General features: G+C 40.7%; 2 protein-coding genes across 5 annotated transcripts; both read right to left on the bottom strand.

Annotated features, from left to right (window-relative positions):
• Positions 1 to 17,856: 17,856 nt before the first annotated feature.
• On the bottom strand, positions 17,857 to 90,703 carry mlxip (MLX interacting protein). 2 transcript variants are annotated; one of them, XM_078421669.1, is made up of 17 exons: positions 90,255 to 90,703; positions 58,858 to 58,964; positions 57,290 to 57,375; positions 56,880 to 56,966; positions 56,627 to 56,668; positions 55,464 to 55,686; positions 52,629 to 52,718; positions 50,212 to 50,318; positions 45,925 to 46,576; positions 40,734 to 40,840; positions 36,749 to 36,968; positions 34,576 to 34,697; positions 31,862 to 31,978; positions 28,688 to 28,815; positions 26,657 to 26,780; positions 25,886 to 26,015; positions 17,857 to 24,650 (listed from the first exon to the last, which is right to left on the bottom strand). In XM_078421669.1, the coding sequence occupies exons 1-17, from the start codon at positions 90,557 to 90,559 to the stop codon at positions 24,529 to 24,531; spliced, it is 2,769 nt and encodes a 922-aa protein (XP_078277795.1). In that variant the 5' UTR covers positions 90,560 to 90,703; the 3' UTR covers positions 17,857 to 24,528. The 2 variants fall into 2 exon arrangements, with proteins under 2 accessions (XP_078277795.1, XP_078277796.1); XM_078421670.1 differs by lacking the exons at positions 17,857 to 24,650; positions 25,886 to 26,015; positions 26,657 to 26,780; positions 28,688 to 28,815; positions 31,862 to 31,978 and adding an exon at positions 31,995 to 33,701.
• Positions 90,704 to 94,224: 3,521 nt separating this feature from the next.
• Positions 94,225 to 115,055, bottom strand: bcl7a (BAF chromatin remodeling complex subunit BCL7A). Of its 3 annotated transcripts, XM_078421665.1 has the most exons (7): positions 114,850 to 115,055; positions 108,887 to 108,942; positions 107,312 to 107,393; positions 106,478 to 106,568; positions 103,977 to 104,144; positions 99,268 to 99,392; positions 94,225 to 98,383 (listed from the first exon to the last, which is right to left on the bottom strand). In XM_078421665.1, exons 1-7 carry the CDS (start codon positions 114,928 to 114,930, stop codon positions 98,309 to 98,311), a joined length of 678 nt encoding a protein of 225 aa, XP_078277791.1. In that variant the 5' UTR covers positions 114,931 to 115,055; the 3' UTR covers positions 94,225 to 98,308. The 3 variants fall into 3 exon arrangements, with proteins under 3 accessions (XP_078277791.1, XP_078277792.1, XP_078277794.1); XM_078421666.1 differs by lacking the exon at positions 108,887 to 108,942 and having other exon boundaries at positions 114,839 to 115,055; XM_078421668.1 differs by lacking the exon at positions 108,887 to 108,942 and having other exon boundaries at positions 114,850 to 115,049.
• Positions 115,056 to 116,780: the final 1,725 nt, after the last annotated feature.

Genomic DNA, 116,780 nt, shown 5'->3' with positions numbered 1-116,780 from the left:
CAGGAATCAGAAAACAATGCTTTATGTTGCTCTTCACTGCAGTCCACTGTGTTTCATGTAATTCATGCAATGTGGCAAAAATGTTGGACCCCCAGACACAACTATTACAACCCTATGTAAGTATATGTAAACTAAATGTTATGTAATGATCTTTTATAATAGCATTCTACAATACTTATCACTGGCAATATAAAGCTCACAAAATACTGGTTTGTGGTTACCTTACGTACCATTTCTAATACCATCCAAGTACAACTGAATGTTCTGATCACATTGTGTCATGATTGGATTCTGTAAAAGACACTTGTGCATTATTCTTGTTGCGTTTTCAATTATTTCCATTAATTTCTTCAAGTATTAAAATGAATTGCGAGTTGATATTAACTGTAGCGATAGGCCTACATTTTACTAATCTCAAATTGGGTACAATTCATGTTTTAACATATTTATTTGATTTTGTAGTCTAGTTTGAGATCAATATCTACACGTCGCATATTATGAAGCGTGTAGTTAATTTTGCTTTTTCAGTCCATTGCTTTGCATTCCAGGTTGTTTTAATTTTGAATAATCATCATATTCTGACATATTTTTCTTATTGGTAATGTTTTAATTGTTCTCCTTACATCACATAGATCAACAAACAAGGTTTCACTGCTGAGCAGTGGACGCGGATGAGTGAAACAATGACAGTCCAGGGCATTCCCAACTTAAACGAGATGGCTTCAATGAATAAAACTGAACGCCTTCAAGAGTTCTACCACACCTTCAATGCTATTTACATGTACCTGTCCAACATCAATACAGACAGCAATCAAGAGTTAGAAAACTACCTGATATACCACCAAATAAACATGGAAAAAATAACTGACGAGTTGAAGGAAACCTTGGGCACAACAATCAATTCTGCGCACCAAATCTCCACCCCAGAATCAAAGTTTGAAAAGAAGCTACTTGACTACAAAGTACTGAAGCTCTATAAGGAGTGGTTAGATGCCCTGAAAAAATCCATATGTTAGATCTTCAAAGCAGACTCGACAGCTGATCGCTAATGAAGTTTCTCAGGCAAATTCGGAAATGGTTTGACTTTGTAAGCTCAGCAAATGTAATTGTCACAAAACAGTTACTTCAGTGGACAATTGATGTTTGCTAATTAATACTATTTTGCAAAACCTATTGTCCACGTTTTATATGGAAAATTCTTATTTTAAGCTATTGATGTCTCTGCGATATAATTTGTTTTAAGATAATCAAGTACAATTTTGATATAGATACTGCACACTAAACAAGGTACTCTCACTTGTAAGAGACACAATGATTGAATTCAACAAATTATATAATTATTTATTAATGTTTTATCCTTGCTGCTCCTTACTATCCATGACGGGAATTACTCTGTCTAATTTCAGCTCTATCTGCAGATGGAGACACCTGACAAGATGTTGCAATGTCAGGGAAAAAAATGAATGTGATTATTTTCTACTACTGATATTTGATTTACTGAACTACACTTACTGCCTGTAACTTATTTATTAAAGTGGCTGGTGATAAAATTCCTGCCAAAATAATTGAAATTATTTAAATTAAAAAATATATATTATTATTTAATTTTGTATGATTATTTTTCTAATGGCATATTTAATTTTATATTAGTTTTGTTAAATTCAATACTTTCTGCAATTGAAAATATCAGCATGTGTCGCTGTTGGTGCAAATAATTCTTCACTTTTGAAGAATTCACCCGATTGTTTGTCATTTTAAAATCAGATATTAAGCTAATGTTGAAAGTTTGATCGTCCTTTGAGAAAGATTGCAAGTGACATGTGAGGATTGGTGTTTAATTACATTACATTCAAAGTTCCGGTAAATGCAACTATTTTTTAAAATATAGAATCAGAAATGTAACTTATACTGTATTGAAACTTTACTTTCATAAAACATTTCCAATGTGGTTTCTATTTTATATTGCAATGTTGCTGTATTTTTTATACAATTAAAAAATAAATTAATTCAATGGTGCTTTATTGTCACATGTTCTGAGGCACAGTGAAATTCTTTCGTGGCCAGCCGAGATGGGCTTATATTTCCTTACATCAGAGGCTTTCAATATCATACTGGAATCAGATCCCCCAAGTTATTTTAATGATTTTACATTGACACGAATCAAATCCCACTTCATATTAATAACAGTGACTTTAGGTAGAGAACCGAATATGAAAAAGTTTGCATCCATCCACTAGAGTATTACGAAGATAGACACAAAATGCTGGAGTAACTCAGTGGGCAGGCAGAAAAGGAATAGGTGATGTTTCGGATCAAGACCCTCCTTCAGATTGAGAGTCAGGGGAGAGGGAAACTAGAGATGAAAAGGTATAAAGAACAAATGAACCAGAGATGTTGGAGGCTCATGGTAAAAATAAAATCACCTCCAATGATTCACACCACTTTGTTTCCTCCTTCACTCACTTTAGTCTTTTATTTCCTTTTCCACAACTCCATCCTTGCAGTCATCTTCAGTCGGAGAAAACCCACTCAGATCATGGGGAGCACATGCAAATTCCGTACAGGATCGAACCCAGGTCTCTGGAGCTGCAAGGCAGCAACTCTACTGCTGCGCCACCGTGCCGCCCCATTCGTTTTATGAATACAACAACCTATTCTCACTTGTTGAGGTGCTTATGTTTCAAGTTGGTGGTTTTAGTGCTCCACTTTCTGTTATGCACAGTGGCTGCGTGGAAGTGTATGTACATTCAGAGCAAATCTTTAGAATCAAAGCTTGCATGTAAAAAAAACTGTGATAAGCAGTTGGTCTTTTAGTCTTCCTGTACTGTCGAGGATGGAAATTGCATTAATGTTTATAAAGCTCTCTGGAGTCAAGAGTCAAATCAAGTTTGTTTAATTGTCAAATGCACCAGAACAATGAAATCCTCACTTGCTGCAGCTTTACAGGCACATTAAGGTAACAACATAATAAATAAACAATAATACAATACATTAGCAGCTCAGCGGGATAACCAGATCATAACAGTACAAACCAAGGTATGTAGCGTGACATTTACAAAATACATAGTAGTTCAGTGCTGAGGTAGGGTTGTGGTTAGGGTTGTGCTATGTGGTTCAAGAGAGTGATAGTTGATAAGAAGCTGTTCTTCAACCTAGAGCTAATGGTTCTCAAGCTTCTTTCCAATGGTAGCAGCGAGACAACACCTAGTGTAGGCCTTTGATGATGTTAGTTGCTTTTTAAGGCAGCCCTTTGATGGTGGGGATTAATTTCTGCCAACGTCTTTATTCTTGGGCATTCGAGTTACCGATGATCCAACGATGCAACCAGCCAGTATGCTCTCCACCGTACAACTGTAGAAGGTCAATGGAGTATTGGGTGCCAAATCTCCTCAAACCGAGGAAGTGAAGGTGTGATGAACTTTCTTTGTGATTGCATCAATGTGCTGGGTCCAGGACAGATCTTCACGGATGTGCACACCCAGGGATTTGAAGTTATTGACTCTCTCCACCGTTGTCCTGCCGATGAAGGCAGGTTTGTGGATCCTATGAATTTAAGGCAATGAAATCCTCCTAAACCTTTCATTTGTTAATCCATCCTCAAAGGGCCGAATGGCCTACTCCTGCACCTATTGTCTATTATCATCGTCTGATACATCATATTTTAATATACCATTGTTATTAGAAATCCTACTGATGCGAGACAATATTCGGCAATATTAAAACAACTTCAAAAATCAAGTAATTAGTGCAAAGGACAATTAGAAAAAGTCCATGGAGGCAAGAGCTCACCCCGGCTTAATCCGATCATTCCCTCTTCTCCCCTCTCCTATCAGGCAAGAGGTACAGATGCGTAAAAATACACACCTCCTGATTCAGGGGCAGTTTCTTCCCAGCTGTTATCAGGCAACTGAACCATCCTATCACCAACTAGAGCAGTCCTGACCTACCATCTACTGCATTGGAGACTCTTGGACCATCTTTAATCGGACTTCAGTGTACTTTTTCTTGCACTAAACGTTCCCTTTATCCTGTGTCTGTACACTGTGGGCAGCTTAATTGTAATCATGTATAGTCTGTCTGCTGACTGCATAGCATGCAACAAAAACGCTTTTCACTGTACTGCGGTACATGTGACACTAAGCTAAACCATACTAAGAGGTGGTCCATAGTATTCTGTTGACGGATAGGTTTAGCGTGGTTCAGGTTTGGTTTAAGATGGATCAGATAACATAAATGGTCACCTCTTTGCAGTTACACTTGCACAGCTCAATAAACATCAGTGAAAGGACATCTTACTTACTCATTGCAAATGCTTGCTGCAGCAGCTGTGTTATCACAAATGGAATTGACTGTATTAGCTCGATCAAAGTCCTCTGGGAACTAGAACACAATCTCCTTGTCTGCAGATGTAATCATTGTTTCAACTTTCAATCCTTTGTCCAGCTGGTGAACAGAGGAATTAAAGCAGCCACAACAACTGAGCCCAATGAATTGTGCGACACTCATCGTGTTAGCACTTAAAAGGTGTGGAGACCTGGAGAGATTGAACCTTTAAGCCATTGATCCCACCTCAGTCAACAATAAAAACTTTGGGAGATTCTGACTGAGCCCCACCCGTAATCATTGCACAAGTGGATCATTTCATTGTGGGACAGGAAAAGGGGAGAAACACTTCACGCTGCCTCAGCAAGGCCACCAGCATAATCAAGAACAAGTCTCAGCCCAGTCACTCCCTCTACTCCCCTCTCTCATCAGGCAAGAGGTACAAAAGTGGAAAAATACAAACCTCCAGATTCAGGGACAGTTTCTTCCCAGCTGCTATCATGCAACTGAACCATCCCATCAACAACTAGAGAGCGGTCCTAAGCTACTAGTATAAGAAAATAACTGCAGATGCCGGTACAAATATTTATTCACAAAATGCTGGAGTAGCTCAGCAGGTCAGGCAGCATCTCGAGAGAGAAGGAATGGGTGACGTTTCGGGTCGAGACCCTTCTTCAGACTGATGTCGGGGGTGGGACAAAGGAAGGATATAGGTGGCGACAGGAAGATAGAGGAAGATCTGGGAAGGAGGAGGGGAAGGGAGGGACAGAGGAGCTATCTGAAGTTGGAGAAGTCGACGTTCATACCACCGGGCTGCAAACTGGCCAGGCGAAATATGAGGTGCTGCTCCTCCAATTTCCGGCGGGCCTCACTATGGCACTGGAGGAGGCCCATGACAGAGAGGTCAGACTGGGAATGGGAGGGGGAGTTAAAGTGCTGGGTCACCGGGAGATCAGTTTTGTTAATGCGGACCGAGCGCAGGTGTTCAGCGAAGCGATCGCCGAGCCTGCGCTTGGTTTCGCCGATATAAATAAGTTGACATCTAGAGCAGCGGATGCAATAGATGAGGTTGGAGGAGGTGCAGGTGAACCTCTGTCTCACCTGGAAAGACTGTTTGGGTCCTTTGATGGAGTTGAGGGGGGAGGTAAAGGGACAGGTGTTGCATCTCGTGCGGTTGCAAGGGAAAGTGCCCGGGGTTGGGGTGGTTTGGGTAGGAAGGGACGAGTGGACCAGGGAGTTACGGAGGGAACGGTCTCTGCGGAACGCAGAGAGGGGAGGGGATGGGAAGATATGGCCAGTGGTGGGGTCCCGTTGTAGGTGACGGAAATGTTGGTGGATGATATGTTGGATCCGCTGGCTGGTGGGGTGGAAGGTGAGAACGAGGGGGATCCTGTCCTTGTTGTGAGTGGGGGGAGGGGGAGCAAGAGCGGAGCTGCGGGATGTAGAAGAGACCCTAGTGAGAGCCTCATCTATAATGGAGGAAGGGAAGCCCCGTTTTCTGAAAAACAAGGACATCTCGGAAGCCCTAGTCTGAAACACCTCATCCCGGGCGCAGATGCGGCAGGTCCTAAGCTACTATCTGCCTATTGTAGACCCTCAGACTATCTTTAATTGGACTACCTTGCACTAAACATTATTCCCTTGATCCTGTACCTGTACACAGTGGAGGGCTTGATTGTAATCAAGTATAGTCTGAACGCTGACTGGATAGCAGGCAACAAAAAGCTTTTCACTGTACCTCGGTACACGTGATAATAAACTAAACAATGGGGTACAGTTGTTGGTTGAAAGCACCTTGTTTCAAGCTGCTCTCAGCAAAATGTCCTCTCTCCTCCATGAGGTCTCAGATGAGCAGGTACATTTAATAATCATCTCCAAGGTGGGAGGCATAACATGAGCACGTTTTTTTTTCATCGAGTGGAGGGTCGTTCTGCCGAGGTGGAGGCAGATATGAAGGTGGAATTTATGAGGCTTTTAGATAGGGGCATGGATATGCAGGAATTGGAGGGATGTGGATCATGTGCGTGAAGAGATTTGTTTCATTGGCATCATGTTCAGCAAGGACATTGTGGGTCAAAGAGCATGTTCCTGTGATGTACTGTGTTCAGTGAGGGGCAATGAACCCGATGGATAACTTGTAAAATAATTTCTATCCCTGCAAGTAGCAAAGATAATCAGAGTGAGGGCTAAACAAGGAGGTAAGTGAGAAGAAGCTGGACATCACACAGCTCAGATGCAATCCCTGACTGAACTAGATATCACCAGTGGTATGAATACACTACTCTAGTGATGAAGACAGCTGCTTCTAGTCACCTGTTACCCTCACAGGGAAGGCATCAGGCAAGTGCAATAACAATAAATAGCAAAAATACTCTTCATATGCGACCACATTTTAAAAATAATTTATAACAAAGTCACATGAATTTAAATAGAAAAATAAATATGGAGCAGCACAGTTGGTGCGGCGGTAGAACTGCTGCTTCATGGCGCCAGAGACCCTGGTTCGATCCTGTGACCGCGTGGGTTTTCTCACGATTCCTCCTATATTCCAAAGACGTGGGTTTGTAGGTTAATTGGCCTCTGCAAGTTACCCCGAGTGTGCTGGAGGCGACGGACGGTGCGTTTGCGGTGGTGTTGGCGGGGACGGGGGCGGCCGCAGGAGGCCCTACTGCAGGCGGGTGAGCGAGTGGATCGAGCGCAGCGTGCGGCAGCTGCAGTGGAAGGAGCCGACGGCATTGCGCTGGGCCAGGCCGACCCCTACTTCACCAATCCAGTGCCGCCATGACATCGGGCCTTCAAGCAAGAAATACAAGAAATTGCATCTCCTTGAGCCAAGGATGGACTTTTCAAAGACTTGAAAGTTGCAAGATGACACAAGAACATGGCGACTCTGTGTGCTGTATCCAAATTGGATTTACCAATCGTTTCACTCATTTACTTGAACATGACCATACTCATGTATATGATTCAAGTGGACAACACAGCAAACAAGCTTTTCACTGTATCTTGGCATCTGGAACAATAATAAATAAACCTTTTGTGAAAAGAACTATGTTTTTTATTAATACAAGTGTGTTTTAGCTAAACTCATGATTTTTGCTGGGTAGAGCTTTGGGGATCAGAGATAGACACAGCACTCATTCCACACATTGAATTAATGCCCAAACTCATGTGAAATTTACATTTTTGCATCTGCTGGGCTTGTCCCTGAAATTTTAGAAAAGTTAGTCCTTTGAAATGGGGTGGGTGGGTGGTGGAATGAGATATGATTGTATCATTTATGGGACTTTTGGATAGATACAAGAATATACAAGGAGATGTGCAGGCAGATGAGAATTGGTCTTGGCACTGGGTTTAAGCAGTGTGGGCTGAAGGGCCTCTCTGTCCTATACTGTCCCATGTCCCAAGCCTTTGGGAGGAGATTGGGCAGAAGACACCAAGCCTAGTCAGCAATCAAAAGCCAGAAAAGGTCCATATTCTATGAAATGGTACCGAAGACAGAATAAGCAGCAGACAATTTTCCAAGAAGTTAAGTCTGTAACCACAAAAAAGAGAGTCTATTACCTTGCTCACCCATCTATTTGAAGTCTGTAATTTTACCTGACCTAGTTATTTTACCTTTGAAGTCAAGTGGTAGCTTTTGACAACGTCAATAGTCAAAATATAATTGTGAAATCTGGTTTGAATTCTCAAGATCACAACAAATTCCTTGCAGGTTGTGAAGTGGGAGAAGAGTGGTGCTCAGGTAGAATGCCAGAGCAAGTTAGTGCACTCCTCAAGGGCAAACTACAGTGAAGTAGAGCATCTATTATTGGCCAGACAGGAACTGATCCTCCAGGAGGGTTTGAGGTCTTGGGGACCTAATTGTAAAAGAGCCCAGACAGTGGTTATTGAAATAAAAACTTCATTTTATGAAATGTATGGTTACTTTCACTGAAAAATACCAATGTAACTCTATCGACAACTGGCAGGGATATCTAGTTTAGTTTAGTTTAGAGATACAGCGTGGAAACAGGCCCTTCAGTCCACCGAGTCCGCGCCGACCAGCGATCCCCGCACATTAACACTATCCTACACACACTAGGGACAAGTTACAATTTTACATTTACACCAAGCCAATTAACCTACAAACCTGTACATCTTTGGAGTGTGGGGGGAAACCGAAGATCTCGGAGAAATCCCATGCAGGTCACGGGGAGAACGTACAAACTCCGTACAGACAGCATGCGTAGTCGAGATGGAACCCGGGTCTCCGGCACTGCAAACACTGTAAAGCAGCAACTCTACCGCTGCGGCCCTATTGCGAACATCTTTAACCTCTCCCTACTCTAGTCCAAGGTTCCCACCTGCTTTAAGACGACCACCACATCCCAGTGCCAAGGAAAATCAAGGTAACGAGTCTTAATGACTACTGCGTCCAGTGGCTCTGATATCCACCATTCTGAAGTGCTTCAAGAGACAGGTCATAGGGCACATTAACTCCAGCCTCTCGGGAACACCTGCATCCAATGCCTATTTATTAACAATAATTCTGCCATCAGCACTACCATCCCAACCAAACTCGTCTCCAAACCCCTCGATCCAGGAGTCAGCACCTCCCTCTGCCACTGGATCCTCAACTTCCACAAATCAGTAAGAATACGACATTTCTCAACCGCAGTGCCCCACCAGGTTGCGTTCTCAGGCCCGTACTATACTCCCTAGATACCCATGACAGTGCGGCCAAATTCTCCTCTAACTCCATTTACACGTTTACATATGATACCATCGTCATGGGCTGGATCTCAAACAACGATGTCACGGAGTACAGGAAGGAGAGAGCTTAGTAACATGGTGTCAAGGCTACAACCTCTCCCCCAAGATCAGCAAGATGAGGATGGTTATTTACTTCAGGAAATGTGGTGGGGGACACACCCTAATCATCAAAGGTGCTGAAGTGGAGATGTTCGAGATCTTCAAGTTCCTAGGTGTTTGGTCAGCCTCCAACGATTCTTATCAACTTTTACAGATGCACCGTAGAAAACATCGTATTGAGAAGCATCATAACTTGGTCTGGTTTCTGCTCTCCCCAAGACTGCAAGAAAACGCACAGATTTACAGATGTAGCCCAGTCCATCACGCAAACCCCTTTATCAATTCCATCTATACGATGCTGCCTTAGGAAAACAGTCAACATAATCAAAGATCATTTACATCCCGGTCGTCCCCTCTCATCGGACAGAGATATAAAAGCTAGAAAACACATGCCACCAGATTCAGCGACAGCTTCTTACCCGTCATCAGACTTAATGTTAACGGCACTTTCGTAAGCTAGGGGTTTTGTACTTCTTTTATCTGCATTTTGCCTGGAACTGCAATGTAATAATACTGTAACACTACATTCTGCTCTCTGATATTTTCCCCTTTGCACTACCTGTTGTAGTCGCCATGGCTTGATTGTACTCATGCAAGGTGAGATTCGTCTGGATAGCATGCAAAGTTTTTCACTGTATCACAGCACACGTGATTGTGAGAGGATTTGAGTTTAGGAGCAAGGGAGGTCCTACTACAGTTATACAGGGCCCTGGTGAGACGGCACCTGGAGTATTGTGTGCAATTTTGGTCTCCTAATTTGAGGAAGGACATTATTGCTATTGAGGGAGTGCAGTGGAGGTTCACCAGGTTAATTCCCGGGATGGCGGAACTTACATATGATGAAAGAATGGGTCGACTGGGCTTGTATTCGTTGGAATTTAGAAGGATGAGAGGAGATCTTATAAAAACATATAAAATTCTTAGAGGATTGGACACGCTAGATGCAGGAAACATGTTCCCGATGTTGGGGGAGTCCAGAACCAGGGATCACAGTTTAAGAATAAGGGGTAGGCCATTTAGGACTGAGAGGAGGAAAAACTTTTTCACCCAGAGAATTGTGAATCTGTGGAATTCTCTGCCACAGAAGGCAGTGGAGGTTAATTCACTGGATGTTTTCAAGAGTTAGATTTAACTCTTCGGGCTAAGGGAATCAAGGGATATGGGGATAAAAGCCGGAACGGGGTACTGATTTTGGATGATCAGCCATGATCATAGTGAATGGCGGTGCTGGCTCGAAGGGCCGAATGACCTACTCGTGCATCTATTTTCTATGTTTCTGTTTCTACGTGCAATTATAAACCAAAAGCAACTGCTGTCAAATATTCCGTTTCAAAACGTAAAAATTCTTAATAATTTTACAACATCCAGTTTTGTTTAGTTTGGAGACACAGCACAGCATAGAAACAAGCCCTTCAGCCCACCGAGTACATGCCGACCATCACTCACCTGTTCACACTAGTTCTACCTTATCCCAATTTTGCATCCACCCACTAGGGGCAATTTACAGAGACCAATTGACCCACTAACTTGCACGTCTTCAAGAAAACCAGAGAATCTGGAGGTTATCACCATTGGAGCTTATCACCATTTTGAAGAACATTTTTGTAGAATTTATGTTATCTGCATCTGCTTCTTCGAAAACTATAATCTTATTCAAAGGAATATGTGGCAGGGGAAAGAACTGGTCATGCATGACTACGTTAAGATGAATGAGGCAGAATGGAATTCCAAAATCAAGGTCTTCCCCCTACTAAGAGTTCAGTCAGGCAACTTTCTAATCACACACCCATTAGATTGGAAGGAGCTACACATTGGAGTTTCCCCTGAGACATGCAGTGTCAAGTAGCACAAGTTATGTAACATATGATCATTGGAAATTAAAAAGATTCAGTAATAAATGTCAGTTTCCTTCATTGGGAAGAAGTTGGGACACCATGATGCAGCTGTACAAGTCTTTGGTGAGACCACACTTTGACTACTGTGTGCAGTTCTGGTCGCCCAGCTACAGGAAGGATGTCAGTAAGTTGGAAAGGGTGCAGAAGAGATTCACCGGGTTGTTCACTGGGCTTGTTCCAGGGAGGGGTTGGATAAACGGGGACTTTTTTCTGGGGGGTGTTGGGAGGCAGAGTTAATGAGGTGTGCAAGATCATGAGTGGATAAGGTGAACACTCACCGTCTTTTTCCCTGGGTTGAGAATTCTAAAACTAGAGGGCATGCGCTTGATGCGAGAAGGGTGAGATTTAGGAGGGACCACAGGGGCAACTTTTCACTCAGACAGTAGTCCGTATCTGGAATGAGCTGCTGGAGAAAGCTAAAGAAGTGGGTACAATGATGTTTTTTAAAGATATTTGGATAGATGTAAGGGTAGGAAGGGTTTACAGCGCTTTGGGCCATACGCAGGCAAATGGCCAGCCCAATATGCCAGCTTGGCCAGCATGGACATGATGGGCCAAAGAGCCTATGTCCGTGCTGTATAACTCAATGAGTCTAAAAACAGAAAATACTGGAAAATCCCAGATCAGACGGCATCTGTGCAAACAGAACCTGCTAATATTTTCAGGTCGAAGATTATGGTGATGGTCAGCTTTTTGAAAAGGACCCTCCAATTATTTTCACACCCCTGCTGCGTCCTCGTACTCTTTAGTTTTCCTTTTGGTAAAGGTCCAATTACTTACCTTTCAAAAGTCACTCTTCAACCTGCATATTTTTTTAGGTGGAGAACATTATTAATTTAAAAAAGGTTCTCACTTCTCCTGTGGAATTGCACCTAATAACCATCAATTTACTTCTTCCATTTGTTGATCCTCCTTAATTACTTTATCAAAACTACCTAATTGTGAACATCTTTATTAAACTTCCTGTGAAATTTCATGAATCGCCCCACATTTGATATGCCTTGCATGGATTTTAAGCAAGTCTTTGAACAAGGTCTTTAAGTAGCCAGCTGGTCAGAAAAGTAGGCCTCGGAATCCAAGGAAGCGTTCATAGTCATCGAGCACAGAAACATGCCCTTCAGCTCAACTTGCCAGCCAAGATGCCCCACCTAAGCTAATTCCATTTAACTGCATTTGGTCCATATCCCTCTAAACTTTTCCTATCCATGTACCCTGTCCAAGTGACTTTTAAAAGTGGCATATTGGATCCAAAATTAGCGTTAGAACAAGTTACAAAGGGCAATATTTGATGGTGTTTTAGGGGCTGTTACTAATACCATTCCACTGGACTTGTCTTCAGTCATTTATTCTTTGTAATTAGATTTAAATGCAGATGGAATAGTTTTCAGATGAGATGGCAGCAAGGACAGCTCAAGAGTGAATGAAAATATAGACGGTCTGATCAGTGGCAGGAAAATAGCGATTGGAAGATTTAGGTTTATTATTGGCATGTGTACCCAGGTACAATGAAAAGCTGTTTTGCATGCTATCCAATCAGATCCAATAGTACTGCGCGTAAATACAATCAAGCCAAACTGAAGTACAATAGGTAGACAAAGGGGAAGATACAGAGTGCAGGACATAGTTCTCAGCATTGTAGCACATCAGTTCCACAGATAAAGTCCAATCACCGCAATGCTATAGAGGTAAATGAGATTGTACCCTAGCTTATGGAAGGACCATTCTTAAGCCTGATAACAGAGGGGAAGAAGCTGTTCCCAAGTCTGGTGGTGTGAGCTTTCAAGCCTGATGGAAGCAGAGGACGATGACATCCACCACCATGAACTACTTCACGCACAGGTGCAACTAGGCAAGGAAAAACACAGCAAATGGGAGAATGTTGGAGCCTAGTGATTGCCACCTGCATCCCCTGGTCTACATGTCTTTCATTGGCACATGGACATACTTTGCCCCCGTAGCTACACAGCAGCAGTGGAACAGGCTGCCAACAATGTCCATGCACTCTTTCTGCCCGAGGTCACACTGCACACTTTAACATGTGTTCTCCAGGGCCAGTATCACAAATCTTCAGGGACCTTATTCGCCCTTTCACGCTTGAAGTGTGGCAGGTTTGAGAAGATGAAACAATCCAGTTACAGCTCGGCAGCAGGTCAGGGCTGCCAACTCTGTCCAACTGAGTGAGAGTCTTGGTTGGCTGTTACATCAATCAACCCGTGCCCCTACAGATATAGTGAAAACGTACCAATCAGCCACATCATATAAACAATCGAGCCACATCTCAACTATTCAGGTTGGGCACATGAAAACATGAATAGATTTTTGGCTGGTGGGTTTCCACCCTCTGCTAACAAAGACGACAAAGAGATTTCTTACCATTGACAAGTGATGGCGACAGGCCAAGTTTTACTTTTAGGTTATTTTCTGAAGTAGAAGCAAATGGCAACATGAGATGTGGTGAAGGATTTACAATGAAAATGGCAGAGTTCACTTCTAGTGAAAACCACAAGGTCCGACACGTGACATCGTGAACAGATGGTGTTAGTATTCTGACTGCCAACCCCAGAAAATAAAACAACAGTCAAGAAATCATTGAAAATGGCAGAGCACATTAACAATGCAATCATTAAAAGCTTAAAAATAAAAGGCATATGTACAAAAGCCAGCAAGTTATGTTACACTCTGCTCAAGAAACAAACTTCATATTATTTTCAACTCTGGTCAGAAAGGCATGTAGTTTTCCATCACGGTTCTGATGACAGGTGGATCACATAACACAACCAGCTCCTGAGCCAACATATTGTTCATGGTCAGTTTAGAAAGGAGATAAGGAAAAGAAAAAGTCACTTTAAATGAATTGTTTTCACTTGGTAAAGTGGGTGCCCAATCGGTCAAACCTATTAAATTCACACAGTGTCAATGTACTTAAACACATACAGCTAATTTTACTATTTTAAATTAATGTTGAGACTATATTTATTCCCCTGGGCCTTGATGGCAAATTTCTTTCAAAGTCTGATCTGCAAAACTGGAATCTACACTCCCATCTAATGGACTCAGGACACCGCCCTGCCTGAGGTCATCTGTTATTAGCCCTGATCTGTCTTTGGTCTTTTCTTGCCTCCAGTTCTTTCCCCCCCCCCCCCCCCCCCACCCCCACCCCCACCCCCACCAACTTTCAGTCTGAACAAGGGTCCTAATCCAAAACATCACCAATCCATTTCCCCCCAGAGATGCTGCCTGCCTGCTGAGTTGCTCCAGCACTTTTTGTCTAACTGTGATATAAACCAGCACCTGCAGTTCTTCGTTTCGACATTAACAGTTACTGCTCCATGTGCAAGTATTTTCACGCTACAGAAATGTGGTGTTACGGATTCAATGCTTTCATTATGGAATCTGCATCATTTGACCAAATGAACTGTTATTTTCCGTAATATTCCATTTAGAGCTGATGGCTTCATTTATACAGGAAAATTCAAATGCATCAAAGACTAATTCAAACACATTCAATCAGTCTGAAGAAGTGTTCCAACCCAAAACATTATTCATCCATCCATCCCCTCCACAGATGCTGCCTGACCCACTGAGTTCCACCAGCAATTTGTATTTTGCTCAAGATTCCAGCACCTCTAGTTTCTTGTGCCTCAACCACATTTGTGTCTGCACTGGGCTAGTAAAGCAAGGACTGCACAATATCAACCACTTAAAGGTGATCTCACATCTGCTAGTGCTTTAAATAAATCTGAAATAAAAACAGAAAATGTTGGAAACATTCAGCAAGACCAACAGCAGCTGTGGAGAGCAAAATGAAGTGAGCATTTCCAGCACCATGTTACATGGCTCTGTACGTTTCCAAAATCTTCATAGGAAGATAGTTACCTCTTTTACCAGCAAAGATCTCTACAAATTGCCTGGTGTCCAGAAATTATGGGCTTTGCCCACACTCATTTAAGAGGAGGTTCTCCAGAACATTATCTTGCACTTCAGAAGATACAATGCTTGCAACAACAAAAAAAAGAAATCGGCATTTTCTCACCATGTAGCTGTATTTTTCACAAGCTTCAGGTTCCTCTATCCTATGGCAACAAACTGGCTTAACATTCTAAGGAACTACAGCCCCAGCTGCAAAGAATAATGTCATTATAATACATCGTTAAAGACTAGTTTAAGTATTTCTCTAAATTGAACTCAGTTTACGGAATGCTCTCTTTACATGAACTAAAAAACACTGAGAACCCTTGAAAGCATTTGTTTTTTTGGGAGGTCAGCGGCATTTCTTGTTCCATTAATTTTCTCATCGGCAATGGGATTGCTCCGAGCAGGCCTAGGATCAATGGGAATAAATTGAAGTCATAGATGGACACTGCAGGTCTTCTACAGGTGGCGCTGCCTCATGAAGGCTCCAAGATCAAGGACCCGCGCCACCATGGCCACGCTCTCAATTCAAACCTGCATCAGAAAGATGGTACAGGAACCTGAAAACTGTAGTGTCCAGGTTCAGGAATAGCTTCTTCCTAAGAAACATCAGGTTGTCAAACACTATGAACTCCAAATCAACTCAGAACTGACTTGATTAACCTACGGATTTGGGGCTTTTTTTTTTGCACAATATTGCTTTTTTTTTTAATGCATCTATTTATTGAACTTTTTTGTTGTTTATTAAATTATCTATTGAGTACTGTGTTTACAAACCTGCTCTGCTGCTGCAAATATGAATGTCATTGTTCTGTTTTGGTAGGTATGACAATAAAACACTCGAGTCTCTTCTAACGAGGTCCAACATAGACACAACTCAATGATAAATTTGATTTCTTTGTTGTATTGGAACTGTCCAGTTCAGATGGAGGATATCCATCTGTAATATTTAAGTTTTTTCTCTCTGTATTGACATTGCCTGATCACCACATTTTCTACATCTCCCTGTCAAATCATGGAAAGGGATGGAAACTAGGGGGAAAACAGTAGTTTCCTCTTGTAATAAAACCAGAGAAACATCTCTCCACATGTGGGAGGTGTAACCTTGCATGCATTTCACCCTCTGAACACATCATCTAAAGAATATCTTTCCTTGAAGGTCACCCTCATGTTTGATGTTTAAGACGGATCCTGATTCAGTATTGATTCAAATTCTTCATGAGTTTTTTTCCCCCCCAGTTTGAAATTGTCCCAACTTGCTCACTGTTGCCAGAATATCATATTGCCGAAATTCCTTTTCATTATAGAAGCAATCATTTTTTTCCGTCTTCAAGTGAACACTCACAATTTAATTTTGCCATCACTTGCATTTCATCCTTAAGCTGCTCATTGCAGACATTAGCAACAATAGCTTGCAGCTTTTATTATTCAATATCAGGTTTCTCCTGACGGTTGCTTAAGATGTTAAGTGTGCAGTCAGAGTGATGGCAAGAGCCCTGTAATCCTCAATCAAGCGCCTGCCCTTCAATCACGAGACCGAAGATTATTTAGTCTTTGTCAGGACCAACTCAATCCTATACACACCACGCCATATTGTGTGAGACTTGCAATCTCAATGGTGAGGGATAAAAGTTAACGTAATGTTTATCTTGTCCATTTTTAAACACCTGCCTGCACCAGGACAACCGGCCTTTAAGGTCAAGATAAAACTCTACATTTTTAAACACTCTGAACTTTAAGGATACAAGATAGTGTCAGAAATGTGGCGACTCTTGTGTGCCTCAGTATAATCTATTATTCTTGTATTTAAGTGTGACTGTGCCTTTGCATTGTAACATTTTTCCTGAACTATATGCAAAAAAAAGAATTTCACTGTACTTGGGTACATGACAATAAAGTACCATTGATCAAGCTTACTGCCCTCAGTTTATTTTCCAGATGAAATCATGAGGGCAATTGTTAAGGTGAATGCAGAGCTTTTATCCAGGGTAAGGGAATTAAAAAATGACATGTGCTTAAAGATGAAAGGTACAAAACTTAATATGAGCATGGCAGCATGGCACAGTGGTATTGCTGCCTTACAGTGAATGGAGTGCTGGAGACCCGGGTGCTGTCTGTACGGAGTTTGTACGCTCTCCCTGTGACCTGTGTGGGTTTTCTCCAAGATCTTCGGTTTCCTCTCACACTCCAAAGACGTATAAGTTTGTAGGTTAATTGGCTTGGTAAATGAAAAAATTGTCCCTAGTGTGTGTAGGATAGTGTTACTATGCAGGGATCGCTGGTCAGCGCGGACCCGGTGGGCCGAAGGGCCTGTTTCCGCGCTGTATCTCTACACTAAACTAAACTCATGGGGCAACGTTTTCCAGTTAGAGGGTGGTGGGTATATGGAATGAGGTGCCAGAGGAGATAGTTGAGGTAGGTACTCTGACAACATTTAAAAGGCACTTGGATGGGCACATGAAAAGGAAAGGTTTAGAGGGATATGGGCCAAACCCAGACAAATGAGACTAAGATGAGGCATTTTGGTTGGCATGGAAAAATTGGGCTCAAGGGCCTGTTTCCAAGTTGTATGACTCTATAAATTGATACCTGATTTTGTACCAGATACAATCAGTTGAATTAAACCAGAAACGTTGTATCTGACTGAGATGCTGTGGATAGTAGATAGATACCCATTTAGCCACAACTAGGCCATGAATTAGGCTTTAAATAAATTGCACTCTGCTTCAAGCTTAACTCAATGACAAGATGTGCACCATTTTATCTTTGTGTTATTTACAACATTATTCAAAATACTGAAAAGTCAAAAGAAACATATTTCAAACAAATAGGTTCATTAATCAAGTTGATTTCAAACATTATCAAGAGCTCATATATTTAATAATCCTGGCCTGCAATGAAAATAACAATTTTCACAGATCGTGTACAGGTACACTTCATACAGTTAGCACTACACTTTAAGTGCTTCAGGTTTATGCAAATAAAATACAAACAAAATAGTTACAACAGGTAACTGCGTCAGAATTATAATTTATGTGACCTGCAACACTCAAACTCAACTGCGAATTAAAATTATGCCAATACATAACCAGGTTTCAGTCACCATGTAACAAACACAATAAAAATGGATCGGCTACACAAACTGTGGGAGAGATGTCTCCAATAATTCAAATTTGCAGAAGCAGCATCACAGATATTCATTCATTTTGCAAAATAATTAATATTTAAATTATAATCACTTATAATCTCTCAAAAACTTATCTCTACAGTTCTCGGTTCATACACCAGTAGAAGAAACACTATGCAAAACATTCATGTCCCGTATTGATTTAAAAAACTCATTCAATGGAAGTCAATAGCAATCACATTGCATAAAAGATTGCAATTGAGAGCAGCAACTCAAAAGGTTCATTTTACATTCCCATCAGCAAGTTCCTTCTGCAGAATTTGAGGATGTCAATTATTGCTTAATTTAGTCATAATTGCAGACGATATATTGCTCACGATTGTAAAAGATGATATACATATATTTAAGATGTCAAATTTAGAAATAAAGCACACATGGGGAAATGAGACAAGATTTTAATTTTTTTAAGATATTCTACAGTTGGATTTTACACCACATGGATTTGTTACTGATCTCTGATACTGTCTCGTTGGGGTATACGCATTCTCCCTGTAAATGCATGGGTTTCCTCCGGGCACCAGTTTTCTCCCATATCCCAAAGGTTAGGTGGTTGATTGGGCCATAGGAATGCCGGAAGAATAAAATGGGATTAGTGCAAGTATCAGCTCATACTCAAGAAGAAGTGCAAGTATCAGCACAAATGTGTTGGCCAAAGGCCTTTCCCATACTGTATGACTCTATGAGTTGTGCTAATTTATTCTTAACCTGTAAAAGCTGTGCACTGCAATGGTCACCTTTTCTTCTAAACAATATGTATAGGCACTGGGAAATGTGTAGATATTCGCAAATTGGAAATCAAAAGACTCCACAGAAAGGATTCAACAGGTTGGGTTTTTTTCCTCCGTTTAAAAAGGCTAAGGTGCGGACAAGAGAAGCTACTCGATGTATAATGGATGTATGTAGTGGAAATACTTCTAAATGTAGTGAAAAACAAAGAGGTTTTAAAAGGTTATCAATATATTCAAAAAGGAATTCAGGAAAAGCCTCTTTACCCAAGGACTGAGTGTAATGTTGAACTCCCTACTTCTGTTGGGCAGAAGATACAGAAGCTTGAAAATGCACACCACCGGACTCAAGAACAGCTTCTTCCCCTCTGGAATCAGGCTTCTGAACAGCCCTTCCATAAGCTGGGGTACTGTCCGATTCACCTCTACCCCATTGCGGACATTGTAATGCACCAGTTCAATAGACAGTCCAATGCTGAGAACTATATTCTGCACTATATATCTTCCCCTTTGCTCTACCTATTGTACTTGTGTTTGGTTTGATTGTATTTGTGTATTGCATTATCTGATTTTGATTGAAGAGCATGCAAAACAAAGCTTTTCACTGAAGCTCAGTACACATGACAATAATAAACCTAAACTAAACTAAGGCGCAGTTGAGACACATAACACTGATGTATGCAAGGCAAGCTGGCAAAACACAAGCAGGAGAATGGAAGTGAAAGTTTGGCTGTCAAGGAGAATAGAGGAGGTCTGCAAGAGGCACAAGTTTACATGTTAAGGTGCTTTGTTTTTTCACAGTAGATTCTGTGTACTTCCGTGCAACAATGTACCTTGCATTTGATTAGTATGTTCTTGACCCAATTGGAGACACAAGAAGCTGCAGATGCTGGAATTTTGAGCAAAACACAGTGCTGGAGGAACTCAGTTGGTCAGGCGGCATTTGTAGAGGGAATGGGCAGACGCCATTTCAGTTCGGGACTCTTCTTCGCCCTGTCCATTCCCTCCACAGATGCTGCCTCACTCATTGAGTTCCTCCAGCAGTTTGTGATGGGAATGCTGTTGGATCTAGTTGCAGGGAGTGCGGTCAGTCAGATAAACGTGGGAAAACACATAGGAACAGTGATCATTGGACCACAAGGTTTAGATTGGTAGTCAACAATGCAGGGAGAAATCCTAACTTTGACAAGATGGGACTGGGCTAGAATAAACTGTAGCAGAAAGTGTCATTCACTCCCCACCAGGGGGAAAGAGAAATGTACTGACGCCAGAGATCCCTGGGTGATGAAGACAATAGAAAAGATGCTGAAAGGCGCACAAAGGGTGGTACAGTGGAATATTAAATAAGTACTTTGTTTCAGTCTTCATCAAGGAAAAGAATATCATCTACCAAGATTTTTAAAACCCCATGAGTTAAAAAGTCAGAATAAGCAAGGAAAGGAAAGTAATTTGAAAGAGAAAACTGAGAGTTCTGGGCTATGATTGTTTTCAGACAGAAAGATGTTAAATGGTGGTATTCTCTTCCGAGAGTCAGCGTTGGGACCACTTTTTGTTTTCTGACGTACATTACTGATATGGACATGGGTCCACAGGTTAAAGATTCAAAATATGCAGTTGAAGAAGGGCATGGAATGGTGATGAATGGTGAGAAGGAAATCAGGCAGAGATAAAAATTAATACAGTGAAGTATGAACTTGTACACTTTGACAAAGAGAATAAGGAGAGACAATATGGACGAAACAGCACAATTCCAAAGGATGTGCAGGAACAAACTGTGTGCATGGACAAAGATAATTGAAAATGGAAGGCGAGTAGAGAGGGATTAGCAAAATGTACGGGCATCTGAAAATCTGGGAAGTTACCTGGAGTCACACAAAACACTACTCAGTACACAAAGTGCTGGAATAACTCAGGGTGTCAGGCAGCATCTCTGGAGGTTATGGGCAGACCATTCGGCTGAAGAAGAGGCCTGACTCGAAGCATCGCCTATCAATGTTGTCAAGAGATGCTTGCTGCCTGAACTGCTGAGTTACTCCAGCACTTTGCGTTCTGTGCAAGATTCCAGCATCTGCAGTTCCTTACATATCCACTAGTAGCATAAGTTCAGATGGCCAGACATTACAAAAGGTGTGGCGAACCTTGAGAAAGTACAGAAAAAAGATACTAAAACAGTTGATGGTATGGAGGGATTTCTGTTATATGGTTATTTGGAGAGGGTCAGGGTTATTTTCGATGAAGTAAAAATAATGTTGAGGAAAAATTAAATAGAAGTGCAAGGATACTGACTGGTTTAGATAAGGTTAATAATGAGAGAGAAACATTTTCCTTCGGTGACTACTTCAGAGACTCAGGGACATATTTCAATCTCTGGGCATAAACTACAAGGCGGGCGAGGCAATATTTTTTTAAAACACAAACATAATTAGGATCTGGAATTCATTGCCCATAATTGTATAGAAAAATAATCGGTGCCATCAGCAAGGAATTAAGAGGAAATCAATTGCTGGGCAGTGCAAATGGAGCAGGGCTGGAGATGGACAGGACTGCTCTTTTAGGAGCTACCACAGACCTAATGGACCAAATGCACGGTAGCGCAGCGGTAGAGTTGCTGCTTTACAGCGAATGCAGCGCCGGAGACTCAGGTTCGATCCTGACTACAGGTGCTGCACTGTAAGGAGTTTGTACGTTCTCCCCGTGACCTGCGTGGGTTTTCTCCGAGACCTTCGGTTTCCTCCCACACTCCAAAGACGTACAGGTATGTAGGTTAATTGGCTGGGTAAATGTAAAAATTGTCCCTAGTGGGTATAGGATAGTGTTAATGTACGGGGATCACTGGGCGGCACGGACTTGGAGGGCCGAAAAGGCCTGTTTCCGGCTGTATATATATGATATGATATGATATGATAAATAGCTTGCTTCTCAGCTGTTAGAATTCAAAAATATGTTTTACAGAAAACAAATGTAGTAAAATCAAGAATAAAGAATGATCTTTCAATTGATATTTTTCACTGAGCATGAAACCAGGTGGAATTCGTTGTAAACAGCTAGGCACCTTTTTTTTAATTAAAAAATATATAGTTTTAATATGAGTCACATCACATACTAAAAATTTCACATGTGAATAAACTTTGCCATACGTTGGTTAAACCGTTGATAAAAATATCTGGATGTTTGAAGAGTTACCGTAAAATATCATTATCTAGTTATTTCTAGATTGTAGGCATTTCATGCAATTTTCCACTTTCCATTCATCTTTGAAAAGCAATGGATTTAACAGGGTGATTGCCATTTCAATACAAAACTGGATCAGAGACAGAAAGGAGAAATGTGATGAATGCTTATTTCTCAGAATACAATGGCATTCCCCCATCAGTTAATTTGAGATAATGGCTCCTGTTGAAGCCAGTATACGGGAGTTCATTTCAAAGTCCACAAATAACACCAGCATGACAGATAGAAACAGCTTTCATGGGAACACAGACAGACTAGTGGACAAACATAAAGTAGGTGCAATTTAATGCAGTAAAGTATGACATGGTTCATTTTGGCAGGAAGAATTTGGGAAGACAATGTAAATTAAATGATTCAATTTGAAGAGGTTTACCAGAATGCTGCCTGGATTACCTATAAGGAGAGGTTGGCAAACTTCGATTGTTTCCTCTGGAACATCAGAGGCTGAGGGGAGACCTGATAGAAGTATATAAAATGATGAGAGGTATAGATAGGGTAGACTGTCAGAACCTTTCACCCATGGAGGAAATGTCAAAGACATTCCTCGTGTGTATGAATGCTCATGGTCCACATTGGTGGCCAGGGTGCTCCTGATTGCCACTCAATGTTCATACCTTAAAGAAGTAGCAACTGGGCAGCATTCAAGACCATTAAGTTGATTTTCACTGTTTCTAACCAAACCCCGAACATACCATTGCCTTGACTGAAATCATCCAGCACAATACAGCAATCTGCAAATAACTTAGCTAACAGTAGCTAACTCAGTAACCCCAATACCATCTTATTCTATAGACTTAATACCACCACAGACCATTTGACTGAGCAAACTATAGGCAAGCACCAAAACATTTTAAAGCATAAACCTTTCATGAATAATCCAGCATCCACTGCAAGTATATGTAGATTCAATCAAATGACCACTGAAATGAAAGGTCAAATGTAGAATTGGTTTCTATTTTATTTAATAAAATATAAATGAAGCTTTAATACATCATGGTTCTAAATAGAACAATCTGTAGGTAGCACTAGAAACCCAAAACAATTATGTACACCAATCAAGTATCAGATTTTGCACAAATTGTTTACAGAATCTACATTGAATATCACCTGGTTTTCAGTAGCCCCATATAATTACAACAGAATTAATGCTTTCTGTCACAACATTTACAAAACAATTTAATTTTCTGCAAAGGAAAGATTTTTTTTCTTGAGGCAACAATGAAAATGTTTTAACAAATGTGCTTCTTTTTCTTTCTCACAACATAACAGGTGAATCCATGCACTGATCTGTATTAATAAACATTATCCATTTAATATTATTCAAGCCTGCTCACTGTAGAATGGAAACCCAATGCAAAAACATTTGCTTTTACACCAGCGAAGTATTGTCTTTGGTTTTTAATGTACAATCTTCATGTTTTTCAGAAAGCTTGTTGGGAAAGAATAAATCAAATGGGTAGTACTAAAGCAATGGAGTTCAAACAAAAAAAAACGCTGTTGGAAGTATCCAAAATGTATCACCCTTGAGGTGACTTCCCTTAAATAAATTACACTTAAATTTTAACAGCAATTTACAAAGAACTACATGAACTGATTTTATAACTTGAGGCTTTCATTTACTACAAACAACATCTTATTACTATTCATAGCCCATGCAACTTGTGTGTACCTGAGTATTACTTTATTCTTGATCATGAGACCAATGCACAGAAGAGGGATGTTAAATTACTGATGGATAAACCTTCTGTTACTTCATCAGGAGAACGCAATCCTACGCTCATGTTAATACAAAAAGAAAGTAAAATGAGCTGCGAGAAACTGTAGTTTTGAAGCTAAAAGTTAAACTAAGTATTCGCAATCAAAATGTTGATGCAAACACAGAGTATGAAAGCAAACTAATGAGAGAGTAATAGTTAAGCTTATCCTTAATCTTCAAAACCAATAATGCTAAGAACAGCCAGCATACATTAATAATGTACTCCACATTTCTGCCATCGTCCTTCCCCACACACTACAAGTGACAGGCTGAAGCTCTGCTCTTCATTGAAAACTTAAATATTGCTTGTGCTACTGGGAATTGCAATGCGTCACACAGGAAATTTAGCATGCAGCATTGACACTTAAAGGTAATAATAGTTCCCCTTGATTTTAGAATTTATCTTTTGTGGTTAATTATTGGTTTTATTAATAAATCAGAAGGCTTGATGAAGAACAAGTGTTTAAGACCCAGTAGTAAACTTCAGGTTGCCTAACTTTCTAGATCACAGCTTTCATAATTAAAGTGCAAAAGTCACAAAGAGGAAGAGAGGGATGAAAAGCATTTCCGTGCTTTTCCACCAGAAGGACTATCTTCAACCATGAGACTTCCACATGTCACAGGAAATGCCATCGGGAGTAGATGCTATGATTCCCCACTGCTCTTACTGATCTGATTGACAGCTTGAATAGCTTGTTCAGGCATCAGTGTTGGATCAGACAGAATCGATGTGGTGGTACTTAGATGACGAAGTGTGCTCAGTACCACTAAATCAAATAAAGGGAAATTTAAATTAGATTTTTGATTTATCAAACCTGCAACAATCATTCAACTGCTTATGCAAACATCAATTCAATACAAGATTTCCTTTGCAGGACACGAAGTAACTACAAATTTCCGTAAAATGAACAACGTAAACAGAAATAAGTGGAGAGAAAGATTATCTACTTTCTGATAATAACTTACATAGCAAGATCAAAAGGCTCTTATGGAAAAAAACAGAACATGCTAAATGTAACACCAAAGCTTCCGACTTGTTGGAAATTTTAAGTTTTAAATGTGTCAATAGGACTTTCTGATCGATGTGTTAATGTTTTCCACACTGCCACTCATGCTGCAAGTAGGAAGGTGTCCTAGAGCTCTAACCAGTTGTGAGTCAAAAAATGTTAATGCATCCCAGCAATGGTAATGCTATTGAATATCAAGGGAAGGTGGTTAGATATCCTTGTTGGAGATGGTCTCTGTCAGGCATGTTTGTGGCATGAGTTTAAATGGCATTTATAAACCTGTACCTGAATCACTGCATGCAGGTATGAACAACTTCATTTGCAGGGGAGTTCAAATGGAATTGAACATTGCAGCCCCATCAATAAATATCCCTAACTCTTGACAAATGATGAAAGGAAGATCATTGATGTAATACAATTGATGAAAGAAATTGAAGTATTCACATGGCACAAGCCAATATGATGAAATACTCTCTACTTGCTAAGATGCTCGCAGCTCCACAATGTTCAAAAAGCAAATCACTGTGTAACCACCACCCCAGACACTCATTACTGAATTCACTCTAGTAATTTAACTAATTAATTTTAAAAAGAAATAAAATTCATTTCTACATTCAGATCCAGTGATATTTTAAACAATTATGTGTTTATAATGTGTTATTATGGTCGTAATCTTCCTACAAATGTTCGACAATAGCGTAATCTCAAGTTGAATCTTCCTTCCTGATTATCTTAGGCTGGGGAGCCAGCCAATGTCTGTTGAATGATGGCTCTCTACCCAAGGATAATCGTGGAGGAAGATTCAAGTTGGGATGATGCTGTTGAACGTCAAGGCAAAATGTTTCAACCCTGTCAGTTGTTACCTGGTATCCACATATTACTCGTGCCCCTTATGAGTCCATGCCTGGATTTTTTTAAATCTCCTATTCGCAGATCAAGAAAAATCAAGGCATAGTTTACGTCAACCTTGTTTACGTAACTCTTAACTGACTTACTTGGTCGAAGAACAGGTAGAGAACAGTGCTGATCCACCCAGGACAATGTTGACTTGCATAAATCATCTAAACTTGTGCTTGTAACCATAGTATTAAAAGAGTCAAACAATGGTTTAATGATTATGCTGAACTGATTGGTGAGTTAAGGATCACATTTTTTAATGTTAGTCATTAAACGTTTTAATCTATATGGCTATTAAAACATTATGAAACTCGTAAAATCTTTCAAGGAATTCAGTATTTCCCTATTACAACTGCAGCAACCTGGAGGCTCTTGCATTCAGCGATAGGTTTCAAGCAAATCTGTACTACTGAGCTGAATGCTGACGTCAAGATGACAGACTAGATAAGTCATCAGAGTAAGACTAGATAGTGTACCAAAGGGCACAAGTAAACTAATATAACATTAGACTCCCTACAACCATGAGCCTTGGAATTTCAGCTTTCAATCATGTGAAGGAAAGACACATCTTCCAATATTCAAAAGCTTTTAAGGTTGTGCACTTAAAAGTACAACTTCTATTGAGAAGCTGTTTTAAGATCACAAATGGCTTGAAAGGTATAATGACATGATCATTAATTTGATCAAAAGCTGAGAGTAGTTTTAGTAGATGCTGTAAAACCAATGTAAAATGTCACAGACTCTTTGTTCAGGATGAAACTTCTGCTAAAAAAATCTTTATTCTTTTATGGTTTACTCAATTTTGGGTGATTTACAATTCTACCCCATGAAACATAAAATCTGTCAACTTGCTGCATTCAAAAGGATACAATCCAGAACTTCCAGTTCTGAACCGTTCGTGATTTGACATACTCATCGAACAGTTCCCTCATGTGATCAAATCGTTGCTGCGTTATTGGGACACCAGTAGCAGGGAGTTGCTGCTGACTGATACTGAAAAACATTATAAATTACTATTGATTATTGAGTTAAAAAAATTATCACAACAGCCAATTTCTATCTCAAAATATGTACAGTAGAAAGTAAATACCCATCAATTCAGTGCATTTATCTAGCAGGTAACTGAGCAACATAATCCAGGAAAGCACTAGGCTGGATCTTCAATCCGTACAATTGGGTGAAAAGTAGGTCTTAATCTTAATATCCGAATCAACAAGATCAGTCTGGTTTCCGCTCCCTTTTAATCATACTATCTCCCTGGTGTGCATCTGCATATATCAGATGAACCTGAGTTTGACCTAGGAGAGGAGCCACAAAGAACAGACAAGAAAAAAAATACCCATCAATATGAAGTACCAATGAGATTAGATTAAATTAACAACTGGCTTTTTAAACCACTGGACAAGAATTCAACTTCACCACAGCTTATAGTTAAGTCTCTTAGTGTAGAAAAGGGAAAAGGTGGGTTGGGCTGGACAAAGCCACTCTGTCAGCTCGTCCCATAGACCCACCAGCCTCCGAGTGACAGTTGCCCCTCAGATTCAAGAAGCATTTATCCTACCAGGGTCCTACTTCGAATACCTATCTACACTGTTTATGTTTACCAGCCCCTGGTCCAGAGCCTCGTAGACTTTGGTATCTCATGTTCAAAGAATTTAGAGAAGAAAGGAAAATTGAAGACGAAGTGACAGTGTAATGAATGGAGAGGTTAGAGTCACAGCGAGCCATGGAGTCATATAACATGGACACAGGCCTTTCGGCCCAACTTGCCCAAGCCAACCAACAACCCCACGCCGACCACCATGCCCCATCTACACTAGTCACACTTGCCTGCGTTTGGCCCATATCCCTCTAAACCTGTCATACCCATGTACCTGTCCAAATGTTTCTTAAACCCACCTCAATTACCTCCTCCGACAGCTCGTTACATACACCCACCACCTGTTATGTTAAAAAGTTGCCCCTCAGGTCCCGATTAAATCTTTCCCCCATCAACTTAAACCCATGTCCTCTGGTTCTCAATTTACCTACTCTGGGCAAAAGACTCTGCATTTACCCGATTTCCTCCAGGATGTGGATTGTTTTTGAGAAGAGCTAACAACAGTTGATTTCAAGGAGAGAGAAGCAGTACTCAATGAGATGGCTGTTCACAATATCAGCCAACATGGGGCAGTAAAAGAAGTTGGTGATGAACAGCTTAGTGCAAAAATGGTCAGAATTATGCATGTCTGAAATAGCAGAGCAAATGAAGATGCAAGTTCAGGACTAGGAATGAAAGTAGAATGGATGTTTGTCCCTGTGGGCTAGAGGAAGCCAGAGAACGATCGACTCGATGGTATCACATCTTGTCCTTGTGATAGACAGGAAAGAGTCTTTACACAAAGAGTCGGAAGTAAAGAATCCACTGAATATCTTTGCTACCCAGGATGACATGAAATAGACAGCAGTCATGACTAATGAGAGCAGGGCTAGATAGACACACTCAAAATATATTAAAATATGAAGAATAACATTTCTAATTTTTTGCAATGGTAAGAATACTGTAATCCATCTAATCTCCATTTTAATCTGATGTTTGAAATAAAGTAGTTGGCGAAATGTGTATACTGCAATTTGATATATTATAATAATTTTTCATGAAGTAGTGATCGAGAAAGTAATCTTCAAAATGACGATTTAGAATTAAACCTGAACGACAAACGACTTTATAAACGAGCAAACTATCAAATAAACACAAACAAATAAATGATTCTGAAGAAGGGCCCCGATCCAAAACGCTGCCTGTCCATTCCCTCCCCAGATGCTGCCTGACCTGGAGTTCCTCCAGCACTTTGTGTTTTGCACAAGATTCCAGCATCTGCAGTCCCTTGTGTCTCAGTCAAATAAATATGCTAACCTACCTGATTGAAACATTAAGCTCTTCAATTTCTTCCCTGAGACGCTTTGCTTCGTCCTGCAGCTGTGACCTCTCCTGCTGCAGCTTTGCTATGTATTCCACGGTCTTCTGCAGAGTAACTGCATTGCTAATCTACAAGAAAGGACACAAAACTGCCATTGAAAATACAAGCTAAATTAATTTCAATACTAGGAACTTCCTGAGTTTTAATCCGCCCCCCAGTCAGATTCTCTTTACTTTTTGTATTCTTCTCTTTTTTTCAGTTGAACATGCTGTCAAAAAATAAGACTTTCAATGTCACGGCACAGAAATATCATGTCCGTGCCATTCTCTCCACAGATGCGGCCTGGCCTGCTGAGTTCCTCCAGCGCATTGTGTTTTGCTCAAGATTCTAGCATCTGTAGTTTCTTGTGCTTCCTATAAAAGATAACTTTAAAAAAGCCACAATATATTGTGCAGCTAGAATGCCATGTGGTTTGAATTCCACCTTCTAATCAATGCTGACTCCCAAGACATTTTGGAAAGTTGTGTGTGAGGGGAGGGGGGGGGGAGTTGCAAGATGATAGAATGGCTAATAGTGTAGCTCATGGCATTGGCAGGGAAATGGTGAAACTTCCACGTTTTTTTCTCCAGGAATATAATGCATGATAATAACTTGCCAAAAAATATCCAAGTACATGTTGTCGGCATTTTGCTTATGCCAGAGACAATGGAGTGGGATCCTCAAACAAACCATACATCTGTAAAGCAGATACATAAGGAACCGTGGGTGCAGGAATCTTGCATAGAACATGTGCTGAGCACAACTGATCAGCTTGGAGATCTGACTTTGTACCAATTGACACCAGCAAACTTGTTTTCCCACTTCCTGCCCTCTTGATGTAAGCAAACACAGCTACACAGGAGAACAGGAGGGCACTCCAGGTGATTTGGACTGTAACAGTCTCAAGGACCCTGATGGCATTCTGCATTAAGGTCCTTGTAACCCATTAGCCATGATTGTAATTGTGCACTCCAGCGAGCAACAATAATGAAGGATAAAGAGGTGAGCATTTGTTCAAAATAGACTTTAGTCCATTTACCGAGACAGCTAAAATGTAGTAGATACAGAGAACTGATACACTGCGAATAATTTCCTGTTACTTGGATGTGAATGATTATGTGCCATGTGTACATAATGTGATGCATAAAGAGATTCAGATTCATTCGGGTTCGATCCTGACTATGGGCGCCGTCTGTACGGAGTTTGTACGTTCTCCCCGTGACCTGCGTGGGTTTTCTCCGAGATCTTCGGTTTCCTCCCACACTCCAAAGACGTACAGGTATGTAGGTTAATTGACTGGGTAAATGTAAAAATTGTCCCTAGTGTGTGTAGGATAGTGTTAATGTGGGGGGATCGCTGGGCGGCACGGATTTGGTGGGCCGAAGGGCCTGTTTTCTAAAAAAAAAAATCTAAAAATTCATAAAGAACTGTACACCAACGCACGAAAAGACCATATTTGAGCAAATCCAGATGCTTGTTCAGTCAGGAGGAGAAAATAAATTCCTCCCGGAGCAGGTAGCCTGCATTACTCCCTGCACTGAGTGACGTGCTGTACACTGGAAATATCAGGTGCCACTTCTTGGAGTGCCAGGAACTAAACAGATTTTGCTGATAATGATTGCCACTCCCACAGGTGTATACAGGAACACTTGACTGGAAAAGTTGACCCATCTCAGTCATTACTGCCTTGGAAAACAGCTTTTGGATGAATTGTTAGTTGGATACGGGAACATGGTCCTGGAAGATTCTTAAGATGGTAATGTTTGGGGTGGAGGGGTGTGGGGAAGTTGACAAGGTGGGTTGATTGGTGGGTAGAAACCTCTTGGCTCCTTCTGATAAATAATTCTTCCCCTTCAGCTCTCCCACTAATTCTGGCCATGCTGGAGACTCCATCCAAAGCATCAAATGAAAGTGATATTAAACTCAGCTCTCACCTGTAAATGACTGACGATCCCTTTAAATAATGCAAGTTTAATCCACATCGTGGTAAATGTATTGCTGTAATTCAATTTTGCAGCACAACCATTGGTTGTGTTTAATGTTACAAATGTGCATTCTATGTTCTTCTTGTGTAGGAGCATCATGTACGCACAAAGAAATGATCAAATTCACATTATGCACGATGTGATGAATTTTATGCTTGAACTTATTCATTGAAATCTTAAAAACAAAACCTGGGATCCACAACATCAGTGATTTTCTTGTAGACAAAATGGTACCGGTATGCATTCTTTGCTGTTTAGTGTCCATGGCAGATTGCCATCCTATAACCTACTTAAACTGTTATACCCATAGTTTAATTAGTAAATTTTACTTTTTAAAAAAATGTAGTGATCTTTGCGTAATATCAAAAATACTTAAAATGGAAAAATCTAGTTTTAAAACTTTTTAAAGAGGTGTCAGTATACCGTACCATCACAAAAAAAGCTCTGTATAATATCTATCATTTCGATTATTCGCCAAAGATTCTACCTCAATCGTGTAGTTCTTGAATATTATCCAGTTACATGACTTAGAAAAGATCTTTCCAGATTTACACAAGACATAAAGACATCAAAACAGTTTTCTGAGCCGTATTATTTTAGGAAACTGAAAGAACTAGCACTTTTATTATCAGACGTTAACAAAAAACAGCAAAGATTTGTTAATAGATCAGACCAGAACAGAAAGAGCAAAGCATTGCTAGGTTTGGGTTCCCCAATTCCAAACACACATTTGGATTCCTTGCATGCGAAATGGAATTCTTAGTGTAGGCAGAGAGCAGTGTTCTGTGTCTGTGATTCTGTATGTGGACTCTATGACTGTTCCATGTGCACAGATTTCCACGTTTTAAGGTTCCAACAACATCATAATCACCATCCTCCAGCATCACTACAAAGAGGATCAGCTGGCAAAATGTTGCTGCTTCTGTGCCAGCAAAATACATCCAGATGTAATCAGCCACTAAAACTTTTAACATACACAAACTGCCTTTCAATCTATTGCTTCTCAACCCTGAACCAAAATAGATCAGTGACTTGAATGTCAATTTTTCTCATCTCTCACAGCTTTTCCACGATTTTTTCTGGCACCTTGTTTGTGTCTAGCTCCTGACAGACGCATAAAGAAAGATAAGAAATTAGTCAACCAACTTACCGGTTTTATGTTAGACTGACATTTTAAAGTGGTCACCAGGCTATGAAGAGTATCAAAACCCATTTTGATGTTAAATCGTCTTTTCTGTTCTGCTGAAATATGGGTCATTCTTCGACTCTGTTGTAAAATAGATTAATAATGTTTTACTGCAACTATATTATAATAAATAACGTTCACTAGATCAAAATAATAGTAAGAATAAAAGGTGAATAAAAATGGGATAATTTTCAAAGAACTTTGGTTAGGCTGCATTTGGAATATGGTGCGCAGTTCGTGTCACCCCATGTACAGGCTTTGTAGAGAGTAGAGTAGAGGTTTACCAGAATGCTGCCTGGGTTAGAAGGTAGTAGTCATAAGGAGAGATTGGACAAACTTGGTTTATTTTCCCTGGAGTGTTGGAAGCTGAGGGAAGACCTGATAAAAGTATATAAAATTATGGGAGACATAGATAGGATAGACAGTCAGAACATTTTTCACAGGGTGGAAATGTCAAATACTGGAGAGTGTAGCTATCAGGTAAGAGGGGCAAAGTTTAAAGGAGATATGCGGACCAATTCTTTTCACACAGAGTGGTGGGTGCCTGGAACACACTGCCTGGGGTTAGTTGCTTTTAAGAGGCTTTTGGGTAGGCACATAGAAATGCAGGGAACGGAGGGACATGGAACACGTGCAGGCAGAAGCGAGTTGAACTTGGCATCATGTTCAGCATGGACATTGTGGGCCAAAGGGCCTGTTCCTGTGCAGTACTGTTCTATGTACCTACAACTTGACAAGGTTTCTTTACAGCACCTCCCAAACCTAAATATATTAAGTAGAGTTTTGGTCACCACACTACAGGAAGGATATGGAAACACAAGGAGAGAGTAAAATGGTTTGCATAGATGTTTCCCGGAATGGAGGGCTGTAGTTATAACACTGAGATTATGCTCACTCGAAGGCTCCAGGCAAAGGATTGACTTTATAGAAGTTTATAAAACTATGACAGACATAGATAAGATTGATCATCACGAAACAACACAAATTTAAAAATAAGGGGACCTTAGTCATTACCCATCTATTTTTTCAGTGGTTCATTTTACTCCAGATATTTAAGTTTAGTTTAGAGATACAGTGTGGAAACAGGCCCTACGGCTCACCGACTCCACGCGACCAGTGATCCTCCACACTAACACTACCCTACACACACTAGGGACAATTTACAATTTTACCAAGACGATTAGCTTACAAACCTGTACTTCTTTGGAGTGTGGGAGGAAACTGGAGCTCCCAGAGAAAACCCACGCAGGTCACGGGGAGAACGTACAAACTCCGCACAGGCAGCACCCGTAGTCAGGATCAAACTGGTTCTCTGGTGCTGTAAGGCAGCAACTCTACCGCTGTGCCACCGTCTCTCTCAAATATTTGTATTAATTGTTATTTACTTTTTGGCACTCCGCTAAATTTCACAAAACAACCCTCCACCTCTCTACCCTAACATCGAACCAATTAAACAAATATCACCAGTAGAATACCAAGTAGATCAGGATTTCAAGGCAGAGGTAAGAAATATTACGTAATTAGTTGAGAGATTAATGAAGAGGTTCTTCCTGAAGAAAGCAGGAATGTACACCAAAGTAACACATTTAATAACTGATTGGCCAGAGTTAAATACTTATCAGAAACATATTAACCAAAGCACATTAGTGATGCTACGCGAAAAGGTACCATTAGGTTAATCAAAACCTCGCCGTCAGTCCAGAGAGCCAGCTATGATAGCTGCAAATTCCATCAATCCTGGCACGTCTGACAATGACAAAGAAGAGCCTCCATCTTCGGCATTATGTCCACAACAGATCGACTCCTTCAATGCAACATAAAATCATGACCTATTCTGGCATTAAAAAATTTCAGTTTCCTTCCAAATAGAGTTACATATTTAAGGTCAGTGGCATGTAGCAGCACGGAGGATTACTGCCTTCGGTATCTCATGTACAAATACCTTTATTTTAGAATGTTATTTCATGATTTACATTTCACCCATTGGAGTCTACAATTAAGGCAAAAAGCAGAGCAAGGAAAAGTAGAAGCCAATAGCATTCATTTGATTCTGTGGTCACTAACTCTCAACTCTTGCATTCAAGAGAGAGCTGGATAGAGCTATTAAGGATAGCGGAGTCAGGGGGTATGGGGAGAAGGCAGGAACGGGGTACTGATTGAGAATGATCAGCCATGATCACATTGAATGGTGGTGCTGGCTCTAAGGGCCGAATGGCCTCCTCCTGCACCTATTGTCTATTGTCAACGTCTCGTCTGCATATGTAAGGAGAAAGAAGTACAAGTTAAGATCAGAAAAATACCTGTATGTTCTTAACCGTGCACCAATGAGAAAGATAATCCTATCAATCATTTTCAACTTCATTAAATCATTGTTAAATTTTAATTAAAGTCTGCAGTTTACTTACTGAACTAATATTTTCCGAAACATAACTGCAGTTGCAAAAACAGAGGAAGCTGCGACTGCCTGAACTCAGACATGGATAAAGTAACATTTTCCCATCGCACCGAGTAAACCATTAACACAGCAGAATCTCGAGCTGCACAGCCAATGCCTCCAAATTAGGTAAGTTATACGTAAAACATAAAACGCAGAACAATGCTGAAGGAGGAAGACTTATGCCTCAAAAAATACTTTAAAATGATGACAAGAATATTTGGAAAATCTATTTAATTTTTACCTTAAGTACCACAACTGGCTGCTCTGGTTTAGACTTTGGAGAACTGTTTATGGGAGACTGTGGGCTGGGAATCCTCTCCGATGATGCTGGTGAGCCTTGACCTGAATTCTGACGCTCCCGATCTGATAAAAAGTTAAAACTAAATGTGAATGGCATCCCAAAATACCGTGGCAACAGAATAATGTATCATAACTGTAGAGGTTGTCCCTAGGTAACGTATGGATTACTGATGTTCAGAAGCTTATTTTGCCCACAAAGCAGTAAACATATAAAAATCACGCAATATGCAACCATCTCTTCACAGTACTGTCAAAAGCACAAAGAGTGATAAGAAAGAACAATTACCAAAGGTGTACCAAAGAATGGGGAGAGAGGGGGAGGGGAGGTGATGGGGAAAGAAGGAGGAGGGGGAATGGGGAACACATTTCATGTGTTTCCAAATCTTAAATTTAAAGAGTTTATTGACCAAATTTAAATATTTTTAAATGTCGCAGAATAGGTTACTCTGCATCGAGCCCAGATTGGTGCTGTTTTGTGGGACCCATATTCATCACCTATCCATATTCTCCAGAGATGCTGCCTGACCCACTGAGTTACTTCAGCTCTGTACTCCACTTTTGTAAAGCAGCATCCACAGTTCCTTGTTTCTCCAATGAAATGCAAGCAGTTGAAAGGGAATTGATGTTACACCATAACTGAAAGCACGGTGGTTTTATGTCTGCAGCTTCTTTCAAATTGCTGAACTCTCAAAAAGCCTAGTTTTATTTTGAAATGTGGCCACAACATATAAAATAGTAAATAATTTCCATGCTGCGTCCCTACTAAAAAACAACAATAACTTGACAGTGGTCGAGGGGTAAATATTGAATTCGACTTTGAGAAAACACTTGGTTCTGAAGAAGGGTCTTGACCCGAAACGACACCCATTCCTTCTCTCCAGAGATGCTGCCAGTCCTGCTGAGTTACTCCAGCATTCTGTGACTATCTTTGAGAAATAACCTACTTGTTTCTGAATGGTGCTGTGGAATAATTAATTACCCATTCACATGTGACAACAGGCACAATTATCATTTAAAAACCACATATGCATACAAGCAATGCCAATACTACTAAAAATTGAGCAAGTTTAGCCCTTTGGAAATCTCAGTATTCATACTAAAAATAAAACAAATTATTACCAACCTATACCAGCCTACTGTTAAACTAGAGGCAGGCTCAGTTGATGTCTCTGGAAGTAGAACTCTTTATGCAAGTCTCTCTGCGGCATTAATTCAACATATTAGTGGACTGCCCATCATAGGTAGGGGAAAGTAGAAAAAATGAATTTGACAATTCCCTTCCATTAAAATTCACAATTACACCGCAAATATGCCCACATTATAATCTGGAACAACAATCCTGACACCCTCAGAGGCGGCACAGCAGCGCATCTGGTAGAGCTGCTGCTTCACCACTCCAGAGATCCAAGTTAGAGCTTGGCCTTGGGTACTGTCTGTGTGGAGTTTGCACGTTCTCCCTGTGACCGCGTGGGTTTCTTCTGGCTGCTCCGGTTTTGTTTCCACATCCCAAAGGCATACTGGTTTGCAGATTAATTGGCCGCTGTAAACTGCCCCTAGTGTGCAGATGCAAAATTGGAATGACATTGAACTAGTATGAACAGGTGATCGATGGTCAGCATGGTCTCAGTGGGTTGAAGAATCTGTTTTTTTTAAAGGGGCTGTATTTTTTTTAATCAATCAATCAAGGATTACTCTCCTCATGTCACAGGTGACTGAAACCACCTGATTGCTGTTGGCTGCACGTTGCTACGGGTTAACCTTGTAGACCTCGTGGTTGGCATTTTTAGTATCACACTGGATAATTGACAGAGTCCATGCATCTTAAGGGAGCACAGAATTATCATGGTTTAATAAACAAAATATATATGGATATAGGAGTGTATACTGGGGGAAAACCAATCAATCTATTGGACTCAAGAGGACACCAAATAATCTTCATCAATCTTAAAATTGTACAAAGAAGAGCACCAAGAGTATTTGATGTTCAATTTTGATGTTCAATGCATTAACAAACAATGAAATATTTCTTAGTCCAGTTGAATGCCGACTTGCCCTTTAAATTATATAATTGCCGAAATTGACACATTCAAGATCAAAGTCAGATAGCTGCTTACTTGTAGGTGTGGGTGAAGGTGCCTGCCTGTTTGCGGTTGGAGGCGTGGTCTGCTCAGTTTTGGGCTGTAATCGTATTGTACTCGGGACTACACTTGAAGCAAACAAATGTGACATGGCTGATTTCACAGGCTGCGAAGTCTGCCGTGAAGTGCTCATCACGCCTGGTTGTTGCGCAGGGCCAACTAAAATACTGCCGTGGAAATCTGGTACACCCGAGGCCTGGAACAAGACAAGGCATTAAAAGGTGCTGAATATATCCAAAACTCAATAATATCCCGGAAAAAAAAATTTGCAAAGTGAAAATAAACCAAGTTAAAGCAAAGTGTTCCACAAGCAGATTTCTGATCTGTAAACCATAAAACCAGTAGCCACTGAAACAATTAACAAAATACTATTGGGTCAGGCATCATCCCTGGAGAACAAGGATAGGTGATGTTTTAAGCCGGGACCCTTGTGCAGACTGAAGAAGGGTCCTGACCCGAAACATCGCCTATCCTTGTTCTCCAGATATGATGTCTTTCCTTGGTAAAGCAGCATCTGCAGTTCCTTGTTTCAACAAAATTTTATTGTACTCTTTAAAGTTGTTTTTAAATATTCACCGTATATTAATATAATCAATTGTACAACATTACCTATTTATTAAAGTGTCTGGATTCAATGATAAATAGCCTTCTGTTAAAGCTACACTTTGATACCTCTAACAGATACAGCAAAACTCCAGTAATCTGTTATCCAGCTATTTGGAAATCCGAACATTCAGCATCTGGTACACTAAGTGCTGATTCCTGTGCTCGCACAAGCCATCCCCCTGGTTTCCGTGCTGCTACTTACTGGAACTCTCTTTAAACTTACCTGCTTCTGTTCACTGTGCTCCTATAAAACTTTCTAGTTCTAGAACCCACAATTCCGTGACATTTGACATGGCTATGATTTGTGCACTCCAGTTAAATTTACTGGGTTCACTGGAAAATGTATTATTGTCTACTGTGTAAAATCCAAATATAGTGAATGTGTTGGAGTATAAACAGAATAACATCCAATAGTCCAGAAAATCTGCTTGTTCAGCACCAAGTCCTACATGCGCTGGATTAATGGAGTGTTATTGCATTATTGTACAAATTCACACCGTTGCCATTTGACGAGAGCCTGTTTTCAAATCAAAGAATGCTGGTACCTTCACTTGATGCAGAATAAAAACGAGAGGAAAACTGATCAGTAAAAGGTCTTCATGTCAGTCGACATCTGCAGAAAGACAAGATGACCATGTGTGTGTGTCAAATGCAAGCCCCTCATCAGAAAAATGTTGACAAAGGGTTTATACTTGAAACTTCAACACATTTGTTCATCTTGATGCTGACATACCCAAATGTATCCAGCATGTGTTTCTCAGGTCTTCTGCATCTGTAATTTTTCTATGTGTTTGAAAGGACTGTTATTGCTTGAACAAGAAAATTCCATTAATACAAATAAACAAGGAAATTACATGGAAGATGGCATACAGGGAGAAATGGAAAATAGGGCAGGGGACTGATATTAAGAACGGTGTATTAAAAAAAAGATACATTTGGAAACATTATTATTCTGGTAATAATTCATATCTATCTTAGAAGTGTGGTGTACAAGCTGGCAACTCATAAACCAAGCAAGATAGTTGTTTCTCTTCTGTCTTAATTCGTTTAAAATGAATCAGAAACTATGAGATTATTTGTTCAGAGAGACATGGGCAGATTGGATTATTATATTAAGAAAAAAAAGCAGATTATTGACCTGAAACATTGAGTTCATGGACCTTAAACGCTAATCTATTTCTCGTTCCTTAGATATTATCTAACCAGATGAGTATTTCCACTATTTTCTGCTTTTATTTCAGATTTCCTGCACCTGCTTTTTAAAAAGAATTTCATGTCTATTTTTGGTTTCATTAGAAACTGAAAGTTACAAATTCCCCCACCCACTGAACATTACCAGGGGGTCAGTTTTAGGGTATTTTAGCCTTGGATTTCAGGGAACACATAACAGTTACAGCCTCCACAGAGAGTTTTGGGAAATCTACCCAATACTTATTCTAAATCTTCCAACTTCAAAGATATGAAACCAAGCATTACACAATAGCATTTGATTGACATGCATACATAGCTACCGTGAGTTTACCTTTGTGGTCAAAACAGCTAATGTGGTAAAACTGTGAGCAAGATTCTTTTCAAAGTGACCATATTTAAGAAAACTGAGAAACATTCATTTTCTCCAGTATAGATTGGAGCAGAATGGATTTAAAAATATATATATAGTTGAATACCCCAAGATAACTTAACAAAAAATATAACATTGGTAATTTTCGATATAGATTTTAAAATATTTTCCTAGTAAGGGTTATCACTGAAGAGGACACAGAAGATTTTCCACCTTTGTTAGGGAATCAAGAGGAGAAGTTAGAGGAAAGCAGTATGAGTTTAAACAATAAAAGTGCTGGAGAAATTAATGAGGATGAAGTCGTCTCAGCCTGCAACCCAGACTGCCTAAAAACGGAACAATGGATGCATCGGTTGTCATCTTGCGATTATAAAACAATTTCTGCAATTAGGGAAGTGTCAAATGTAACACCACCACCCCCACCCCCCCCATCCCATTTAAAAAGGAAGCAGAGAGAAAACAGTGAACTACAGACCCCTCAGCCTAACATCAGTTGTAGGAAAAATGGATGAGGCTATTATGAAGGATGTGACAACAGGCCACTTAGAAAATATCAACCCGATTACACAGTCAATGTGGATTTATGAAAAGAAACAGTGCTTGACAAACATTCAGGAGGTTTTTTTTGAGGATGTGATTGGTAGCATCAATAGATGCGGTATAGTTGAATTTTCAAAAAGCCTTTGTAAAGTCTCACATAAGAGGCCAGAGGGCAAAACTAAAGCATATGGGATTTGGGATCTGACATAATTTGAAAATTGGTTGACATGTAGGAAAAAGGGTAGGAACAAATAGGTCTTTCTTTTTGGATTGACAGATGACTTGTGAAATGCCCCAGAAATGTGTGTTTTTCAGCTATTCATGTTACATATTAATAATATGGATGTGAAAAAGGAATGTCATGTTTTTATTATCACAAAAATGGATCAGATTGCACAGAACACAGAGAGGCTTCAAGAAACGGGGCAAATATGTTGCAGACACAGAATGAATGACATGAATAAATGTGAAGTTCCCCACTTTGGTAGAAAAATATCAGAATGGTAGAGTATTATTTAAATGGTGACAGATTTGAGCATGTTGATGTACAAAGGACAGGGGTCCTTGCACTAAAAGCAAGCATGCAGTTAAGGCAGCAAATTGTATGTTAATTTGTATATTGGAGAACAGGAGCAAGAATTATACAGGACCTTGGCGAGACTGGAGCAGATTCCTCTGAGAGCAGAGAAGTTGTGGGGATTAAATGAAAGTGCTCCAAATGATGAATAGGATAAAAAGCGGCAAGTAACAAATACATTGTCCACTATTGCTATACACACTCTTTCTTTGGTCGAACAAAAACAACAACTTGTTTACAATGTTAAAACTAACCAACCACACCACTCAGGTTCAAAATAAATGGCAAAGAAACAAGAGATTAAACAAAAAGATGAAAAAAATTATTAATTTCACAAAATGCTGGAGTAATTTTTGGAGTAAAATGCTGGAGTAAAAATTATTCATCTATTGCATCACAGATGAAAATCACAAAAAACCTTGAACAAACACATTGCAGAGTTGGACTGATCATCTAAGATGCACTAGAGGACAATTTACTGTAGGACAGAACTGGTTGATAAGACTGAAACTCTCACTACAGTCCAGCAACATGGAATTCAGCCCATTATTTACATTGGTGCATTTGTTTTGAGTAAAGTAGTTCTATATCTATGCTTTATAGAATTAATATAGGTCATGCGTAACCCTTACATCGCCACCCATCCGAGAAGAAGCAAGAAATCATGGTCACCTTACCGTAGCAATGGCAGCCGGTGTGATAACAACACTGGGTTGCGTAACTCTACAAGTCAGTACTCCTTCAGCTTTTAAATGTGTTGAGGTTACAAGAACAGCACTGGAGCCTGCAAAAGACCAAAAAAGAGTATATTAAGCCAAATTTATGCATATGTTATTTCCATAGAGAGAAAAAAAGATTTGAGAATTCTAGCCAGCCTATAAGTAAGTTCCTCTCTTAATCATTAAGCCTTTATGGGCAAGATAAACCAATACTGTTTTAAACCAATATTTTTATGCCGTTGCTCCTCAGTTAAGTGCTAAAATATTGCAACAGGTCTGAGATATTTATCAAAAATAAATAACAAAAAATACTAAAGTAACTGCTCAAGAAGATTTAATTGGAACCCGAAGGGCAACTTTTTCACTTAGAAGATGGTGGATATGTGGAATGCGCTCTCAGAGGAGACAGTTGAGGCAGGTACTATTAACAATAATTAAGCAACACTTGGACAAGTGCATGGATAGGAAAAATGTAGGGAGATATCGACTAAATATGGGCAAATGGTACTAGCTTAGATTTGGCGTCTTGGCATGGATGAGTAGGGCTGAAGGGCCTGCTTCTGTGCTGCATGACTAGGTATTCAACCCCACATATGTACTGCAGCTCAAACACTGAATATTATTGCTAAGCATGTTGTGTTTGCTAGAATCAAAATAATTTAAATAAAGTAAGGCAGTCAAAAATCACTAATACACTTAGGTTGCAATGGGTGACACGCATGACACTTACAATCAGATGGGGTATTCAGGGCAGGTACATATGATGGAAAACACCAGTGGCTGCTGCCCTTGTCCTTCAAACCAATAAAGGTAACTGTTTTGGGAGGTGCTATTAAAGCAGCGTTGGCAACTGGCTATAGTGCACGCTTTTGATAATAAGCAGTGCAGCCACTGTACTGCAGATTTGAGGGCAGTGAATGGTTAAAGGACAAGATGGAATACTAAATTAGTTTTGTGTATCGTCTCATCATTTGAGTTGATGAATTCTAAATTCAATTCTGTCCTTTTCAGATAATACCAAATTAGGAAGATATGGAAAGTTATAGAGTCAGAGAGTGATATAGTGTAGAAACAGGCCATTCGGCCCAACTTGCCCCAGCTACACTAGTCCCACCTGCCCGTGTTTGGTCCATATCCCTCCAAACCTGTCCTATCCATGTAACCATCTCACTGTTTCTTAAATGTTGGGATAGCCCCTGCCTCAACTACTTCCTCTAGCAGCTTGGTCTACACACCCCCCACCATTTGTGTGGAAAAAGTTACCTCACAGATTCCTATTAATTCTTTTCCCCCTTCACTGTAAACCTATAAACCTATGTCCTCTGGTCCTCGATTCAGCTACTCTGGGCAAGAGACTCTGTGCATCCACCCGATATATTCCTCTTATCGATGAAAACTTTTCCAAATCAAAAGTCTTAAGATTGCATGATAAATTAGGACATAGTTTATCGCAGAGGTAGATTTAAAATTAGCACAGTGAAATACAAGACATACTTCGAGGGCTAGGATAAGACGTACAGTCTTGCTCACCCACCCTCATTGTAGAAGTGAAACCTTTAGTATCGCAAAGCCTAATGGAATACTTGACACAAAACCAGGTTTGCAGGCAATATTGTGCAATCTGGGCGATTGATGCAAACTAAATAAAGTGACTAACACATTGATCTACATCATGAGGCATCTTCTTTGTGTAGTACGTGCAGACATGATGATTAACACATCAGTCTGAAGAAGGGTCTCGGCCTTCTCTCCAGAGATGCTGCCTGACCCGCTCAGTTACTCCAGCATTTTGTGTCTATCTTCGCTCTAAATCAGCATCTGCAGTTTTCTTTCCTACATATGATTAACACATTGATCTACTTAACTTTAGAGCATCACATGAGTCGTCTTCTTTGTGTTTAAATATCTAGTTGTGCCAACAAACTTTGGGGATGTGATCATAGCCTTTGGCTGAGACGCATCTCCCCTTGTGGCAAGTAAAATAAACCAACTGCTGATGCTTAATGATTCGAGTCATTGCGTCTTATTACGGGTCGATTCTTCAACACCATATCCATTTTAGTTCAGATTTAGTCTATCTGATGGAAATCAATAGTTTGTTTTTAAATTATTTAAAGATATCTCCATCCAACCCTACTTCCCGCCTTTATTTCCAAGCCCCAGTAATGCTACACAAACAGAAAGAATAAAGCCAATTAAAGAAATGACCAATCTTGAAAACAATAGTGTCTGAGCAGATTTCCTCATGAAAAAGTTAGTTTTTACAGTGTTGTGCTCAAGAGAAAATCACAAACTAAATGTACACAGAGATCAATTGGTCAGTTATACCCTCTCTTGCCTCCAATATACACATCTTACTGGAAGAAAGTAATGCCCAATCAGTTGCCACAGTATGCAAAATGTGTAAAAAAACACTAAAATTGGTTAAGATAGTGTCCTTCCGGCCGACTGGTTGGTTGATTCCCTACCCCAGACCAAACAAAGTTATTTTTCTTGCGTTGATCTGACAATGAACGGCAATGTGATATCTTTCCAAAGCATATTCCTGTACAAATGTAGATGGAGGTAATATTTTTAAATTATTGATTATAAATTAGAAACTGTTTTGTGCCTGAATTACCTGCAAATAATCGTTAGATGCCAACTCACTTGTACTGCTATAAATGCCCTTTGTGCTTCATCCTTAGAGGAGGAATGAAGGGGGCTGAAGGGAGAGAAGTGGTGCATGACAATAATTGGAGTCAGTATTAGGTTAGTTCTAACTTGTACGATGACTTGGACTGAAAAAGCATTACAATGTTGTCAGATCTGAAGAGGACAACAAACTGGTAAATGATCAATGAAATCAGAAGACAGCCCTGAAAATGCAATATGCATTGGATAAAGTAATATAGTGGGTAGAATAACAGTTGTAATGGTCAATTGTTGAAGTCAGCATTATTGATGCCCAAAACCAATGGACATAATGCAGATAAGACCAGAGAAACAGCTTTTCAGTTCAAACGAGGTATCCAAGAATTGCTCATGAAACTACAGCGTGGAAGAGTTGAACTAAAAAGAAAATAAATTTAAATTAATGGCAAGATGTAGAATAAACAGGCTCAAACTTGATAATTTCAGATTTAATTTTCATTTTACATAAAATGAATTCCCCAGTACAATGCTGCAATTAAAAGCTGGAATAATTTACAACTGAAGTAGAATCTGCAGTTAAATTGATTTCAGGATCAGAGTAGATGAATAAATTAATATGGGCCAAAAGGTTCTCATGATTTAAAAGTCACTTGGACAGGTAAATGAATCAGAAAGGTTTGAAGGGATATGGCCATGTACAGACATGGAACCAGGTTCTTGGGACTTGGTTAGGCAATTAGGTCAGCAGGGACGTGATGGGCTGAAGGGCTGTTTTCCATGCTGTATAGCTCCACAACTCTATGGCAATAATTATCTAGCAGTCACCCAAAAATCTCAAACATAATCTATAGAAAAAATCCCATATATTTGCTTAATTATTAATATGTTGCAGCACAGGTGGCAATTAATTGGAATTGGCTTTCAAATTATTAAACCATGCAACGTTGCAACATTTTGATACTTGGAGAACCAAACCTAAACGTGGATTATTATTGATTCAATAGATTTACATTCAAAGGTTGAATTATTCAAGCAATTAATCATGTTAAAACTGATGAATCACTGGGTATACTTCAGTCCGGAACTGTGTCCAAATCTTAGTGCCACACTAAAACAATCTCAGGAGCTTATAAAAAAAATGGAGGAGTTTTGTCAGAATGACAGCAAAGATAAGGGATGTCAGTTAAATGAAGAGACTTGAGAAGCTGGAGTGACTTCACTAGTGGGGAAGTCAAACAAGGGTACAAGAGTTAAAAATGAGATGGGTAGAAATTTGTTCCTTCAGTAGATAGTAAATCTCTAGAATTGTCTTCCCTTGAGAGTGGTGGAGGGCAGATCATTACATATATGTTTTGGTGGACATAAATATGCACAACATTGAAGAATTGAGAGCTATAGGGACCTGGCAGAGGAGTTGATCAGTGAAGCAGGCTTGAGGGGATCACGTGGCCTTTCTCTGCTCCTATTTTCTTGCGTTTTAATGAACTAAGGGAAGGAGAATAGAATGTACAATCTTTTGTACATTCGCCAGGTAACATAAAGAAACTGCTTCCACTGGCAGTTGTGTTGGTCGGTAACTCTGAACATACGATTTAAAGTAACAGGTCAAAGGACAAAGGGAACATGAGAGCATTAGATAGGCACAAAGTGCTGGAGTAACTCAGCGGGTCAGGCAGCATCTCCAGAGAAAAAGGATGGGTGATGTTTCAGGTTGGAACCCTTCTTCAGACTATCACACAATATGATCTAAAATGTATAGCCACAAAATTATATTTTCAAAAAATAATGGTAACTTTCAAAAAGGAATTGAACATGTATATATTAAGGAAAAAGATTACTCTGGGGGCAGAGCATGGGAATAATCAGTGCTTTTTTTGTAGACAAAGTTTGCAAAGTTTCACTGTAGGAAAGAACTACAGATGCTGGTTTAAATCGAAGGTAGACACAAACTACCTTCAGTTTCACAGTGCCTTGGCACACGTGACAATCAACTAAACTCAAAATTAAGCTGCATTTATCAACGACATTTTTTTCATCAATATACCCAATGTTGGGGACACTATCTTGTAATATAATAAGCGTAAGCAAATAAATGTTCTAGTTCATTCACTTACTTATCTATTAGCTAAATATGATTAATAAACAAGTGTGTCACATTAGAGGTGCCAGGTCACGGTAATGGCAGAGAAAAAGCACTGGGGATAATTATTTCAAAGAAATGTAAGAGAAATAATAAGCCAAATCTAATAAACATTTATTTATAAGGTAATAAATAAAGTTTAATAACTAAATCCACACTATATAACAGGAAATCTGTTAGTAATATATTTTTAGTAGGGAGCATTTTATCGAATCAAAACAAATTAGAACTTATCATGCAATAAACAGAATACTTTACTGAGCACAGGATGTAATAAAATCAAATATTCACTGCCACGATAAACACCTTTCTGCATAAAGGACAAATTGTACAGTTATAAAGCAAATATCAAAACCAAGATCAACATGTCCTTACCTGATGCCAACAATTGCGTGAGGAAGGCACTTGGTGAGGCAGCGGGTGCTATTGGGACCAGCTCTGACTTTCCAGGCACATATTTCTGTAGCTGTTTAGGTCTACTGCCAAGCCCTGCAGGAGGGCCAGCTTTTGGAACAGCAAAGGGTGTTGGATTTTTTGGTGGCTGCATAGTAACGTTACAAGGCACTCCTTGCTGTTTTGTGGCAAGATGAAGATTCTGATTTTGGGTGAACGTAGTAGCAGCAGGTATTTGCGTAAACGTGGATGAGGCAGTGTGAGTGATCGCTGGTGATGGTGAGGAAGCAGAAACAGCAAACTTCTGATTCCCCGCACCTACAAATGTCTGAGCATTTAGAGACATGATGGGAGGCACTTCAGACTTGGCCGTTTTTTGCTGCTGGATTCGGGGTGTTTGAGATGACGGCACATCGGATGAAAACAGCGGTAAAAATGTTTCCTCGTTGTTAATTGCTGTCTGAGGTTGAAACTCTTGATTCTCAGCAAAAGCTGTGAATTTTGAAGTACTATTGTCATTGCTGGTATCAACACGGTTCATCAATGAAGGAGGAGCAGGAGATGGAATTATGTCCTCCTCAATATTGACTGACGAGATTGTACCAGTTAGATTGCTAGCAGACAGGATGGCTTCCTTAAAAAAAAAAAAAAAAAAGAATAGGTTATAAGTATTTTAATGCAGAGTCTGTGTTCAGCTGAGCACAATTATTCTCACAATGCAATCCAATTATCTCCCACCTCAAGAAATAAATGAGGAACAGAGATCCTAGAGGCATAGAAATAACAATCCAACAATGTGACATGTTCAGTGTGTTTGCATTCATCTCCAGTATTTTGAGTGGAGACATCAGCTTGGTTCAGTTCCTCTGCTTAAAAATAAAAGGACATCAGCTTCTTCCCCTCAGTTACAATTCATTACTTGCATGTTAGCTAAGGCGGAACAATAGATTAATTAGAGAAGTTTGCCTGAAAAGTAAAAAAATAGTTAGCAGTGGCCAAAATGGAATTTGATGACTTAAGGTTACATTGCTTTTGATCATTGCCATACTGTTCTTGTACTTGGCTCAGGTCTTCATCTGTTTGGTTGAAATCTTCAATAATGTTGCCAGGTATTATAATGCATACAACAAATACATATTCAATAATATAATTATGTTACAATTCATCATGAATTCCATTAAGTATATTCCAAACTCATTTCTCCTCACCAACTGAGTTACTCCAGCATTTTGTGCCCATCTCAATATTATTATTTGGATTTTCCATGTTAACCCCTCCATTTAAAATTCTGAGAGTATTAAATTATTATTTATAAGAATCTAACGAGTATATGCCCTTGCTGATTGAAAACTCTCTTTCCTGCTCCATAATACCTGCCTAACATTTTCCCAAGAAGAGGCAGGGCGTGCTCAGATACGAATAGAAGTTTTAAATTGCAAGAATGCACTATGTCCCCAAGAGAATTTATGTACACAAAGCAAAAGATCAGAGAATCTTTTGAAAAGCAGTAAAACAAAAACTGGGCTTGTCCTAATGTGACTTGATGAAATGACTTGAGTGGAAGAAACTTTGGTACAAGATGGCTCCATGCAAGTTATGGTAGAGGTACGATGTTTCTAATGGTTCAATTCAAAGGTAATTTATGTCTCATGTACACCCAGTACTTTCCTTTTCCCCCTTATCTCACAAAATGCTGAGGGATAGGGGCTATTTCCAGAATACATCTTTCTGGGTAGTTTGTCGAGCTCTCTCTGTCTAATTGAGTGAGGGCACACTGTGAAGTTATCCGAATCCTTACATCAAATGAAGGAGATCCATATAAAGCTTTATTCGTTTGTATTGAAGGGGAGTCCTTCAAGTGATATTGTAGGTAGGTATTGCCTTACACAATGATATTCTCTAGCTGGCAATAAAGGTCAGTTGTCACCAGCCAGCTTCACTTCAAATAGATCCTTGGTAAATCCTTTAGCAGACCTCCCAACATTTGATTTTACAAATTCATAATTTTGATGTCCAAAATTCATAATTTTACATCAAAATTCATAATATGGCGCGTAATGCAACTTTTCAGCAAAAAAAGGTATGCACGCCAAATGCGCATACACGTTGTACTACATTCACGTGTGAAAAACGACTATTATTTCCAACAGTCTGTAATTGTTGGACTACATGTACAATGTCAGGCCTATCATGAGTATATTTTGCTATTTATAGAAAGGTTATTGAACAGAGATACTTTTTGCAACATAAAGAAAAAAATGTTTTGTTTTGTTTTTTCTATTTTGCTTTTTCCTTACACATCCCAATTCTCTTGGTATTGAATAAAAGAACAATGGTCATAAAATGTATGACTGTTATGAAGAAAGAGTTGATATATGCGACTCGATTAAGCATACAAAAGTACTTGTTGAAGTAAATTCGCACATTAATTGATAATCAGCCCAAAAAGGTGGTAATTGGCTTTTCTGCTGTGTTGTATATTATAACCCCTTAATTAATTAATATAGTTATATAATCTTGCACTTAAATTTAATATTTACTCATTACAGTTCCACCACTGATTTTGTGGCACTCTTGGTTCCAGAGCTTTGCTGGTTTATCCAGCAGGCCAAGAAAGTCAGCTATGGGGATAGATGTGCTGGCTCCAGCTGGGCTGGAGTTCCAGAGCCCCGGCCGCAGGTTGCAAATTCAACCTACCAATCGGCCATGGAAGTCCCGATGAGGTCGAGATTGGCTGCCTTGCCCAGCCTAGGTGCCACATTTTCGGGGAGACTTCCAGGGCGTGGGGGATTTCTCACGGAACCTCTAGCGACATCTAGCGGCCGAATGGACAAATTGCAATTACCGACTGTTTTGAAGAAAAATGTGAGGCGAAATTGGAATGGCGGAAATTAAATAAAGCAGAAACTTTCCGCCAAATTCGGAGGAATTGGGAGGAGTGCTTTAGAGTACAAATGTCCAGTATTCCCTGCAAATCTGGCTATCTTAACCAACTGTGAACATCAAATTATCCAGAGGCATGTTAGATATTGGACTACTGTCAATTTGATGAAAAAAATGAATAACAAGCAAAATCTTTCCCAAAAAATGAGCATGCAGGGATTGTTAATGACTGGTGTAAGTCATCAGAAATATGCAGAGAATTGCTTTAAATATGCAGATGATTCCCAATTTTTCAGTTATTGGTCAGGGCATATCTATAAGGTGAGAGGGGCAAAATTTAATGGTGATTGCGGGCACATTTTTTTTAACAGAGAGTGGTGGAGGTGGTAGTGGAGGCAGTTATAATATTGGCATTTAATAGGCTTTTGGATAGGCACATGGAAGTGCAGGAAATAGAGGGATATGGATCATGTACAAGCAGATAAGATCAGTTTAACATGGCAACATGTTCGGCACAAATGTTGTGGGTCCATTCCTGTGCTGTACTATTCAATTTTCCATATCCCTTAGCATTATGCCGATATCTTTTCAAGCCACAGCATTGTATTTTTATGAGCTTCTTTTAAACCAAACACCCAAAAGTTTAACAGAATTCCAAGAACAACTGCTTGGATTCTGTCTGTTTTGAAGCAAAAGCTAAATTTAAGAGAACGACCCTTTCAAAATGAGTCACGGGTTCATGAATAAGAGGGTGCCGTCCAGAAGCAACATGTACCTACAGGTCACCTGAAACTGATGGGACTCAAACAATTCGCTCAATATGCCTTAGCTGCAAGCTGTTTGTTAACATTGCCAGAGAACAACCATCCAAGGAGGCCACTGTATTATATCTGCACATTTTCCTTGCAAATTAATCCAGAATCATTATTTTTATCTGTATTGTGAATGTTGCTATGTTTTTGGCTTTTCAAATTAAGGAGCAACAAGACAGCCTCTTGAAAATAATTTATCACAATAAATCAATTACAACAGGTTGGAAAAATTCACAGATTTTAGTTAAAGGATGAAGTCCACTTGTGAAAAACAATTGACCTGCTTGATTGAGAACAGATGCTGAACCAAGCATGAGCTGTCACTTTGAACAGCCTATGCAATGTAAATGTTAAAAACCTATCACCCATAATGTAATCTCTTTTTCCATCCCTTGCCCAAGAACTTTAAATATTATATTGAAAGTATAGCTTCATTAGACTACTGATGATACAATCTGCTTTATCACTACAGTTTTGATTGCTGTTTTGATATTCTAGAGATGAATACAAAGGAGGACCAGGAGAAAGAAAAAGGATTTTCATATTAAGCTTCTTCTGGGACCAAAGATCATACCTGTGATGGTGAACTACCGCCACCTAGGGGAGTGGCCGAAGGGGTAGACGGAAGAGGAGAGAAGAAGCTGCCAACCAAGGATGGAAAGCGGGTTGTTGGAAACAAATCTGAAATTAAATAGCACATTTTTAGTATTGTTCATTACCAATAAAGACTAAAACTGGAAGAATTCAACTGTGGACAGATTCCATCCAATTAGATTAGATGTAATGTGTCTATGAATAGTGTGCAATGTTCACAACGCACTTGGTAAAAATTTGCATCCATGTAATCTTATGAAGTCTTTAAACTGGAAGTATTGAAACAAAGAACCACATAAACTGGTTAATACACAAAATGACACAAAGTGCGAGAGCAACTCAGCAGGTCAGGCAGCATCTCTGGAGAAATCCTGCAGAGATGCAGCCTGACCTGACTTTGTGCAGTTTCGTGTATAAACTGGAGATAATGGCTTAGAAATTATTTTTCGGTGTTGCCTTCTCTCATTAGCCCAGAGATACAATTCCATGCAGCACAAAAGAAGTTGCCAAGTGTTCAGAGAAGGATGCCCTATATACAAGAAGACCTTGTAGATCCTTCATAACTCCAGCCATGTAAAGAAACAAAAAGCTGGAATAACTCAGCGGGGCAGGCAGCATCTCTGGAGAGAAGGAATGAGTGACGTTTCGGGTCGAGACCCTTCTTCAGACTGGTTGGGGATGAGAAACGAGAGATATAGATGGCGATGTGGAGAAATAAAGAACAATGAATGAATGATATGCAAAAAAGTAACGATGAATAAGGAAACAGGCTTGTAGGGTGAAAATGAGAAGCTAGTGCGACTTGGGTGGGGGAGGGTTAGTGAGAGAGGGAATGCCAGGGCTTACTGAAGTGAGAGAAATCAGTATTCATTCCACTAGGCTGCCCAAGCTAAATATGAGATGCTGTTCCTCCAATTTGCATTTAGCCTCACTCTGACAATGGAGGAGACCGAGGATAGAAAGGACTGTGTAGGAAAGAACTGCAGATGCTGTTTTAAATCGATGGTCGACACAAAATGCTGGAGTAACTCAGCGGGACAGGCAGCATCTCTGGAGAGAAGAAATGGGTGACGTTTTGGGTCTGAAGAAGGGTCTCGACCCGAAACGTCACCCATTCCTTCTCTCCAGAGATGCTGCCTGTCCCACTGAGTTACTCCAGCATTTTGTGTCTACGATCTGTGTAGGAATGGGAAGGAGAATTAAAGTGTCCAGCAACTGGGAGATCAGGTTGGTTCACGCAGGCTGGGCGAAGGTGTTCCACGAAACAATCGCCCAATCTGCGTTTGGTCTCACCGATGTATAAGAGTCAACATCTTGAACAACGGATACAGTAGATGAGGTTGGAGGAGGTACAGCCATGTATACTGCAGGAGGTTGCCCTCTGGAGGTCATTAGCAGTGGTCCTACATGATGAATACTGTCTACCAATGCCTGCATTGACAGAAAACTCCAACAGTAGCAAGCTTGTGATTGCTCTGCTGGCTTCTCTGAGCTAAAGCAAAAGTAGATGGAGTCTTCCCTTGTTCACTCTGAGCCTGGGTGACTTTCTAGAAGCAGAAAATGTGACCAGCTGCGCACCATGTAATGATCCCAAGGCTAAGGAGGCAATTGTAATGGAGACACAGAATATCACAGCAATATTTAGTAGTAAAAAAAGGCATATGGTATGCTTGGAGTATACTCTTATCAGTCGGAGCACTGAGAATATGAGTCAGGACGTCATGATGCAGCTTTATAGGACTGGTTAGGCCGCATTTGAATAGTGCAGTTCTGGTCACACATTGCAGGAAGGATGTGGAGGTTATACAGAGGGTGCAGAAAAGGTTTGCCAGGAGGCTGCCTGGTTAGAGGGAATTAGCTGTAAAGAGAGGATTGTTATCTCTGGAGCATGGAGGTATAGGGGAGGCATGACAGAAGTACATAAGATTATAAGATAGGGTGGACAGTCATAACCCTTCTCTCCAGGGTGGAAACGTCAATGACTGCAGGACATAATCATAGAAAATAGATGCAGGAGGAGGCCATTTGGCCCTTCAAGCCAGCACTTTGTCAGAGGGGGAAAGTACAAAGGAGATCTGCAGAGCAAGTTTCTTTTTAACACAGAGAATGGTGGGTGCCTGGAACACACTGACAGGGATGGTGGTGAAAGCTTCCAGTTTAAAGACTTTATAAGATTACATGGATGCAAATATGGATATGCAGGGAATGAAGGGATATGGATCAATTCAAGCAGAGGGGATTGTTTGATTTGGTATTATGTTCTGCACAGACATTGTGAACACATTGTGTTCCTGTGCTGTACTGTTCTACGTTCCACAAAAATAACGTGAAATAAATTAGTTTACTCTATACATAAACTCCCACCTTTCAACTTCAATGTACTTGTAGAAATCTTACCTTGGAAAGGTTCAAATGTGTCCATGAAGTCTAGATTGGGCTGAAGAGGGATCAGTCCAGGCTGAATCATATCTGCATTGCCAGCATGAGCTGTTGAAGCAACAAGAATGTTTCAATACGCAATACCTAAATCATAGTCCCTAGATTTTGAACTTTGTGATAGTAGTTTTAAGGTCACGAAGCATTCAATTCCTCTGAAAATTGAATTTAAAATAGGTTATTACTACAAAGATTGTAAGGTCTATGTTACTTTTTCCAGATCCTCCACATATTTAACATGCTGACACTTAGGGAACTTGGGCAAAGATCAACATCCAGTGATACACACAATGCACAGATGGACACCACCATCCCTCCAGTGCCCAGGAGGCCTGCTACATCATTGTTTAAAGAGGGCTGGCCTAATCAGAGCCCAGTCAAGCACTGTGACCCAATTTGGGTATTCATCTTTAAGTTACTTACCTCGTTTTTGCTCTTTCCTCGTGCAAATCTCATCCTCACCACTTCCCAAACATCACCTACAACAATCCACCCCATCAACCCTCCAATCCTCACCATTGATCACCAGCAACCAACCTATATAGCAATTCTCCTCTCAAACTTGCAGCAGTGACCCCTAAGCAACTGATGCTCAAGCCATTTTCTCATGTAAGGCGCATTTAATTAAACACACCTTGGAATTTAAGTTTCTTAGAATTGGGTCCTCGCACAAAATTATTCACTTGGTCACAAGTTGACTACTGTGCATATATGGACCAATTTATGGGCTATGCTAACTGCCACAATTTTCCAATTGAATATCTTGCATGAATTTAAATTTAAAAAAAAAAAAAAATCGTTGAAAACATTAGCGACGTAGTGGTGCTGGTTTCTGACGGGCACGGTGACGGACGCACCACACATCTGTCCCTCCGTACAGCTGGCAAGCTCCTCTTTTGTCTCTATGTATGCGTCTTCCATCAATGTCTTCAGCGTCGTCTTGTTTGGCCGTCCCGGGTTCCGTCTTCCATGGGTGGGTTCCCACAAAACAACCTTGTTTGCTGCTATTTCTGGATGGCGGTGGTAATGACCAGCGAGCCTCATCCTTCTCGACCTGATCTTCTCAGTCAGAGGTGGAATCTCCCCATAGAGCTGGGCGTTGGTGGTGTGGTCCCTCCAACTGACATTTTGAACTTTTCTGAGCATTCGGGGGGATGGTCACCACTGTTGAGCGTCATGTACTCTGTCTTCTTGGCATTGAGGGAGGTGGAGGCCCACTTTTCGCACTCCGTGTCGATCCTGCCGAGGTCTTGTGCCTCCCCAATTTGGTTTGACAGCAGGACGATGTCATCAGTGAAGCCGAGCTCTGACCAGTTGACTGACCCGATTCTTCTCAAACACCTTGGGGTGATTGTGAAGCCGAGGTCCTCGTGTTCCTTGAGCGCCTGCCTCATTGCATAATCAAGGACAATGACAAAGAGAAAGGGTGCCAACATGTCTTCCTGCAAGACCCCCGCGAGGATTTTGAACACTTTGCTCATACCATCCGGGGTAACAACCTTGGCTGTAGTGCCCAAGTGCATGTCCTCAATGGCTCTCAGGAGACGAGGAGGGATACCATAAGCCTTCAAAATCCTCATCATTTTGCATCGATGAATCGAGTCAAACGCCTTCTTGAAGTCAATGAAGGTTAGGATGGCCGCCAGGTTGTTATTCTTCACCTCCTCAATAATTCTTCGGAGGGCAAGGATCTGTGTGACCATGTCTGAAGAAGGGTCCCGACCCGAAACGTCACCCATTCCTTCTCTCCTGAGATGCTGCCCGACCTGCTGAGTTACTCCAGCATTTTGTGAATAAATACCTTCGTTGTGTGACCATATTCCTCTTCTCTGAAGCCGTTCTGATTGTAACATAGCTTTGGGTTGATAGCAGCCCTAGGCCAAGGCACATGTCAGGCTGATGCCACGATAGTTGTCAGTCTTGTTCAGGCTCCCAAATTTGGGGACGGGAATGATATTGGATTGTGACCATTGTGTTGGCTTGTCATTCGTCATTAGCACTGTGTTGCAGAACCTGAGCATGATGTCGACGAGCTCAGTTTTTCAACACCTCTGGAGGGATGTTATCAGAGCAAGGTCTTCACTTTTCGCAGCACCTCCAAGGTAAAGGGGCCGCCGTGAATCTGTACATCCATGAGGACAGTCTCAATCTCCTCATCTTCCTCAGTGACAGTTGGAGGTGATCCAAGTAGGTTCTTGAAGTGAATGAACCACGTGTTGATTCGGTCCTCTGCAGAGTTCCCGTTGACTTGACCTTCCTCCTGCTACTGATCTCGTTCACGACCCTCCATGCCTCGCTGTACTGCTTGCCATCGTTGGCAGCCTCTACTCCCTCTTTCATTCTCGCAACCTCCTCCTTCTCTTCACACGCTTCACTTTGGGTACTCTTCATTGCTTCAGAGTTGTCCTCTATGAATCATTCGTAGCGAGCCGCAGCATTCTTGCATGAAGATACGGGCCAATATGTAGCAAATGTGCCAGAAAGGGCATGAATGTAAAACCCATTAGTGCATGTATGAAACCAAGAAATTACCATGTGAAACATAGAATAATCTGACACAGATGATAAATTATATCAGCATTGAAAATAGCACCTTATTAGCTTTAATTAAAGTTTACATTGTATGGAAATAGCAACAGCCAAGACAATTTTAATTAATCTAAATCTTCCCAAAGATCATACATAAACAAGCATTTCACACAATCACGGTCATCATTTTGGTTAAGTAGATGCATAAAAACTTAGAATAAAATCTTAAGTAAAGATGAACCGTATGTTTCAGGAAATGTCACTAACCAATCTCTCGTGGGTTAGGCCAGGCAACAGGATGGTGTGAAGACAAAGTTGAAAAAAGCGTGTCAGAGAATTCAGACATTAGCATATCCATATCTAGGAGCTGGTCTTCCTCCATAGGAACGGGTGTATCACTCCCTTTTCTTTTTGCACGCCATAATGCCAAGTCATCATCTTGAAATGAAAGGCAGCAGCTTTCTGCGCATCCATCATCAAACCCGGAAAGCTAAACATCATTACAGAGTGCGATAGAAAAACACAATCTATTAGTGCTGCTGAAATGTAAACAGGTTTACTAACAATATAAGCACAATGAACTGAAATGCTGGTTCACAGTAAAAGACACAAAGTGTTGGAATAACTCAGCAGATCAGGCAGCATCTCTGAAGAAAGGTCCCGACCTTTACAGTGTTTACAATGGACAATGTTTACATATTCTGTTGTGCTGCAGCAAGTAAGAATTTCATTATTCTATCTGGAACACATGACAATAAAACACTCTTGATCCAAAATCCATGTTCTCCAGAATAGACTGAAAAAAGCTCTTGAACTGAAACATCATCTATTTGTGATCTCCATAGATGCTGCCTGACCCAGAGTTACTTCAGCACTTTGTGAAGCTGGGGTATTTCCCTCAGAACAGAGGAGGTGGTTGTAAGGGATCTGAAAAGTACTTAGAATCATAAAGGTTATGTATAAAGGGAAAACATTCCACATTGGATAAGGATCCAAGAACTAGGGGCCATAGATTTCAAATGAACTTGGAGGTTGAGTCAAGTGCAGCACTCAAAGGGGAGCATCCAGTGCATGGTAGAGAGGGAGGGATATGCAGGCATGGAAGGGGCAGTCTAGATGGATTACACAGAGCTGGTAGAGACAGTACAGGCTAAGTGGCCTCCTTCTATGATGTAACTATTCAGATTTCAAGATCCAAAGACGCACACCATAACCGGGCACTATGCCATGACCCAAGGTATGTTCTGCATGTTTATCCCAAGAGCCGACTTGTATAAATAAGCTTCAGAGACATGATCATATGTTGCAATCACCCATTTAAAGAAATATTCAAACAAGCTCAGATTGGTGCTGATGTCAGAAGCATAATCAGGTGAAATATTTTTTAATTCAACTTTGATGAACGTTTTTGCTTTTCTTTCAAAACTTACTTTAATCAGACATGAAAGGTCCTCATCTTTGTGCTTTTGCAACTAGAAAAGGAAAAAAGTGAGAAATGTTAAAGAAATCAACAACATTTTGAAACACGCTCGGCATAAGACCTGACGAGATCATTCTAATCAGATAATAACATTTCTACTTTAAATGTGTTGTGAGAATCCAAACATATGACGTTAAGATGTTAAGTTACTTAAAAAAGGCAGAACCATCCATTATTAATACACCAGAATGAAAATGGATTACCCTTTTCTTGAAGTATGTACGCCATTTGTGATACTCTCTTTTTACAATTTCAATTCTTCTTTTCCAGAATTTTCCTTCGGTAGCAGCCTAGGAAAATAAATAAATCCGTTCGAAGTCACACAACCCTCTACAGCACATATTAACATGTAATCAAAAACAGAATTATAATGTTAAAATTATTAAAAAAACAAATATCTCCCATCTCTTCATTAGAAAATGAAAACATTGCAATTTAAAATATTTCTCCTTAATCACAGATTGAAATTCATGCAGCAGTAGTTAACATGGAAAAAAGAAGGGCAATCTTGGAACAAATTTTACACTGGAAGATTAAATATTTATATTGAGTCTTCCTATCAAATTTTAAACATCCACTTCAACCAGGCTACGTAGGAGTTTCAGTCACTTACTTCAGGTTTTCGCGCTTCGTCAAACTCAATTGTGCCATCTAGTGGGGTAACAAAATGGCAAACTGGATTGTCTCGTTTTTCCACATCTAAGAGAAAACAAAACATTGTTACTTGAGCAAATAAAAATGTTTGCCAAGTTGCCAGTACACAAAAGCCTTCCTCACATCCACCAAAGTTGGTTGGGGAAGAGAACATGGCCAGGGTGCTCTTGCATTCTATTCAATAACCTTTGTCAAAGGTGTGCATGTGGCTTTCAGTGAGAACAGTTCAAGTCTTTCATATCACTGCCACAGAAGATTTTACTTCCATAACTATTAGGGCACAAACGGTGCTAGCAAGTTGATACTTCCAATAGAGAAGTGAAGAATGAGAAAAACAAACCACGCAGATAGATAAAAATATATTGTGCAAATTATATTACGGATAAAAGGCTTTGGGAGGTTACGTTGTCAGTAATCTGCATTGAACTTTATGCAAAAAGGCAAGTAATCATATGGAAATGTTTATGAACATTTATCTAAGCTGGTGGTTTTCTATTGGTCACCTTGTTCAATTTTCCATATTCTTGAAGGGTCTGGGAATACTGGCATGGAAATCAATGATCGTGTAACCACATGGATGAAAACAATGCTTGTGTTTTGGAATATGTCTCCAATTTAATGTCATATTTCAGTGAAGAGAAAAATTCTCTTAGGTTGGCTAAGGATCAGGAACGTCAGGATTGGAAACAAGGTCAAGTCAAGTCATGTTTATTTGTCACATACATATACAAGATGTGCAGTGAAATGAAAGTGGCAACGCCTGCGGATTGTGCTAAAACTACAAAACAGAATAGAAAAAAAAAATTAACACAATTTTTTTTTTAATACAATAAATTAAATTAGTCCCTGGTGATATGAGAGTTAACAGTCCTGATGGCAAATGATATAGGCAGTAGTATAAACCGGCAACATTCAACATGAGATATGCCATCAGGAGAGAGATGCAACGTTGTGCAAGGAAAATAAATAAGTCAGCATAAACCACTTCTGCACAGCAGCTCCAGTGACATAGGAGGAAATCATCTGCCAGTATTCTTGATTTAATGCATTTATATTTCATCCAACTTTGGAGGCAGGAGTTGCAAGGATATATTTAATGACCTGTTTTGTCTTTGAGTTTAGTTTAGATCTATAAGCCAAGAGAAACAACAATGTTTACAGTGACATGAAAAACTGGGGACGCCCATTTCTCTTTCCGCATGCTGATTACTCTTGATGCTTCAATAATTTCTAAAATGATATTTGACAATCAATAACTGCCAGGTTAAGAATCATCAAAACAGCAAAAGTAACAGGGAGCTCACAAAATGTGTAGGATGGAACTGCAGATGCTGGTTGATACCGAAGATGGACACAAAATGATGGAAACATCACCTACTCCTTTTCTCCAGAAACCAGATTCAAGAAGTGAGTTGGGACACCCTTGATAAAGCTGCACTTTGGGTGAAGAAATGAACTAACTTACTAAACATCACAGTGCAGTTCAAATCAATTTTTAAGGAAAGAGATAAAGATATTTTAACTTACATTGCATATACCATGCCCTCCAGATAGCGTTGTTCAGTCGAATCTTGTCTCTCCACAAAAGTTTCAATCCTTTAAAATTTTTCCATTTGGGGGAAACCAATTTTCCACTAAAAATAAACACATTGAATTTCAATTCATTCCTTTCATACATTAAATAATTCTAAGATTAGCGACCCTGGAAATGCATTAATAACAGCAAATCTTCCAAACAACACCAGTTTAACTGACCACCGAGTGAAGTGCTTGAACGGAGATGTAATAATTTGGCAAAGTTAAGATTCCACCAAGCAACACGAATCAAAGGACTGATTGAAAAATAAGCTAGCAGACCATGGAAAGCATGCATCAGGCTGCAAGGGGTGTCTGATTTAATGTGTACATAGTCAAGAAGAGGTTGAAGGTCAACTGGATGTCAGGTAATGTTCATTCTTTACTTCCTACCAGGGAACATCAGGGGAATGTACAATGGCATTAAGAAGGCACTAGGACCAGTCCAGAGCAAGACAGCCCCCCTCAAATCCTCCACTGGGGAAGTAATCACAGACAAATGCCAACAGATGGAGAGATGGGTGGAACACTACTCCGACCTCTACTCAAGAGAGAACACTGTGTCCTCCTCAGCCCTTGATGCCATTGAGTGCCTGCCGACCATGGATGAGTTAGATGGAGAACCGACGGTAGAAGAGCTCAGCAAGGCCATTGACAGCCTGGCCTCAGGCAAGGCCCCAGGCAGCGACGGGATTCCCCCTGACCTGATCAAGCACTGCAAGACTACCTTACTGCTTCCTTTGCATGATGTCCTCTGCCAGTGCTGGCAAGGAGCTGTACCGCAGGACATGAGGGATGCCACGATCATTACCCTCTACAAGAACAAGGGCGAGAGAAGCGACTGCAACAACTAGAGAGGCATCTCCCTCCTCAACATCGTCGGCAAGGTCTTTGCTCGGGTCATCTTGATCCGCCTGCAGAAGCTGGCAGAACATTTCTACCCAGACTCACAGTGCGGTTTCCGAGCTGGAAGGTCAACAGTAGACATGGTCTTCTCCCTTCGTCAGCTCCAGAAGTGCAGAGAACAGCGGATGCCCCTGGATATTGCTTTCATTGACCTCACCAAGGCGTTTGACTTCGTCAGCAGAGATGGCCTATTCAAAGCTCTCCCAAAGATCGGCTGCCCAACAAAAATGCAGAGCATGATAGAATCCTTCCACATCAACACGAAGGGGACAGTGCAGTTCAATGGCCGTTTCTCGGAGCCCTTCGACATCCGCAGTGGCGTCAAACAAGGCTGCGTCCCCGCTCCCACTCTTTGGGATTTTCTTCGCTCTGCTCCTGAAACATGCCTTCAGCACCGCCACAGAGGGGATCTACCTGCGTACTAGATCAGACGGCAGACTCTTCAACCTCACCCGCCTCCGAGCCAAGACAAAAGTACGTGAGGCTCTCATCAGAGACATGTTGTTCGCTGATGACGCAGCAGTTGTGTCCCACACCCAGCAGGATCTACAGTCACTGATGGACCGCTTCTATCGGGCTTGCAAGGACTTTGGGCTGACCATCAGCCTGAAGAAGACGAACGTCCTGGGGCAGGATACAGAGGCACCGCCTGTCATCACCATCGAAGTCTACGAACTCGATGCCGTCCATCAGTTCACGTACCTCGGCTCCACCATCACTGACAACTTCTCCTTGGACACAGAGATTGACAAGAGGATTGGGAAGGCAGCTACAACTGTCGCTCGCCTCACAACTCGAGTGTGGACCAATCCAAAGCTGACAGTGAAGACAAAGATAGCAGTCTACAACGCCTGTGTCAATAGCACGCTGTTGTGCGGCAGTGAGACATGGACTACATATGCCAGACTGGAGCGAAGACTCAACACCTTCCATCTTAGAAGCATCCGCCGTATCCTGGGTATATCCTGGCAAGACAGAGTGTCCAACACCGAGATTCTGTCTCGCGCTGGTCTTCCGAGTATGTACACTCTACTCAGGCAGCGCAGGCTGTGGTGGCTGGGCCATGTCCACCGCATGGAGGATGGCCGTATTCCAAAAGACATCCTCTATGGAGAGCTAACATCTGGGAGGAGAACCATCGGCCGCCCCCAGCTACGTTACAAGGATGTCTGCAAAAGAGATTTGAAGGCGCTCGACATCGATGTGGAGTCCTGGGAGAGACATTCAGGAGGAGACCTGGTGGAAGAATCTTCTAGGAGAACCTCCCAAAAGAAAGCTCCCTGAACTCAAAACTGCAGTTTTTATATTCTTGAAGCATAAAAAGGTAATTAAATAGTTTCAATTGTTGCAATTGCATAATTTATTTCAGTATTTTTAGATGTAGACAAGTGGTTTCATTGAATTTCTTATTTGCAATGGGAGCACACCTCAGCTGACAAGGCCACATCTGAATGTGCAAGCATCTTTGTTGTCAATCCAGACATCTAAAACAATGTACCCTATGGATACATTAACACCCCAAACTCTGAATGACAGACCGAATATATCTATGTCCATGTGTTAAGTAGCAAGATAGGCCAGACTGGATCCTTCCTTGATCTCCGTCACAATAGTGCAAAATATTTTAACCAAAGATGTCTGACGACTGGTTTGAAGTAGGCCAATTCACACAGCTCAATTGTTTCTCCATTTGGTCAAGGCATATCAGAATGTCTCATAGTTATGTCAGTTTTCAAAGCATATGTCTTAAGTGGCCTGCTGCTGAGAGCCAGTAGCTGACTCTCCTCACAGATTAATGCAGTTGCTCTTGTAAATTCAACACAGATTACTGCTTGTGGTTACATTTGAACAATCTAAAGACTGCCTCATGTTTAGAACCCTGGCTGCTACCCCCAAACCTCCTGATTAAAATTGCCTAACAAGCGGGTGGAGAATTCGTCAATGCATAAACCTTTTGAACAATGCATCTTTGAAATGGGAGGAAACTAGAGCATCCAGAGAAAACCCACGCAGTTCCCGGGAGAAAGTATAAACTCCTTACAGGAGTCAGGAGTCTGTACTCCTTACAGGTAGTCAGGATTGACGCAAGGTCTCTGGCGCTGAAAGGCAGCAACTCTACTGCTGCACCACTAGATTTTGTGATCTGGTAATTTTCACTCAGATGATTAGTAAAGATGCAGAACTCATAATGATTTAAAAAGCAGGAGAACAAAGCTCTATATCCTGAAAGATGTACATCACAGAAAGAGGGCAGGAAATCCAGTCACCTGAAGCAGATGGAGGACACATCTGTCACAGTAAAATTCTGCATAATCTGACAGAGAGCAGATCTACGATTCCTTGTGATACTCTGTACTTCACAATCTTCAACACAATGGAGACACCAGGGATAGTTTGACGGAGATTTGGGAGACACGTGAGATACTGGGAGACAAATTCAATTCACTCAGAAATGAAATTTAAAGGAATTAATAGAGAAATTAGTTAAGGGAGCAGTAAATTAGATGCCAACAAAAAGCAAATAACAATGAGAAACAGAGAGGGGATCCATCTCTGGACTGACTGCTGCAGGTTTTAGTTTTAACGATACAGCATGGAAATAGTGTAAGAAAATACATTTTCTCCTGTGATGCTGCCTGCCCGTTGAGTTACACCAGCAATTTGTAGCTACCTTTGAGATAAACCAGCATCCACAATTCCTTTTCATTTCATTGGAACCTATAGTTGTGAATAGTGTGTTAAATTTTTGTTTAAAACTGTCACATTGCTCAGTGCTATCCAATTTGTCAGACACTTAACACATGTGGCTGACTGAGAATCCAAATGCAGGTAACTGAATTTTTGATCAATAAATAGAAAGGACCAATAGATGATCATTGGGCACGTGCACGTTAATTGCGTATAAATTAGTAAGACTAAATTTACATTGGAGACCAAGCACAGGCGCAGCAATCGTTTTGCTGAACACCTCCGCTCAATCCATCTAAACCAACCTGATCTGCTAGTTGCTAAACACTTAACTCCCCCTCCCATTCCCACAATGACCTTTCTGTCCTGGGCCTCCTCCATTGTCAGAGTGAGGCCGAGCGCAAATTCGAGGAACAGCACCTCATATTTCGCTTGGGCAACTTACGCCTCAGCGGTATAAATATTGGCTTCTCTAACCAAGTAGCCTGTGCTTTCCCTCTTTCTATCCCTCCCCCTTTCCAGTTCTCCGACCAGTCTGACTGACCCCGATTACATTTTATCTCTGTTTGCTTTGTTGTCACCTTCTCCGAGCTAACATTTTTCTACTCTATATTTTCCTTAATCTTTCTCTCTTTTGATATCTCGTTTTCACACACTTCACCCTTCTTTATCTCTCCTCTGACTCTCAGTTAAGGTCTCGACCAGAAACGCCACCCATTCCTTCTATCCAGACTGCTGAGTTATTCCAGCATTTTGCGTCTATCTTACATGTATTTTACATCTGTTAAGATATATCGCTTCCCTTGTTAATGCTTGCTATTATTGTTGTAGTAAGCTGTGCAAGTTTTGGGAATACTGTACACCAGCAATATCAGAGGGACAGATCAGACATCATGATCATCAACTGGAATTAGTACCATACGCCACCAGAAGTAGTAAAAACGCTGACAAACAAGGTTATTAAAGGCAAAGTGGAAAAAAACATTCATATAAGGGGAGCATATTGACTGCAGAGTTAGACTCATGTATACAGGATTATCTTGAAATTTCTAGTTAAACATTACGGTAACCACACTGATGCACTCTCGCATCAAGAAATCCTTTACCTCATCATAGAACAACTTAACATAGTTAAATGTTGAAGAATAATAACACAACGACTATGTTACTGCAGAAGCATTTAATGGAGAGATCTGGTTAATATTTTCAAAATTACAATTTAGAGTCAATTTATAACCATCTGAATTGGATATTTTGTAAACCAAAGCACACGTTAAACTTGAAAGCTAATTTCTGTTTCAAAATATAAAGATATATATCTAGCCAAGTAAATTAAATTAGGATGAATAAATTACTGCTTACAAATACTCTTCTCTTTTCTTCCCCTGCGTTTGCATACTTAAAATAGTTTTCCAAGTTTAGCGGCAAATTAGTGTAAAGAAGGGCCCTGACTCGAATCGGTAATCCATCCATTTCCTCCACAGATGCTGCCTGACCTACCGAGTTCTTCCAGTGATGTCTCTTTATGTCTCCATTTTACAGTACAGACAACAATAGTTAAGGACAGTTGTAGGCCTATATATAAGTATCTGCTATGGTAAACGTATGATGAATGCACACTCCTCCTTACACCAAAGGAGTAATTTTTTTGTAAACCCAGGCTGCAGTGCAGAGGTTGATTGTGGGTATGGACATAGCGCGCCTATTTATGTACTGTGTGACTAGACGTGGAAAAATGTTATTGAGAAAAAGATGTTTTGCAGAAATCAAGTTTTTCACGTTTCTAGAATATAAAAGCAAAATTTAATTCCACAGTTACTTCTGATAGTTAAGCAATAGGATTAATTGGTCTACTCTCAATTTCCAATTTGGAAGCCAAAAAACACAACACTATAGGTTATTCTGGGAACATTGCCATTTTTTTCTGGTTCCATCAAGTGCCAGGGCCACTTCGTACTTTATCATCAGCCCTTCAAGATTAGCAAGAAAATATGTTTGAATTAAAGAAGCGTTGTCAAAACATGTGTTCCTGTATATTTCAGAAACTGGAATTTATTTATAACCAAATACTGCAATTTACCTGCAAGCAAGTTCCCTCAAAATACATTAAAAGAGGCATAAGAAACATTTGCAAAGAAACCATATATTGAACACAGGTACTAAACACAGCTAGGAGCAACATAACTTATTTATATAACACAAATAAACAATGCCCATGTAGTTAGGCATATCATTTTGAGCAGTATTGAGTTACAGAACTTTACATATAATGGCTTGTTAATGGCATTTAATATTGGTTAGTCACACTTTAGTTTAAAAAAAAGGCCAAGTTTCAGTATGAACTGAGAGTTTGGCAATACTTCTACCAGGATCAGTTGTTTTGAACTCCCTGTGGGAAGAAACAGGAAATTCTAAACTTCACATTAAGGCTCAATTTAGACTATTTCAACATTGCCACATAAACAGTCTACACACCCAAAATTCAAGCTGTAAAACAGCTAAGTTAACAAGGGTTTATGCTAGTTTTAGAATTAGAATATTTAGATGCCTCTATAGACATCTATATACTAAAACTCTCGTTTGTTTGTTCCTGAAATACAGCCAAAATGGTACACGGTAGCGTGACAATTTTAGCCCCACCATATTCACCGTCGTCCCTTTGGTGCTAATGGATGTTTCATTGAAATCAGTGTTATCTTTTTAAAGTAATTCACATTTTAAAGTTTAAATCTATCTCCTAGGCAGGGAGGGGGGGGAGAGAGGATAAGGGGGGTTGAGGGGGGTGGAGTGGGGGGGGGGAGGGGAGGGGGAGGGAGGAGCGGAGGGAGGGAGGAGCCGAGGGGGGGAGGAGGGAAGGAGAGGGTGCTGCACCAATGCAGGAGGTTTGGGCCCCAACAGGTCCACTTGGTCTAGTAGTCATTATAAAAATGCTATCTGCAACATAGTGGGAAAATCTAGGAGTTTCCCTAGTCCTACTCGTTCGTTTTAGCTCCAAGGCTCCATTCAAGCTATTCAAATTCTGTTGTTTGTTTTACTGTCTCATCCTTGTTTGATTTCTATTTGTGTAAGACATTTTTTAAATCATCCATTTTAGATATTCAAACTGGATTTTTGTACTCAAGTATCAAGACTATGACTCTAACCACAATTCTATGACTGAAGATGAGCATACTACCAACTATGACAATTTTGTCAAAAAAAGAGGGGATTTAAAAAAAGTTACATGTGATGTGAAAGATACATCTTCTGGATGCACTGGGACGCATCCTCAGTGATGTGACCTGGGGTCATCGGGTGTTTCGGGTCTCATCTCATAACACCCTCGCCCAGGTGACCCAGCCGGGGTTGATCAGGCCCCGACTTGCATCCCAGCAGCACCTGCCAACGGATCAGCCCTCTTAATCCAAAGCCATCTAGTGGCTTTCTCTGCGGCTTTGCTTGCTGATTGAATGGCCCTCTTCTTTGCCAGCCCCGTAATGCCCAACTTGTTGAGGACTTTGCAGAGTGAGCGTCCTGCAAAGCATCTACAGCCCACCTCTATGGGTTCATAGCATGTCTTCCAGCCTCTGTCCTGGCACATCCCCACCAGTTCCAGGTACTTTGCGCGTTTCCCCTCATTAGCTTCTTCAATACGCTCTTCCCAGGGCACTGTCAGCTCCAGAATGCAGCTGTTTTGTCACTTCGGAGGTGATGATCATGTCTGGCCGGAGTGATGTTGCTGTGATGTGCTGTGGAAATTTCAGCTGCTAACACAGATCGACGCGCAGCTGCCAGTCAGTGGCCGTGTAGAGGAGGCCCGCCTTTGTTTTTGGTTGTGGCCGAAGCTTCTCTCCAGCTTTGCCAAAAGTGATTGATTTCTTTGGGGCGTGGTGGTGTTTGCTGTTACTGATGGCAGTGGCTATGCTCTCAGCAACCACCTTGAGCACCTGGTCATGGCGCCACCGATAGCGACCTTCTCCGATAGCAGACTTCTCCGACCGATAGCAGACTTTGGGCAGCTGCTGAGGAGATGTTCTAATGATCCTCTTCCAGAGCAAAGTGGGCAGGAAGGTGTCTCGCTCTTGCCCAAGACGTGGAGGTTTGCTGGGCTTGGTAGGGCATCGTAGACAGCTTGGACAAGGAACCGGATGCGCTGGAAGTCTGCCTGCATGATGTTTGACCAGGTAATCCTGCGCTGCGGTATGCTCTCCCACCTTGTCCACGCTCCCTGCTGCCTGAGCCCCACCGTCCTGCTCACACACTCTTCCTCCACATCTGCTCGGACCTCTTCCTGGATGAGATGGTGTCTCTCCTTGCCCTGGGCCATGCCAACCTGGGCCTTAGGGAAGTATCCCAAGCCCGCTCTGCCAGTTGCCATGACTCCCACCAATGCCTTTTGCCTTAGGCGTGACTCTGCCATCTCCATTGTTTTCTCCGCCCTCCATTTCTTCCCTGTTCTCACCTCGATGCCAGCCGATGACACCTTCTGGTCCTTGGAGTCCCTGTACTGTAGGGCTTGTCTTCTTCGTGCCACCATAAACTCTTCAGTGAGGCCACTGAATGGGAGCTGCAAGATGTTACTGGCCCCGTACAGTGCTGCACTGTTGAGGCTGCAGGGAAGGCCAAGCCACTTGCGGAGAAAGCCACTGATTTTCCTTTCGAGGGAATCAACTGTGGTCAATGGAACAGTGTAAACCAGCAGAGGCCACAAGACTCGGGGCAGGATGGAATGCTGATAGATCCAGGCCTTGAATCTGGCAGGCAGGCCTGACTTGTCGACTTTGGTGAGCCGGGTTTCAAGGTCTTCGATGGACTTTTGAATGGCGGCAGAGTCTTTCAGAGTTGCATCAAAAAACTTCCCCAAACTCTTGACAGGTTTCTCAGTGATGGAAGGAATGGCAGTTCCGGATAATAAGAAGTGGAATTTGTCAGTCACCTTCCCCTTCTTCAGCACCATGGACCTTGACTTGGTTGGCTTGAAACTCATCCTTGCCCAGGTGATAAGTTTTTCAAGACCTTGTAGGATCCACCTACTCCCTGGGATCAATGTTGTGGTGATGGTAAGGTCGTCTATAAAAGCTCTTATTGGGGGCTGTCGTACACCAGACTTGGTTAGGGGGCCTCTGCATTCCACCTCGGCTGACTTGGCCACCATGTTCATGGCAAGAACAAAAAGAATAATAGAAATGGTGCAGCCCGTTATTATTCCTTTTCGTTATTATTCCTTTTGACATCAGCCGATGCCAGTCTGATGTTTCTGATCCAGAAGTAACCCTCAGCCTGAAGCGAATGTACTGCTACAAAATACATTGACAATCAAACTGGTATCCCATAACCACGTGGGAAAAAAAAGAGAATCTGTGGGATGGAGCAACAAGTAGTATAAGAAAATAACTGCAGATGCTGGTGCAAATCGATTTATTCACAAAATGCTGGAGTAACTCAGCAGGTCAGGCAGCATCTCGGGAGAGAAGGAATGGGTGACGTTTCGGGTCGAGACCCTTCTTCAGACCCTTCTGTGGGATGGCCCTGATTCCCACCAACACAACTGTGCTTCCACTCCAAGAAAGATTTTTACTGGAACTGTATCTCACTGTACTTCTGTAATTGACAATTAACGTGACCCAACTGGAGTTTACGTACAAAATCAATGTTCAATTCAGTTTCACAGAAAATTAGCACATACATTTCTCTGTTGATTGTAGTGCCTTCCTGAGCTACAATCTTCTGCAGTGCTAATACCTATTGATAGCTGATGTATCTTGAGAGAAATATTAATCCAGTGGAAGTTGAAATACTATCTCTTTGCTGTTCCACTTTAAGGCCACAAACGTAATGAATTTGGGCATCAGGCACAAAACAGCGTAAGTTATCTGTTGAATCAGAACCCTAACTGCCCTCCGGTTAACGATTTAAAGAAATCCCTAACATCTAACTGCATGGATTAAGTACCATAGAAACATGGGCTGTTGTCACTTTCACTGTAACTATGGGAGGAGGTTCACAGAATTTGTGTCTTCCTTGAGTATCTCAAAGAGTAGATAGTTGAGTCATTGCTAAAGATAGCCTTGGCCTCCAGTGTTCTCCTAACAATGTTTTATTGTCGCTCCAGGTTATTCATAATAATCAGAAACAGGTGAATGTTGGAGTGATTAACTGTAATGTGGAAGTAGGCAGAGGGCCACAGTAACTCTTCAAACAATATTATTCTGAATAACATACCTTGCATAGCATAAATAAGCCTGTATTTTGAAAAATACACAGAATAATTTTTACATCTGAAGAAGGGTCTCGACTCAAAACGTCACCCTTCTACCCAGAGATGCTGCCTGTTCTGCTGAGTTACTCCAGCATTTTGGGTCTACCAGCATCTGCCATTCCTTCCTTCATAGAACAATTTTTATGTTCCTTTTGTTGGCTGTCCAGGCAAAGTCATGAGCTTGCCGTAAATCACATCATTCCCAGGTCACCTTCAATTAGGTGTGGAACAATTAATGGCTTTAACCCAAAAGAATGGTGAATATTATTGAGTACACTGGACATTTAGTAGCATTAACCAAGTAGAGTAGTTTAAAGTACATAATTCAACTGCTCAATTACTATGTGTATCAATGATGTTACACAAATATAGTATGCAATGATCATGTACAGGTCTGTAGTACATTCTGGCCTGTTAATGAATCTACGTTTTATGCAAAATTAAGATTTAACTCATGTAAATGCTGATAGAAGGTGAATTACTGCAAAAGCATAGTCCAAAATGCTTGTCTTAATGTTTTATATCATGTCTGGGCTGCCATGCCCCCTTTAAAACAACTTCCACGCAAAACCGAATTCAAGACATGATTTAGTATAGAAAAGATCAGAAAACAGAATTAATACTAATTGTGCACTCACACTTTTCCCATTAAATAAATTCAATTAAAAATACTATTTTTAATAAATTATATATCGTTGAAAACATGTTCATTTTATAAACTATTCTCTTTTTAAAATTATCATCTTATTTTTCAGTAAAACATCTGAATGTATATTTATCAGAACCTATGAAATGGATTTGTGTGGCATCAAGTAAACGCTCCCTCTGTGAGATGGCATTTCAAGCAGTGCATGCTCCCTAGTACTGCTCGAGTACCGGTCTAGCTTCTATGCCCAGATCGCTGGAATGATATGCGAACCAATATCCTTCTGATTCAAAGGCATGAGTGTTTCAGCGGTGCCAAGACAGACACATAAATTTGTAAACAAAGACAACACAATTTACTAGAGTAACTCAGCGGGTCAGAGCAACATCTTTGGAGAATATGGATGGGTGACATTTCGAGTCAGGTTCCGGTTCAGAAGGATCCCGACCCGAAACATCACCTATCCATTCTCTCCCGAGATGCTGCCTGACCTGCTAAGTTACACCTTCATTTTTGTCTTCTTCTGTAAAGCAGCATCTGCAGTTCCTTGTTTCTATTGCATGTGTTTAAAATAGGGGTGACAATTACAACCAAATTTCCTAGCACAAATATCCAATAATTATATACTCTTATGAATCAAATACTTTGTGTGGCTTTGAGTTTCCGCATGTAATGGTGGAGTTGTTAGAATGGTATGCGAGGAAAAAATGTTAATATTTTAGTCATGTAAAAGAGCATTGGCCTTAGTTGAATTAATAGGTAGAAATAAGGTAAACTACAATATTCTCGCTTTTCATATTGATCTCATCACCAACATCTTTGCAGGCAGAAAAAAGAAATTTACTTTTGCACAATATATATATTGACACACAACCCCCCACCCCACCAACAGTTTTTTTCTGAAACAATAATTTATAAAAACACATGAAATTCTACAATGCCAGGGTACTGAATAGGTTATTTTTGTGGACTGCTTTTAAATGGAAAAAATAAAGCTGCAATTCTGTATTAATATGTATGATGAAATTGTATGAGACACTTCTGCTTCACATTTTACATTAGCTCAGCATGTTTTTTTTTGTCTTAACATTACATCTTCCTTTGAGGATTTTTCATCTCCTCCTTTATGCTGAGTTAACATAAAATGTTAAACACAACTGTCTCCTTCATACACCACATACTGTCAAACTCACATGGCTGGGGCACAAAAGTGTAACTTCATCATATCCACATGAAAAACAGTCGACTTTAATTTTTTCAATTAAAAGCAGCCCATTAACAAAACCTATTCGGTACTGCGGCATTATAAAATCTCATTCAATTTAATAAACTCAGTACAGATAAATTAATAATAACCTGACTTTCAAGTGTTTAAAAACAATCCCTATAGATAAGCATCTAGCCTTCTATCAACAGCCCAGACCCCTTCAAGAATAATTCACACATACTGATCTAAAAAATTCAACACTTAACAAGAACATCAAAAGGTGGAAAAAAGCAAATGGTTGGGCAAATTATCAATCTTCCGTTATGGCAAATGGAAAGTCAAATGCTGAATGGGTTAGAGTTAGGGAAGTTCAACAATGCTGTTGTAAATAATCCAAGGTAGAGGTTAAGTCAAGCTAAAGAAGGGGAAGTGTGTATATGCAGTAGTGTAGAAACACAAAGAAATGGTCAGAAACTGTTTGATCAGTGACCGAGATAACTGGAATGGAAGGCTGAAGGGGGAGATCAGGACAAGGATCACCATAAACTGAGTGGGGAAAATAACTTAGCAGAGACAGGCATGTGTTGGAACTCAGAGCATATTGCAGTGCATGTGTCCACATGTTTCTGGTTAAAATTGTGGACTAACTGGACCAGCAACAAGAGTTTATTGACATTCGCCAGGACCCACATTGTGTTTCGACCCAAGGATCCTACAGCAGGTGAGAACTGACACAAGATCTGCAAGTCCATGGGAACTGTACCGTTGTTTTGGAAGAGAAGGCAAAGTAAATTTCATTTTCTTTCAATTAACTGTGCACGATTTCATGATTAAAGATTTTTTTGACATAAACTGATAGTTCAAAATATTTTTATTTCACTTTTAAAAAAATGTTTCTGCCATGTGGCAAAGCCAGGAGGGATCTGCTATCTGCTCAAGGTCTACAGTGCAGTTTCATAATTCTGTCAAAATCCTTTCACTTCACATGAGGCTCTGTCATTGCGTAAAGCCTGAGTCTGATTAGGGAGGTCCCACCAACTCCTCTCAAGTTCAGGGAAAAAGCAAATGCAGGAGACACCACTCAGGAAAATGTAGAGATAATAAACAAAAGGATTTCAAAATGAGAGCAAAAAAAAGCATCAGGGGAATCAAGAACAAGAAGGCATATGTTTAAGATGATATAGGAACCTGAGAGGACCTTTTTCATAGAGGACAGTGGGTATATGGAACAAGCTGCCAGAGGAAGTCGTTGAGGCAGGTCCAATAAGATTGTAATTTAGCTTTTATAGCCTAATTTAGATTTAGTTAAGAGATACAGCATGGAAATAGCCCTTTGAGTCCACTCCAACCAGCGACCACCTGCACATCTGATCATCTTCTATCCTACATATTAAGGGCAATTTACAGAGACCAATCAACCTCACGTCCTTGGGATGTGGGAGACAATAGACAATAGGTGCAGGAGGAGGCCATTCGGCCCTTCGAGCCAGCACCGCCATTCAATGTGATCATGGCTGATCATTCCGAGAAAAATGTTGCACCCAGACAAGGAGAATGTACAAACAGCACCCACTGTCAAGATCGAACGCCTCTGACGCTGCAAGGCAGTAACTCTACCGCTGCGTCACTGCGCCACCCTTTAGAGAGATATATGGATAGGAAAAGTTTAAAGGGATATGTGCCAAATATGGGCAAATGGGATTAGCTTAGACGAGGCACATTGGGCGGCATGGATGCGTTGGGCTGAAGGAATTGTTTCCATGTGGTATTACTCCATGACTCAATGCACAACCAAGAAAGTTAGTTATCATAACAATGGGAACAACTCTATTTTACAGCACCTTTAACACTGCAAAAACTCGCCAAGCCACTTCACAGGAGCGCCAACTACATTTTTTCACCAAGGCACTTTCCAGATACCAGAGCAGATAATTTAAAAATCACAACATAGGAATTATGTACATTTTTAAAGTACAAGGTTTGTGGAAGGGTTTCAGGACTTCAACTGAAGGCTTGCTTGCTAAAGAATGCAACAATTGATTATTATGATCAATAGGTCCTACCTTGATGAATGCACACCAATTTATAAAAACTCATTTATCCAGCATCCTTATTTATCCACATCTTCACTTGTACAAAGTCAGACTCACCACTCTATTATCGCCAGTCCCAACAAGCTTCCTTCACATTTGGGCATGGAATTTTAAAAATCTTTACTGTGCACTCTTGCAGCCTTGAATGTTATATTAACCTTCCTGATAACAGTCCAACTCTGATCAATTAACTCAATTCTTTGCTCCAGTCTTCATAATATGTTCCAAACAAATCCAGATGTTGGCACATTAATTTACTTGTTTTTACAATGGTCATCCATAACAAGCTGACATGACTTAAAAACATTTGTGATGTCTAACTATTAATAAGCTTCATTAGCTAAAAATGCACTGCCCTAGAGAATGTCTGCGCATACCATCTTTCAAATAGAAAATGGCTAACCTTCTATTCAATACTTCTTCATTTTTTATAATTGTTTATCCTCAATCTTTTCCACAAATATGAAAGTACAATTCCTGCACATGCAAACCATCTTTTCAAAATATAAGGAAATTAAAAGTTCTAAACCTTCTGCACTGAACACTTAAATGTCCCCTATGCCAAAACATTCCGTAACAAGAAATCGTCTTGATAAACATAGAGAATACTTTCATCCAAGGACACACATATTCAGCTCCATAACTCCTTCTGTAATAAATTCCTATATTTAAACTATATTTCACAGCCACAATAAACACTTAGAGGCAGCCTGAGCTTGTGATAGATGCCACATAAACGCATACATCTCATTGACCTGCGTTAAGGCATGGAAAGATCTGTTGATCTTTTTAATTGACTAAAGGCAGTGCTATTGAGCAACCCTAAACATTAATCCTTCAACAATAAAAATTGGTCACTTAGCTCAATGTTTGCAGGGGTTCACTGATGTAAACTGGTTGTCAAGATTGCCTCTATAAAATAGATTGTGCCTCAATACGAACTTACCCATGAAGCTTTTTGAAATGCTGAAATTCTCTGTGGCGCTGACTGTCACGGTGTGCTGCTCCGTGCTGTTTTGTATGTAGTTGTTTGTGTTGTCTGCAGTAATCCCACAAAGATCATTCACGAGAGAGGTACTCCTTCACATCAGACATACGGTACCTTCAAACATTGTTCCGGATTTCTCTTACTCGCTGGATTATTTGGACCTACCCGTCGGCGGGGCTGTGGCTGCGGCTGCGTTCAAGGTGTTGAAATGGAGGAGGACCCGTGGGAAGCGCTCTGGAGCACCCGACTCCGGCGACGAGGATTACGCACACCGCTCCCGAGTATATTCCTCGCAAATCTACGTTCTCTCAACCACAAAGTGGACGAACTGCAACTCCTGTGCCACACTAACAAGGACTTCTCTCGAGCCGCTGCCCTGCACTTCACCGAGACCTGGCTGTGTGAGTCGACCCCGGACAGTGCGCTGCAACTGGCTGGCTTTCAACTACACAGAGTGGACCGCGACGCAGAGGCAGCGGGAAAATCAAGAGGAGGTGAATATGCTTCTACACTAACCAGGACTGGTGCAGCGACAACACGGTACTGTCTAACTTCTGTCCCCCAATCTAGAATCGTTCTTTATAAACTGCAAACCCTTTTACTCTCCGAGGGAATTTACCTCTTTTATTCTCGCTGGAGTTTACATCCCCCCAAGCCTGCGTATGTGAAGCGCAAAAGCAACTCGCTGACTAGGTATTGAGGGTAGAGAGTGACTTCCCGGACTCCATGGTCATTGTTTTGGGGGACTTTAACAAGGCCAACCTCAGTCGTGAGCTCCCAAAGTACAGACTTCATGTTACTTGCCCCACCAGAGGGGAGAGGACACTTGATCACTGCTACTCTTGAATCAAGAACGCATATCACTCTGTTCCTCGGGCGGCTCTGGGTCTCTCCGATCATTGTTTAGTTCACCTCATTCCGACCTACAGGCAGAAACTAAAATCTGCTAAACCTGTGGTCAGAACAACGAAAAGGTGGACAAGCGAGGGCATTGAAAAACTACAGTCCTGCTTTGACTGCACTAATTGGAATGTGTTCAGGGAAGCAACCACAAGCCTCGATGAGTACACAGACGCTGTGACATCCTATGTCAGCTTTTGCGAGGACAGTTGCATTCCCACAAAGACCCGGATCTGGTTCAACAACAACAAGCCCTGGTTCACAGCAGAACTCAGACAGCTCCGCCAGTCAAAAGATGAGGCCTACAGGAGCGGGGATATAGACCTCTGCAGGCAGGCCAAGTACAAGCTGAGAAGAGGAATCAGAGCTGCCAAGGAAAGGTACTCTGAGAAGCTGAGGAGCAAGTTCTCAGCTAATGACGCTTCTTCAGTTTGGAAGGGCTTGCAAGAAATCACCAGGTACAAGAGGAAAACCCCACGCTCCTTGGACAATCGTCAGCTGACCAACGACCTGAACGAGTTTTACTGCAGGTTCGAGAAACAGAAACATAACCCTGGCACCCCCTCCCCCCACCACTTCACACGTACTCAAAGACTGACTCCAGTGACGGACATTTACTGACTCACACAGCTATCTGGACTACACTTCTTCCCACCTGCAAAAAGTCTATCCCCTACTCCCAATTCCTCCGTCTACGCTGCATCTGCGCCCGGGATGAGGTGTTTCACACTAGGGCTTTGGAGATGTCCTCGTTCTTCAGGAAACGGGGCTTCCCCTCCTCCATTATAGATGAGGCTCTCACTAGGGTCTCTTCTACATCCCGCAACTCCGCTCTTGCTCCACCTCCCCCCACTCGCAACAAGGACAGAATCCCCCTTGTTCTCAGCTTCCACCCCACCAGCCAGCGGATCCAACAAATTATCCGCCAACATTTCCGTCACCTACAACGGGATCCCACCACTGGCCATATCTTCCCATCCCCTCCCCTCTCTGCGTTCCGCAGAGACCGTTCCCTCCGTAACTCCCTGGTCCACTCGTCCCTTCCTACCCAAACCACCCCAACCCCGGGCACTTTCCCCTGCAACCGCACGAGATGCAACACCTGTCCCTTTACCTCCCCCCTCAACTCCATCCAAGGACCCAAACAGTCTTTCCAGGTGAGACAAAGGTTCACCTGCACCTCCTCCAACCTCATCTATTGCATCCGCTGCTCTAGATGCCAACTTATTTACATCGGCGAAACCAAGCGCAGGCTCGGCGATCGCTTCACTGAACACCTGCGCTCGGTCCGCATTAACCAAACTGATCTCCCGGTGGCCGAGCACTTCAACTCCCCCTCCCATTCCCAGTCTGACCTTTCTGTCATGGGCCTCCTCCAGTGCCATAGTGAGGCCCACCGGAAATTGGAGGAACAGCACCTCATATTTCGCCTGGGCAGTTTGCAGCCCAGTGGTATGAACATCGACTTCGCCAACTTTAGATAGTTCCTCTTCCCTCTCTTCCCCTCCTCCTTCCCAGATCTCCCTCTATCTTCCTATCTCCACCTATATCCTTCCTTTGTCCCGCCCCCGACATCAGTCTGAAGAAGGGTCTCGATCCGAAACGTCACCCATTCTTTCTCTCCCGAGATGCTGCCCGACCTGCTGAGTTACTCTAGCACTTTGTGAATAAATACCTCCAGTTTGCAAAGACTGGATCCATCCCCAAGCAGCAATTCACACCTACTCAGAGACTGGCTGGAGTTTGCAAAGACTGGCCCTTTCCCCCCACCCCTCTGCAATCACCAATTTGCCCATCCTCACAGAATGACTCCAGTTTAACAATAGAAATTGCGGAGGTGGAGAGGCTATTCAGAAAGCAGAAAAGCCGGAAATCTCCAGGACCGAACAATGTTTCCCCCTCCACCCTCAAGCTCTGTGCCGAACAACTGGCACCGATCTACACAAACATTTTCCATCAGTCCCTGCAAACCTGCACTGTCCCTGCCTGCTTCAAGGTCTCCACTATTGTCCCTGTACCCAAAAAGACATGGATCACTGGTTTTAATGACTACAGGCCTGTCGCACTTACCTCTGTAGTCATGAAGACCTTTGAAAGACGTGCTGGCCCAGCTGAAAAACATCACAAACCCCCTGCTGGACCCCCTGCAGTTTGCATATAGGGCCAATAGATTGGTGAACCTCGCAGTCAATCTAAGCCTGCACTTCATCCTCCAGCACCTAGACTGCAAGGGGACCTATGCCAGGATTCTGTTTGTGGACTTTAGCTCTGCTTTTAACACCATTGTGCCAGAGCTACTACTCTACAAACTCTCCTAGCTGACTGTGCCTGAACCCCTCTGTCAGTGGATCATCAACTTCCTGACAGACAGGAAGCAGCATGTGAGGCTAGGAAAGCACATCTCGGACCCGCAGACCATCAGCATAGGAGCTCCGCAAGGCTGCATACTCTCCCCTCTCCTTTACTCTCTCTACACCAATGACTGCACCTCCACAGACTCCTCTGTCAAGCTCCTCAAATTTGCGAATGACACTACCCCGATTGGACTGATCCAGGATGAGGAGGAATCTGCCTACAGAGGGGAAGTGACACAATAGACAATAGGTGCAGGAGGAGGCCATTCGGCCCTTCGAGCCATTCAATGTAATCATGGCTGATCATTCTCAATCAGTACCCCGTTCCTGCCTTCTCCCCATACCCCCTGACTCCGCTATCCCCAAGAGCTCTATCTGCCTGGACAGACACGGAGACCAGGTGCAGTATTTGCTCTCGCTGGCAGTCTGTTTGTCCTTTGTCCTTTTTGTTTGTGTGTTGGTGGTGGGGTGTTTTGTTTTGGTTGTGTATGTGGGGGGGGGGGGGGTGGGTATGTGGGGGGGGGGGGAATCTTTCTTTTTTTTTAGGTCTCTTCCGCGGGGCCTTCCATCGCCCGGCGCGGCTCGGCCGCGGGACTGAACAGCCTTCGGTGCGGCTCGGCCGCGGGGCCTTCCATCGCCCGGTGCAGCGCGGCCGCGGAGCTTTCCATCGCCCGGTGCGGCGCGGCCGCGGGACACCTTTCTGCTTTAGTTAAACATTTTGTTCAAGATGGCCGCGCCGTTGTGTTTGGCTGCCTGCCACTGTACGTTTCTTTTTTTTTTTCCTAATCGGATGTGCAGCACTTTGGTCAACGTGGGTTGTTTTTAAATGTGCTATACAAATAAAATTGACTTGACTTGACTTGACTATCTAGCTCTCTTTTGAATGCATTCAGTTAATTGGCCTCCACTGCCTTCTGAGGCAGAGAATTCCACAGATACAGCTGGCATCCTGGTGCCATCGCAACAACCTGGAGCTCAATGCTCTCCAGACAGTGGAACTAATTGTAGACTTTCGAAGAGATCCCCCTCCCTGCCCCCCACTCACCATCAACAACACCATAGTCACATCTGTGGAGTCATTTAAGTTCCTTGGAACCATCATCTCCAGGGACCTTAAATGGGGGGCCACCATCAACTCCACAATCAAAAAGGCCCAACAGAGGATGTTCTTCCTGCGGCAACTGAAGAAACACAATCTGCCACAGGCAATGATAGTCCAATTCTATACTGCTATCATTGAGGCCGTCCTCACCTTCTCCATCGTGGTCTGGTTTGGCTCAGCCACCAAGCACAACATCCGGAGGCAGCAACGGGTCGTTCGCACAGCTGGGAGGGTTGTTGGCTGCCACCTTCCCCCCATTGACGAACTGTAAACTGCAAGGGCCAGGAAGCGAGCGGGCAAGATCATCTCTGACCCCTCTCACCCTGGCCACAAACTCTTCGAAGCACTTCCCTCTGGAAGGCGACTCCGGACTGTCAAAGCACCAACAGCCAGACATAAAAACTGTTTTTTTTCCACGAGTGATAGTTCTACTCAATAACCAAAGTCTGTAGTCTCTTTTTTGTTCAGGTTTATTTTCACCCACATGTTTAGAACGTAATGTTGTATCCTTATTGTTTTGATGTGGTTATGCTTTATTCTTAATTGTTAACTGGATGTTTGTGTTGTCATTTGTGAGCAGAGCACCAAGGCACATTCCTTGTATATGCATACTTGACCAATAAACCTATTCAAGATTCAAGATAGCTTTATTTGTCATCCAATATTGGACGAAATTCAGTCACCCACAGTCCAACAATAAAAGCATTAAATAGGCATTAAAATTACACAACCCCAAAAACACACAAAAAAAGAAACATCCATCAAAGAAACATCCATCACAGTGAGTCTCCTCCAGTCCTCTCCTCACTGTGATGGAAGGCCACAATGTCTTTCCCTTCTCCTGCCGTCTTCTCCCGCAGTCAGGTTGTTGTGGTTGCAGGCCGCGCCGGACGGTCCGCAGCGGGCCGAGCCTAAGGCGAGTCCCAGCCACTCCCGCAGCCTCCGAAGACGGCCGGCTCCGCCGATGATAAGTCCGATCCGGGGCGGGCGAACACGCTGCTGCTGCCGCTGTTGCTGCACGTCGGGGCGGTCGTGGCTCCCGACATTGAAGCCCCCGCCCAGCAGAGAAATATCCCGCGGCATATCTTAGGCCGCGCCGGACGGTGAAATGTCCGCGACCCAAGCCCCGCGACCCCGGGGCGGGCGAACACGCTGCCGCTGCCGGAGCTCCCGATGTCGGCATCCACGCAGCCCGAGCCCAAGGCGAGTCGCAGCCGCTCCCGCAGCCTCCGAGGACGGCCGGCTCCGCTGATGGTAAGTCAGCGGGCTCAGCGAACCAGAGCCCTGGAGGCCGCCAGCTCCAGGAGTTGGGCCGATGGTAAGCCGCAGCAGGAACGGAGACAACACCCAGAAAACAAAGGTCGGGTCTCCGTTCGGAAGGGACACCTATTTACAATTTTACAGTTCCCCCCCTCCTCCCCACATACACACATAGTACACAAACACAAAAACACGACATCACAACTACAATTAAGACAAAAAAACAACAAAAACACAAAGACAAATGGACCGCAGGTAAGCCGCAGCTGCTATGGCAGCGCCGCCATTCATTCATTCATTCATTCATTCATTCATATGAAAGGAGCTGTACAAATATTTTTTCCTCTTACTTGTTGCCAAGTAACAAACGTGTAGCAATGAATCTATTTACACTCTACCATCATTAACTGGTTGTGAAGCAAGTTGCAAGTTTCTACTGAAACCTTGCATTGCAAACATAAAACTAGCCTCCCAATACAAACCACCATTTCTATGTCCTATAATGTAATTCATTCCAATGGCAACTTTGCTTTAGGCACCATAACATTTATTTTGAAAAGCAAGCCTATAAATTCCTGTGCGCCATTCAGGGTGTACTAGTACGTCACGTATTTGTTTCAGCTGTTGGCCCACTGTACATTTTTTGAGTAATGACAGGCCCAGGTGGAAATGCCTGGTCATTTTTTCTCAAGACCAAGCTCTGATGGGAGAGGTAAATGAGAACAAAGGGCAAAAAATAGGCTTGCTGAGGCTAGGGAAGAGGAATAGGGCGCAAGGGTAAAGAGAGAAGCAGAGACTGACAGATTGCTGGGGTTGGATGGGATGGGTTAGAAGGCTGTAAGTAGTATACTAATTTTCCAAGTCCCTCAGATCATCATGTTTTGAGCATTGCGTGAGAAAAGCCAGCATCGCCTGCACCCTGATGCAGAACTCAGCAATGACATTGGGGCTCCTGGGTAAATGAAACTTTTTTTGAATGCTCCAAAAACAACTTGGAAATGGCCATTATTATGTTTACTCTAACAAAAATGTCCATTTCCAATTAGGTATTACTAAAATTATGTTGCAGGCAAATGAATTCCATGGAAATGACAACACATTGCAAGATGTTTTGGAAAAAGACTTTTTAAATACACAATAGTATAAAACATATGTACACTGTATGTTTAATATCACTTTTAAACCACCTGGATGATCCTATCTAAAACTACAAAACCACGAGCAACTCTGGAAATGGAAGCAGTTCATTATTTTTGAGCTAACAGAAATGAACATGTAAATATAAATTTCGACTATCAGGCTTCAGTATTACGTATTTTGTATGGCAGCACAAAAACACTTTTGCAGCCAAGTTTTTGAAAATAAGCAGTTAGCACTTAAACAATGCCTTGTAGGTTCCAATGTCAAAAAAAAGTATGCAGCAACTGGATAAAAGCCAGCACAGAAATGACGATTAAATTGGAATCGTTAATATAACATTCCAACACTCAGCCAATTAATTTTTTGTCTGTGGCTTTCACTTGCCCCAAGAATTTGTTTAAACACGGTGGTACTGGAAAACTATGTTTTTTTAATTTCTTTGTATTTTAACTACCCTCATGACTGAACTATCCTTTCATTTCAAACCATCGGCCTGCAAGGAAGATGAAGGCTTCCTTCATTATTAAAGGATGTTTAACATCTCAATATTTTCTATGACTTTGGCTCTTCCATTTCCCTTTCCTCAATAATTAACAAGGCAAGAGTTTATTCTGCCTCTCTCTACGGATTCTCGTGACAATGCCATGTCAACAGTGAAAACTGAAGCAGTTTTATTTATAAAAATTTTTGAAACTTTTCTCCCTGGCCAAAAACACAAGCTAGGAAACAAACCAAAATCCAAAGTTCATAACCTGCAAACTAATTACAACTGGTAAAACAACATTAGCTAAAAAGTAAGTGCGCCCATTTCCAGTTAAGCTGTATGGTTATGAAGGCTAGACCTATTTCCCAACAATAACAAAATGGAAACAGGCAATAAATTAGGCAATCCTATTTATACGGCAAGTTGAAGCACATTTCAGGTTGGGTCATAAAGTGATACAGCATGGAAACAGGCCCTTTGGCCAAACAGGCCCTTCGGCCAATGTGTCCCAGCTACATTGGTGCGATGGTGGAGAGAAAAAAAATGGAATGAGTGTGGGATTAGTGCAAGTGGGTGGTTGGTGTTTGACTTGGAGGGTCAGAGGGCCTGGTTCTCTGCTGTGTGACTCTATACCCTTGAGCTCACGAGTGATGGTCATCAGCAATCAGAGTGAATCGAGGACAAGAGGACATAGGTTTAAGGCGAATGGGAAACAATTTAATAGGAATCGGAGGGGTAACTTTTTTTCACACAAAGGGTGGTGGGTGTATGGAACAAGCTGCCAGAGGAGGTAGTTGAGGCAGGGACTATCCCAACGTTTAAGAAGTTTAGGACAGGTTTGGAGGGATATGGGCCACACGCGGGCAGGTGGGACGAGTGTAGAAACATAGAAAATAGGTGCAGGAGGAGGCCATTTGGCCCTTCGAGCCAGCACAGCCATTCATTGTGATCATGGGTGATCATCCACAATCAGTAACCCGTGTCTGCCATCTCCCCATATCCCTTGATTCCACTAGACCCGAGAGCTCTATCTAACTCCTTTAAATTCATCCAGTGAATTGGCCTCCACTGCCTTCTGTGGCAGAGAATTCCACAAATTCACAACTCTCTGGGTGAAAATGTTTCTTCTCACCTCAGTTTTAAATGGCCTCCTCTTTATACTTAAGACTGTGTCCCCCTGGTTCTGGACTCCCCCAACATTGGGAACATTTTTCCTGCATCTAGCTTGTCTAGTCCATTTATAATTTTACATGCCTCTCAATATTTACAGTAAAGAGATAGATTATTTGTCCGGATTGTTCCCCGACATATTTCTGCTCCACTAGATCCCACTGCCATCCCTCCATCCCATCTCACCAGCATACCTGTTCATTCTGAACGGCCTTTGAACATATTAGACTGCCATCCAGTCATGGGCCACACTCGCCTGCTCTGGGAAAGAGACCCTGTGCATATACCCGATCTATTCCTCTCATGAATTTATACACCTCTAAGATCACCCCTCATCCTCCTGCGCTCCAAGGAATAGAGTTCCAGCCTACAGCTTAGACCCTCTAGTCCTGGCAACATCCTCGTCGGGGCGATCAGTTGTAATGTAATCATCATCATCCACAGAGTATGATTGTAGAATCATACTCTACAAGCATTCTGCAGGAAAAGTGCAAGTAAGAACACAGAAAAATGCAATCAGACAATCACTAAATTAACTTCATGTTCATCAATGAACCTCCCAACTCAATAAATAAAGCAAAGCCTCATTTTGGACTTGGCACTTGTTCCAGTTATCGCTTTTAATGAAATATAGAAATAAATTCTTGCTAAAAAACATGTTCATAAGTTATAGGATCAGAATGAGGAGGTTCAGCCTCAGGTCTACTCCGCCATTCAATCATGGTTGATCTATCTGTCCCACTCAACCCCATCCTCCTGCCTTATCCTCATACCCCCCGACACCCTTACTAATCAAGAATCTGTCAATCTGCAATTGATATTGAAAAATAATCCACCCTTTAGCATATCTGAAACTTTGTTGATGCGTAGACTGAATTCCAGCCCCCGTTTCTTTATATATTACCAATGCTCATTATAAACAGTCTTTTTTTTCATTTGCAAAAGACACAAACATTGCGTTAAACATTAACAGTTTTACTTTCATACGTATGAATAGCTATCAATCCAGTCTCAATGCAAATCCATTATTGCTGAAGGACAGTTTACACCGGTCATAAACACTGACTCATTGATAACATTGAAAGTATAATCAAAGTCGCCCCGGACAACCAATGAGTAGAGAAGCAGGATGAATTCTTGGACACGGAATCACAAAGGATCAGTTGCTCTAATGCCTGCAAGTACCTGCTGTCTACAAGCCAGTGTAATATCTTATCTCTTCCTTCTATAGGCTTGTCTTAATTTAATGGCACACCCAAGATCTGTTAAAAGGATAACATCACACAGAGGAAGAGTAGAATATAGATCAGCAAGCATGAAGCACTAACAGACCAATGCATTCAGAGACTGACATCAAGTGCTGCTGGAAGGTCATCAACTCGGTGAAAGACACTCTTTGGTCTGCCCAAACTATGTTGACCTCCCAGCAGAGCGAGATGTCCGTCAGGGAATGTTGCCGACTGGCCCACTGCAGGAGTACGTGCTGAGGGACGCAATGAAGCTCGGTGCAGTCAACGCCACGGCTTTGTGGGGGAGGACCACAGTTTAGGGCCCTTCCGCTGCTGGCCATTGGGGGGGGGGGGGCAGGGTGTGTTGGAGATGCCCCTCAAAATAAGGGAAGGGATTTCATGCCAGGGGCCCACATGAATGTCAAGGGTGTGTGGTAAAATAGTGAAATTTGTGTAAACGATATAGAATATATGTATAGTCTCCGAGAATGTTGGACAAATTTTGTGCATGGTTCCTGTATTGCAGGGCTGTGGAGCCGGCGTCGGAGCGATTTTGGTGCTGCTGGAGACGGATACACAAGAAATCAAGGAGTTGGAGTCGGATGTTTTGGGTATCGACTCCACAGCTGGGTAACGACTCCTGCTGTATTGTACATATTTTTTACTTGAATAAAGTTTTTTTTAATTTTATTTTAAACTTCAATCCTAAATGGTTGCATAAAGGACAAAAAACTCTGCTTAGAATAAGAAATAGGAAACTGGAACAGTCAGGCATTATTTCCCAAATGGCAGACGTTTGGTGTTAACAGCAAATTTCAAATTTTATTAATGTTTAGTTTATTACTAGACCAAGTGGGCCTGTTGGGCCCAAACCTCGTCTGCATTGATGCCCTCGCCTCCCTCCCTAGGAGATAGATCTAAACTTTAAAATGTGAATAACTTTTAAAATATAACACCAATTTCAGTTAAACTTCTTCCATTAGCACCAAAGAGACGACGGTGAGTAAGGTGGGCCTAAAATTGTCGTAGCATCATGTACCGTTTTGGCTGTAGTTCAGGAACAAACAAACAAGAGTTTTAGTATATAGATTATCATATGCACCAAGGTACAGTGAAAAGCTTTTTTGCTTGTTATCCAGTCAGCAAAAAGACAATACATGGTTACAATCAAGCCATCCATTGTGTACAGATACAGGATAATGTGAACGACTTAAGCATTTTGTATTAACCAGGAATAAAAATGAACACAGCCGAGTCTTGGCAAATTTACAACAGACCATGATTAACCCCTCCGCTTAACGGATTTTGTGATTAAAATGTATAATTTATATTATCAGATATCAAATATGTTTGGTCTTATCCACTGAACCTTATGCCACTATAACCTTTTGCCTTAACAACCTATTCCAACATTGTAATGATTCATGACAATGAGTTGTCCCAAAAAAGGTGTTTTCATCTCCTCTTCACATCTCATGAAGAAACATACCAATTAGGAACAAAAGTTTTAATCACCCAACCACAGAACAGATGCTCAGCACTATTTATAAACACAAGGACTCGGAAAATAATCCACTCAGCACTGATACCAACCTCATCCTGTAACCATGCAGCACAAAGCACAGCCTGAAGCCCACCTCCCGCATATTTCTTTCTGGGCTTCCTTCCCAAAACATCCAAGGAACTGATAACTAACAAACTTTTCTCCAGTATAAGCAATGACACAAGCCTTGCTTTGTAACTTAAATAGCAGTGTTATTTTTTGCTGCAAACTCAAACATTCCCAGATTTTGTTCCATTACATTTTCTGTCACACATTGTTAAGTATTCCCAGCTGCTTCTTTAAGCATAGGACAAATTATTATTCTGCTTATATAGCTTCTTCTGACACCCAGAAACAATGTATGAATTTTGTACTGAAACTTTTACTTATCCGAGCAGCCAGCACCAACCTTAATGTCTAAAACTCGGAGGTTGGTTAGCTCGCAAGTGAGGGCTTTATGGCATGCTGGAATTCACCTGACGCACACCTGTACCTGGAGCAGGAACACTGATAAAATAGCAGATAATGGAAGGCAGTAGGCAGATAATTGGAAAGCCTGGCTGTGGTATTGGGCATGGTTATTAGGAAGTGGAAGCATTGGGATCCTAGTGTCCTGTTGGTCGCACGAGGTATGTGAGGCTAAGATCAAAGTATTTCCATTCAACAGGGGTGGTGGGTAACACATGGAGTTAGACCCCAATCTAAGGAAAGCTGAAAGGAATATAAATTGGATCAAAATTGAGCAATTTTGTACTTTTACCCTGCAAATGCGTGTATTTAAATACAGAAAACATTTCAAAATCAATAAGATACTTGGGTCGTAAGACCAAATAATGGATCAAAAACCTAGATTAGTAATGAATCTGTAAAATAATCTCGAACAAGTTTTGCTGTTAAGCACTTTCAGAAGTCATAATTCCCAAAATAGTTATTACTTGAATAAGTAATCCATTGTGGGTTTGATAATGCTCTGGTAACAATATGAACAAAAACTAGACTGTTAAAACTCTGAAATCTTCATTTGCATTACTAAAAGTTTCAGTATCTAATTATATATGGTTAATGTAAAATATTTTTCAGGTGAGTGATTGTCTGCAGTGATTCAGATTGTCAATCTGGCTTTCCCCAGGTAAAGATGGTGCACCACTGCCCTACAGATACAGCTACATAATGACAGAGAAATCTCATAGGAATTTACATCTGAATATACTATTCTAATTCCCCAATCTCTGCACTTATTTGTTCAGTTTTTTTTATTCTTAAGAGATGGAAAGCAAGGCTTGTAGATGAAATTTAGGAGTCACTGGATAACCAACATATCCAGGCAATAGGAAACGGAATCTCCTTTCCAATGTACAAAACGGGTCTCCGGTTCATCAACTAGGGCTGCAAAACGGAGGCATTTCAGCTCAAATAAAACAGAGTTGTGAGATAAAGCCCAAATGAGCGACATTCAGATTCTAAATGCAGTTTAGAGAAAAGCTACAAAACTGATGCCAAGCATCAGCAAACCTCGTATGGAAAGGAGATTTACATAATTTTGACTTTCCAGCTTTGAAAGGGAAATTAAAATGGATAATTATAATCATTATAACAGCTTAATGCTGCTTTATTAGTTGTAAAGTAAATTGATACACTGTGATCATGGCAGGGCACTCTAATAGTAAAAGCCGATACTCAAGTTAAAGAATAATACAACATATTTAAAAGTTAATCTAAAATTACCTGAAGCTAACTTGGACTAACTGGACAAGGAGGAGGAGGAGCAGAGTGTAAGCTAGTGAAAAACAAATTTGGGATTAAATAAAGAATGTTTTCACATAAGTAGCAGATCTGTACATGGAAGGGAAATCCCGGAAGAATTTCTGGCACCACTTGGAAACTGAAATCGTGGAAACTGCACATCCTCAGCCATATATTCCATTTAGAACGGAGATGAGGAAGAACTTTTTCAGTCAGAGAGTGGTGAAGGTGTGGAATTCTCTGCCTCAGAAGGCAGTGGAGGCCAGTTCGTTGGATGCTTTCAAGAGAGAGCTGGATAGAGCTCTTAAGGATAGCGAAGTGAGGGGGTATGGGGAGAAGGCAGGAACGGGGTACTGATTGAGAGTGATCAGCCATGATCGCATTGAATGGCGGTGCTGGCTCGAAGGGCTGAATGGCCTACTCCTGCACCTATTGTCTATTGTCTATTGTCAAACGTCATCATGTTAGATTTTAACGGCACAGATTACCATGTGACAACCTCCACCTAAAAAAATGCAATTACATCTAAACAGGCTGGTCTGCATCTTAATTCATTCACATTCCATCTACCTTGGAACCCTTAACAACAAATCTACCATTCAGTAATAAACATTTCAAATCGACCCAGCATCCAAACTTTAGGAAATGACTTCAATCTTCTACCATTTCTATGAAGAAAGAGCTTTACCATTTTCACTCCTAAATAACTATACGCTAATTTTTTGATGTTCCCCTGTTCATGAGGAAATAACCCCTACCAGAGGAAATACACCTCAACCCTCATTAACATTCTGTAACCCTCCAAGGCCGAAGCATCATTCTGAGGCTCGGTGACTAACACAGAAAACTAAACAAGAGATGGAGCCCAACCAAGACTCAGTACAGTTTAAACATTCCCTTTTGCATTCCAGACCCTTAAGATAAATTTATGGGTCAGGATTGGAAGAAAAAGCTTCTTTACCCCATGTGGATTATTTTTGTTTTGTTTTCTATGTTCTCCCCAACTACCTACTCCCTCAACAGCAAAAAATGTTGAATTGTGTTTCCCTGAGCCTCAGATTTCCTGAGTGATTTTGCACCATTGAATTTGACCATGGTTTTTTCCAACGTAAATGTAAAGGTGACATGAAATATTACATTAAATATATAATTTAGAAACATCCATGGTTAGAATACGGAGATTTTCAGCCAACATCGGTTTCCAGACATGCACATTAACCCAAGGCAGAAAGTACAATTACTAAACTATACTTTCACTCCATGGATTTTAGTTTAGAGATACAATGCGGAAAGAGGCCCTTCAGCCCACCGAGTCCGCACCGACTAGTGATCACATTAACATTCTTCCTACACACACACTAAGGACAATTTACATTTATACCAAGCCAATTAACCTACAAACCTGTACATCTTTGGAGTGTGGGAGAAAACCGAAGATCTCGGAGAAAACCCACGCGGTCATGGGGAGAAGGTACAAACACCGTACAGATAGCATCCCTAATCAGGATCTCTGGCGCCGTAAGGCAGCAACTCTACCTAGATGCTGATATCTTCACAAAGGAAATTATTTTAAAACATGGTCAACTAAGTTCCTAGCAAACCTGTCTTCCTCAGACACAAATGCAAAGAACTGCAGATCAGAAATCTTGAACTTAATAGTCAATAGAAATCAAAGTGTTGGGTCAGGATCATTCTTTGGTCTGACCCGAAATGTCTCCTATCCATTCCCTTCACAGATGCTGAGTTCCTCCATTGCCACAGACACTGTGGAGGCCAAGTCAATGGACATTTTTAAGGTGGGGATTATGGGAAGAAGGCAGGAGAATGGGGTTGAGAGAAAGGTAGATCTGCCATGATTGAATAGCGGAGTAGACTTGATGGGCTGAGTGGCCTGATTCTGCTCCTACAACTTTTGAACTTATGAACACTTTCTGCTTTGCTTCCTCAGATACCTATATCTATATACTAAAACTCTCGTTTGTTATCTTGTTTGTGACTGAACTTCAGCCAAAACGGTACACGATAGCGCGTCAATTTTAGGCTCACATTACTCACCATTGTCACTTTAGTGATAATCCAAGTACTTTTATTGAAATCAGTGTAATATTTTTAAAGTTATTCACATGTTAAAGTTTAAAAGGAGGGGAGGAGAGAGGGAGGGGGGTTGAGGAGAGAGGGGAGGGGAGGGGGAGGACAGGGTGCTGCACCAATGTAGGAGAGGTTTGGGCCCAACGGGTCCACTTGGTCTAGTATTGAATTAAAGTCGCGATTGCCAGAATCAGAATGAAAGGTCTATTAACAAGCATCAAATTTGTTTTTCTTTCTCTCTGATCTGTTGCAGATTTCCAGACTTTTCATTCTTATTTTAGATTTTTTTTAAACTCTAGCCAATGAAAGAATGATCAAGGCGTATCATTTTCTGAACATAATGGATATTTTTTGAAAAAGTAAAGAGCCCACCAACAGAATGTACTCAGTGTTTAAAGCAATTGATAAAAGAACAAGAAAGAATAATTTCCAGTATATATTTTCTGAATTCCAACAGCTACAATTTTTTTTAAGCCTTTCAATCGCTGGCTAGTTATGATGCAACTCAGCATTTCTCTCCATAGATGCTGCATGAACCGCTGGTTTGTCCAACGATTTATTGTTTCGGACTTCCAACAACCACTATGTTCTCTACATCACTGTTTCAGCATTAGTTTTCTGTTTACAGCTTCTCTAGATCACCTGCTATTGTTATTTCCTTACATTCTGTAATGTACATTAATGATTTATATCTAAATACAGGGAACATGAAAAAAGACAGGTGCAGATGGTACACGATTCCCCCACCCCCTGGCTCTGTTTCCAGAGTTTTCTGCTTTTACTTTAGATTCACCATAATCAAGATTTGCTGCCTTTTGTTTTTCAAGAATCGAGATGAGACCCAGGATTCATGATAAATTATAGTTTTTCAAAAGTATGGCAGAAAATAAGGACAAAAACGACCGCACACTGGGTTTTAGATGAGCTCTTTTAAAGGGCCGAACTGAGGGAATGGGCCGAATATCCTTTGTTTCTATTTTAAAGCTTGATGCAGTGGGCATTTTGGTAATGTTGTAACTTTAAGTTCTAGAACAACATTATCTTCAATCCCCGTCATTGTTGTTTTTAAACGTAGGAACAGTATGTATATTGACAAGATCCAGAAGCCTGGGTCTACTTTAACATTCGTCCATCAACTCCAGGTTAAAACAGCCGCATTACTTTGTTTAAACCATGATTTTTCCTTGCGCTTTCAACAGAACTTTACTACACATCAGCCTTAAATAAACTCAAATGTAAAAAAAAGGCCCAGGGATGAGAAAAACAAAAAAAAACCGTTGGAGGCACACGGAACAACAGATGTTGAAATCTTGAGGAAAACAAAGTGTTGGGGGAACTCCGTGGGTCTGACCAGCAGGAGAAAATATAACCCTTGGGTTTGTTTTCGATTCCGCCTTATCGGGTTTCGGGAAAGGAACGGGATGGCTCAAGAGCGTCTAAAAATAGTTTGTGACGCCGGCTTCGTGGGTGATGAGAGGAAAACAAAGGCGGGCATCGAGTTTCCTGCGGCCCCTTCCCCCACCAACATGAGAGCAGCCCGCACACAAAGGCCCGCCCGTCCGCTCCTCACCTGTAGGCCAGGGTCATGCACTCGAACAGCTTGGTCAGCGAAGCGTCGATGGACAGATGCGACGCGCTGTACGGCCCGAAGCAGTAAGTCTGACACGTTTGCTTGTTGACGGTGTCGAAATCGTAGCCTTTCTTGGGAGGGTGCTCTCGGTGCGGCGACGACACCATGAAATGCCCGCTGTGGATGATCTGAAGCTCGTCCGACTTCTTCAAATTCAGTTCGTCCGCGTCCGAATCGTCGTCGGGCTCCTGCTTGATGATCACCGGCGCCCCGGCCGAGCGCAGCAGGAACTCGTCTTTGGCCATACTGGCGCTCTAGTTGAGCCCGCTGCTGCTGCTGTGGCGGCGAGGGGAGGCGAGCGAGTGGCGGCGCGGGGAAGCGAGCGAGTGGCAGCTCTCTCTCCGCTGCCACATTCCCCCTCTTGCCTTCAATCGGCAGCTTGCGGTGACATTATGGGAGGACGGAGGGGGGAGGTGGGCAGTCCGGACCAATCACAAGCTCGACTCTCTTAAAGGCGCATGGCAACCGGCGGGCCGCCGTTCGCCATTGGCCACAGCCCCAACAACGCCCACTCGGGGTCAGCAGCAGAGGCTCCTGCATTAGCAGCAGAGGCTGTCCACTCGTTTTTTCCTTCGTGTTAGCCAGAAACTAAAACATAATGTGTTTTTTAAAAAAACAGTGAGGCATGTGGGGAGCATTTTATTATATAAAAAAAGAATATGCACTCATTAAATGCTGGATGGGTGTTCCAGGATTTCGAACCAACTTATGTTCCCACATGCCTTATACAGTTTTTATGATAAAGGTTAGAGTATTCGTGAACCATTCCAGTGCAGCTTTTGGATCAAATTTTTTGAAGCAATTATATGGGAACATTAAATATTATGCTCTAATCTAGATGGGAGGGGCAAAGAAGAAGTCAAGATCCATGGTGTTAGATTTGCACATCCTTCAATGACAGTAGAAATCAGGAACTGCGGATGCAAAAGGACACAAAGATCAGTCTGAAGGGTCTCAAACCAAAACATCACCGATCCACCGATAGAGATGCTGCCTGGTTTGCTGAGTTAATGTCACTGTCAGTCAATGATAGTACGTGGGGTAATAGACAAAATTATAATTTATTACTTATACTTATTACTTACTCAGCAAGTCTTTTACTAAACTTAACTGTTTCTGACAATTGGTTTGGTACTGATTCATGAATTTAGGGAGTAGTGGGATTACGGGAAGGAGAATAATAGAATAGGGGTACAGAGTACCAGGCTTCCCCAGAGGCCAAATCACCCTTAACCGCTGGAGGCCTAAACACCTTTGATCACTGCTACACAACCAAAAATGCCTATCGATCCATGCCTCAAACCACATTTCTGGAAATTGGACCACTGCAGTTCATCTACCACCCAACTTGTCCCTGACCCTATGCTCATCCCTGGAACATCTAGAGAACAAAGACACCTACAGACTCCTATTTATTAAATATAGCTCCCTCTTCAACACCATAATCCAAACTAACCTCATTTCCAAACTTCTGGACCTGGAAAGCAACACCCCCTTTGCAATTGGATCCTCAACTTCCCGACCCATAGACCACAGTGAGGATAAGCAATAATACATCCTCCACAGTAAACATTGGTGCCTGGCAATGTTGTGTTCACAGCTCCTTATATTCTCAGGACTGTGGGACCAACTTCTGCTTATTTACAAAATTACAAGAAACGACCTCACCCTCGATATTAAGATGAAAGAACGAGTTATTAACTTCAGAAGCAAGGTGAAGTACACCAATCAACATCAATGGTGTCGAGGTGCAGATGGTTCAGCACTTCCCATTCGTGGCTATAAACATTACCAATTTGGACAAATTGCAATGAAGTTACGGACAAGAAAGCACACCAGGGAGTTCAGTATGTCTCCAGCAACTCTTAACAATTTCTACAGATGCACTGTAGAACGCATTCATCGGTATGCATCACAGCTTTGTTTGGCAACGGCTCTTCCCACAAAAGCAAATAATTGGGCTACAACAAATGATAGCCCGATCCTTCACAGGCCAGCCTCCCCACCATCGAGTCCGTCTACACTTCACGCTGCCTTAAGAAAGCAACCCCTAATATGGTAAAGAATTTTCTTCATTCCTCCCCTCTCCCATCAGGCAGGATAGAAAAGTTTTAAAACATATTATCAGTTTTAGGAATAATTTCCCTGCTGTAATCAGATTGATAAATAATCTTCCTTTTATAAGCTAGGGTGTACTCCAGATTTTCCAACCTACCTCCTTTGCACTTTTTGTACACAAAATGCTGGAGTAACTCAGCAGGTCAGGCAGCATCTCGGGAGAGAAGGAATGGGTGACGTTTGGGAAAAACATTGTATGCGATTCAGCCAAATTATACCATACACGAGTACAATGAAGTGATACACATTTCCAACAGGTATCGCGGGGAAAAAAAATCAGAGTGCAGAATAGTGTTACAGCACCATAGCGTTACATTTAAAGTGCAGACTGATGCACTTTTTGTATCTGCACTTTAAATGTAACGCTATGGTGCTGTAACACTATTCTGCACTCTGATTTTTTTCCCCGCGATACCTGTTGGAAATGTGTATCACTTCATTGTACTCATGTATGGTATAATTTGACTGAATCGCATACAATGTTTTTCCCTTATCTCAATAGATGTGACAATAATCAGGCAAGACCAAAGGAGTGACAAACGGTAAGAAATTGTTCAGATCACTTTTGTGCAGCCCAATAAACTATCCACTGCTAATTTTCTATGCTTATAGGAATACATCCATAATTTACAAATGTTGATAAATTTATCATTTTTAACCCATGTCAAATAGTTCTTCAAAAAAGTATTTCTCAAAACATAACTTAGAATTTAATGTATTACAGAAGACACCTAAGCAAAGCAACCTACATCCCTCATACAATTTTGAAAAAATCTGAAAAATGGAAGACAAAGCAATGGAGCAACGCAGCAAGTCATGCAGCACCTCTGGAGAACATGCACAGCTTACATTTCAGGTGCCCCTTCAAAACGCCCTGATATGCCACCTAACCATATTCTCCAAAGATATTGCCTGGCCCGTTGTGTTTTTTTTGTTGCAAACCAGCATCTGTGGTTCCTTGTTTTTACATCTGAAAAATGGACGCCATCGTAGAAAACCACCATAAACCTGTTATATCATGAACCAAGTCTGAATGGAAGGCATCCAAATCAAAAGCCTTCAAACAATAAAAGCAACACCACAAAAGGATCACATACCTTGAAGGAAGGTAATGAGTCTTGAATCCTTTGTCTTTCAATTTGATTTGATTTTCACTTTTTGCCATATCTGGGCTGCTAGTCTAGCAAGTTCTACTCCCTAGTAAGAGGTGGAGCTCACAAGTTGAATCGCATTTTTCACAACTAGCACAGATATGGCTGCTTCGATAATCCTAAAGTTATCCCCAATTTAACTCAAAAGATGGATTTGATCCAGAGTTCATAAAGGAATTCACTTGGAATATAACAGGGCAAAAGAAAATGGCATTGCTGCACATATTTCCAACATGCATGTTTAGCAATTTTTGTATGCTTTCTATTTTCTTTTTTTTTTACAGTCACTTAAATGGTGCGTTATTGGATATGTTTTTTCCCCATCAAATTTGGCCTGGAAGAGTGAAACGTTTTATATATCCAAATTTAAAAATCATACCAACGGACAAATCAAAGATAATGCAAAGTTTGGAAAATGGTTATAGTGAGCAGCTTCATTTGCAATAAGTTTGGATAGATTTAATATTTGTAGTTAGTAGTGCATGCATGCAAATAGTAATCATATATGCTCAGGGAGTCAATGGAAGATTTAAAAAGACCTTCTGCATTTGTAACCTTGATATCAAGATTCCAGAAATAAATATACATTGATATTAATTTAAAACAAAATCCATGTTATACAACTTTTTTTATTCATGAAAACAGTCATTGTACATGGTACAAACCATACTTAAAGGAATAAATAAGAAAGAAAACACTGCTGTACAGCACATTGCATTCAAAGTGTTAGGTTTTTCATGATAGCCATGATCTCTAGAAATTATAGTTTAAAATATGGTCAATTAGATAAATTTATTCATGTTGATACCCAGACAAGATTCACATAGTTTTCTGTAGTTAATAGTGCAGCAGTACAAACTGCTGTGTCAATTTATTAATAAATAAGCGCCAGCACTTCTACAAAAAAAATTTGGAATGTGGTGCTTCAATTCCTTTAAAATTTCAAGGACACGGTTTAAAAGTCAAAGTTTATCTAGTTCATAAAGTTAAACTGATTCTGGTCAAAGCAATGTTCCAGTCTAACAAGATACTCAGTTTAGAATTTACAGATCTAGGATGGAATATATTTCAAAGCTTTCCTTTGATGGAAAGTTTTAAGAAGGTGTAACAGAAGCTCCAATATTTACTTTGTAGTACAAAAGGAAAAATGGTTCACCCCAGCTTTTAAAATTACAAGATTTTCTTGCTGTAGAGGTGATGCAGCCTTCACAATAGAATGGAAATCAATTCTATACCTTTTGCCAGAGGCTTTCTTGAACATACAACTTTACAAGTTTCAAATGGAAAAACAGACAGTACCAAAATTACACTGTACAGAAATTCTATTAGCAAAAGTCAAATTTAATCATGGAAAGGCAAGACTACAACTGACTTTATAAAACACTCATACCACATCTACAAAGTTCATTAGTGTTGCTAATTGTTTTTAAAAAATCATACTGTTAAGCCCCTTCATGACACGAGTTATACAACTAACTTTCACTGCAGCAGTCTTGAAACTGACAAATATCGACACGAAAGTCACTCAGCTTTTCCATTTTGGGTGTTATACACCAGATATTTAGTAAATCTACCGTTAAAACATTTTGGTTTATGTAACCAGAACAAAACAATAGTAATACTGTTGAACCTAGCTAGAATTTTGTCAGTCCCCAGTAAGTTACAAGGTTCCCAAAATAACTAGAACTAAATCGCACTTCTGTGGACTAGTTAAAAGTAAACAGTATTCGTCTTATGCCCATCTAAAATTACTTGCAAGAGTCTGGCATGAATTTTGATAATGAAAGGCCTTCTCTTATGGAACTGATAATTAAAACAGCAGGAAAACACGCTGAACTGGGAACAAACTAATGACTCGTGTATTTTTGTCTATTACCATATAGGATTTTTCAGATAGTACACACCGTTGAGAACCACAGAGCGATTTATCAGTACTTAATTTTAAGGACCTGCACGTCATTTGTAATTTGTTTGTGGTCCAGTTGTACTAACTGCAAAAATATCCCTTTGTACTTAGCTTAGCATTTCTGCAAACATTTTATCATACGATTTGGAAGGTAATTTGACTTTGATAATTCAACAAGTCTCCATGACAAAAAAATCTTTAATTTCTAAAAAAGTTCCCACTTGTCATGAAAATTTAATTGTAAACCATTTGGGACTTTGTTAAAGATATATAAATTGCTTGGATGTCTAAATATCACTAGATGCACTTTTGCCAGCATTATTTTTGATTTTCAGATTGTAACCAGAAATACTAGTTACTGACGCACTCCAAACTAGTACATACTAAAATGCTACTATACCATGACAAATAGTATTGAACACAATGCTGACTTTGTTTACATTTCTTGCAACACTAAGATAACTAAGCCACAAATTTGAAACCATTTCCCACAAAGTTTAATAAAAGTCAAATACTTAAATCAACTGCAAACAGATGTGAAGAGGAGAGGGCAAATAATTGAAAAAATAAGTCAAAAACTAAGTGAGGGAAACATTTCAGTCTTCATCACCCAAGCTTTTACATCTTGTTCTTTGCAGAAAACAATACTACTTCCTATACCAACAGGTTAAGAACCTATTGGCAGAATAGTTCTTCAACTGTACTAACAGAAGTGGGCGAAGGGCAGCAAAGTCTGTACTATGTGCTTTACAACCAATGTCCCCCATTAATATACTGAACTTGAAGCCCATTTAAGTAAAACGAATTAGATATCAAAGTCACTACTGCAGTTCAAGCATATAATGAAAAACTTGGATGTTCAAAATGAAATTTATGCTGGGTAAACTGATGGCAGTAAGTTATAGAATTTGAAAATTAAAACGGCCCGTTATTGAAATTCAACATTTGTACAAGGCAATAGTGAATACTTGGAGTTTAAATTCTGTTTATTACATATTGGCTTCAGTTTAAGATGGAGAAATTTGGTCATGCCAGTATGTGAAAGTGTGATAATCAGGCAAATGGCCAGATTTATATGATTCTAACCCTTTAAACAGAAGCACTCGTAATATTTGCATAATGTAATTGTAATAGGGTATAGGAAATTAATCTAATTTTAATTCCTTGAATACAGCCAGGATTTTGAATTTAATGTTAAGTTCCATTATTAGTGTTTGAAGCCATGGGTCTCATAATAGTGATTAAGAGCATCAAATAAATAAATCAGTAATGTCTTTATTGTGTTCAGCAGTTATTTAGTTCAAAGCTCACATACATCTTCACTGGGATAGGTAACTATAAATGTTTATATAGGTTATCATTTAAAGAGGAATGCATGAGGTATAGATGTCTACCAATATCTTAGAACTGGAATTAAGTGCATCTGGTGGCAATCGTTTATAATGGAGCAATGTTAAATTTAAAAAGGGCAATTTAAGAAGTGAGTTCCATAGTTCACATCCGAGTCCACATTTTTAGTGCCATGGTCTTCAAAACCTTACATTGAGGTTTCAAGGGGTTAATCCCTGGACACTTGTATGACACTGCAGAAAATATAATTTAAGAAAATGCCGCACTTGTCAGGATTGTAAAAGTTTTAAAATTTAGAACAGTATTGACAAAATTTGCGAGTTTCACATCAATTTGAAATGTGTCAATACTAAATGAAGTCGCAGTACCCAAATTGGAAGGTTACCTATCATTAGCTAACAAATCAGAAATTACAAACTAAAATTATTTTTTTTGGAAGAAAAAGGTTCAAGGTTCAGCATTTATATTTTCTCCCATTTTACTGGTCTCCCCACCGCACACAAAATTGACAAAGACTATACCCAACATTTGTGTTAGATCTGTAACACTATCACCAAAATCTGCCGCAGAATATCAAAAACAAATAAACACAACTTACATACTTATTAGCACAGATTGAACTGGGTATCCAAATCATGGTCCGACTTGGTCAAGATAAATGAGCCAAAGCAATGACCCACTATTGTGGACACTCTAATTGTCACTATTTGATTGATTATTGATTGGTTCAATTCAATTACATATCCACTATAGTGTAAAAATAATACCCTTACAAACCTCTTACCTAGAAAACTCTGTTCACACCCTGGTAAATTAATATTACAACCTGTATATGGGATGTATTTAAGGAAATAGTTATCTTATATAAATACCCGCTCCACATTTCTAAGTTACAAAGCTAAATGCGAGATGGACCAATTAATTCAGACTGTATTATACTGATTAACATGATCACAAAGAGAATCTTACTATTTTCAAGGCATTATTCAAACAGAGCATTTTCGACAAGATAGTGGTCATTTTAAGAGGCACAAAATGGAATTAAATGGCATGAATAATGGATTTCATTCGTACACTAATTCTGACCTGTACCATCATTAAATATTTCATAACATAAATAAAAGAATGAAAATACAGCAGCAAAAAACATGTGATCTTGACAAGTTTTATAAACTACCAGTGCGTCAACCCTCCTGAGTCCATTTCTTCCACCCACCCCACCCAACTTTAACAGCAAAAGTAATTTAAATATATAAATCACTAGAATGTTATTTCACAGGAGAAATTAGTCAGCTTCATATCTGTCCAGTCTTCCCAGTTTTTTTCTCTTGGATTACGACTCAACATTCCTTAGTGGTCAGTGGTTCCTCCACGTTCAGTAATATGTGAAAGTTTCTAGAAGGTTGGTCTGAAATGAGGCCATTGATGTACCTTTATGTGGAAGGTAACCCCACAGTTTAATGAACAGCCTAACTTTCCTCAGCACTCTGCTGAGGGGTCTCTGTTCTGAGCTTTTTTGGAAGCGGCTCTCCATCTTCAGATTCCTGAAAGATAAAAAAACAGGAATCAAATTATCGTTTTCACTAGGCTTTTATTATGAAGACTCGTTGAGTCATTTTAATAAAGTTGTGTAAAGTCCAATCACAAAGCCACAAAATTCATATAGAAAGGACCATCTCTAATTCAAGTGGGGCACGTAAAAACATTTGCATGAGAGCACTAGTATTAAGCACCATGTAAGTTATAAATATTATGCCCTGAATGTTTAACAATAGTTAGTTTTAGCCTTGATTATCATAAGTTTTGTTTAAAAACATGAATAATGGTCACGCAACCCTTAAAGCACACTTTGCCTTTCATCATGGTTGATCTTAGACCAATGCATAATTTTTAAGCGTTATTCCTATATTCCTTGCTTCTCCTATTGTACAGAAATCTATTAATCTGCGTTTGGAATGAATATGATGAGTCTACTTTCACAGCTGTCAGGGATAGAATTCCAAAGGTTCACCATCCTCCAAAAGAAGAAATTTTTAAATGCCATCAACATTTTCTCAGTCCATTATTCAATTCCACCTGGTTTACTAGCATAAATAATTTAACCAGAACTTCTAAGAGCACATTTTGACAGTTAAGATTTGGTTGGAGACTAATCCATTTTTAATTTACATTTACAAATTCTTTTAAATCAAAGGCAAGCTGAACATTTGTACATCCATTTTGCACATCATGAATATTTACCATTGGTTATATTTGTTCTCGACTTAGGGATTGCAAATTCAAATTACGTGTCTTAAAAGAATCTATATAATACCAAAAAACCTTTTCTTTCAAATTAATAGCTTGGAAGTTTTAGCTTTTATTAAGAAATTCCAATGCGCTTATTTGTTTGGAATTTGTTATACTGTCATTATTTCCTAATTTCTACCCGAGAATCTTTGGTTGTCTCTTTGTTCTCTTTCACTCCTGATGGCTGCACATCTGATTTCTCTACATCAGTCAGGGACGATTCCGCAGGAGTTTGGGAATTTGCCTCTGGTGGTGGTGATGTGTCTGTAATAAAGAGTAAAGGAAAATCTATCAGATCTATATTCCTTTTACCTTTGTAACACTATTCACAAATCACTAGCATCTTTATCAGATACTTTAGATATTATGCAAAATGTGATAAAGCTGTCAAGTTTACTCGACACAACACACTGAAGATCTGCAAACTCACAGCTGAATCCTTTCAATGAGAAAAAAAACCTGATTACAAATCTTTTCTGAAGAATTTGGTATTTCAATATTTCAATAAAAAGCAGACTATAGGCACACAGAATTAGACACAAAATTTGGGAAGTTTTCTAAACAATCTTATTTCTTTGATCAGTTACAATGCTATCATTCTGCAAATATAAAATATAAAGATAAATAGCGCACCAGAACATGTCACGATCACTCACCCACTTCTAGTCAATGCACTATCGTCAAAGTTTGACAGCCGCATGATTACATCCATTATTTCAAACAAATTTACATTCCTAACCAGTGGGGTAAAAGTTATAAGTGACATGCACACTTCATTTAAAGTATTTATAGAAGCACCCAGGTGGCCTGTCCGATTAGCGGTTAAATGGTGTGGATGAGCTAAAAGGATTCAAAATAATTGGATTAAAATCTTTCACATTCTAGTGAAATACTTTGGTAAACCAAACTTAAAGCATGGAAAATATTGCTGCCAAATCATTTTGTTTATGCAAGAGTAAAATACAAGATTTCCTTATTTTTAAACAGAACCGTTGAAAAATTGGTGCAACCTTGATTTCCTCCCACTAAAATAAGCCAGTTCTGTAGTAATACATTTAAAACACAATTACTGTTCCTTCATTCAATATCTTGACCTTTTCATTTCAGCATGACCATATTCTTCAGATAATTGTAACCAATCCATAACAGGAACTCTTTGTCAAACATGATAAAACTGAGACTATTTCAAAAGGTTTTCAAAAAGTCAGCATTTATAAATGCAGTAATGGAATCTAATGATTATTTTCAATGCAGTTCACAATCAAGTCAGATAACAAAAAGCCACAATGCCTATGGGGTGAGGGTGGGAATATCAAAATGTACACAGGCCAATGGAAATAAAGTGTATACCTTTATAAAAAATTAAAAGGCATTTATATTATTCAGGTATAAAATTACGGGGATAATGACGACAGGATTTTTCCCTCTTCCTCTCGAAACCCAAAACTGAAATTAGGAAAGCAAATATTTCGTTTTTCCTGAAAGAATTGTTTTGAGTTGCTAATGAAGCAAGAAAAAGAAATTAAGAAATTAATTTTGTTCAATTACATGTAACATTTAAAAGTTACTATCTCAAAATTATAAATTTAACACCAAAATGGAGTCTATGCAAATTTTAAGTTATGAGGCAAGTTCATAACGGTTTAAAAATGATTACCATATTAGCTGAAACCAATCCAGGTTTGAGAAGTTATGAAATAATACACCAACAAGGGTTGAGAAGTTATAAATAAATACACCAACAAGAATCAACTAGTTAAATCTTGATGATGAAAAAAGACAGCTATTTAAAAGGTGTGCCGATGCCCTTCCCTCTCCATAATCTACCCCCGGGGTACAAATCATCACCAAGATGTTAAGGATGAAAACTAGTTGTGACAAATGACCAGAAAGGAATATGAAATAAAGGAATATTTACTATATAAAAAAAACTTTAATACAATTTAAAAAAATAAAAAGTGCTGGATTAACTCAATGCTCCAGACAGCATGCCTAGAGAATGTGGAGGTAACGATTAGGGGAAGAGAAAGCTGGAAGAAAGTCTGCTAAGTGATAGGTGGATACAATTCTCACCACTTCTATCCCTTTCTCATTATCGCACACTTTGTCTTTCCATTTCTGGCCTTTGTTCAACCATCTGGCAATCACCCCCCCCCCCCACCTGTATCCATCTATCACGTGCCAGATTTTGTCCTGCCCCCACTTTCCTATCAGATTCAGTCTGAAGGGTCCTGATCTGAAACATCACCCATCCATGTTCGCCAGTTGCCGCTTGACCAACTGAGTTGCTCCAGCACTGTCTTTTCTTGTAAACCAGCATCTGCGGTTCCTTGTCTCTCCACCCTCGTGCGCCAAATAACCATCTCTAGTTGTAACAGTTCCACCAAACTACATTAGATATCCTTTTCAGTACTTAAGATAAAACAAATTAATTTGGCAAGCAATATTTTTGATCCCTGTGGTCAATGGTGCTTTTATGGATCCAACTATACACACTCTTAAAAAAAAAAAAAGCAAAGTTAACAGATCCATCATGGAAAGTTCAAGTCGATACAGACCAGTTAGAAACCTCTGAACCTAAACCGATTCTCAAGTACATTTTTATGTGGTGCACAGGTTTGTGATAGTGTTACAAGTCTATCAACAGATTAACTCATCTTTTATTCTCTGCCACCTCGCCTATTCGTGATATAATACTGTGAAATGAATACATACATGGTAAATTTTGTGGCAATAAATGGTTGTAGAGGTGGATAACTTGTTTACCTATTATTTTTAAAGCTAGAATAATGAAAAAACTAAATAAATATCAGGATAGCAACATTAAAGTGTAATACAAGGCTGAATAGTTAAAAAGAAGAAAGATCACCTGCAAAGCCACATGATAGTGAGATTGAGGTTTGGACATTTCCCAGAGAGGTCACTTTGCAAACTCCATGTACTGCCAATTGGAGTAGAGTGTTGACCTCCCCAGAGAAGAGGTCACAAGGGATTCCTTTTGTGCATTATCAACTCAAAATCCATCCTGATCGCCCCCTAGAGATCACTCCACTGACAAGACAGGAAATGAACTGGGACATAAAAACATCTCCAGCAGCAATAATAACAAAGGTTTCTGAAGATTAACAAGGGAAAAGTTTTCTTTACCCATTTTCGCGATCGCACCAACCTTTACATGGGCATTTTTCTTGTTGCTAGTTACACACTATTTCCATTTAACCAGCTAGATTACAGGTTTATTAACTTGCTTTGTGAATGTTTATCTTCCACTAGAATACCACACATCAGCAACATCACACACACATAAGCACATACCCCGACACCTGCTGTAAAATAAATGAATCGCCCAAGTATATATTAATGAAAATAACAATGAATAGACCGATTGAACCCAAACAGTTCGCAAAACCATTAACTGGCAATTTCTCCTGCAGACGCATTATTCCTCATTTAGTTTAAGTACTCAATTTAAAACCAAGAAGAACATTCCTAACTCATCTTTTAATGTTCTAATCAAGGCAAGATTCCAGGTTCAATGCCCATTAGTTTTATGTTAAAAATTATCTGAGTAACAGTGCTGCAAATAACTTTAGCATCTGTGGTAGGGAATTAGAATTTAAATGATAGTTCTCACTCATGAATCCAATGGGAAACTGCATGTGAAGATAGAAGATGCATGTGACCAACAGCTGAGCTTGGTGGTGAAAACCACAATTTACTCATTATTAATTTCCACAACGTGGCCATTTTGTTCCACAATCATATGGAAAACCGGAGTTACCAATTTGGTGTGGAACATTATGTAATAGTACATCAATTGCCAGTTGTTTCACCAGGAAGAAATAGATCATTATAAAAGGTATAGGTATGAAAATCTTTTACATACTTACGTAGTCATGGAAACCATACCATACCAAACATGAAGAATGGCAATACGGACGCTATACATTTTACAAGCATATTACAACATGTTCATATCATCATATATATACAGCCGGAAACAGGCCTTTTCGGCCCACCAAGTCCGTGCCGCCCAGTGATCCCCGTACATTAACACTATCCTACACCCACTAGGGACAATTTTTACATTTACCCAGCCAATTAACCTACATACCTGTACGTCTTTGGAGTGTGGGAGGAAACCGAAGATCTCGGAGAAAACCCACGCAGGTCATGGGGAGAACGTACAAACTCCTTACAGTGCAGCACCCGTAGTCAGGATCGAACCTGAGTCTCCGGCGCTGCATTCGCTGTAAAGCAGCAACTCTAGTTGGATAATTTTAATAAATGCTCCTTCATATTGTTTATATAGAACCGTACAAGCATCTTGCAACTATGTAATTTTAAATGTTGTCAAATATTTGACATAGACCGCAAAAGTGCAACTGTTTACTAGATTCTAGTACTGGTAAACTGCATTATAAGCCATTGTTAATTAATGTCCTACTAACAATTATTAACAGATTACGCTACAATATTTGCCTCGACTTCCTAAAAATCCTACCCCGATTTAAATTTGTCATCTCTTCCCCATTTGTAACAATTTATTTGATGGAATGTAATTTTGTCACCCATCTGTTCTAAGATAAATTTGAGATAAATCTATAAAACACAAGACAGTCCATTTGCTTATAAACAAGAATAACTGAGATGTCATGCTCAAAAGTTTATATTATAAACATATTGATTTTCCATCAAAACAACAATGGATTCAATCAATAAGCTGATTTTAACCATTTCTTCCGCTGAAGAAGCTGAAATGCATATATAACAATAATTGGGATTGGAGCCTTAGGATGTTTCCACAAAGTTCTGGTTTCCCCATCAACAAATTGTTTGAAAGCTTACCATCAGAGCTGGGTTGTTCTTTGACTGGGGGGTGAATTTCTTCGGTCCGGATGTCAGATCCTTCTGCTTGAGTTACTGAATTCTGCTCTGGTGCAGGACTTGGGTTACTGCTATTTTCCTGCTTCATTGGAGAGGCATCTGCTATGGAACTCTGATTACTGTTCTCATCTAATTCATAAAGGAAAAAAAAATCAAATAAACAATTTTATGCATTAGTAATATGCTTGAAAATGAAAAAGGAAAGAGGAAAACACTTGTTGACTTTAAAAAAATCTTTTTGACATAGACAAAAAATTGCAGATGAATACCAGAAATAAATTCTGGCAATCTTTTAGTGTTATGTTTATCTTTATTTTGGTAGTCCATGGCCAATACCTCTACAAAGTACAAAGCAACAGGTGTTTTAATAAATCTATATATTGCAAAGGATTAGCTCTCCATGCTCTAAAATTATTCCAAGATCCCATAGGAGCATGGAGAGGAAAATGCCTTTGTTGGAGACCTAGGAAAAATGCTGAGTTAATATGGTTCTTGTGAGATGTTATCACTTTTTTAAAAAACACCAACAGGCTGAAGAAAAACATTCACATGAGCAATGAAATTCTGATCAAAAGACAACAGCTTCACATTTTCCAGTACCGTAATCAGAGGTCAAACACTAGAACACATTTGATTAGACAAGATTTTTGAATACATTTGATTATACAAGATTTATGCCTATGGGGACAAGTACTTGATATTCAAATGTATGGTTCATTTGGATGCATTCTAAACAATTAATAGATGAAGTACAAAAAGTATCTCTTCATAAATAGACAATAGGTGCAGGAGTAGGCCATTCGGCCCTTCGAGCCAGCACCGCCATTCAATGTGTTCATGGCTGATCATTCTCAATCAGTACCCCGTTCCTGCTTTCTCCCCATACCCCCTGACTCCGCTATCCTTAAGAGCTCTATCTAGCTCTCTCTTGAATGTATTCAGAGAATTGGCCTCCACTGCCCACTGAGGCAGAGAATTCCACAGATTCACAACTCTCTGACTGAAAAGGTTTTTCCTCATCTCTGTTCTAAATGGCTTACCCCTTATTCTTAAACTGTGGTCCCTGGTTCTGGACTCCCCCAACATTGGGAACATGTTTCCTGCCTCTAACGTGTCCAACCCCTTAATAATCTTATACGTTTCGATAAGATTATTCAGACCATTCAGATAATAATCTGCCTTCCTATTCTTACCACCAAAGTGGATAATTTCACTTATCCACATTAAACTGCATCTGCCAAGCATCCGCCCACTCACACAACCTGTCCAAGTCACCCTGCAACCTCATAGCATCTTCCTCACAGTTCACACTGCCACCCAGCTTTGTATCATCTGCAAATTTGCTAATGGTACTTTTAATCCCTTCATCCAAGTCATTGATGTATATTGTAAATAGCTGCGGTCCCAACACCGAGCCTTGCGGTACCCCACTAGTCACTGCCTGCCATTCTGAAAGGGAACCATTTATCCCCACTCTTTGCTTTCTGTCGGTCAACCGGGTCTGAACCCTTCTTCACTCATACATGGGAGTCAGAACAGAATTTGGTATTAAGAATTATGGAGGAGAATATTATGTTGCCTATCCTTACAGATTGCAGTCTATGGGCCAGGATCTAATTGTAGAGGGGGGGTGTTGAATCCTATATCAGAACAGGAGTTTGGAGAGAAGTTTGGTTGGAATGATGTTGCTGAAGGCAGAACCAAAGTCAATAGATGGGAGTCTTATCACCTGTGTCTTTGTTATCCAAATGTTTCATGGAAGAGTATAGGGCCAGGAGGATGGAGTCTGCCTGCTGCAGTGGGAGGTGAATTGCAGTGGATCTAACAAGCGTCAAAGCACTTGATGATGGATGTCAGAGCCATCGAACAGTAGTCATTAAATCGGGCTGCCCAATTTCTCTTTGGCACCAGGTTGATAGCGGTCTTCTTAAAGCCAGTGGGAGGGGTGGGGGACACACGGCAGATCGGCATAATATTTCAATTATGTCTGCAAATACTCCTGCCTGCTGCTCTGCGCTGGTTTCGAGGACAGTGCTGAAGACTCGATCTGGGTTTGTCGCTTTCCGCACTCACTCACAGGAAGGCCAATATGATGTGCGAGAGCATTCATTAAAAGGAGGAGACACATTGGCTAAATACATGGGCAGGCACACACAAGATGGAAAATGTGCAAGAAGAGTCATCCACAATAAAAGGCAGAATATTTTTGAATTGCGACGGAATTGAAAGGTGTTGATGTTTTGAGGGTCCCAAGTACAACAAATCACTGAAAATTAACACACACATACAGCAATTAGGGAATATTGAAGGAATAAAGAAAGGGACACGAGGTTGGTGCAAGAAAAGTTGTGATGAAGTAATGTAAGTTGTAGGTATACTGAATGAAATACAGCAACGGCATTAGGGGCCAAAAGCTACTTCTATTTCTCGTTATTAATTTCAATCAAAACAAATATACCTACCTTGAATATCCATCATGCCTGGGGAGGAGCTGTTTTCCGGAGTTGTCACTTCAGATCCACATTTGTCATCTTTCCCCTTCTTTTTATTTTTCTGAGCCAAACAAATAAGATATTCTGAATGTTACAACTATTTTTTTTAAACAACACTTTGGCAATCAAATCTTGCTTATAATATATGCTTCCTATTCACAGTTTTCCCACTGCAATTTTTTGGGACAATTTTACATCAACATTTCAAACATTTATGATGCGTGCTGAAAGATGTGGTAAAAGTAATATGAGCTTGTTCATTATCAATCAAGCTTTGGCTAATCCTCACACCAGTGAAGATATGCATTAGCCAGAAAGCCTTCCCATTATCCAACTATCATTACCCACTTCACAATATAAATGTGAGCATTTGAAATTTTTAATGGAATTTGGCATGCAAATTAATTAGTGATGTCAGTTGTACTAGGTTCATACGTTGCTCAAAACATGTTCTAAACTGTTCAGTTTTCTAGCATGAGCACTACTTTGTGAACATTTCGAGGACAATTTTCTTTGGGCACAGAGGGTATGAAACTGAAAATGATCACAGTGTATTCGCTTTCAAGAACCCAGGGGTTCCATAAATCTTGATAACTAAATGTATTTCCCAGAATTTTCTACAAGAGACCTTTACAATAGTTTCTTATACTATCAGTATTTTTCTACTGTTTATACGCAAAGCAGCAACTTTGAGAATGCAAATTCAAAGCCATTATGGAAATTGAGTAACAGAACAGTACCTAACATTTTTTTATTCAGTACTTCTCTTAACTCTAATCTCTTTGTCTACAGATTGCAACTTACATCATCAACTTTAGGTTCTGTTACAGGCACCCATTTGTAGATCCTTAGCGACGTGTCACCAACAGTCACCCATTTCTTCTCCCTGTTTCAGGAAATTAACAGATTTAAATACAAACCAGGAAATATTTTCACTTGTATTATGGTTTTACAGGATTATTTGTACATACAAACAGTTGTATCGAGGTTGCATAAAAAATGAAAATGGTTCTGGCAATTTAGCAGAATTATTAATATAACATGCTTTTTAAAAGAATAGGACAAGAAAGATTAGTAGGCTAATTTAGACTTTAGACTTCTGTATTAGACTTTAAACCTAGGCTCCATCTTTCCAAGAACAAAACAAACGGAGTTGCTCCAACAAGCAATACAGCACACTACAAACTGATTAATCCGAGACGAGATTGGTCACCACATTGACTTTTAAGGAGCCCTCCTATCGCCAGTCTGGCTTCCATACCTACCCGTTTTAAAAAAACGACAATGATCAAATTTCAAGTGTCTTAATAATTCTAAAGCACATGTGCAAGATTCAACAGATAAAGTGACACCAAATTATATATTTTTCATAAATTGCCAGTGACCTTGCTGCTGCTTTCCTTTCAGTGATTGACAGCAATTGGAAATACTTGCTTGACTTTGGTGGGAAAAGGAAGAGGACGGTAAACCACAATCTGGGATGTGAACATCACACCCATTAACAAATTCAAGTATTGCTTCTTAACTTTTGCTGCAAATGCAAATTTTAACCAGTGAATTAGTGAGGGGAAAAAAGGGTAGCTATTTAGACCACATAACTTACACAATGAAGCTCCTGATACAAGAAATTTATGGATTCAGACTCAAGCCTTTGTGTTCAAGATCTAGTCTATTTGGTCAGCTTCAACACATGCATTGATAACCACCAGCTTATCTACTTTTCTATCTATTGATCGAAGCTCTTAATTCAATTACTAAGACAGTTTAGAAAGCATGCAAACCTTAAATGTCATATTAAATTGCAATGGAGTCTGGAGACAATCTCAAGAACCAACTCCAAAGCCTCAACTCAAGCAGGATTTTAACCTTTGCATCGTGTACCAACCCAAACCAGGCATCTGATTGCATCTCAGTCCACAAGGACAAGCCCTGGCTTCACTTTAATTCTTTATCTTACTCCAACTGTCATGACGTGCTATTGACAATTTCATTTTTCACATTGTATTACAGGCCTTTCAACTACTTGCTCCCCACCTCACTTCAGTCAATCAGAGAAATTAATTCCCTCCTGAAATTCCTCGCAACCTATCTCTTTCTGTCCTCAAATCCAAGTGTCGCACTGCATTTTCTTCACATTTCCAAAGTATTATAATAAAGTAACAGGTCAATGCAAGTATTACTTGAAAGCAGAGCCAAAATATCTCAAACCACAAATCAAAATGGTCACATTAAATTAATAATTCAAATACAAACATTGCATGTGCTTTAAACTTTATATAGTTAACACTGTTTTAAAGCCATTAGACATGCCAGCACCATGTCAGACCCTTGGTAAATCACACAAAAAAGGACCATCAATTGCAATGTATTTCTACTAACCAATGTGTTCGTTCCAGTAAAGTGTCAACTTCGAGGACACTGCTGAGCCATACTTTCTAATAAGTGAATACAGAGTTTTAATACAAATGGCACCAATGTAACAAAGATCATTTGCATCTTTTTAAAACTATGTTTATTTGTTTATACTAATTTGTAAGCAGTTTAAATGGAATGTGATTTCATGTCAATTTAGTTAAGCCAATTGCAAACAAGGCAACCACTAGTATTTTCTGGGTCAAAGTGAATGTAAACCCCTGAATATATTGTGAATCCAGAAAACGCCACATCTCCTTCCCGATTTTGTCATTTCCCTACTCTGTTATTCAGACCCAGCAATGCGAAAAATATGCTTGCCTTCAGATTCAGCTCTACCGCTATTCTTAATCTGCATTACAGGAGGTTTGTAAGTAAAATTATAGTCCTTCATCTCTACCCTGACAAAAGATCACAACATATCATTGGAAATCAACTATTTCTAGGTCAATTAAAATCAAATTATGTACCCAGTTAGTCTACCTTAATTTGATTATAATTTTATAGATTGTCATTTCTGCATTTAGATCCATTTTCCAGTCCTTAAAAATGCCAGTCTGGACTCATGTGAAATCCCACTATGGCTTTGCAAACAATCAACTGAAGTGGATTTGATATTGCTGTTACAAGTATAGTTGCAGTGCAAGTGCAGAATATTCTGCTCCATACAATCATTCAAATGCATTATGTCGGTCAAATACAAGATGGCACAAACTTCCGGCGTAGGTATCAGATGTGCCCGAGGGACAAATAGAATCAATGTCTAAGAGCTTTGTCTGCCTAATATTTTACCTAGAAAAATGAATACTCAAAGGCTGCAAGATGAACAGTTTGCCAGATAAATCTCTAGGTTTTTAAAATCCAAAGACTTTTAAGAAAAGATGTTTCCAGATTTGAGATCCCAAGAAAACTGAAAAACAAAGTTCACAGTAGTAATGTTAAGCATCACAAATGAGATCCATGACATCAAGAATTCTGCTAGGAACAGTCAGGCACCTTGCCCAATGTCCTTCTTCTGCCCATCATGAAGATCAGGTTGATTTTCCTGCATTATCCTCATAACCCTAAAATCTATTAATATTCAGAAATCTACTTCTCACTGCAATTTTTTTTAAATCTGTATTAGACTCAAACTCAAGGCAACTAGAAGAGTTGAAAGAATTGGTGCTCCTCAGCAGTGCAAGAAACGCAAGTCTAAGCTGACAATGCATCACCTCTGGCAGAAAGTTGTCAATACAATATAATCAACAAGTTTCTTACATTTGTAGCAGAGAATCAAAACTTAACAGTAAACATACTGAATTGAAAGACTGTACCATGGATGTTAGCCTGCACTCAAATGGTTTCAAAAATGTCTGCAAAGGGCATCCAATGTGAGCATTACAATTATATAGACCAACTCTACCTGTCGCACAAAACAGCTTCAAGCAAATAAATACTGCCCAGACATCCTTGAGATTTTGAGAGATGGGGCTTCAAAGCAATGCACTTCCAAAACAGTTTTCTATATGTGGTGTTTGTTATTTACACTATAAAAATGATTGCAATTGAATACAAGCAGAATGAACATTGTCTCCTTTGCCTTCTAACTGAAACTATAATTTCGACATTGAAGTTAGCTGCATCTCAACTTGGTGGTCATTCAAATAAACTTCAAGTTGCACAATTTGCAAGCTAACTAGATACCACAGTAGTATAAGAAAATAACTGCAGATGCTGGTACAAATCGATTTATTCACAAAATGCTGGAGTAACTCAGCAGGTCAGGCAGCATGCTGCCTGACCTGCTGAGTTACTCCAGCATTTTGTGAATAGATACCACAGTAGATTCATCCATTGCCCAAAAATGGCACTGAACTGCAAACTTTAAACATTATGTTTACTCTCTGTGATCCAACTTCAGCCAGGGTGGGAAAAGATGACTTTTGTTATTTCATCCACTGAAATGGGGAAGAAAAATCAATGATTGTCATTGGCAAATGCAATTCAGTATGCTGGATAGGTTCAAGCTTGGCAGTAATGACTTCTGCCCATGATTACAATACATGGCCCACTTTTAAACATCTAACAAACAGAATAGCTTAAATAAAATCTTAAAGGGACTTGGAAGACAATTTGTGTTAAAATTTACTGCAGCAGTAATTGTGTTTATTGGGTCAGCCTTAGCTCAGTTGCTAGTCAGAAAATGATGTATCCCACTCAAGCACAAAAGTGAGTCAGCACTGGAAGGCCATAGAAGTGGGTGCTTGCACTCAGCAGGGGAGTCTGGTGCTTGCTGAAGAGGGCCAGCTGTGGAGGGATATCGGTTTGCAGGATGACCGAAATGGAGGCGACGGCTGCAATAGGTCTTTGTGGCCAGCTGCAGCTGGAACTGTATACTGGCACCTCTTGCATACGAACTCAGTGGGCGAATCTGTGCATTTTGTACTTATCGGGGGCGATTGTGTTTATGTACCCACAGTCTTACTGAGCTGTAGGCAAAAAATGTATTTCACTGTACTTGTTACACAATAATGTGACAATAAAGAAACCATTGAAATGCAGGACAGATGCATGTCAAGCAAGGTCTTGTCTCAGGCGAACATATACAATTCCCATGACACAATGTAGAAGATAGTTAACGCTAGAATCTGGGCCAATATTTATATCTCAAATCACCTTTAAAAAGATTTATCATTATTCTGAAGAAGATCCGAGATGTCACCAAAGAAATGGCAGACGAGTGAACAAAGAAATGGCGGACAAGTGAACAAAGAAATGGCAGACGAGTTAAACCGTTACTTTGGATCTGTCTTCACTGAGGAAGATACACACAATCTCCCAAATGTTCTAGGGGCCGGAGAACCTAGGGTGATGGAGGAACTGAAGGAAATCCACATTAGGCAGGAAATGGTTTTGGGTAGACTGATGGGACTGAAGGCTGATAAATCCCCAGGGCCTGATGGTCTGCATCCCAGGGTACTTAAGGAGGTGGCTCTAGAAATAGTGGAAGCATTGGAGATCATTTTTCAATGTTCTGTAGATTCAGGATCAGTTCCTGTGGATTGGAGGATAGCAAATGTTATCCCACTTTTTAAGAAAGGAGGGAGAGAGAAAATGGGTAATTATAGACCAGTTAGTCTGACATCAGTGGTGGGGAAGATGCTGGAGTCAATTATAAAAGACGAAATTGCTGAGCATTTGGATAGCAGTAACGGGATCATTCCGAGTCAGCATGGATTTACGAAGGGGAAATCATGCTTGACAAATCTACTGGAATTTTTTGAGGATGTAACTAGGAAAATTGACAGGGGAGAGTCAGTGAATGTGGTGTACCACGACTTTCAGAAAGCCTTCGACAAGGTCCCACATAGGAGATTAGTGGGCAAAATTAGGGCACATGGTATTGCGGGTAGGGTACTGACATGGATAGAAAATTGGTTGACAGACAGAAAGCAAAGAGTGGGGATAAATGGGGCCCTTTCGGAATGGCAGGCAGTGACCAGTGGGGTACCGCAAGGTTCGGTGCTGGGACCCCAGCTATTTACGATATACATTAATGACTTAAACGAAGGGATTAAAAGTACCATTAGCAAATTTGCAGATGATACTAAACTGGGGGGTAGTGTGAATTGTGAGGAAGATGCAATAAGGCTGCAGGGTGACTTGGACAGGTTGTGTGAGTGGGCGGATACATGGCAGATGCAGTTTAATGTAGATAAGTGTGAGGTTATTCACTTTGGAAGTAAGAATAGAAAGGCAGATTATTATCTGAATGGTGTCAAGTTAGGAGGAGGGGGAGTTCAACGAGATCTGGGTGTCCTAGTGCATCAGTCAATGAAAGGAAGCATGCAGGTACAGCAGGCAGTGAAGAAAGCCAATGGAATGTTGGCCTTCGTAACAAGAGGAGTTGAGTATAGGAGCAAAGAGGTCCTTCTACAGTTGTACCGGGCCCTGGTGAGACCGCACCTGGAGTACTGTGTGCAGTTTTGGTCTCCAAATTTGAGGAAGGATATTCTTGCTATGGAGGGCGTGCAGCGTAGGTTCACTAGGTTAATTCCCGGAATGGCGGGACTGTCGTATGTTGAAAGGCTGGAGCGATTGGGCTTGTATACACTGGAATTTAGAAGGATGAGGGGGGATCTTATTGAAACATATAAGATAATTAGGGGATTGGACACATTAGAGGCAGGAAACATGTTCCCAATGTTGGGGGAGTCCAGAACAAGGGGCCACAGTTTAAGAATAAGGGGTAGGCCATTTAGAACGGAGATGAGGAAGAACTTTTTCAGTCAGAGAGTGGTGAAGGTGTGGAATTCTCTGCCAGTTCGTTGGATGCTTTCAAGAGAGAGCTGGATAGAGCTCTTAAGGATAGCGGAGTGAGGGGGTATGGGGAGAAGGCAGGAACGGGGTACTGATTGAGAGTGATCAGCCATGATCGCATTGAATGGCGGTGCTGGCTCGAAGGGCTGAATGGCCTACTCCTGCACCTATTGTCTATTGTCTAATCCATGTTCTCCAGAAATGTTGCCTGACCCACTAAATTACTCAGTCTGAAGAAGGGTCTCGACCCGAAACGTCACCCATTCCTTCTCTCCCGAGATGCTGCCTGACCTGCTGAGTTACTCCAGCATTTTGTGAATAAATCGATTTGTACCAGCATTTACAGTTATTTTCTTAAATTACTACAGCATATTGTCTTTCTTTGGTAAACCAGCATCTGCAGTTCCTTGTTATTACATGTATCATTTTGCTGGGAGTTTGCTGCAAGGAAATTATGTGTTGTAATTCAACAGTAACTACATCAGAAGTACTCATGTTTCAAAAATGCGCATTGAAATTTCCTAAAGTTGTGAAAAGTGGTACACAAATGAAAGCCAATTTCCTATATACACACCTTTCTCTTAAAAGAGAAACATTAATGGAATCAAGACAATTCAATTTGAAGTAAAACTATAATTTACAATACATTTTTTTAAAATCCGCAAGATCATAGAAGATCGACAAGCTGTAACCGTGAACTACTAAGAAAATTAAAATCTGGGTAAGAGGTCACTTCAGGACACGAAGATAGATGCGCGTTAAACACGTGAATTTAAGTTTATTTTATCCAAGTGACTGAAAACACTCCCCCGTATTATCTGCATCGAGTTTACTACATGAAACTTCTAACAGCTGTATAATGTTTTAATTTTTGCTCAAAGCTACTGGAAAGAAAAAACAAAACAAAGTCATACAAGAAAAAAAACAATTTTTATTCGTGAGTTTAAAATTCATGTTCGAAAGTATATTTCTCAATTGATACAAAAAAAGTTCCAATCTGCGGAACTTATTATTAGATATTAGGAAATCAAGATATTAAATAAATATATTCCTGCTATAGGTAATCTGCAAAATAAATGTAGTTTTACATCGAGCAGATTTTAATTGCCATCCCCCACTTCCTCCTCTGTCGATGCCCTCGCCTGCCGCTTAAGTGCGCTCCAAAGCGCTAAATTTGAAAATAAAACTCTCGACAACAATAACAATAATAATACAGAAAGATTAAAGAGGACTGTAGAGCGCCGTGCGACGATGAAAGGCGGTCGGGGCCGAGCCAGAGCCATACAAAAGAGTCAAAGTGCCGGCAGCAGCAGCCGGCACCGACTCCACACAAAGCAGCCAGACGGGCTTCATGTGACTACAGCGAAATGGATTCTGGGTTCAGCCCTTCACTGAAAGCCGCTGTGACGGCTTTAAAATCTTTTTTTTTACATCTTTTTAAAATTAATTAAACTCGCCATCCGGCTCCCAACACATCGGAGCCGGTAAGCGGGAGGAAATTTGCTCCTTTAAGCCCGGGCTACTCAAGTCATCCTCCCTCCGACACGGAGCGATCGCCGGCCCCCCTTTTTTTTGTTAAACATCTCTTTCCTTCGGGTGTTTTTTTTTCCCCCTTACCATTTCCGTACTTTTTCGATAGCTGCCATGACCCGTTTGATGTCATCCTTCGCCCTGCTCCTGGTCTCGGCCCGCACTGATCTGCCGGACATGCTGTGAGTGTGTGTGTGTGTGTGTGTGTTTGGCGGAGTCTGAGGGGAGAAGCGCCGGCACCAAGAACGAGCGAGCGCGCGGACAGACGGACGAAAGCTTCTCCCTCCCCGCTCGAGCGCAGCCCCGCGCCTGCGCACTGCCCTCCCCTGCGCCGCTCCAGGAAGCAGAGCCCAGCCGCCTGAACAAAGGCGGCGCCTATCGCGAGATCACATCTCCCTCTCCTCCCGCCCCCCCAAAAGAGAGAAAAAAAACTTCTTCTCAAACTTTTTATTTATTACTTTTTGAAGGAATAAAGAGTATTTAACATACTCTGGATATTTATCAACCCACAAGTAATGTTCAGTGTAGACCATTCCAAGGACTTTCATTAAAAATTATTTTTGAATATGGAAATCAAGTCAAGAGTGTTTTATTATTCTTAATTATTATTAAATACGGAAATGTATTAAGGAATATGGATTTAATAAATAAAGTAACTGAATTAATGAATTAAATATGAGATATTAAGAAATGTGGAAAATAATGTACATAAACAGGTACACATGGATAGGGCAGGTTTGGAGGGATATGGACCAAACGCAGGCAGGTGGGACTAGTGTAGCTGGGACATGTGGGCAAGTTGGGTCGAAGGGCCTGTTTCCACATTGTATCACTCTATGACTAATTGAATAATTGTAAAGAATGAACCTACACTGGAAAATAAAGTGGAGGACTTAAGGTCAAGGCTGCTTTATCAAAGGGAGCTGAGGGAATGCTCTGTGTTCTGTTTCACACAGACATGGCTCACCCCCAGCTCCCCAGACAGCTGTCCAGCCTGAAGGTTTCTCCATGCATTGTATGGACCAAACGCAGGCATCTGGGAAAGGGAGAAGTGGGGGGCGCCTGCCTCATGGTCAATTCTTTGTGGTGCTCAGATGTGGCAGTTCTGTCTAACTCCTGCTCTCCACACCTGGAACATCTGGCGGTAAAGTGCCGCCCTTTCTACCTCCCAAGGGAATTCACCTCCATCATCCTGACCGCGGTCTGCATCCCACCCCAGGCAGACGTCCATCTAGCATTGGAGGAGCTGCACACCGTGGTCAACAAGCATCAGTCAGTGTACACTGAAGCCTTTACCACCATAGCAGGGGACTTCAACAAAGCCAACTTGAAAAAAATCACTCCTAAACTACCACCAACATGTCACCTGTAGCACCAGAGGATTAAGCATCCTTGACCACTGCATCCTTGACCATCAAGGATGCCTATAGCTCTATCCCTCACCCTCAATTCAGGAAATCAACCATTCAGCAGTGCTGCTGCTTCCTGCATATAGGCAGTAACTGAAGAGCACACCCGCAGAGGTGAGGACTGCATAGGACTGCATAGGACTTGCGGAAGTGGCGGCGCCTAACGGCTGCGGCTCGCTAACAGTCTGTTCGTCTTTTTTCCTTTTTTTGTTGTTGTGTGTCGGTGTTGGGATGGGTTTTTTTTTTTTTTTTTGGTTGTGTATGTGTGGGGGGTGGTGGTGTGGGTGGTGTGGGTGGGGGGGTGGCGGGGGGGGGGTGGGGGAAACCTTTCTCTTTTAGGTCGCTTCCTCACGGCGCGGGGTGCGGCTCGGCCGCGGGGCCTAACATCGCCCGGTGCGGCTCGGCCGCTGGACTTAATAGTGCCCGGTGCGGCTCGGCCGCGGGATTTTACATCGCTGGTGTGGCTCGGCCGCTGGACTTAACAGTGCCCGGTGCGGCTCGGCCGCGGGGCCTAACATCGCCCGGTGCGGCTCGGCTGCGGGGCTTAACATCGCCCGGTGCGGCTCGGCCGCGGGGCTTAACATCGCCCGGTGCAGCTCAGCCGCGAGACTTTTCATCGC

Source organism: Rhinoraja longicauda, chromosome 25 (assembly GCF_053455715.1).
Source record: "Rhinoraja longicauda isolate Sanriku21f chromosome 25, sRhiLon1.1, whole genome shotgun sequence".
Lineage (NCBI taxonomy): Eukaryota > Metazoa > Chordata > Chondrichthyes > Rajiformes > Arhynchobatidae > Rhinoraja > Rhinoraja longicauda.
Note: the sequence above shows the minus strand (reverse complement) of the source record. Positions and strands in the feature narration are given on the sequence as shown.

Coding starts and splice junctions, on each gene's coding strand:
- mlxip (XM_078421669.1), bottom strand. CDS start 90,559: ATGGCCAAAGACGAGTTCCTGCTGCGCTCGGCCGGGGCGCCGGTGATC. Junction 40,841..45,924: donor CACGCAATTGTTGGCATCAG/GTAAGGACATGT, acceptor GGTCTTTTGCAG/GCTCCAGTGCTGTTCTTGTA. Junction 34,698..36,748: donor ACCTTCACCCACACCTACAA/GTAAGCAGCTAT, acceptor ACTTTTTATCAG/ATCGGGAGCGTCAGAATTCA.
- bcl7a (XM_078421665.1), bottom strand. CDS start 114,930: ATGTCCGGCAGATCAGTGCGGGCCGAGACCAGGAGCAGGGCGAAGGAT. Junction 108,943..114,849: donor TCATGGCAGCTATCGAAAAA/GTACGGAAATGG, acceptor TTCACTTATTAG/AAAGTATGGCTCAGCAGTGT. Junction 104,145..106,477: donor AGGCATGATGGATATTCAAG/GTAGGTATATTT, acceptor TTTATGAATTAG/ATGAGAACAGTAATCAGAGT.